The sequence below is a fragment of the Phyllostomus discolor genome, chromosome 5 (genome assembly GCF_004126475.2).
Source record: "Phyllostomus discolor isolate MPI-MPIP mPhyDis1 chromosome 5, mPhyDis1.pri.v3, whole genome shotgun sequence".
Lineage (NCBI taxonomy): Eukaryota > Metazoa > Chordata > Mammalia > Chiroptera > Phyllostomidae > Phyllostomus > Phyllostomus discolor.
In genome coordinates, this window is record NC_040907.2 from 63,500,240 (window position 1) to 63,635,303 (window position 135,064).

The 135,064-nt window shown below is 40.5% G+C and overlaps 3 protein-coding genes and 1 long non-coding RNA gene across 7 annotated transcripts; 2 read left to right on the plus strand and 2 right to left on the minus strand.

Annotated features, from left to right (window-relative positions):
- Positions 1-14,147: 14,147 nt before the first annotated feature.
- Positions 14,148-17,535, minus strand: LOC118500669. The gene is made up of 2 exons (XR_004903245.1): positions 16,890-17,535; positions 14,148-15,616 (listed from the first exon to the last, which is right to left on the minus strand). It is a non-coding gene; the product is annotated as an uncharacterized LOC118500669 (long non-coding RNA).
- Positions 17,536-17,590: 55 nt separating this feature from the next.
- Positions 17,591-70,116, plus strand: SAMD13 (sterile alpha motif domain containing 13). Of its 2 annotated transcripts, none has more exons than XM_028511134.2 (4): positions 17,591-17,683; positions 22,831-22,915; positions 53,162-53,273; positions 68,950-70,116. In XM_028511134.2, exons 1-4 carry the CDS (start codon positions 17,674-17,676, stop codon positions 69,091-69,093), a joined length of 351 nt encoding a protein of 116 aa, XP_028366935.1. In that variant the 5' UTR covers positions 17,591-17,673; the 3' UTR covers positions 69,094-70,116. The 2 variants fall into 2 exon arrangements, with proteins under 2 accessions (XP_028366935.1, XP_028366934.1); XM_028511133.2 differs by lacking the exon at positions 17,591-17,683 and adding an exon at positions 21,281-21,476.
- Positions 70,117-92,985: 22,869 nt separating this feature from the next.
- LOC114497513 (uricase) lies at positions 92,986-119,088 on the minus strand. The gene is made up of 8 exons (XM_028513305.2): positions 118,972-119,088; positions 109,261-109,479; positions 106,705-106,821; positions 106,529-106,607; positions 99,506-99,692; positions 97,847-97,970; positions 95,833-95,916; positions 92,986-93,927 (listed from the first exon to the last, which is right to left on the minus strand). Exons 1-8 carry the CDS (start codon positions 118,996-118,998, stop codon positions 93,853-93,855), a joined length of 912 nt encoding a protein of 303 aa, XP_028369106.1. The 5' UTR covers positions 118,999-119,088; the 3' UTR covers positions 92,986-93,852.
- Positions 112,274-131,915, plus strand: DNASE2B (deoxyribonuclease 2 beta). 3 transcript variants are annotated; one of them, XM_028513783.2, is made up of 7 exons: positions 112,280-112,682; positions 119,774-120,134; positions 123,021-123,198; positions 126,562-126,640; positions 128,704-128,865; positions 130,342-130,539; positions 130,891-131,915. In XM_028513783.2, exons 2-7 carry the CDS (start codon positions 120,025-120,027, stop codon positions 131,229-131,231), a joined length of 1,068 nt encoding a protein of 355 aa, XP_028369584.1. In that variant the 5' UTR covers positions 112,280-112,682; positions 119,774-120,024; the 3' UTR covers positions 131,232-131,915. The 3 variants fall into 3 exon arrangements, with proteins under 3 accessions (XP_035882238.1, XP_028369584.1, XP_035882239.1); XM_036026345.1 differs by lacking the exon at positions 130,342-130,539 and having other exon boundaries at positions 112,274-112,682; XM_036026346.1 differs by lacking the exons at positions 112,280-112,682; positions 119,774-120,134 and adding an exon at positions 120,148-120,303.
- The last annotated feature ends 3,149 nt before the right edge of the window (positions 131,916-135,064 follow it).

Sequence of the window (135,064 nt, forward strand, 5' to 3'; positions counted from 1 at the left end):
GTAAATGGGAGGGAGATGATAAGAGTGAAACTACAGTCAGAGCGAGGTGCTGGGGCTGCTGGAGCTGGTTCCATTTGGACCTCATCAGCCTGAGTACTCCCACCACTTGTGGGGAGGTGGTGCTTCCTCTCCCCAGAGAGGGCCAGAGGGGCCCCTGAAAAGGAGAGAGAATGCAAACACATCCGATTCCACCCTGAAATACATGTATGGAATTTTATTTCCCCGAAAACTGCTCAAGCAATGCCTATTTCAGTAATGTCATAAAATGATTTTTCCAGCAGGCAAAGTTTATAATGCTAGAATTAGAAAGACAATCACAGAAAACGTGGACAAGTTGTGCACACAGAAAATTGTGACTAAAGTCTTACTCAGCCGACGTTTCTAGCATCCTAATGTCCAGCAGGTGCTGACCATCCAGAGTCTAAAAAGTCTCTGTGTGGCAAAAGAGTTTCAAACTAAAGGCTGGATTTGCCAACAGTCTGACTGACTTCTGGCCCTGAATTGATTTCCTGTGACTGACTTGGTAGTGATAGAATGTGCAGTAATACTGTGCTAACATGTCATATAAATCTTCATGTGCTCAGCATTTGATTTTATTATCGTGGGCCTCCCAGAGTGTGGATTTGTTTCCTGTTAGGCAGTTTTTACATAGTTTTTGCTTTCCTTAGCCCATTTGTGTGTGGTTAGCCCATTTGATGTTAGTACAAACAAGTATATTGACAGTCACCAAAGCACAAATTGTTAACCCAGACTGGAGAAGTTTCATAATTTTCTTTCTTTCATTGAATATATATTGAATATATTTTTCCATTTTCATTCAATGGAAAAATGAAAGTTAGAAGTAAACATAATTCTGCTTTAAAATTAGTTGAGAAAGAAAACTCAGTTGATGTGTTTTAATTAAATTAATTTTAATAAGTGCTAATGTTTGAAACCCCAAATCAGAACCAGAAATTCTGTTAAGGCCAATGAGTTATATACAACAGGGAGAGTTAGGCCCCAAAAGCTGAGTAATAATGTAACCCAAACTTAAGACTCCCCCACATACTGCACTGCTTCATTTACCTAAAAAATAATGATGAAATCAATTTCCTACTAACATTGGATGGTTCCTAAATAAATCAAGATACAAAGGTATGACGTATGTTTGTGTGTCCTTGAAAGCAAGGAGATGAGTACTGATTGGACAGCTACTCTGTGCTCACCAGGTTCTGGGGGTAGCGCAGTGGCGAGGCAGGGGAGTGGGGAGGAGTTCAGGTCAGGGGCATGGGACGAACAGCTCTCTGATGCCCCAAGTTGTCTGGTGCACCTGCATGGCCAAACCCACTGCGCTCATCTCTAGCTTCCCTACTTTCAATAAGCTCTGTTGCTTGGAAACTCACATAAAATGTAAAGTGGGAGTGTTGCAAACCAACCTATCATAAACCCCCATGCCCTGTTCATATTGCCTTTGTGGCGTTTCAAGGGGAAAGCCTATATTTAGCCTGCCTTTTGCTGAGAAGCCATGAAGTTTCGTTGGCCTGTCAGGGAGACCCACGCTCTCACACTCTGATCGCAGGAAGCTTGAGGTCTAGATATCTCTTTTCTAGGACAGGTTGGGGCTACAAAAAATAGTACTTTTTCTCCCACTGTCTCAGCTTGTCTAGCTGGGCTAAGAAGTAAATTAAAAGAGGCAAATTAATAGGAGAAAATCAAATTTTAAATATATGTGCACAGGGAATTCAAAAGCATGAAAATCTCAAAAACAGTGAGGCAACATTGGGTACAGATGACATTTGGGACCACAAAAAGCAGGGAAATGGGTTAATAGATTTCAGGAGTGAGAATAGGTGATTTACAGGTAGAGGAGGAGGAACACACATATGCAGGCAAACTCTTGCTAGGAGACTCAGAAACGATGGACACAGGGGATCCAGCTACCAGGTCCCTGCCTAAAGCCCTCCTATTGGACATAACTCAAATTAGGCTAAAATGAACATCTTAAGAGTTCCTTCCTGAAACAGCTTGGGTTTTTTTAAAGTCTTTTGGATGGAAAGGGGGAGAGGGGGCTCAAAGGTTGTTTCTGAGTCTTTTGTTTTTTTAATAAACAGCTTAAAGTCAATACCCTAAGAAGGTAGCTTCAGGGTGGCAAAACGTTGGTTCATTTGAGCAGTGAATAGCCCGGGTGCCACTGACAAATGTGGCTACAACCGCCGTTCCCTAACCTCCTCTTAAATTCCACTGCATAACCTTCAACAGAGGAACATTTTTAGGAAGTGCGTTTTACATAAAGAAGTGGCTGATTGCTATTTCCAGACCAATTTATTTGCCATTATGGGAACCCTCTTTAAGCAAAAGACATGATCTGTGTGACATCCTTCATCCACCCACTTCCCTTTCTCCTTTCTAATGAAAACTGCACAGGGGAGAACCGCCCTCTGCATCAGTCTGAAGCTTGAAAGGCCATCTGGCTGATCCAGGATGCTATATTTTCCTGTGACAAGAAAATGAGCAATTTGTTTTTTCTTTTAAATGAATGAAAGCAATTCCTCACATTTTTTTCTTCAGAAATAGCAAAAAATTGAAAGAGTCTCAGGAAGAAGTTAGCAAACATTGCCAGTATGCCAAAATCTCTACTGATCTGACAGAAAGAGGATTTTTGACTCTTTCTCCACTGCATGTGTGGCTTCCCAACTTTGTTCCTGCTTTATTTGTTTGCTGTCTGCAACGTCAGCCGGGCTGCAGATCGTTCCTCCACCTCATCCCGACTCTGCTGGAAAGTGTCCCTAATTCTATGAAGCACAGTGTACATGGCTTTTCCATTACGGCACAGGGTCTGCTGTCCAAAGATCTGGGTTTGAGACCTGTGCCGATCATGTGCTCACTGTATAGCCTTGAGTGACGTCATTTCCCCCAGCTCCCCTAGCTCAGTCTATTTCCCCATCTGTATAATGGAGTAATAGTACTACCTATTTCAGTTTCCTCATCTATAAAAAGGAAATAATAACATTACATATCTCAAAGAGGAAATAAAATAAATGCATGTAAGGTGCAGAGCACAGTGTGGTATACAGCAAGCACCCCCAAAGTAGTAACTACAAGTATGGTGATAATATTGGGGTGGCATCCAGAGAATGATTTTCAATGTAGGCTGGGGTTTAAACCAATATAGAAGGAAGAGAGCTGTCCTGTGACCAGAGCGCAGTCTCCCTGAAGAAATGCTTAATAGGTCTACCTGTACAGCTTATTCCACTCACCTACTAGTTGCACAGTAAGACCTGAAAAAGCCACTTATCCTCAGTTTACCTGTATAATTAAGTCATTGATTAAAACTCATTCAGTATTTATTCAATAAATATTTCCTGAGCACTTACTATGTTCCAAACATAGTTCCAGATGCTGGAAGCACAGCTTTAAATGAAAATTCCCTGCCTTCTTGTGTTCTAGAGGGGAAGTTAAATAACAAAAAAACAAAATAAATACAAAAAAAATATATATAGTATGTTTCATGGTGACAAACATTATGGGGAAAAATGAATTAGAAAAAGGGTTCAGTGAAACAGGAGTGGAAGTGGATGAAGAATTCAATTTTCACTAGGGTTGCCAGAATAAGCTTTGTGGAGAAGATGAAGTTGGAATAAAGTCCTGAGAAAATTAAAGAAGAAATAATCTGCCCTGGCTGGTGTTCCTCAGTGGATTGAGTGCAGGCCTGAGAATCAAAGGGTCGTGGGTTCAATCCCCAGTCAGGGCATATGCTTGGGTTGCAGACCAGACCCCCAGTAGGGGCAACCACACATTGATGTTTCTCTCCCTCTTTTTCTCCTTCCCTTCTCCTCCCTCTAAAAATAAATAAAGAAAATATTTTTTAAAAAGTACAAATAATCCAGGTAACTGGAGGGAAAGTTTTCGAGGAATGGAAATAGCAGGTGCAAAAGTCCTGAGGCAGGGGAATGCCTGGTATACTCCTGTGTTAAAAAAGACAGCAAGAAAGCCCATGTGGCTGGACTGGAGTAAATGAGAACAGGAGTGAGCAGAGGATAAGATCAAGAAAGGTTTTAGGGAGGGACTGGATACTGTAGACCCGTACTGTCCAACAGAAATATAATGCAAGCAGAAACATGAGCACATATATAATTTAAATGTTTCTATTAGCCATATTAAAAAGTACATAGAAACTCATGAAATTAACTTTTAATGTTTTATTTTTCCAATATAGGTAAAACATTATAATTTGAATATATAACCAATAGAAAAATTGTTAAGCATTTTTTCAGTTTTATTGACATAAAATTGACATACAGCATTGTATTCGTTTAAGATACACCACATAATGATTTGATAGATGTACAAAAATAATTAACACAATAAGTTCAGTTAACATCCATCACCTCACATAGTTACATTTTTTTCTTGTGATGAAAAGTTTTAAGATCTACTCTCCTAGCAACTTTCAAATACACACTACAGTATTGTTACTATAGTTGCCCTGCTGTATACTACAGTCCAGAACTTATTTATCTTATAATTAGATGTTTGTACCTTTTGGCCACCTTCACTCATTTCCCCCACTGCCCAGCCCCCACCTTTGGCAACCACCATTCTCTACGTTCTTTTTTTCCAAACGAATTCTTCAAAATTCAGTGGGTATTTTACATCTCAGTTTAGGCCAACCAGGCCTTCAGTGCTTTGTCACCCCCTGCAGCCAGTGGCTACCTCCTTGGACAGCATAGCTGTAGACCTGTATAGGCCTTTGTGATGACACTGGCTTTTACTCTGGAAGAGGAGGGAGCCATGAGAGGTTTCTGAGCAGAGGAGTGACATGATCTGACTTATATTGTGAGGCACTGCATTGGTTGCTGTGTTGACACAGCCCATGGTGGGCTGGGGGGAGAAGCGGGGAAACCAGACAGGAGGCAATGGTGGTAATCTAAGGTGGTGGTAGCTCTCCCCACCCCCCAAGGGTAATGGTGGAGCTGGAAGAACTGATTGAACTCAGAACATATTTTGCAGATGAAGCCAACAGTGATGGGGTATGAGAGAAAGAGAGGAGGCAAGAAAGAGACGGAGGGAAAAACATTATGTTTTCATCAGTTTAAATCACTTGGCCAAAGTACCCACATGTCTTTCTCTGTAACACAAATACACACACATAAAAACAGCATTCAGGAAAAAGGAACCCCAATCAGAGACCCTAAGGTGAGAGCGTGCCAGGTGGGCTCAGAGAGGACCAGTGAGAATGAAGAGGAGCCGCAAGGAGGAAAATAGTAGGAGATGCAGTCAGAAAAGCAATGGGAGGTGGATTGAGAGGGAAATGTGTTGCTTTCTACAATTTCAGGGGAGATGGGGAATAACAAGAAAACTGACCAACAAACAGTCTATACCTTCATGTTATGGTTAAAAATTCGGTTTCATACTCCTCTAGGCCAAAACCCTCTCTTTCCACGATGTTTTTCTCTCCATGTGCACCAGTTCAGTTCACCTGACGCGTGTGGAAGGGAGGTGCAGACGACCTGAGCAAGGGAGCTCTTTCGGTCTGCGGTCTGCGCCAGGACAGGAACGCTGCCCAGAGGCAGCCCTGCCGAGACGGTGGTGAAATTCAAACTTTAGAGCCTTCACTTGCATGGCCCCTTCCAAGGTCCTCTGCTTAATTTTGAACTTGTCCTTTGATTTTCTTTTCCTTAAAGAGGGCCTCTCCAAATTGTAGGACCAACAAACCTGCATAGGAAGAACACCCCATTTTAGACCTCTCTTAGGAATAAAAACACCTGCCTTGGTTAAAAGTCGGGAGGGCCTTGGCCTGTCTGTTAAGCACACCTACGATGGATCATTTACGCCCCTGGAAGGGAGCCTACACCTGCCCACCTGCGCCCTTTGGGAAGGGTGTGAGCCGGACGGGGGGGGGGAACGTCTGCTCACATGACAGAGGGGCAGTTTAGAGAGGCTGAGCACTGAGGCTGGTTGGTGTGGGGTAATGCAAGCCTGAAAGTGTCAGCAGGGGTGACTGCATGGAATAAGCAAGTTTGCTTTGCTCTGGAAGAGAATGAGGCCAAAACAGAGCATCGGTGCTGAGAAATGGAAGGAGGAGCTATCCTGAAGACACCACTGAGCCCCTGAGCGTATTCCTTCCTGAGGCCAGCCTGCCTTCCTTTCCCCCACTCCTGTAAACCAGTACATTCTCTTTGTGGACTTGGGATGGTTTGAGTTGGGTTTCTGTAACTTGAAACCAGTATGTTCATAGTAACAAACACTATTCTGTAAGTATTGCAAATTATGGCGGACAAAAAAATACATTGGCATAGAAAAGAATCACAGTAATTATTAAATGAAAAAAGTTAAATTGCAGAAAAGTATCTTTGGTAGTATTCTATTTGTGTATATAAAGTGCATTATGTGTGTGTGTGTGATTTTACTTTGTTCTTATTTACTTTATTTTATTTTATTTTTGGTAAATGCCTGGAGAATCACTGGAAGAACACTTACCACCCTATTAGCGGGAAATGAGATTGGGAAATTTGTACAGTTCTGCACTGTTTTCTGATAATGAACATGTATTACTTTCATAATAAAAATACTTAATGTAAAAAAGGAAATGGAAGAAAGTCACTGAATGTATCCCATCTCTCTGATTTTCCTGTCAGAGTTAGAGGCACAAAATGGAAATGGTTCTGTTGTTAAGGCAATAACATTAGGTTGACTGAGAGAAATAAACTTACACAAAACTAAGTCTAAGATAAGTTTGCATCATAGGGCAACTAAATGTCCAGAGCCTAAACAGTTAATTAAAATACAAAAAGAGCTGAAAAGTGATCATTGCTGTTTGTCTCACACTTTGGGGGTGGAGAAGGTGGGGGCAGGGGAAGTAGAGTCATACTTGGGGTGTCTTTGCAGAGGTGAGGAGTGGAGACTGGGGACCCACGGGCTAGAACACAGAGGGGGCCTTCACAGGCACTCAGAACCTGGGGCATTACCACTTCCAATTACATGGATGCGGCAAAGACCTTACTGAACAGTCACTGAAAGGGCAGATATTAAAGGAGAGGGTGGAGAGGAGCTCTTGGAGAGGAAGTTCAGAGGGACCAGAAAGCCATGGAACCTCAACTTCCCCCTGCCCCGCCCCTCCAACTGAGGTGGGATAAACTCCAGGGGGGTGGCCTTAACAGACTCTATTACCTTGTTCAAAGGGCTCAGTTTAAGGAGGTGCCATGACCTTGAATATTGTTAGGGAGGCAACACAGAAAAAGGCATATATTTCTTCTGATTCACATGACACCAACTTCCAGAAATTAATAAAAGAAAGCTTAAATCTCTCAGTCATAACTCACCAATTAAACAAATTTTACAAATCTGACATGTAGCAAAGAATCAGAGATGGGTTGATACATTTAGGACAAATGTACCAAAAAGAACCTGAGATGAAAGGGGCTGAGTCAGAGGCAGTATCAGCTTCTATTTTCAGCAAACAGCAGCACTGGTCACAAAACTAAAGGCAGGTGGTGTGCAGGCACTTGCACTGAGACCGAGCCTACATCAGTCTCTGGTCACAGCTGCACACAGAGATAGCGAGTCACTATCTCCCCATCTGAGGAACTAAGATAAAAATTGCGTGACAACACAGTTCTTCCCCAAAGAAAACATGCACTAATGGGCATCCTGCCTCTGGGTTAAACTTAGTGTTCCCTGCTGATCTGCAGCCTCTAGGGCCAAGTTCTTCCCCTACCCAGTAGCCCGTTTGCAATAGTAATCACCTCTGGACATGACATGCTCGGCACTGGGGAACTCTCCTGTCTTGGCAGCTAGGTAGAGGCAGAGGCAGAACCTAAGTGTCAAGTCTTTGCACTGTGACTTCAAATTTGGTTTTGTTTTTTTATCTTCTAACCCTGGATCTCTGGCAATCCTGGCCAGCCAGCCATCCACATCCATCCAACAAGGACAGCGTCTGCACTAAAGCCAGGTGCTGGGAGACATTATGGAACCAGATGTGAGCATGAAGCTGCCATTCATTATAATGGTACGAGCACAGACTTGCTAACTCACTCTCTAAACCTCAGTTTCCTCGACCTTAAAAGGTAGCTGAAGATGGATACCTTTGAAATTATACTGGGACTTAGAAATAGTGTATGTAAATTTAGTAGGGCTGCTCCATAAGTAACATTTATTACTATCACCACAGACTACTTGAGGAGAGACATCCAAGTATAACTGAAGTTTACAATGCAGTGCCATTAGCTCTGTGATATAATAAAAGCATGGGGTGTTACTGAAGAGCATAGGGTAGGCTTCTAAACCAGTACTGGAAGTAGGTATGAAGTGAAGTGTCAGAAGTTAGAAGGATGCATAGGGGTTAGCCAGGAGAAGGTAGGCAGAGCATCTCTGGGCAGAGAAAGCAGAGTGTGCTAAGGCTTGGCAGTGTGAAACACTATTATGCATGGTTTGGAAAAGAGTCCATGTGACAGAGTAAAGAAGGGTTTAGGGAATAGATGGCTGTCTCTCTGTGCTGCATTCTGTGTAAGGTCCTCCAACCTATGCTCACTGCTCCCTAACTCTCTCTTCCGCTGCAGTCTTTTCTGCTGCTAATTTTTCTACTGGGTTTTTTACTTCAATCTTTTCATTTTTAGAAGTTCTATGAAGGGGGGCCCCAAAAGGTCCAGAATTTATTTATTAAAAAATATGTATTTATTCTTACATATTTAAACTTCAGTCACCTTCAAAGTTCTCTCCATCTGAAGCAACACTCCTATTGAGACTTTTTTTCCACTGCTCAAGCTGTTTTTGAACTTGTTGATTTTGATGACTTTTAGTGCTTCTGTCTGCCATTTTTTGTTTTACCTCTTCCACATTGGCAAAATGTTTCCCTTTGAGGACTTTTTTCAGTCGGGGAAACCAACACACACACACAAAGTTGCTTGGGGTGATAGCAGGTGAATAGGGAGGGTGGGGCACTGGGGTCATGTTGTTTTGGGTCAAAAACTGCTGAACACTCAGCATGGCGTGGGCTTGTAAATCACCCATGATGAAATGGGCAAATGTGTTGAGTCTTCAAAAAAATTCACTGAAGCTGAGTACCACTTCTCAAAACAATGCCAGCTGGCACACTGATACAGATAGGCTACGAGAACACTCACCCAGCAGAGGAAGCCTGAACTACAAGGGGTGCACCCTCCAGAAGATAGTTCTGGGTTTGGGGGGGGGGTCTCTCCTTGTATTTTGTTATTTTTCAAATATACTGGATATTTTACAGTTTCTCCTTCTTCACATCTTAAATTTCTTTATAATGTATTATAACATATTAGAAACATTCAATTTACTTTTAAATTGATTCAAAAGAATTTAAAGCTTTATATATATATTTTTATCACTCATGTTAAGTACTTCACAGTAAGAGAAGTCTTCTATATATTTTTACTTAACATTTTTATTATTTCAAAGTGCTTATGCCTTAGGAAATAAGAACTTACCACTGGATCTTTCTCTTCCCTGGATGTCTAGCTCTGGGTCCTGCTATCAGTACGGGCCCCACTCTCACTATACACCATCACTACTGTAAGTAAGCCCTTGTCATCTGCCTGTATCTGCCACTTAATGCATTTTTCTCCTGTCACTGAGTCTGTCTCCAATTGGCCATATGGCTACTGCAAACTTCATAAATTTAATTCAGGGTTTATGATTATTTCTAATTCTCAGAGACTTGCCCCTGTTTTCCTGTATCTCTACACTGCTGTTGTGTTTGGAGAGTGTCCAAAAGTTTGACCTTTAGATAAGGGGATGAAACTGTACAAACTTTTGCTTCTTAATACCATCTGCTTGGCAATAAAAATCTCTGGACAGGAAGGAATTAAGACGGGAAGGAAAATCTGTATATACATCCTTCCCACTATAGAGAACATGAGGACAGGTATCCTATATTCCAATGATGAGTTTTCAATATTAGGGACAGTTTCAACAGACAATTCGATCTTCTATCTACTCTTGTTATAAATCCTAGCTTATAAACTATACTAACATTATCCTGCATTTTCTAACTCATTTGTGGCTTGTGATCATGTCAATTCAATGACTGCAGTAAAAGACAGATATCACCTGCTTTGTAAACTTTCTAGATGAAATCATTTCAGCAATGTTCATTTGTTTCCTATGATAAAACAGAGCCCACACTCTTACATACAAAAGTATAATGCCTGGATTTGTTTTCAAGTACATACTTGGCCCCTCATACATGTGGGCATGATGGACTGCATTCCAGGTGTGAATCTTAAGGATGGCAATGTTCACAAGAAACATTTACCTTGATAATATTTATAGTTTTTTCATTAAACTATATGGATACATCCTCAGCACATAAAACCTCATTGGTCCCTTATCAAACTTTTTACTGTATAGCACATATCAAATCTTGGTTGAGAGGATAACATATAAAACGTTGTTGAACAAAATGCAGTCTACCTGTTAGTTTCCAAAGGCAGCCACAATCAAGTACAAGAGACTGTGTGCCTCAAAACAACAGAAATTTATTCTCTCACAGCCTGGAGGCCAGAAGTCTGAAATCAAGGTAGTGGCAGAGCCAGCCTCCCTCTGGCATGTACAGGGGAGGATCCTTCACTGGCTCTTCCAGCTTCTTGTGGCCCCAGATGTGCTTTGGCTTGAGGCAGCCTCATTCCGCTCTTAACCTCTGTCTTCCCGTTGTGTGCCTGTGTGTCTTCACACAGCATCTTCCTCCCTGTGTTTCACTCTTCTCACAAGAACACCAGTCCATGAGTTAGGGACCACCCCCATTCCATTATGATCTCATTTTAACTAATTATATCTGCAATGACTTTATTTCCAAATAAAGTTACATTCTAATGTACTGGGGTTTAGGACTTCAACATACCTTTCGGGTGGACACAATTCCACTCAATAACACTATTCATTCCTTCTAGAGAAGACTGTTGCTTCCAAACAGGCGTACATCATACTGTCTTAGAATCACAGGAATTTGCTTTCTCTGGACTATGTTTGGATGCCAGGTTCACACCTTTCATTAACCAATGCCATAAGAAAAAGCATAATGAATATCATTATTGTATTTACTGAATTCATTAAGAACCCAGACCCATATTTTCTTTAGAACTAAGTCTTATAAAAATTCTCCCCACACCTTCTCTCTCTCTCTGCCCCTTCCCCAAGTTCCAGGGACCCTCTTTTTTGGCTGCAATTTGTTTCCTGAGTCCATTTCTTCTATGGTTCACTTTTTCTGCCTCTGTGACTTTCTAAGTAAACTTTCTCTTATAATTTGAGTCTTGGCTGCGAATTCTTCTCTTAGCCAGAACTCAAGAACTGAGGTTGCTGAACTGAGGCTAACACCTGGTGCCATTTTTCTGCCACTAATAAAGCTATTGAAAAAAATCACATAGAATTTACTAGAAATTGGTGTAGAATGAAGGTGATCAGAGAGCAGATGAAAGACATGGCCAACAGACAATGGAGAAGTGACATGAGAGTGACTGCTGTCTTTGAAGATGAAAATGAATATATGGAGCTGAAAAAATTTACATAATAGAATTTTCTGAAATAAAGCAGATCTTAAAATTACATTTTGAAAGGGCTCACCACGTCCCAAGAAAATTTAATAAGAACTATTTTTTTAGAATTTCAAGGATTAAAAAAAATCCTATAGTCACCTAGGTAGGGGGAAAAAGGCCATCTTTGAAGACAAAGAAATTGGACATATTCCAAGCAGTGTTAGATGCTAGAAGAAAATGCAATAGTGGTTAATGAATATTGAAGCAGGGAAATTCTATACCTGGTCTAATCACCCTTCATGTACAATGGTAAGAGAAAGAAATTCTCAAATATGCAAGAACTGAAAAAAAAAACATAATGTAGGCACTTCTGAAAATTTTATCAGGAAAAAATTCAAGACACTGAGCAGATAAATAATAATAATAACAAATTCATGAATGAAAAACTCATGAGGTACAAAAAGTCTGGCAATGAGCTTTGAATCTATTTATACCTAAAACTGTATTTAAATAACTGGTGTTCTGAGTCACAAAAATGAAATATAATTGTCATCATGCTTAAAAAATTACATGATGTAAAGAATAATATTCTGATGATAATAGACTGGAACAAAAATCATATTTGTTCTCCAAATTAATAAAAAGGTAGGGAAAGAAGAAGATAGCCTAAACAGATCAATTAATCATCTTTCATCATTTTATTTCTAAGGTGACTTAACAAATATAAATGTAAACATATTATTAAAATGTATAATGTCAAACTGCTTGAGTATGGTAGGTGGCATTCTAAAGTGGCTCCCTATGGTTTCTACCTCCTGCTATTCATGACCTTATGTGTTGGTTGGACATAATGGCTTGACTCTAACAAAGGGTATGTGGCAAAATGATGGATTTCACTCCTGAAATTAAGCTATAAATGACTATTACTTCTGGTTTGCTTACACTGCTTCTCTGACTCTTCTACAGACTTTGATAATGTTGTGAGTGGCCCTATAGAAAGGCCTACATGGCAGGAACCTGAGGCTCCCGAGGGATCCTGAGGAACTAAATCCTGCCAATAACCAGATGGATGAGCTTGAAAGCAGATCCTCCCTCAAGTCTGGCCTTCAGCAGAGAAAAGATCTTAGTCCAGTCTTGACTATAGCTTTTGAACACCCTGAAGCAGAGGGCTCAGCTAAGCCATGCCCGGATTCCTGACCCACAGTAAGTACAAGGTAAAAAATGTGTGTTGTTTTAAGCTGCTAAGTTGTGAGGTGGTTCTTTACACAGCAATAGATAACATATACCGAGGAAGATAAAAATAATAAAATAAAACAAAAACAAACAAAATAGATCATAAAGCAAGAGAGAAAACAAAGAAACGATGAGGATTCAAAATACAAACAGACACAACAGATAAAGTTAAACATATCTAATTAAAATAATTTTAAAGGGGGTTAAAATAAACTTTTTTAAATGATTAAATTGACAGACAGTTTATAATCTCTATAATGGCAAAACATACTAATCACAGTAAAGTGATTATAGTATGAATCTTATGTATCAAATAATGTAGTATTAAAATACAAAATTCAAAACTTCAAGAAATAAAAGGAAAAAGTTTTAAAGAAGTGAGGAGATTTCAGCAATTTTTTTTTGTCATTCTTGAAAAATCAAAAAGAGAAAGAATATGATACATTTAGAGGATGTGAATAACATGACTTAAAAAGATTGATGATAATATCTGGTATATAATAGATTCTCAATAAATACTGATTAAAATCCTATAGCCTGCAAAAAAAATACTAATATTTTAGCTCCTCATGTAACATTTACAAAAAAATCTAATTCACAGGAAAAAAATTTAGACCATATGTACCAAACACTCAACAGGGATAATTCTAGGAATTATCACTTATTGGAATTATTGGAAATTCTCACTTTTTGTTACTAATTTCTGGTTGTTTTAATATTTTAACAGATACTTAGTTTTTCATAATAAATAGGATTTTACAATGTTGCATCTTCTTATCTCTAGAATTTTCTGGAATCATTCTATTATATTTCATTTCCGACAGGAAATACTGTTCCACCTTCCTTCCAAGAATAAACAGTTCATAGTTCTATCTTCTCTTGAATGTTATTCCATCAATTATCCCACCTGCTCTGAATTCTCATGTTTCAGCTTCTACTGGCTTCCTTACTTCACCTTACAAACATAGTTTGTTGTCTCCTGTTCCAAATTCTAGAGCACCCCTCACTTTAATGGCCCAGCTTCACTGACCCTTGCCAAAATTCTATACCGCATCCTCCATTGCTACAATTACAATCCACCTCTTGTAGATATACATTTTATTGGATCAATATTGTTTATATGCTTTTGTACTTACAGTAATTACCAGCTTGTTCCAAAATCCCAAGCTCCATCAAAAGGGTTAACTCCATCAAAAAGATCAGGGTCAAGGGTGGAGAATACTACATGCTCTGCAAAAGTCAGGTCCTCTCCTTGCAGAAGTCATGAGTGAGCACTGCCCAGACTGAGTCCTCCCTTCCCCAAGCCATCGACATTCCACCAACACAGATCAGAAGTCCATTTGAGTACCAGGCCTCTTCGCCTCCAATGCCAGAACCGGGGAACCCAAACATTCATCTCTATTCTCCACACTCACAGCCTCCCCCACCATTGTAATATTTCTTCACTCTGAAACTGACTTCAATATCCCCTGTATCCCTGTGTTTATGTCAGTCACCTCAAGAAGTCCCAGACACCCAGATCTCTCCCAAACTCTTGGCCTCTAATAATCTCTCTCCATCTTGCCGCCCTCCCCAACCCCTGGAATTCTTCCGCTGTGCCCTCTGGTATTCATGATTCCTCTCTCACTCTACTTTTCATGGCTGCCACTCTGGATCAGGCCATCGTATTTTTCGCCTGGATTATTGCAATAGCTTCTTGCCTATTCGCTTTTACCATTTGCTCTCTATGACCCATCGTGGATAGAGCAGCCAGAATAATCCTTTGAAAATTATTCCTGATCGTGTCACTTCTCTGCCTAAAACTCTCCAGCAGCTGCTCATTTCATGCAGCACGAAAGCCAAAGCTCTCGCAATGCCCTACAAGTCCCTTATCGCCTGTCCCAACCCAGTCTTAGTCCTGAATCCTTCCACTCCCTACTCTCTCCAGCCCAGCCACACATTAGCATCCTTGGTGTTTCTTGAAAACTTCAGGCACACACTCACCTTGAGGCCTATACCTAACTGTTCTCTCTTTCTGGAGTGTTCTTCTCTCAGAAATCCACCAGAAAATTCTCTTACCACTCCAGATCTTTCCTTGTATGTCACCTTCTCAATAAAGCTTACCCTGATCACAATATTTAACATTTCAACCCACACTCTCTCCTGCATCCCCAATATCCTTTATCTTGCTTTACTTTATATAATAAATCACTTTTGAATATACCAAAGAATTTACTTAATTTGTTTATTATTTAATGTCTGCCGCCCCATACTCACATTAGAGTGTAAGTTCCATAAAGGCAGTAAACTTCTTCTGTTTTATTTGTTGACATACCATACTAGAATGGTACCTAGCACATAACACCTAAATGATATTTATTGACTTACTGAATAAATGGTTCTCAGCCCTGTCAAAGCTAATGCCCTTTTAATAACAAAGTTGGGGCAATATTCTGTTTAACATTATGAAGGTACCTACACACATAATTTTTAAAAATTCAAAGCTATAGCCTTAACTATAACAGAGGACAAAGTAAATGCGTGATTCAACATGGAAATGCTCAGGCAAGTCAAGACTAAGAGACACAATAAAACAGTCAGATGCTTGCCTCCATCTTTAGAATTGCCATTAAATAGCCACAAAATGGACAGTATTAGTCATTAAAATTCCAAGAATATAATACCACATTCCAGGAAAATTTAGTATGTCTTCAACTGTGTGGAAAACACTTTGTTTATATGTAAAATAGATTCTAGGCTCAGGTAAATATGAACAGGTTTTCCATCTACATCAAGGAGCAGTGGGAGAGTCAAGTCATGCAGGATGCAGGACAACTCTTTCCCACACAAAACGGTCCTGAGCATTGCAAGATGTTTAGTGCCTTTGGCTGACCAACTGCATTCTAGTCGTTTCCCCTCTACAATCACTGGGACAAGCAAAATCACTCTGGTAAATTTCAAAACAACTCCTGGAGGCACTTCCATGTCAACAGACTCTTGATTTGTAAATCCAGTAGTCTCTATTCTGTTGTCATTGGCTACCTCCCTGTAGTGTGTGACCCATCCAGGAACTCCTCCTCACTCCACCTTGCCCCCTGGGTTGCCTGTCACTGCATTCTTGCAGCTTTCCCTCTCTGCTGCCCCGCCCCCAATTCCTGCCTGGTGTCACTGTGTAACTCCTTACCTCCCCCTGCCTATCTCTGCTGCCTTTCCTTTTTCCTCTCCATGTAATCTTCCACTACCTCTCCTAAGTAATTGACTCTCAAAGTTCCACGCTATACATGATATCCAAATCCATACTTCCAAATGCCACTTTGCCATTCATATACACAAAGCAGCGAGTTATACATGTCCAACACCAAACTAGTCATTTTCCTCCAAGCCATGTTATTCTGTCAGTTGTACCTATTTATGTGAATGACAACATCACCTACTTAATTTAAAAATGACAACCATCTTTGATTCTCTAGTCCTCTTTCCCCACACCCAGTTGATTGCAGTGCTCTGTCCATGTTTCCCTCTGAAGTGTCTCTTAACTGCTTCCTTTCTACCTCTGTACTTCAAGCTATCATTACCAAGAACTTAGAAAATTGTCATAGCTTCCTAACTGGTACTTTTACTTCAATATATCTTTTGATGCTTCCACAAAAGGAGTTTCTGCAGATAATAATAGTATAAATAAGTGATACTATTTATACTTAATATAGTGCCTGGCATATAATAAGTATAAATAATATTTACACACTATAATAATATTAATATATTTTAAATTTTAAATGAACAATATTTGAATTTTAAATATTAATAATATTAATATATTTTAATTTAAATAATTAATTGTATTATTTAATTAATAATTGTTAATAATAATTACACTATATAAAGTGCTTTCCATATCCTTTATTTCACACAGCCACATCATAAAGTGGGAACTATTATTTAAATCTTAAAGGTGAGGTTTGGGAGTTTAAATAACTTACCTAAGATCACAGAGGTAGCTCTGAAGTGACAACACCAGGATTCCAGGTCCATCTGGCTTCTAAAACTTGTTTCTTTTGGCTTTAAAAATACACACACAACTTCTCCTATGGCCTCTAGACTAATTACAATGTTCTATTCAGCCTCTGTCCCTATCCCACCTGCCTTTTCCTTCCCACTCTATTCCTCCAGTCCACAGGTTCTTCTTTTGGTTTTACTTACATCCTTATTTCACAAGGACCTATTCCTCAGCTATTTCAAGGAAGTCCTTCAGAGCAGGCTCCTCTTCTTTCACTTCCCCACCATATCTGTCTGCAGCTCCTCCCTCCCTCCCCCCAAGAGAGGGTTCTGGAAGGAAATGGACAGTGTGAGTGGCTCCAACCTTGGCAGGTGCTAACATAAAAAAAAAAAAGCCCTGCATATTGAGTTTTTCTCTGCCTCCTTGTTGCTTTATGGTTCTCATATAATAAATCAGACACCGTAGAGTGTTCTATAAATGTAAGGTGCAATGATTTGCCCTCCTTTTGCATACCCAGGGCTTCAACTCAGTTCTCTGTGAGCAACAGAATCGGTGTTTCTAGCAGGAATGCCACGTGTGTACTGGGGGTGAAAGAATAAGTAAGGCCCTGAATAACAAACTTGGCCTGGGAAACCGCTTTCTCATTACTGCCAAAACCCACTGAAAAAAAAGCGTGGTTTTCGTCTGAAACTCCCCAGTGTAAAAGTCTTTCTAGGAGTGTTCCCCTCCCCCCAGTCCGTGGAGGATTTAAGTTTTTAATACTGTCCTCCCTTCCATTCACAAGGCCCCTTCTCCAGGCCATTCCCATCACTTCACTCCCTGGCCTTCCAGGTTCCTGCCGCCCGGCTATCGACCCCCAACCCCGCCCCGCCAGCCCGGGGAGGACTACAAGTCCCGGCGTGCCGCGCGCGCCCCGCCGGCAGTACTGGGGCTGGGTGCCCAGTGTCCGTTGAGCTCTGCGCTGGGTAGACCCTCCCGGCACCGGCCATGCGGAGAGGTGAGTGATACACTAGTGCTGCGAGTGCTGTGGGAACGCTCCCACCCTCTCCCTTCTCCGGGGTGAAAGTAAACGAAGAAAATCCCAATAAAAACCCTCCCTCGTCTCTGCTGTGTGTCTGGTGCCTCTTCAGCTTGTTGCACCTACGAGCGTGTCGCCCAGGAGTGGAACTGGGGGCAGAAGCGTGCCCGGCCAGCGGAGGCTGCCGAGTAGAGTTCGAGGGATGGAGCCGGGTGGTGGCGTGGCTCGGCTGGGACCACACTCCCTTTCCAAAGACAGGCTGCCCCGGGGTCCCCCAAACTCAAAACAAACCGTTTCTTCTTGAAAGTCTTGGCCAGAAACTTTTCCCTCTGTCGCCGGTGCCACAAGCGACTCATTTGGCTTTCGGACGGCGCCGCAAGTCCAGGAGGCTTTCTCCTGTCCTCTCCTGTCCTGCACCCAGCGCCCCTTCTCCAGGCCACTCCTCACTTTCCCTTGAATCGCGTTTGGGGACCGTTGAACTCTCCCATGCCCTGGGGAGACTTATCGAGATTTGTTCAGCAGCCAAATGGACCCAGGTCTGCACTGTAGTGTGGGCTGGACACTCTTGGGGGCCCATCCGGCGGGAAGCAGGGGCGATGGCACCTGTGGAATGGCACTGGCTTTCTGGGCAAGGCTGCTCACTCTGGGGGATAGCTCCTGATCAGTAAAAGAAGCGTAAGGGAGGCTCCCCGTTTCAGTCCCTTTCTGATCCATCCCCCTGCCCCGTCTGAACCCATTCCCAAATGTGTTCAGAAGTTCTGCTCCAGAATCCCAACACGAGGACCAACGAATGGTATTTTAGCACTGTCTGTAATAGCCCGGATCAGAGGGTCTTGTTTGTTTGCATCTCTCACACCCTATACTAACATACACACACCATGGACACTACACATTCTGCAAACACATATATACATTACACACACCACAAACAGGTGCAACAGTCACACACAGTGCACATAGCATAAAATTGCACTCATCACACACATTGCACACACATCCGAGAGGGGACCCAAGAACCAGAATTTATGAAAAAATTGTGAATTTATTCTTACATGTTTAAACTTCAGTCACCTTCAAAGTACTCTCCATTTGATGCAGTACACCTATGGAGACTTTTTCCCAGTGCCCAAAATAGTTTTTGAGTTCTTCAATTTTGATGCCTCTTAGTGCTTTTGCCATTTTTTATTTCACCTCTTCCACATCAGCAAAGTGTTTAGCTTTGAGGACTTTTTTTCTTCTGGGGAAATAAAAAAAGGCACTCTGACCCTGTGAATAGGTAGGGTGGGGCATGGGAGTCATGCTGTTTTTGGTCAAAAACTACTAAACATAGCACAGTGTGGACAGGTATGCTCATAAATCACCCATCATGAACTGGGCAACATCTTGAAAGAGTCTTCAAAAAAGAATTGCTGAAGCCACACGCAGCCTCTCACAACAACACCAGCTGGTACACTGATATAGATGGGTTCCTAGAATATGAACCTAGCTGGGGAAGCCTGTACTACAAGGGGACTGCCCTCCAGAGGATAATTCCATGTTTTTTGTTTTTTGTTTGGTCCCCACCTTGTGCATTACACCATTTATGCTATATACCATGAACACCATACACACTACATACTTATCATATTTATTAGCAGAAAAGAAGGTTAATATTAGTTCATTGAAGGGAGTGGAGAGGAAGTGGGTGAGCACTAGTATATATACTTATACCCACAAATGTCATTTTATTCTAAAGTTAGAAACTAGCTCATGCATGAAACCTCCTAGTGTCAGAATTTAGAATGCTTTTGTGGCTCATTATTTGTGAAATGGGATTATTTCCTACACCTGCATAAACCCTTACTCTCATCTCAGGCAAACTTTGATCACAGCAGGCAAGAGAGGAAGGGATGTTCTTTTCTATATGTAGGAAGAAATTCTTGGAGAATCTTCACAGAATCCTTCTTCCCGTGATTGTGTCTAAGGAAGACTTGGGTGTGACCACATTTTCATTGCCCCTCCCTTCAAGAGTAGAGTTGAATCTGATTTTGCTCTGAAGGGTGGCAGGATGGTACTGTTAAGCCACCTTCCTCGCCCTCAGGACTCACAGCCCTCCCCTGTTCCATTTGAGTTTAGCTGAAGAACAGTTCATTTCAGATCAGTTCCAAAACCATTATAAAATCTGTTGGTGAAAGAGCTCTCTGTCTCCAGAGGAGTTTATCATTTTGATCATCAATGGTAAAAAAACCCACCTATTTGACCCTTGCTCAGTAAATTGTGCTTAAAAACATATGAGCACTTAGAAGTGTTCCATACGTTATTGCTTGCTTTTTCAAGGGGGCAATGGCAAAGATGGCCAGAGAGAAATCTTTCTCAGCAATGATTTTTTCAAGAAGTTCAAAATTTCTAACATCATTCCTGGAATAAGTAAGAGTAAAAAATAAATTCAGTTTGTAAATTTAGATCATAGTCCTGATCTTGTGACGTTAAAAAATTCTAAGGAAAAAGGTGACTCACAGATTTCTCCTCAATTCTGCCTGAAATCTAAACAGCATTCCAGCAGCAGATGACTTTTTCTAGGATCCTCCTTGGAAACCTGTATTCTCTGTCCTATCTTGAGTGGTTTTGCTCCCGTCTTGGCCTACAAGTGTCCAACTGTTGGCAACTATGTGATTCATGTGTTTGCAGCATGTTTGTGGTTTGGGAATGTTTGTCTCCAGCCTTGTTCCCAGCCAAGCAAGAACTGTGAGACTGATCAGGGTAACTTTACCGAAAGACCATACCCAATCTCCACTCCACCTCCCAATTTCTTGAAAATTTGGATTTAAGATGGTGAAGATACAATGAATTTGAGGGTTGGTATAACATCTTCTTTTTCATATGTAACTAATAGAATACCAGGTGCTCATAGATAATAAGTGTGAATTGAATGTATATAATTATGCTTTTTCAGTGAAACTGGAATAAACAGTTAAAATTAAACCTCCCAGAACTAATTGTTTTGGAGAGTAAGGTTTGCTTCATTTTTAATTTTTGCTAACTTCATCTGGTAGGATGAATACCAAAATAAAAGAATGTGGGTGTTCTCTAGAGATCTGGTCATCTGCTTTGCATCCTTTGAAATATGTTATTTCCTACGTAATGAAGTAAAAGGATTTTCTGTTGGGCATTGCATTCCTTTTCCTCACAAAGAGATCACTTAAAAGCCAGCCCTGGGAACTTTGTATACAAGTCTCTATTAGGAAAAAAGAGAAACGCGGGAATGCAGCTTCTGCGTGTTCACTGGATATAGTGCATAAACACTAGGTTCTTTCTCTTCTTTTCTCTTCTATTTTTTCTCCCACTGGGGAGAAAAAGAGTTTGAAACATGACATTCATGTTCAGAACAATAGCAAACACTTGTCATGCAGCAACAATGAAGGGGGGGGGCAAAAATAAGCTATAGATATACAGCTTGTTTTTCTAGGTACAGAGGAGGTGTAGGGAGAATTGTGCAGTTCTTGTACTCGGGATTCATTCACTTCCACTAATTGGGCTGAAGGTAGTTTGCAAAAGTGAACGGGCACACTGTAGCTTTAAAAAGTCAGCCATGAACCAGAAGGCAGTTGGTGCAGCTTGTGTGTGATTCCTAACGTCATGTTGGCTCAGAGCCAGCCTGGTTTTATTTCACTGTGTCAAATTGTACCTCCTTATTGAATTCCTTTGCCAGCCTACTTTGTGAAAGAAAACATTGGGGTTTCTTTGGCTGTTCTTGATAAGCCTATAAAAAATGACATGTTTTAGTTGCTTCTAGGTAGGTTTTCTTTTTACTCTTCCACAAAAAAAAAAAGAGAAAATAATAATAATAAGACAATGTAGTGTGGTGTTAGAGAGTATCATTGTGAGTGTTTTGTTTTGTTTTGTTTTCTGAGATGCTTAGAAAATGGTGAATATGTGAACAGTTTCCAACTGAAGTGAAATCATTCTTTTGGCATGGAGCAGCAGCACTATCTTCTGTCTCCTCTGTGACGGTGTGTGAATGTATGTTAATGCCTATATGTATATGCAATGTTGGGTTTCTCTCTGAATGCTCTAAGTGCTTTGGCAACTGAAGTTTGTGTGTGTGTGTGTGTGTGTGTGTGGAGTGAAGATTATCCCACACTTACAGTATTATTTGTTAATCATCTACTTCTCTAACAGTGATAAAATCTTGTGAATATACTAAATGGTGCACTTGTCATGTCAGAGTAATCCCTAGAGAAGGGGTGCCGAAGTATAAAGTGATTTGAGAGGAAATGTATTTAATTTATGGCTTCAGCTGTAGAAGAGTAAGCACGTTTCAGAACTAGTTTTTTTTAAAGCAGTTTTGTTCATAGCTTTTTCATCTTGCTAATTGCATATTAGTTGCGGAGGGTTTTTATTTTTTCACAGTGCTCATCCTACTAAACAAAAAGACAAAGTGATGGATGCTATTATATCTCCTTGAATGTTCTGGTGATTTTTACATAAATCTAATTAGCTGCCTACCCTCTCTTACACACATCCTAGCACCACCTTTTCGTGCTAAAGGCTATCTGACATTTTTGTGAGCTTCCAGCGTTATCAAAGCGTGGCCATCTCACGGGTTTGTGAGGCTTTCACTGAGAGTGTGTGAGGTAGGGGGATACTTGCTAACAAAAGCTTGAAGTGCTCTTTGGCATTGTTGCGAAAAAAATATAGAAAGAGAGGGAGTGAACAAAAAAACCCCAACCAAATGCAATAAGAAAAAAGAAATCACAGCCCATGGTGGAAAGGGGCAGGAAAAGGGGGATTGTTTTTCTCCACTTTGCCTCAATTTGTGAGTTGCAATGTCTTAAGTGAGAGCTTGCACCCAGAGGAAGCTGTGCCAGTTCACACAGAACTTGTTTTGAACAAGGATTCAATTTCATTTGCAAATGCTTATTGTCAAGGCAGGGAGTGCCAGTACAGAGGAAAGCACCCCTATCCGTCTCCTCCAGTTCTTTAGGTTTAATCACATCTCTCCAATCGCTGAGGGAACTGGAGATTTAAACAAACATACGTGAACTGGTGTGAAGCTGTAAAAGGAACCATTATGTTTCCGATCAGAATATATATTCGTCTCTCACTTTCTAAGAATTAAACACAAGCTTTTCTCCCTTATTAATTAGTTGCTGAAGTAAAGGAACCCTGCAGCCTTCCCATGCTATCTGTTGACATGGAAAACAAGGAAAATGGCTCTGTCGGTGTAAAAAAGTAAGTGAAACTGGCTTGTGAGTTCTGCTTCTGCAAACAGAAAGACTTGGTTTCTATTTTTATACTTCTTGCTTATCTACTACAAGGCACTGTTTGGGCTCGTCTTGTCCTGGTTGGTCTGCACTGGCCGCCAGCCTCCTTTCTCACCCTTAACCTCAGTTGCCTTTTTCCATATTCTGTTTCTAAGACTGATGACTCAGACATCAAACTATGCAAAAAGGGTTAGTGGATCAAGCTTTGGAACAGAGATGGTTCAGGATTTCAGCCCTGCATTCTCTGTATGAAAACAAACAAACAAACAAACATGGAGCAGACATACTCTGCCTTCCAAGTCCATAGGCTACAAGGGGGGCAGAAAAGAGAGTTCAAGTCTTTTTAAATAAAATCACCTCTCTCAAAACTGAGAACTACAATGAAGGAAGGAAAAAAAAAGCTTCACTGAGGATACTAAGTTTTAACAACTTTCCTGTGCTAATTTTATGAACTTTTCTTTGAATGTGGAAGATTTCAGTATATACCATAGCATTCTATTTGAATGTCTGTTCTCACATTTGAAATTTCTAGTTGTATTTATTGTGAGTTATATGCTTGTTGTTTTTTAAATAGGAAAATTCAGTCACATTATGTAGCACATTCTGAAGCAGAACAAAAAGTTAACTCACTAAGATATCTGTGAGTATCTGAAAAAATTGTATATTCTCATTTAGGAGTTACATTGAAGCTAATAACCACTTTGATTACAAGGATAAAGTTCCAAAGGGATATTATCTGCTTCATTTATTTCCATGTCATTTCTTTTAAAATTGTCTTCAACTTGAGCTTTGGAGGGAGCTCATTACATGCAGTCCATGGAAGCTGTGATGTCTGAGTGAGGAAACACTGTGCTATCTGTGTTTATAAATAGAAGCTATATTGTCCATTACAGTTACGTTAAACTTAATAAAGTCTGCTTTTTAGAATTCTCAGGTAATTTATGTGAGTGCCATGATGCCATCCTTATTCCCAGTCTTGAAATTCGGAGTAGGTGGATGTAGGAGAAATGAAAGAAACAGCTCGTTTGTGCATGTGTTGCGGCGGTGCTGTGCAATGGAACTTGAGCACTGATGGCAAAGTCCTGTTCTGTGCTGTCCAGAACGGTAGCCGCTAGCCACGTGTAGCTGTTAAAAACTTGAAATGTGACTAGGGTAACTGATGAACTGAACTTTTAATTTTATTCAATTTTAATCAATTTAAGAGTTAACAGCTTTATTGAAATATAATTGCATATAATAAACTACATGTGTTTAAAGTATGAAATTTGAAAGGTTTTGACATCTGTATATACCCATGAAACCACTACAATTAAGATAATGAATATACCCATCATCCCCAAAGTTTCCTCATAATCCTTCCTATTCTCCACCACCCACCCCTTCACCCTTCCCTGCCTATGTATTCTCAGGTAACCACTTATATGTTACTATAGATTAGTTTGCTTCTTCTACAATTTTACACAAATGGAATTATTCAGAAAGTACTTTTTTTTTCCAATGGGTAGGGGGTCTAGTTTCATTCACCCAGAATGATTAATGTGGGATTCATTCATGTCGTAGTAAGTACTGATAGTTCATTACTTTTTATTGCTGAGTAATATTTCATTGTATGGATATATAATAATTTGTTCACTGTTTGTCCATCCACTTGTTGGTAGACATTTGGGTTGTTTACATTTTTTAGGTATTAGAAATAAAGCTGCTTTGACCATTTGTGTACAGGTCTATGTGTGGACATATGCTTTTATTTCTCTTGGATAAATATTTAGGAATGGGATGACTGGGCTGTATGGTAGGTGTATGTTTAATGTTTTAAGACACTGCCAAACTATTTTCCAAACTGGTTGTCCTATTTTACATTTCCACCAGCAGTGTGTGAGCATTCCAGTTCTATATAGTCATGAACATGATTTGAAAATAGTTTCTTGTACTATGTGATTTGTGTTTTCATTTTCTCTTTGTGTCTTTTAAAGTGTAGATTTTCATTTTGATGAAGTCCAGTTTATCAATTTTTAAATTATATTGATAGTGTTTTTAGTGTCATATCTAAGAAATATTTGCCTAACCCAATGTCACAATTTTCTCTTATGATTTCTTAGATTCAGGCCTATGACTTTTTTAGTTAATTTTTGTGTATAGTGTGAGATGAAGATAACAGCATTTATGTTTATGGTGGTGGTTGTTCTTTTGCCTGTGGATATCCAGTTTTTCTAGCATTTGTTGTTTGTTGAAAAATTGATTGATTATATCTGTGTGAATCTATTCCTGGAGTCACTATTGTATTCCATTGATAATTTTGTATATATTCATGTCAATACAACACTATTTTGATACCTATAGCTTTATAATAGATCTTACCATCAGTTTGTGCTATCCATCCAACTTTGTTCTTTCTCAAACTTGTTTTGCCTCTCCTAGGCCCTTGGCATTTTCATATGAACTTTAGAATCAGGTTGTCAGTTTCCACAGAAAAAATGCCTACTGGTGATTTGATTGTCATTGCATTGAAGTATATAGATCAGTTGAGGGAGAACTAACATTTTTAACAACATGGTATTTTCCAATTCATTAACACAGCATTTTTCTCCATTTCCTTAGGTCTTCTTTAATTCCTCTGAGCACTGTTTTGTTGTTTTCAGTGTGTAGGTTTTGTGCGCCTCTACATACTTCATATTTTTATTCTGTGATAAATGGTGTTGCTTTTTAAATTTTAATTTTTAATTGCTTGTTGCTACTCTCTAGAAACACAGTGGATTCTTTTACATCTACCTGGTATCCTACAACCTTGCTAAACTCACTTAAAACTTATAGTAGATTTTTGGTATTTAACATAGACAATTATGTTCTATGAGTAAAGACAGTTTTACTGCTTCCTTACCAATGTGGATGCCTTTTATATCTTTTTCCTACCTTATGACACAGAATAAGACCTCCAATGAAAAGCTGAATAGAAGTGGTGAGATTAGACATCCTAGTTTTATTCCTGATCTAAAGAGAAAACATTTCATCTTTTTCTTATCTTTCTTCTTCTGTATATAATGTCTATTTTTTCCTGTCTGCTTTTACTTTTCCTCTATCATTGATTTTTAAGCAGCTTGATTATGAGATTTGGTGTAGTTTTCTTCATCTTTCTGGTGTTTGAAATAGATTTTGGTTTTCTTTTTTTGTTTTTGGATCTGTGGCTTAGTTTTCATGAAATTTGAAATTTTTTCAACCATTATTTTTCCATTTTTTTTTGGTTTCCCCTCACTTCTCCTTTGGGGACTTCCATTATAGGGATACTTGACCACTCAGTATTGTCCTACAATTTACTAATGCCTATTAATTTTTTTGTCTTGTATCTCTGTACTTCACTTTGAATAGTTTCTTTTGCTTTCCTTCAAGTTCACTATTTTTTTTTCTGAAATGTATAATCTCTTGTTAACCCAATATATTTTTCACTTCAGACAATGTAGTTTCCCTCTCTAGAGTGAAACTTGGATTATTTTTTTAATATTTTCCATGTCTCTACTTAACATATTCGGTCTTCTCTCTAGCTTCTGAACAGATGAAATACAGTCATAATAAAATTTTCAATGTGCTTGTCTACTAATTCTGTCATTTCTCAATCAGTTTCAGCTGACTGATTATTCTTTTCATTATGTGTTTTATCTTTCTGCTTTGCACACCTGGTAATTTTTGTTATTCAGACTACATTAAATTACACTTGACATCAATAGTACATTAGTTTCAGGTGCACAACATAGTGATTCAGCATTTGTTTACCTTACAATGTGATCACCACACTAAGTCTAGTAATCATCTGTCACCATACTAACTTATTATAATATTATTGACTGTATTCCCAGTGCTGTGTGCTACATCTCCATGGCTTATTTATTTTATAACTGGAAGTTTATACTTCTTATTCCCCTTCACCTTTTTCACCCATCCCTTTGCACTTCTCCCTGCTGGCAACCATCAGTTTGTAATGTTTCTGTGACTCTGGTTTTGTTTTGTTTGTTTTATTCTTTTAGATTCCACATGTAAATGAAATTGTATGGTATTTATTTTTCTCTGACTTATTTCACTTAGCATAATACCTTTAGGTCCATCTATGTTGTTTCAAATAGCAAGGTTTCATTATTTTTTATTGCTGAGTAATATTCCATCATATATAAATATATATCATATCTTTATCCATTCGGCTGTCTGTAGATACCTAGGTAGCTTCTAAATTTTGGTTATTGTAAGTAATTCTGCAACGAACATATGGATTCATATACAGGTTCCAGCAGAAGTAACGCCATTGAGTGTGGTTGACAGGGTATGTGAATGTCTCACATGAGGTGGACAACAATTTGAACATTTCCCCTAAAATGGCGTATGGTATGCTGGAGTGTGATATTGTTATGTTCCAGAATTACATGCTTATGATTTTGTATTAAAAGATTTTTATGTAATAAAAAGGGGCACTCTTTGTGCTGGACCCTGTATATTATCGAATTAGTGCTTCATTATTTTCTTTAGCTAAATACCTAGAAGTAGAATTGCTGGGACACGTGCTAGTAATTTTTAATTTTTTGAGGAATCTCCATACTTTTTCCATAGTGGAGTGCCTGGTAATTTTTTTGAATATTAGTATTGTGAATTTTACCTCATTAGGTGCTGGATGTTTTTGTATTCCTATAAATATTTTTGATCTTTGTCCTGGGATGTGCTTACATTACTTGGGAACAAGTAATTTGATTTTGTTAAGTCTTGCTTTTAAGAATAGTTTAGGCTAAGGGTATTTCCCCCCTTTTATTGAGGTAAGCCTTGTCTTTCCACTCTAACCAATGCTCCTGGATTATGAGGTTTTCCTCTCTGCACAGGAAAACAGGCACTATTCCCATTCCTGCATTATCTCCAAGGATTGTTCTACTTCCTTTGAATAGTTTTTCTCCAGCCTCAATTACTTTGCTTGTGTGTGATAATCAGTACTGTGTTAAGTACTTGAGATCTTCAGATCACCACAGTTCTCTCTGTGTAGCTTTTTTTCCCTCTAGGACTCTGCGCTGTGCACGGCCTAAAATCTTTCTCCAGGTGGTAGCTGGGTAGCGTTTCCCTTGCTTGTTTCCCATCTCTGAGGGATCGTTTTTTTTATTGCCTATGTCCAACGACTTGAGTTCTATTCTTTCATATATTTTGTCTATTTTTTAGTTGTTTTAGGCAGAAGAATAAATCTGGCCCATGTTACTCCATGTTAGCCAGAAATAGAAGTTCCTGTTAATTTATATAGTCACAAGTGATTAGTGGTTAACCTATTGGACAGGGCAGAGTTAGGATTATAATGCAAAATCACCAAAGACTTAAAACAGAGTTTTAAGGTTATTTCTGAGAACCACCAAAATTGGGCTTACATTTTGCTTTCCATTTTGCTTTCTAGGTATGGAAAATACAGTTACTCTATTGAGAAGCGTGCTGTTACAAAGGGTCATTTCCCAAGAAGTCTTAAGATAATAGCCCTATTCACTGGCTCCATGCTTCTGATCAGAGCTTTCGTTTTACAAGGCTGCTATTTATGGAGTTCCTTCTGTGTGTCTAGCACTTTGTGTAAACCTTGTTAATTCTATTTTGAGGTGTGTTATTATTCCCATTTCATAGCTGAGAAAACCAAAGCTCCAGATGATTTCACAGCTACTAAGTGGTCAGGTGGGGTTTCAGATGTAAGGCTGCTGTGAAGCCCAGCTCCTTCCTTCTACGCTGCAGTGCCTGGGTCGTCAGAGTGGCTTTCTGTCGCCTCTACTGCAACAAGCATGGCTCCTGCTGCTATGAGGCTGTGGAAGCCCGTCTTTCATTTGTCTTAAAGATTTGTGGGTGGATGCAAACTTCTAATAATGTGACCACAATTTAACAAAGATAGGACTTTTCTTTCAAAAATAGTATATGAGTATTTCTTATAAGCAAAGAATATTTTAATGTCTGTTCTAAGTATACTAGGCCAGTTCTTTTTCAAAGTTGAGTTTGTATCACTTGGAGGCCATGTTAAAATACAGATTGCTGGCCACACCTCCAGAGTTTCTAATTCATTTGGTCTCTGATGGGACCTGGGAATTTGCATTTCTCACATGTTCTCTGGTGATATTGATGCTGATGTCCTGAGAACCACTGCACTAGGTCAAGATTTTCCTGCTTATGCACTGTTGACACTTTTGGCCAGATAATTCTTTGTTGCAGTTTGGGGGGTTGTCCTGTGCATTGTAGGATGTTTAGCAGTGTCCTGGTCTCTACCACTAGACACTACTACTACACCCCCTCTGATCATGACAATCAAAATTGTTTTCAGCACTGGCCAGGTGGCTCAGTTGACTGGAGCATTATCCCATACACCAAAAGGTTGTAGGTTGGATTCAGGGCATATACATAGGTTGCAGGTTTGATCCCTGGTCAGGGTGAATATGGGAGGCAATCAATTGATGTTTCTCTCTCTCTCTCTCTCTCCCCCCACCCCCAGCCCTCCTTCCCTCCCTCCCTCTCCCCTTTCCTTTTCTCTAGAATCAGTAAAAACATCCTTGGGTGAGGGTTTTTAAAAAGTGTCTCCAAACATTGCCAAATGTCCCAATTGAGAACCACTGCTCTAAGTGAAGTTCTGCATGAGGAATATGTAACAGGGTGGCTTGTAGGTGTAAGGACTAGTTCATAAATTTGTATTTGTCATTGTTGCTTATGACTCTAAAAAGACCATGAATTCAATCTGGAACTTCCTCTGCCTTCTTTCTTCTGCCTCTTGCTTTATGTAGAAGAGGAGGGGCAGTAAAGAAAAGAAGAATAAAGTAAATGGTAAAATGTAAACATTTGAAGGAATCTGAGTGATGGGTATATGGGATTTTTGTACTACTTTTGCAACTTTTCAGCATGAGTCTGAAATTATGTTTTTAAAATCTAGCCAGTTCATTAGATGAAAGGGAACTCCTAGCCCATATTTGGACATCAGGGGGAAATTGAGTATGGCATTGGAAAGCAATGGACAGACCTTTCAACTTAGTCAAGTCAGGTTCTGAACATAGGTTTGACCTGGCTTTTGTTGCTTAACTAACAGAAGAATAATTAACAGGTAAATCATTTGATTTCTCTCTGACTTGGTCCTATTGACTGTAAAAATACAGTGGTAGTGGAGGGTTATGAGGGTGAAAAGAAGGTACTTTTAGACAATAGAGTGATATAGCAGCGATAGTCTTTGTATTCCATTCACAGAGCACCAGAGTGCCTATGTAAGGCACACATTGTGCTAATTGTCTTCACAAACACATTTCCTTTAATCCTTGCAACATTTGATATGGTAAATATTATTGCAGTCATTTTTCCAAGAAAACAAATTGGGTCTCAGAGATAACTACTACCTTGACAATATTAAACAAACATCCCATTGGACTTTCCTCCCTCTCTTCATTTATTTATTCTTCCCTCCTGGTCTTGACACACACAAAACTGTTAGATCTCTAATCATGATCCTTGTTTAGATCTCTGTTATTCTGAATATTATAAATCAATGTGATTTAGCATGATAATCACCAAGACCTAGATCTTCTTGAACACATTCTGAAATACAAAAGTAAGTAAATTGTACACTTAATTCTGTTTAGGGTCTTCAACAGTAATGACCAACAAATCAATAAGAAAAGCATAAACAGAAAAATGCCACAGAAAAATGGCAAAAATGAGCAAACATTCACAGAAGAGGAAATAATATATATGACAAATTAACATACAAAGAGGTGTTCGGTATCATTAATGACCAAGAAAATGCCTATCAATATCACAGTAATATGCACATTGATCTGGCTAAAATTTTAACATCTGACTATACCAATCATGAGGATATGGATTTATAGAATACAGTACTGATGAAAGTTTAAATTTGTACAGCAACTTTGGAAAACAATTTGGCATATCTTCAAGTATATAACAGTTAAGTATTTTATAATTCAGCAATTCTATTTCTGAATACATACCAGTGCTGCCCAATAGAAATAACACTTGAGCCACATAATTATTTTTAAATTTTCTAGTGGTCATATTTAACAGATGAAATTAATGTTAATATACTTTATATTTTACTCAAAATATCCAAAATGTTACAGTAATATGTTATCTATATAACATACTATTAATGAAATAATTTACATTTTTAAACTAAATTTTCTTTTTTCTTCTTTTTTATTTATATTTTATTGATTGTGCTATTACAGTTGTCCCAATTTTTCCCCTTTTTATCCCCTAGACCCAGCACCCCACCCCACTAACTAAGGCAATTCCCATATTATTGCTCATGTACATGGGTCATACATATAAGTTCTTTACGCTACTCCATTTCCTATATAGTACTTTACACCCCCATGGCTATTCTAGTTATTTCTACTTCTTAATTTCCACACCTCTTCACCCATTCTTCCATGCCCCATTCCCATCTGGAAACTGTCAAAAACCTCTCCGTATCCATGATTTTGTCTCTGTTCTTTTTTGCTTAGTATGTTTTTTAGATTCAATTGTTGACAGGTATGTATTTATTGCTATTTTATTGTTCATAGTTTTGATCTCCTTTTTCTTAAATAAATCCCTTTAACATTTCATATAATAATGGTTTGGCGATGATGAACTCCTTTAGTTATTTCTTGTCTAGGAAGCTCTTCTGCCCTTCATCAGCTGGCACTCTTATGGGAACTCCCCTTTAGGTAACTAACTGCTTTTCTCTTGCTGCTTTTAAGATTCTCTTTTTATCTCTAACCTTTGACATTTTACTTACGATGAGTTCAGGAGTTGGCCTCTTTGCATCCATCTTGCTTGGGATTCTCTGTGCTTTCTGGAATTGCATGTCTATTTCCTTCACCAAATTAAGAAAGTTTTCTTTCATTATTTTTTCAAATAGATTTCCAATTTTTTGCTCTTTCTCTTCTCTTTCTGGCACCCCTAGGATGTGAACATTGGAACATTTGAAATTGTCCCAGACACTGCTCACACTATCCTTATTTTTCTTTTGGATTCTTTTTTCTTCTTCTTGTTCTGATTGGTTGTTTTTTGCTTCCTCATGTTCCAAGTCATTGATTTGATTCTTGGCTTCATCCACTCTATCTTGTTGTTTCCCTATAAATTGTTCTTTCAGTTAGTGAATCCTTCATTTCTGACTGGATCTTTTTTATGCTGTTGAGGTCCTCATTAAGTTCCTTAGGCATGATTATAACCACTGTTTTGAACTCTGCATCTGATAGAATGCTTATCTCCATTTTGTTTAGTTCTTTTTCTGGACTTTTGATCTATTCTTTCATTTGAACCATGTTTCTTTGTCTCCTCATATTGGCAGTCTCCCTGTGTTTCTTTTTATGTATCAGGTAAAGCTGCTGTGACTCCATGTCTTGATAGTGTGGTCTACTGTAGCAGGTATCCTGTAGGGTCTTATGACACAGCCTCCCCTATCACCTAAGTTGGGTCCTCAAGGTATGTCCTTCATGTGGGCTGAGTACACCCTCCTCTTGTAGTTGAGACTTAATTACTATTGGCAGGTCAATGGGAGGGATTTACCCAGGTCAGTCAGCTGCAAGGACTGGCTGTGACCTTTAACCACCAACTTTGCCCTCTATGGAGGATCAGTGGTGCAGGGACAAGGTGGTGGTGCTCTGACATATTCTATAGCTGTTCACTGGGTGCACAAGCTCTGTGGTTTCCCAGGTTGTGCAAGCCAGAGTCAGCACCCACCTGTGTTCTGCCGGGGCCACCCTGCCTGAGCTACAAAGCAGTCTGAGATGGCTGCTACTTGTGCTGGGCTTGGAGATTCCCGGGGAATGCAAGCTGTGAATCTAGGCAGGCTACTGCTAATGCTGGACCTGGGGCCACTTAGCAAGAGGTACAGGGACTGGGGGCTCACTGAGGCCAGCTGTTGCTTGTTTGATAGGATTTAGGAAGTTGTGAAACATGAGTCAAGACCAGCCATTCATATGGCAGTGACAGTTAACAGCTTGGGTGGACCCATAAGTTAGGTGGACAGAGTGTCAGAGTATCTCCAGTGTGGGGGCAAAGTGTTAGCCATGTTGATGGAGTCTCAGATATGGAACCTGCTTGCCAGCTCTTTGGTTCCATGGGGGGAAGGTTCAGAAAAGGGACTATGGCCTCTGCCTACCTTTCTGTTTGGGAGAAAGCTGTCTCTCAGCTCCTGCCTTGATGCCAGACACTTCAATTCCTCCCTGTATGCCACTGGTGCCTTTCCAGCTGCTATCCCGGTGCTTGAGCTCAGAGGGAGTGAGTGTGGTTAAGTCTGTGTGTGGGTTCTTTAAGAGGAACTGCTTGGGACTCCAGAAGTTTCTTCCACCTACTTAATCCCTGCTGGTTTTTGCAGCCAGAAGTTATGGGAATTTACATTCCTGGCACTGGAACCCTTAGCTGGGGTCCTGGTGTCGGGCTGGGACTCCTTGCTTCCAAGATATCCCTCCCAAATTTTTCTCCACCTCACGTGGATGTGGGAGCAGCTTGTTTCACATCTCCACCCTTCCTACCAGTCTGGGTGGATGTGGTTTCTTTAATTCTGTAGTTGTCAGACTTCCATTTAACTTGATGTCTGACAGTTCGGAGTGATGGTTGTTGTATAGTTTAGTTGGAATTTTGATGTCTGTACTAAATTTTCTAAATCCATTGTATATTTTATACTTCGAGCATTGTTCATTTGGATGCAAAATTTTCACTAGAAGTATTTGATCTGAATTAGATTTCATAAAATTTACAACTGAAAAAATAGAATTTACAACTGAAAAAATACTGCAGTCATTCCAAACTTACTTAAAAGTTCCAATATGAATCAAGTACCAAAAAATTATTTTCTTTTAATATATGCATACACATTAACACAACTGTTTCTTCTTTTATAGAAGATTTTATTTGACTTTGAAGGAAAAGCATTATCAGTTTTAAAACTACTCCTGCCCAAGTTAAACAAATATACTAATACATATGTCAATATTGTTATTGAATTCAAAGGGGTATTGCATAAATTTATAAGCAACTATAAATTCGTTGATGTCAATAAATCATTCTTTAATTAAAAATGATTTATGTTAGAAAAATGTGTAAAATTATTTTTGTTGAATTGTGTTCTGAAAAGTTTGTTTCCACACAAAATTCTGTACCTGTTTAAGTCACAGTAGCTTGTCCTTTTTTTATTTTTGGAGCTTCAAATTAGGTCACTTACATGTAGTCTGATATCAGTCTGATATGAATATGATATAGTAGAATGAAGCAATAAGGGAAACATAAGTCTCTTGTTTTAAATTACATTAAGTCTAGATTTTTTCTTTTATAACTAATGTGTGTGAAGTGTAAGCCATCAGTATAAAATTTAATTTTTACAAATCTAGCTGAAGTTCTTCGACAGATTTTAAATATTTTAAAATATTTAAACTATGAGTTCAATTTTTGAGGCCATAAATTGACATTATTTCTTCATAAATATGGGAGTTTTTTGAGACAAAGCATATTCCAAATATTAATTGAGCAGTGTCTTTTATGCTGTACTATTCATCTAAAACAGAAGAAAAGTAATTGTGTTTTTCAAATTTTCAATCAACTGATATTAGATAATGTTAAACAAATCCTGTATTCCTCACACAGTTTTTGGTGGCTTGGTTGAAGAATCTTCCATTTTTTGTGAAGAACCTTTTTTAGTGTATTCTCATAACATTCTAACAAATCTGAATATAACCACATATATATCAAAAAATTATTTCCTTTTTTGTTCAAGAAACTGAGCTGTTTATAGCTTGACAATTTTATAAGCTCAAATTCTTTTCAAATAACTTCAGGATGTTTCATAGGACATTTAATTTTGATTTCAAGAGACTAATTTCATCAATCTCTTTTTGATTGAGAAGAAAGTTACCAAATTCACTACATTTACTGGAAATCTCTTAATATTATCAATTTTACTCTATCATTTTTTACACAACAAACAGCTTTTCCTTTTGTTCTGCTCCAACAAATTGCAATTGCTATTCATCATGCAATATCCAATATACTTTTAGCTAGTCTCTTTCTATCTGTACTGTTCAGTTCTAATGCTAGTTTCTGCATCTCCTCTCAATCCTGCGTCAGTAGTATAGCTTGTTTTTAAAATTTTAAAATTTGTTCAAATGTATTTTTTAAAGGTTTTATTTATTTATTTTTAGAGAGGGAAGGGAGGGAGAAAGAGAGAGAGAGAGAGAAACATCAATGTGTGGTTGCTGGGGGCCATGGCCTGCAACCCAGGCATGTACCCTGACTGGGAATCGAACCTGCGACACTTTGGCTCACAGCCCGAGCTCAATCCACTGAGCTACACAAGCCAGGTCAAATGTATTTTTAACTAAAAGACATTTAATTACACTTAAAATAACAATGCCAACTTAATTTCCAATTACAACATACAAAGATCCTCATAATTTGTGCTATCTGCATCAAACACATTATAACATTGTATGGGTGCAAAAGAAAAATCATTTGAACTGAACTGATCTGTTGACACCATCTAGATTGGCCATGTATAGGAGAACTTCAATTTAATAATAGTATGCTGAGGGATGCAACAGTTCAAGTGAAATGTCACACCAAAACAAAGAAGTTGTTTTAACGAAAACATATATTATACCAGTTCAAGTTTCTAAATTTAAACTAATTAAAATTAGATGAAATTAAAAATTCAGTTCTTCAGTCAAATTTTAAATGTTCAGTAGACACATGTGATTAGTGGCTACCATATTGCACAGGTATATAGCCAAGAGAAGCTTGGGAGGATGGTGAAGACTGGATTGGAAAGAGGTGAGTTAGATGTAGTTACTGTAAAGATTCTAGTTTACATTTTGCCTGGTAGGTTCATGAGTGTTTGTTAAATTTAAAAATAACTAAGTAATTAAAAGTGAGCCATCTTAATAGTTTGTAATATATCCTTCTAGACAGTTTCTATACAAGTACCCTTGTATTTATCATCTATCTGTCTATCTGCCTATCTATCCAGGCATAGAACAATGTATACATGTATTCACATGTATTTAAGAATATTCAAGAATTTACATGCATGTATGAGTACATACAAAAGAATATGCACATATTCAAAGGACACATAAATAAGCTTTTATAGTATTCTCTTTTGATGGATTTCAAATGTACAGATTTTGAATTAATCATAAACCTTGACATTCTTATCATTAACCTATGTTTTGCTATGTTGATCCATGTTAGAATTTTTACTAAATTCTAAAAACAGTTCTAGGTATTTTACATGTGTATTTACATATGTATAAATTACAAGTGTTCCATATCATTATTTTGTCATTTACTTAGTCTTACTGTCTTCTTTATCAGTTGGTCTTTTTTTCCTTCTTACCTTTCCAACAGGAAGTAGTTTATCTCCCCACTACCATGCCCCTTACTCCTCAGTGGAGAAGCTCTGCTGCAGTAGAAAGTTCACAGCAACAGAGTTTAGGAAGAACTTTCAAAAGAAGCTAATTCTTATTCATGCCATGCCTGTTTGTTGCATGTGTATTTCACTATCTTTCTCTGTCTTTGTATTCAGTGTGGTGTTTCATTATTAAAAAAAATATATTTTAGAACTAACATTTCTTTTATAATTAGTAAAGTGATACTTTTCTTAGTAATGAATGTTGTGAAGTTCTAAACTGGCTTTAATATTATGCTACTACCTTTTATTATCATTTTTAATTGTTGTTCAATTACAGTTGTCCCCATTTCCCCCCATTACCCTCCCCTGCCCTACCCACCCCACACCTCCCACCCCACACCTCCCACATTCAATTCCCCCCACATTGTCTTTGTTCATGGGTCCTTTATACATGATACTTGACTTGACCCTTCCCCTTCTTTCCCCCACTATCTCCCACGCTCCTCCCCTCTGGTTACTGTTAGTTTGTTATTTATTTCCATGTCTCTGGTTCTGTTTTGCCTGCTTGTTTGTTTTGTTGATTAGGTTCCACTTATGGGTGAGATCATATGGCATTTGTTCCTCACCGCCTGGTATATTTCACTTAGCATAATGCTGTCCAGTTCCATCCATGCTGTCACAAGGGATAGGAGTTCCTTCTTTCTTTCTGCTGTGTAGTATTCCATTGTGTAAATATACCACAGTGTTTTGATCCACTCATTTACTGATGGGCATTTAGGCTGTTTCCAGTGCTTGGCTATTGTAAATAATGCTGCTAAGAACACTGGGGTGCATAGATTCTTTTGGATTGGTGTTTCAGTGTTCTTAGGATATAATCCCAACAGTGGAATTGCCAGGTCAAAAGGCAGTTCCATTTTTAGTTTTCTGTGGAAGTTCCATACTGTTTTCCACAGTGGCCATACTAGTCTGCATTCCCACCAACATTATACTAGGGTTCCCTTTTCTCCACATTCTAGCCAGCATTCATTGTTTGTTTATTTATGATGGCCATTCTGATCTGTGTGAAATGATATTTCATTGTGGTTTAAATTTGCATCCCTCTGATGGCTAGTGATGCAAGTATAGTTTTTTACCTCCTTTGTTAGGTTTATTCCTAGGTACTTTATTTTTCTTGTTGCTATAGCCAATGGGAAATTTTTTTCCTGATTCCTGTTTCTGGTATTTCATTGTTGGTGTAAAAAATGCCTTTGATTTCTGAATATTGACTTTGTCTCCTGCTGTTTTGCCAAAATCACTTATTAGTTCAAGCAGTTTTTTGGTGGATTTTATAGGGCTTTCTGTGTACACGATCATGCCATCTGCAAAAAGTGACAATTTTACTTCCTCCTTTCCAATTTAGATTGCCTTTTCTTTTTCTTGTCTGATTGTTGTGGCTAGGACTTCTAATACTATGTTGAACAGAAGTGGTAAAAGCAGACATCCTTGTCTTGTTCCTGATCTTAGTGGAAAAGCTTTTAGTTTTTGCCTGTTGTGTATGATGTTGGCTGTAGGTTTCTCATATATGGCCTTAATTATGTTGAGGTATGCTCCCTCTACTCCCACTTTGCTGAGTGATTTTATTATAAATGGGTGCTGTACCTTATCAAATGCTTTTTCCACATCTATTATTTTTGTCTTTCATTTTGCTTATGTGATGTATTACATTTAATGATTTGTGAATATTGTATCATCCTTGCATCCCTGGGATGAATCCCACTTGGTCATGGTGTATGATCTTTGTAATGTATTGATGAATGTGGTTTTCCAGTATTTTGCTGAGGATTTTATCATCAGCAATATTGTCTTGTAGTTTTCTTTCTTTATTGTGTCTTTATCTGGTTTTGGGATTAGGATGATGCTGGCATCATAAAAAGAGTTTGGGAGCCTTCCTTCTTCTTGGATTTATTAGAATACTCTGAGAAGGATAGGGGCTCCTGAAATGTTTTGTAAAATTCTCCAGTGAAACCATCTGGTCCAGGGCTTTTGTGTGCCATAAGTTTTTTGATTTCTGCTTCAATTTCACTGTTATTGGTCTGTTCAGGTTTTCTGCTTCCAGTTGATTCAGTTTTAGAATATTATATGTTTCCAGAAATGTGTCCATTCACTCAGGTTTTCAAATTTCTTGGAATATAGTTGTTCATAGCAATTTCTTACAATCCTTTGTATTTCTGTGGTCAGTTGTAATCTCTCCTCTTTCGTTTCTGATTTTATTTATTTGGGTCCTCTCTCTTTTTTTCTTGATGAATCTGCTTAAAGGCTTGCCAATTTTGTTTATTTTTTCAAAGAACCAGCTCCTGGATTTATTGATCCTTTGAATTACTCTTTTAGTCTCTATGTCATTTAATTCTGCTCTGATCTTGGTTATTTCCTTTCTTCTACTTGTTCTGGGCTTTGTTTGTTATTGTCCCTCCAGTTCTTGTAGATGTAGTGTTAGGTTGTTTATTTGAAATGTTTCCATCTTTTTTAGGTGGACCTGTATCGCTATGACCCCTCCTCTCAGGACTGCCTTTGCTATGTCCCATAAGTTTTAGACTATTGTGTGTTTATTTTCATTTTTTTCCAGAAACTTTTTGATTTCTTCCTTGATCTCATTGTTAATTCATTCATTGTTTAACAGCATGCTATTCATTCTCCATAAATTTGAATGTTTTTGAGTTTTTTCACTAGTTTCAAGTCCTTGTAGTCCAAGAAAATGCTTGATATGGTTTCAATTTTCTTGAATTTGTTGAGGCTTGTTTTGTGTCCTGTCATGTGGCCTATCTCTGAAAATGTTCTATGTGCATTTGAGAAGAATCTTCTTTGGGATGAAACGTTCTATTTATATCAGTTAAGTCCATTTGATCTGGTATGTCATTCAATGCCTCAATATCCTTGTTGATATTTTGTTTGGAAGATCTATCCATTGTTGACAGTGGGGTGTTAAAATCCCCCACTAGAAGTGTGTTGCTGTCTATATCTTTCTTGAAGTCCCCCAAGATTTCCATTACTTATTTGGGTGCCTCTACCTTGGGTGCATATATGTTTACAATGTTTATGTCTTCTTGATGGATTCCCCCTTGAGTATTATGAAATGTTCTTCTGTGTCTCTTTTTATGGCCTTTATTTTGAAGTCTAGGTCCATTTTCTTGAAATATTTTTTTCTAACCCTTCACTTTCAGTCTGTGTAGGTCTTTTGTTCTGAGCTGCATCTTTGGCAGGCAGCATATGTGCGGGTCATATTTTCTTATCCATTCAGCTACCCTATTTCTTTTGATTGGAGTGTTTAATCCCTTTACATTTAAGGTTGTTATTGATAGGTATTTATTCATTGCCATTTTCCCCCTTTGTACCTGTGTTCCTCTCTTATTTTTTTTCTTCATCTTCTTAAAGCATTCCCTTTAGCATATCTTGCAGTGCTGGTTTAGTGAAGGTGTATTCTTTTAGCCTTCTTTTGTCTGGGAAACTCCTTATTTGACCTTCCATTTTAAATGAGAGCCTTGCTGGGTGGAGTAGTCTTGGTTGCAGACCTTTGCTTTTCATTACTTGGCATATTTCTTAAAATACCCTTCTAGTTTGTAGTGTTCCTGTGGAGAAGTCAGCTGCTAGCCTTATTGGGACTCCCTTGTATGTTATTTCCTGTTTTTCACTTGCTGCCTTTAAGATTCTCTCTTTGTCTTGGAATTTTGCCATTTTAATTATGTGTGTCTTGGAGTGGACCCCTTTGGATTCCTCTTGATTGGGACTCTCTGTGCTTCCAGGACTTTGTGATTTTTTCTCTCATCAAATTAGGGAAATTTTCCATCATTACTTTTTCAAACAGGTTTTCTATCCCTTGCTCTTCTCCTTCTCCTCCTGGCATCCCTATTATATGGATGTTATTACATTTCATGTTGTCCTGTAGTTTCCTTAACCCCTCTTCATTCTTTTTGAGTATTTTTTCTTTTTCTTGCTGTTTCTGGGATTTTTTTTCTACCTTGTCCTCCAGCTCACTGATTCAGTCCTCTGCTTCATCTAGCTTGCTTTTGACTCCTTCTACTGTGTTCCTAAATTCAGAAATTGTATTCTTCATTTCTCCCTGGCTCTTATTGATAGGTTTTATATCCTTTTTCATATAATTTGCAGTAAGTCCTTGTTGCTTCCCCATAGTTTTTTATTGTTTTGAACTATCTGGTAGTTTACTGGCCTCTGTTTCATTAAGAACTCTTTCTGGGGATTCCTCCTTTCCTTTCCATTGAAGATTGTTTTTTTGTCTCCCCATTTTAGGGGAGACTCTTCTTGTTTGCTTTTGCTTCTTACATTGATCTACTTTGACTCCCTGAGCTTGTGGTGTGAACTTCTATGGTAGGAGATTTCTGAGATTCAGTGGTGCAGAACTTGATGCTCTTGGGATGCCCTTTATGCTGTTTATGTTGGCTCTCTGGATGTATTAGGTTTTGATTGTTGTTGGGTCATTATTTGCTGGGTCCCTCCCTCCAACTGGTTGACTGGGGGCCATGTGCCCACCACCTCTTATATGCTGTTGTGCAGGTGCTACCATAATAAAACCACAAAGCCCAGGAAACAAACCCACACCCACAAAAATAACTGCCTCCACAATCCCACTCTCAACAGCAAATGAATCAGTATTAATAAGGGTGTAAAGAGATTATTATAAGAAAGGAAAGTGAATATGATATGACCTACTGAAAGAAAAATGATTTTAAGAGGGTAGAGGCAGGAGCACTAATAAGAGTAGGGAATTGGAGCAATGCAAAGAATATAAAATTTACATCATAAAAAAGGGAATGAAGAAGTGGAATGGAATAAGAGAAGGGAAACATATAGTATTAGGTTTAAACAGAAATTTATAAAAATAAAATAAAATGAGAGAAAGAAAAAAAAGGAAACAAATAAATAGGAACCAAACTGGAGAAAAAGATGCACCACAGTTCTATCAACAACAAATGGGCTAAAATTAATATAGGTGGTATGGGAATAAGAGGGAAAAAAGAAAGAAAGAAAAGCTTAAGGGATGTCTAGAGAAACAGGAAGTGATTTTGAAATGATAGAGGGAGAGGGAATACTAAGAATGAGGAATGAAAGCCAGGATAAGACAGGGAAAAATTAAAACTTGAGATGAAAAGAAAAGGAAAAAAAGAAAAATTTTAAAAGAGGGCAGGATGAAAGAGAAAAAACAGGCTAAGACAAGGAAAAATTAAAATTTGAGATGAATAAAAAGTGTGGAAGAAGAGAATGGTAAAGTTTGCGATTTGAAATACAAAAATAGTGAAGATCCAGAGATAACATTGAAAAATGCAACGACTACCCTATGCACAACCAAATGAGCAAAGATTGATAAAGGTGGAGAGAGAACTCAGGTATTTTAATAGTGGGAAAAAGAATGTGGGATGATCATTGACAAGAAAATTGGTTTTGAGTGGCTGGATGGGAGAGAAATAATAGTAAGCATGTGGAATCAAACAAATTGTATCAAAAGAGAAAAAAAATTAAAATGAAAATAATAGGAGGAAAGAAGAAGGTAAAATGGGGTCAGAGAATGGAGGAGCAAAATATGTGAATTGAAATAAACTATAATATAAAATCTAGTGACAATATGCACAAACTTGAAGGACAAGAAATGAATGTTTAAAAGCTATGCAGGAAAGAAAATATCACAAATTATGGAGAAGAACACAGTGGATTTCATCTTGGTAGCATCTGGTATTTACCATTGTTTTTTCTTTCTGGATCTCCTTCTGTTGATGTCAAATGGTGACCCTGTCTGGCCTAAGGCAGCTTGTTCAAGACTACCAGAGATCTACTGTCTGTGGCTGTCTGCTTCAGTTGTTAATCTAGTCACTCTGCATTCAGCAGTCAGACTTAAGTACCATGGGTGTGGCAGAGTCCCTCCTTGGGTTGGGGCTATTTCCCCTCAGGCTGCTACTGATCTGAGGGGAGTGGTCTGCCTGAGCAAGATGACTGCTGCAGTATGGCGGATGACTACTCAGCACCAGGGTCCCAGCAGCTATTGTCTCAGTTCTCTCCCCAAAGCCTTCATCTCCAGTCTCTACTCAAGCGTCTCTAGTCTACTCTACATCCTTCCTTTGCCAGAGCCCAGGGTAAGTGGCTGCAATTGAAAATGTATTCATTGCCCCTTTAAATGGCTCTTCACATCTCCAGCTATCTATCTCTGGCAGAGAGAAATCCTGCCACTTTTTACAGCTGGATATTATCTGTGTACTTTTGGGCTCTGGTGCTATAGTCTGGGGATCCCAGCTTAGGGTTTAGATCCCACACTTCTCAGGGGGATCCAACCGGCTGCTTAAGTATCCCTCCAGCACTTCAGCTGCCTCCTGTGGGCATTCAGCCAGTCCTATTGCATCTCTACCACACTCCCTATCTGTCAGGTTATGCTAAAGCTTCTTCTTCTGTCTTTCCATGGTTATAAGGCTTCTCACTTGATATTGTTCAATTCTTGTTCCAGATGACTTCTCCACAATTTAGTTGTAATTCCAGATTGGTCCTGAGAGGAAGTTAGTGTAACTTCCACTCACTCCTCTGCTATCTTGGATCTCCTGCTATTAGCTTTTAAAAAATTTGAGATATAACTGACACACAACATTATTTAAGCTTTGGGTGTACAACATAATGATTCATTATTTGTATAAATTGTAAAATGTTCACGATGATAAGTCTAGTTAACATCTATCACTGTACAGAATTATAATTTTTTTCTTATGATTAGAATTTTTAAGATCTACTGTCTTAGCCACTTTCAAATATACAATGCTGTATTATTAACTATATCACTATGCTGTACATTACATTTCCATGGCATTTATTTTATAACTGGAAGTTTGTACCTATTGGCTACCTTCAGCCATTTCTCTCAGCCCCCTTCCTCCCAGCTCTGGGAAACTCCTATCTGTTCTCTCTATCTGTGAGTTTGGATATTTTAATTTTCTTTAAATTTTTTACTTTTATAATTCATATGTGAGTAAGATCATACCAACTTTGTCTTTCTCTGTCTGACTTATTTCATTTAGCATGATGCCCTCAAGGTCCATTCATGTTGTAGCAAATGGCAAGATTTCCTGTTTTATGACAGAATAGCATTCCAGTATATAGATGCCACGTTTTCTTTATTGCCTCATCCATTAGTGGACATGTCTTGGCTATTTTAGTGGACAGTTGCTTCCATATCTTAGCTATTTTAAATACTGCTACAATGAACATAGGGGTACACACATCTTTTCAAGTTAGTGTTTTTGTTTCCTTCAGATATGTAACTACCCAGAAGTGGAATTGCTGGATCACATGGTAGTTCTTTTCTTAATTTTTTGAGGACCCTCCATACTGTTTATCATAGTGGTTGTACCAATGCACACTCCTACCAATAGCGGACAAGGGTTCTCTTTTCTCCACATCCTCACCAACATTATTGTTACTTGTCTTTTCATGGTAGTCGTTTTAACAGGTGTGAGGTGCTATCTCTCTGTGGTTTAGTTTTGTATTTTCCTGACGATTAGATGTTGAGCACCTTTTCATACATATGTTGGCTATCTGTGTATCTTCTTTAGCAATTGCCTGTTCAGATCCTCTGTCCATTTCTAAATTGGATTGTTTGATTTTTCGTTTGCTATTGAGTTACAAATTCTTTATATAGTTTGAATATTAACCCCCTATCAAATATGTGATTTGAAAATAGTTTTTTCATGTGGTAGGTTGCCTTTTCATTATGTTGATGAAATGTTTCCTTTGCAGAAGCTTTTTAGTTTGATGTAGGATGTAGTTACACTTGTTTATTTTTGGGTTTCGTGGGGTTTTTTGCCTTAGCTTTTGGAGTCAGATCCAAAACAACCATCACCAAGATCAATATCAAGAAGCTTATCACTTATGTTTTCTTCTAGGAGTTTTATGGTTTCAGGTCTTATGTCAAATTTTTAATCCATTTTGAGTTAATTTTTATATATGGTATAAGGCAGTTGTCCGATTCCATTATTTTCCATGTGGTTGTCCAGGTTTTCTCACCATTTATTGAGCGCTGTTTCCCATTGTATATTTTTGGCTCCTTTGTCATGAATTCATTGACCATATATAGATTAATAATGACTTAAGATGACCCTCTCTGAAGGCTGTTAACTGTATTGACTCTTAAGCTAAGTATTAGGTTAAATAAGTTATCATTTTTGACCACATGAATTAGAGTATTAAGAGATGAATGTTAGAAGTAAAATATTTGGATCAAGTTAGAAATTATTATTGATATTGCTAAAATTTCAAAATTTTGACTTCATTGTAGAATTATTAAAGAGATTTTTCATATAACAATAATAACAATAATAGCAGTGGCTATTACTTACCTCATTAAAACTGATATAATAACGTTTACATGTATACAAATCTACACAGTAGTCAGGTCTCCATTTGTAAAGGAAGCAATCACATCTAGGGTTGGATGAATAACCTCACAGGATATTTGGTTATTTGCCTGGAAGCCTTGCCTGGCTCCTTAAGGATAAAGGAGAGGAAACTGATAGAAATAATTGTGTGTCTGATCACTGGCTTTAGCTTTCATTCATTTACTCCTATATCTGTCCTTTTGTGGTATCACATAAATAATCAGCAGTCCTTAGATATATGGTGTTTGAAAGCAATGAGGGGATTGTATCCAGTTTGCTTGGTTAGTTCCTGGGTATTCTCTCCCCATCACACCCCCCTCATCTGTCCTGTCTACCTTTCCAAGACCCCACAAGTACACTGCCCACCCCACTTTACCTGAATGCAGTGAGCGATGGTTCCTGGGATGCTATTCTTTCCAGGGAACAGCAATGTGGAACAGGGAGTGATCATGATGGTAAGATGCCTTGACAATAAAGGCATGGAAAAATAAAATAAAACTCCTAAGACATTTACAGTGGCTAATACCAAATACTTCTTAACAGATAGCTAGGGAGGGAGGGAGGGAGGAAGTCAGGAAGGAAGGAAGGAAGGAAGGAAGGAAGGAAGGAAGGAAGGAAGGAAGGAAAAGGGAGGGGAGGTAAACAGAGCCACTAATTTAAATCTAAAAAATGACCTTTCCAACCAAGGATCTGATGTAATGCTTCTGCAGATATGTTTGGTGGGATAAGTTAGAATGCTATATTTCTTGAATATAGATACTATATGAGATTAATAGCGATATGTAACTGGTACAGTTTTATTTCTCTTAGCGAAGCTAAAATTCATTTCTTACTATTTTATGTCTGTCTGTTCATTCTGGTATACTATGCATTAGTCAGCCTGGGCTGCCATAACAAAATCCCATAGACTGGGTGGCTTAAACAACAGAAATTTATTTCTCACAGTTCTGGAGGCTGAGATGTTTCAGATCAAGATTTTGGCTGATTCAGCCCCTGGAGAAGGTTCTTTCTGGCTTGCACACGGCCGCCTTCTCACTTCTCTATGCCCTCACAAGGACTTTCCTCAGTGCTTGTAGATGGCTCTTACAAGGCCACCAGGCCTATTGCATCAGGCCCCCACCCATATGCCCTCATAAAAGCTCTGTTTCCAAATACAATCACACTGAGGGTTAGGGGTTCAACATAGGAATTGGGGTGAGGGACACAGTTCAGTCTTATGATAAATGTTTCATTATACCCTTAAATTAAATGATAAATTGGGTTAACAATGGATTGTCTTTACTGTTTTGATTTATACCATTATGCCCATTGCAAACAACTGCCTAAAAGAAGTGTACATTTCATCCCTGGCTGTTGTGGCTCAGTGGATTGAGTGCTGGCCTGTGAACCAAAGGGTCACTGGTTTAATTCCCAGTCAGTGCACATGCCTGGGTCCTGGGCCAAGCCCCCAGTCTGGGGCACGTGAGAGGCAACTTGATGTTTTTCTCTCCTCCTTTTTCCTCCTTTCCCTCTCTCTAAAAATAAATAAATAAAACCTTTAAAAAAAGAAGTGTACATTTCAAAAGAGTTCAATGAGTAAAACTACAGTCAGCTAAGCATACTATCACATTTTAAGCTTGAAAACAACAGGAGTTTCAATCCAAGCCAGCAGAATTCACAAACATGCATCATATATTTTTTATACAATAGCAGAGGAATTTATACAATAAATTGCATTGTATAAATTTGTATACAGTAAATTGTAAATTATATAAATTTTATACAACAGCAAGGTTATCTTGTACAATAACCTTGAAGGGTTGCTGTTTTCCAGTGTGCTTTGATATTCCTATGGAGGAGGAGCAGAGGTTGTCTAAGCAATGAAACCACACCTAAGTCCCCTGGATGGTACCACTGTGCTGTGCCTCAGAGAGGGAGGCGAAGGTTTTCAGGCCATTTTTATATAATTGTCTTTAGTATTCATGATTGGGATATGAAAGGTTCGTATGTTTGTGTTTAGCAAAAATCTTGGCATGAATTGTATCTATACTGAATAAAACCAGAAATTCATTTAGTCCTCTTGAGAGGAAAGTCCTTATTTACACAAGTTCAGAGATCTTTGTATGAAAAAGTTAAGAACAGATGTGAAAAGAGGCAATTTTAAGATTCTTTCTTTTCAGAAAGATTAGGTGGGATGTTGGGGAGACATTCCCAGCAGACATATCTAAGGACGGAGTGCCATGCCATTTCAGAGGAAAGCCATCATCAGCCTGGGGGGAGATTCCTATTATAGTGGAAAGAAGTGATGCAGGAAGATGCCCCCCTGTTCCTGGGACCTGCTCCTGGTGTTGCTGCCGATTCAGGCCTCCAGAGCCTCTCACCCACATACCTAGCATGACCTGACTCACGGTGCCAGCACGACTTTCACGTCTGTGCCCTCCTTCCTCCACCTGTCTCTTCCTCCTGTTCCTTAACTGCTCTTTGGAATAAGGCAGGGAACATGCATGATCCTCTTTATCATGCAGCTAACTTGAGATTTTCTTTTTTGCTAGACTCTGAGTTTCTAAGGCTCTTCAAGTGCCTGACTCATAATAGGAAGCTTAAAAATAATTAGTGATTGGAATAAAATACTGACTGAGGATTTTCAGAAGGGGACACTGAACCAGTACCTTTTAAAACCAGGTAGGGTGCTAATCCTGGAAGTCAAACAGACAGGACTTTGAGTGGCATGACCAAAGCTGCGGTCATGGGTAGCCCAGGACTGTGCTCGCTGGGTTTCCGTACATACTTGGAATGGGTACAAAGCCCAGGAAGTTATGTTTGAGTCAAATCCCTGAATGCCAAGCTAAAGGATTTACAGAAGTCTTAAAGAATTATTTGCTTTTTCAGTGCTTTCATTGCTTGAGTATGCTGCAGCTAAATGCAGTCAATGTTTATTTATCTGAATATTAAAAAATGAAAAATGGCCTGTTAAGAACCTCTGAATCATTTTCTTTTTGGGCCTCCCTACCTTGTAGCCAGATTCTTACTTGTTAGGATACAGGGAGAAGGAGAAAAAATGAAGATAAAACTGAAGCTCGCTTAGTTGCTTTATTCTTAGCTATGTCATAAGCAAAGAGATCAATATTAATTTATTACAATCGGGATGATACTGCTTTTAGCCAAAGACTGTTTTAAGACAGGGGCAAAAAGTAAATTAATTTAATTTTGAATGTAAGTTATAAAGATTAAGGCAGTACAAAGTTAGAGTGCATTTCTGAGTGGGAACTTATATAGCATTGAGAATTATCTTTATAAAAAGAGTAATGTGATAAATATATCACCATAATATATTAACCAGTGTCTAAAGTAACTTTTGCTCTGAACTTTGAAGCAGAAATGCAATTAATGTGTATAATGGGATTTTGAATCACATATGGATTGCATTTATCCAGAGTTTCCCCTTGGTCTAATCATCCCTCAGAATCTCTAATACCGTAAGTACTGTAAAGTACACTCATACTAGATTCAGAGAAAGAGTTTCAGCTATTTTCCACATGCCTTCACTGACATACAGAGGGAAGTGGAGACTATTTGCTGCCAGCACTTAAAATGATAATGTGCCAATGTGAAAACACTCATTGTAAGGTCCCGGTCTACATATATCTGCCAAATGTGTTATGTATTGCATTTCTGTTCCCATGATAATGTCTCTCAAGCTCTCTTTAAAAGTGAGGCGATTGTTTAATTAGGGATAATCATTTCCCTGTGTGAATTATTCACGCATGATATAATTTTTATCAATGCATGATGCACCTAACCATATGTACAGGGACTAAAGGGTGACTGGGTTGAATGGAAGCACTAATTTAATTAAGTGGTGGGATAGCAGACAAGTTCTGCCCTAGTTTCTTGCTAATTTTTAATAATAAGATAAAATGCATATATGTTTTTTAAAAATTCCAAGCCTGGAAATTTATTCATGAACTGATCACCTTAGACAGTATGTTCTAAGAAGCATTTTGCTATGATAACAGTAAATAATAAATATTAAATGATAGTGGAACTTTTATATCTGTCATCTCATTTCATCAGTGTAAAATTAACAGCCACAATGGGAATCATCAGCTGGGCAGTGTTTTAAGCAGCACCATTTCAATTCCTTCTGGAATTTGACATGCACATGTTATAAGAAAAGATTTGGAGAAAATGGTCCATTAAAAAGGGAATGAAGTGTCTCCATTTGGTCACAAACAGCAGTCCTTGAGGGGAACTATGGCTTTCCTAGTGGGGAAAAGTGACACTTAAATCCATCCTCTGAAATGTTCTCATAATCTTGCCTGGCCCTGGTGCGCTGGCCTCCCCAACCCCAGCAGTCAGGTTGCCTTGGATTGTCTCCAGCTCTCTCCTCAAGACTGTGCTGAAACCACCAGAAAGGCCCAGTGACACCATCCATCATGCTTTAGCCTAAACAACCTGGGAGTGACAGTGTGTGCCTGCATGTACCTGCCTCTGCAAGCCATCCTCTCTCAGGGCCTAATTTAGGGTGTGTTTGGAGCAATAGATGTCTTTCAAAATTGCCGTGGAAAATCTTTAAGCGTTGTGTAGTCAGGCAGAACTACACGGGCCCTCCAGCGCATGCGTCCTCACTAGCACTTGTTCCCCCTCAGTTCCAGTGTGACAGCTCACTGTTCACCTGTCTGCTCCCCTTACCAGAGTGCCAGCTTCTTGAGGGCAGCAGGGCTGGCCCACGCTTTCCCAGCTCTGTAACCCTGTATCTACTGCAGTCCTGAGAAGACAGTAGCCTCTCAGTCAATGTTTGTTGTATCAGTAATAAAAAGCATACATTTGGAGGCAAACATGTATGGAATCCATTCTTCCTTATCTACATTACTATATGATTTTGGGTATCTTAACCTTTCTGAGCCTTAGTTTCCTAAAAACAGGTACAGTAGTCAGTTCACAAGTACATAGCTGGGAGGCTGTGAATAAGTCACGTGTGAAAAACATATTGTAGACTCTAAGGACTCTCTGGTTGTTAGTACATTAACATAACAGATTTTCTCTGTATTGATTACACATCATCAGAGCTGTGCTAGGTGCTGGAGAGATGAGGACAGACAGGTAGGTTTCTCCTCGCAGGATGAGAGTAATCTAACATTGTGACTTGTCTTCTAATTATTTTTTGCAGGGGGAGGGAACTATGAGGCTTAACCTTGGGTGGATCACTTACTAAATGCATTGACTGGTGTCTTCTGTGTAAACCCCTCACTTAAGAATGAGAGAGCACCTAGTTCCCCATCGCTCCTGTTCCTCACAGTACAGTGTCTGCAGTTTTCCCAAGTTCTTATTCTCCGCTCTTTTGCTAGTACTCAAGAATATTTCCAAATTATGGATGGGACGATGTCATATCCCAGCATAATAAGAATCAGGAAATCCTCCCACCCTAAAATTAGAATGTAGCATCCTTTGCTATTACAATTCGATAACTATTCTTTATGAGGAAAGGCAGCTACTTGAAGCCATCCATGGGGAGAGTGAATTCAGATGTTTTCTGGGGCACTTAAAAGTGCATCTGAAGGCACTCCTAGAAGTGAGTGCCCACTGCTAGAAGTGAGCTGATTAGAAAACTCGAAACGTTCATTAGAACAATGAACTCCTTTCCAAACATTCACCAAGCCCACCTTAAACAAGAGACAGAAGGAAAATGGTACCTTGAAGAGAGTCCCCAGTGTTGGCTTGTGTCACTTATGTTAATGGGATGATAGAAAATCCCAGCTTGTGGGTAATTTTTTAAAAACCCATGCAACTTTGATATTAAAATATATCATTAATGTTTGACAGTATTTTTCCCATGTATATTGCCTGTTGAGTGGTAGGAAGATATGTGTGCATGTGTGTGCATGTGTGTGTGAACATGTGAACACACATGTCCATGGGTGTGCATGTAGATGGGCATGCATTGCTTATAGATTCACAACCTCTAAACCCTAAGTAGAAAACACGTCTAACTAGTAAGCATTCACTCTAAATGTTTTTAAAAGAAGTGCTGTGTTGATAAACCATTGATCACACCTGCATCATTCATGACTCCCTTTTCTTTAGTTAGGACAGAAGTTTGTATTTTTCCACCAAATATTTTAAGTTCCTACTATGAGCAAAAGATTGCGCTGGGAGGGCAGCAGAAATACAGCTGGACCCTGGACTTTTGGATGTTTGAAGACTTCCAGGAATCCCCAGAGTCTAGGCAATATCATTCCCATTAAAAGTAACATGAATCTTTTCAACTTTCACTAAATGTTGAACCTCCCCAAGCTCAGTTCTAGGCCCAGCTCCCTTCTCATCCTCTCCAAGGTTTCAATTACCATCTAAATGCTTCTGTCACCCAATTGCATACCTCTAGCTCACTCATCTGCTTTGAGCTCCAGAATCATATCCCACATTAAGTCTCTACTTGACTATTGGTGGTACCCCAAATTCATCGTGTCCAACTAGCCGGGGGTGTCATCTAAGTGAATTAATCATTTATGTAGTTCCATGTTCCTCATGCTAAATTTCTGGTGCACCACTTCAGTAATCTGATTTTATTGGTTAAATCTCTCTTAAATCCACACACTTCTCTCCTTTTCATAGTCACTGCTGTAGTCTTGGTCACCATGATTTCCTGCCTGGATGATTCAACTAGACCTCTCACTGGCATTTCTTCTTCCCTTCTGGCTCCTCTCCAATGCTCTTTTCAATGTGAATCTGATCAGGTCTTCCCCTTTGTGTAAGGCCATTCATCAAGGCCCCATAGTTTGTACACAGAAACCCGGAGTCCTCAGTGTGGCCTCCAAGAGCAGCATGGCTCCCTTCCCTTAGTAGTGTATCTTCCTGCCAAAGGGCCTGGAATAATCTTCTGACTTTTTCATCTGGTTAACTTTTGGCTGCTTTCTAGACCTCACCTCAAAGGAAACTTCCGCAGAAAAGTCCACTCTAGCCCCTTAAACCGTCCATTGCACTTACCACAACGTGCAGTTGTATGTACACTTAGTGGTGTGTTTCCTGATCAGTGTCTCCCCACAGGACTGAAGGTCCACAGCACAAGTGCCATGTGTTCCTCGCTGGAGAGCTAGCAGGAGCTTTGTACTGAAGGAGCTTTTAAGCCAACTTAAGCTGTTTGGAATTTACCTTAAAAGCAGTGGGAAGTCTTTGGAGGATTTTTAAGCATGAGAACAGTGTGATTGGATTTTCACTTTGGAAGAATCATCTTGGATGAGGTGCAGAGAAATCCAGACAAATACTCCCAAAACAGAAATGAGAGAGTCACAGTGGCTGCAGGTCCCTGCCAGTCTTCTCTAGTCCACTTCTGTCCCTCCCTTCTAAATCCAGTCCAGCAGGTTACTCACCAGCCTTCTCAGACAAGTGCTGGATCATATCTAGTCACTTGAACGTTGATTGAGTTCCTAACTATGTGCTTGACACTAGGAATAATAAAGTGAGAAATGGTCCAGGTCCACATGTGTATCACCAGCCCACGTCACTCGCTCTGGTGGGAGAAACTGTTCAATGATCAGAGAGTGGAATCCTGCATGGAAGTGCCACAGTGGGAGTTTGAGTGGAGTTCTCAGGTGTATAGGAGGTTATAACTAAAACAATTCCCTGGTAGAGCAAGAAAATGCCTCACAGAGGAGGAAGCACTTGAACTAGGATAAACTAGGTAGGAATGGTGGATTTTTTAAGATTTTATTTATTTATTTTTAGAGAGGGAATGGAGGGGGAGAGAGAGACAGACAGACAGACAGACAGACATCAATGTGTGGTTGCTGGGGGTTATGGCTTGCAACCCAGGCATGTACCCTGGCTGGGAATCGAACCTGCGACACTTTGGTTTGCAGCCTGTGCTCAATCCACTGAGCTATGCCAGCCAGGGCTGGAATGGTGGATTTTGTCAGGTAGAAGCAAATGGGAAGGGCCTTATAAGTGGCTGGAACAGCATGTGTAAAGTCCCAGAGCTGTAAAAGGGCATGGCAGACTGGGGAGTGGCATTAGCCCTGCGGTCTCACAGCTGCAGAGAGGATGTATGGGAATGGGGATGAGGAGGGTAGTAGGAGATGGAAAAAGACAGGTACGTTGGGGCCATTTTGTAGAGGGCCTAGTGTTCTTGACTCAGAAGAATCATACTATGGGCTGCCAGAAATCACTGGACCACTCTTAGTATCTCTGGATTAAAAAATAGCACATGAAGAAATAGTTTGCATTGAAGGCCTAATGGTTTATTAGGGAAACAGTGACTGAGCCAGTGAGACTAATGATCTTCTGAATCCCAGAAACTGAAGAATGACTAAGGTCCTGAGGGAAGCATTGCGACCTGGGCCTCTAGGGAAGAGAAGACCACAGTTCCCGCGGGCGGGCCTGGGCCTGCATTGGGAGCCTGTGTCCTGGGCCTGGCTGCAGGCTGGCATGCTCTGCCGTGACAACAGTCTGGGTTTGTGTTTTGCAGTTCGGTGGAGAATGGGAGACCACCCGATCCTGCAGACTGGGCTGTAATGGACGTCGTCAATTATTTCCGAACAGCGGGATTTGAGGAGCAAGCTAGTGCTTTTCAGGAACAGGTAACAGTCTAGAGAAACACGTGATGAACACAGTCACTTACCTCCCTTCCCCACAGAGGCAGGAGGGAGTGAGGAGGAAGAGGGCCAGGGAGCAATGAGGGATCAGTGGGGCTCTCTGCTTTTCCTGCATTCCAAGTCTTAATCATATCAAGCCCCAAGACACTGAGGAGGGTGGGGAATGGAAGAAGAAAAGTGACAAGCTAATGATTCCTTCCTGCAAGAGGAAAACCCAAGCCCTGAGACACAGTCACAGCTGCAGAGAGGAGGGCTAAAGCGCATTTGCAGCTGCATATTCTGACAGACCAAACAGCCCTACCTTCAACATAAACACACTAGAAAGCAGAAAACAGAAAAGAATGAAAAAGGAGGGGCTAATCTGACTTAAGAGACAAGTAGCCCTGTCTACTACTGGCCTTTGCCCCAGCTGAGCTGAATAGCCTCCTCCAATTTGCTTTCCGAGTGCTCAGCAAAGTAGAGTGGTAAGAGCACAGGATTTATTTAAATCCTGGTCCTTCTAACACTGTATAACTCAGCCAAGTTACTACATCCCTCTGAGTCTTGGTTTGACATCTATAACATGAAGCTATCAATGCCTCACTTGATTGGGTGGTATTGTAAGAATTCAAAGGTAATATATGCACAGTGCCTGGGATAGGTCCTGGCACAATGTTGATGCTCTTCAAAAGTTAATTCCCTTCCCATAGGTCCAGGGTTAGTATTGGAACAAGGGAGGGAAAAACAGGGGGTATCTCCCAACTGTCTGGGTGATTCCTGGCCCCATTTTTCAGGCTAGGTCAAATCAATAGGGATGGTGCTTTAGGTGCTTTGACCATGAAGAAGCAAATTGGGGAAGCATGTTGTGGTCCACACCAGACCAACTCTGTAGGAAAACACAGAGTTCCTACTCCCCATCCATAAAGGCTGCCATCTTCCTAGCATTAAATCTAATATTATAATCGAGGACATTGTGAACTGAAGAATCTGTTGGGCTGCTTCTTCCACATCCTGTTAGCTCGTTCTTATTCTCTCCAGCTGGGTTTGGATAGTTGAACTTTTCTAATATCGTATATGCCAACCTCTAGATTTCCTTCAACCAATGTTTCTTTTAAAGCTGATCCCTATTTATTTTTTGTTAATTTGGAACATTTGGCAAAATAACAGCTTAAATCACTTCACATCCACCAGAATAACTAAACTTAGAAAGATTGATAAACTCAAATATTGGTGAGGATGTGGAGCAACCACACTCTGTTACGTTGTTGGTGGGAGTGTAACATAAACATTGATACATCTACCCCATGCTCCAGCAATTTCATTCCTGAGTACTCACCAAAGGGAAGTGAAAACATACGTCCACAGAAGATTTGTACAAAATTGTTCTTAGTGGCTTTATTCATAATAGTCTGAAACCAGAAACCAAAGTGTCCATTAAGAAGACAATGAATATACAAACTGTGGTACAGTCATACAATGGAATACTACCCAGTAATGAAAAGGAGTGAACCTCTGATGAATGTAACCATCTGGGTGAGTCTCAAACATCACAGAATGAGAGAAGCCTTACACAAAAGAGTTCACACTAATGGTTCCTGGTTCCTGTCTCAGTCCTTTTGTGCTGCTATATCAAAAATACCATAAATGGGGTGGCTTATAAACAAATATTTCTCACAGTTCTGGAGGCTAGGAAGTCCAGAATAAAGGCAGCTGCAAATTTCATGTCCGACAAATGCTTGCTTCTGAGACAGCCATCTTTTTGCTACATTCTCAAATGGAGGAAGGGGTGAGAGAGCTCTCTGGGGCCTCTTTTATAAGGACACTAACCCCATTGAGAAGGACTCTGCTCTCATGACCTAATTAGCTCTCAAAGGCCTCACCTATTCATAGCATTACTAATACCCCTACTATGGCTTGGGGCTAGGTTTTAACATATGAATTTGGAGGGGCACAAACATTCTGACGTTAGCAGTTCCATTCATATAAAGGTTGAGAACAGGAAAGTGTGTCAGTGGTAGGAAAAATCGGAACAGTGGTTGCCTCTGGATGGATGGGAGAGGAAAATGACTGGGACGGAGCATGAGGGGACTTTCTGATGATGATAGTGTTCTGTGTCTTGATAAGACTTTGGGTTATAAGTGTGTGCGTTGCCCACTGCCTGTGCACAAGTATATGCCAGTGACTCAGATTTGTGTATTGCATAACCGATACATTTTCCCTCAAAGGAAAAGGATTATGAAAATAATTACATAATTAATGACTTACAAACTGAAGTATTTAGTTTAAAATTTATTGATGTATAAAACTGAAATGCATCAAAGTATGGACTCACAATCACATAGAGGGATGAGTAGATGGACATGATAAAGTGCATAAAGAAAATGTTAATAGTAGAACCTAAGTGTTGAGAATATCAGTGTTCATTATAATATTCATGCAACTTTTCTTTATGTTTGAAAATTTTCATAATAAAATTGTAGGGAAAATAGCTCAGGTTGGCAAGTAGAAGGGTGATCAACTGGGTTTGTAATGGTAGAAGGATTCATTTGTATCATTGTAGTTGAGTAATTGCACCTCTCAATTTGAACAATATTGTGAAAAGTTAACAAAAAAAAAAAGGACTTTGCTAAAAGGACTCTTGGCTGGATTCCCAGCTGCCCAAAGTGTTTTTCAGAGTGAGCTTCTGCTCAGACTCCTGAGACATAGGTCCTAAGTTGGGGTTGGACCTGTTCTTTGGGCTTTATGGGTTCTGTGCAGAATTCAAAAGGACCTCAGAAATGGAACTGGGCAGTTCTGAGCTTGGCCCAGGAGCAGGCCCTTTTCCCAATGGATGACATCACTCTGGCACTAGATACACTTTGAGGCCTTTGAGAGATACAAAAGGAACAAATTCTCCCAAAGCATTTCATTGAGAAGTCCTTCAAGGGGTGCGGGGAAGGAACATGATCTTGCTACTGCATTGAACCCGCCAACTCAGGGGCCCAGGGAAGAATTCCCAGGAGACTGGAGTTTCTCAAGCATGGTCCAGAAACTGGAGTTCCTTCGTTCTCATGGAAGGGCGGTTGGGCAGGGGAAATAGTCTGCCTTGAATTATTCTCTAGAAGTGATGCAAATCTTCCTCCTGCTGTGAAATTATCATTGTCTTTCCTCTGCCCATTAAAGAAGGATGAGAAGAGAGTTACTGGACAGGCTCCAGCTGATAAGACAAGTAGCTGCTGTGATTTTTAGGGGGACTGAAGATTAGGATATCTACTATGTTAACCTCCCCCTTCCACCATCATGGTTCAGAGGCCTTTAGTGTTTCACCTCCAAGGATCTTCCTGGCAATGAACTACAAACAGTCAGCAGTCCCTAGCGCAAAACACATGACCTTTCCAGGCATATCTTCTAGGTCACAGCAGGTGCATCCTTCAGTCTCCTCAGGTAAGGCTTCATCCTGCCTTTAAATGTAAGCAGGCAGGGATGGAGACCATCCCCTAAACCACCTTAGAAATGGGCAAGTCCAGAAAGGGTAGCACAGTTGCCAATGATGTGGGGAGCTCAGTTTCATGCTACCTCTTATGGACTGTTTGTGTCCCCCCAAAAGGTATATGTTGACACCCTGAATCCCAAGGTGATAGTAGTAAGAAGTGGGGCTTTTGACAGAGAACTAGATTTGGATGAGGTCATGAGTGTGGAACCAGAGAGCTCTTTCTCTCTGCCATGTAAGCATGCAGCCAGATGGCAGCTGTGTGCAAGAAAGAGGGTCCTCACCAAGAATCAAACCATGTTGCCACTGTGATTTTGAACTTTCAATCTCCAGAACTGTGAGAAATACCTTTCTCCTGTTTAAGTCATGCAGTCTATGGTAGCTTGTCACAGCAGCCTGAGCCAAGTAGGATGCGGACACTGATGCCAGACATGTCTGCCCACAGAGGGGCTACTTTCAGAAGAGTGTCTGTGGTCTCCCAGTACATAACTGGATACTACATTGTGGTAGCAACCAGACCGGGATATGGCTTTCCAGCAGCACGCTCCCTTGGAAGCTGTCAGGCCACTGAGCGACATTCATCCAAAGGACGAGAATGGTGTCCCATGTTCCTGTGGAATGGAGTGGCACCCAGGTTATGCTAGTGATCTTGGTGTAACCTCCTTTTCTCTGTGCAGGTGAACTGCCACATGACAGTTACCTCTATTAAATTTCCTTCTGGGTCAGTTATCTCCATTAAGTTTTCTTCTGGCAAACCTTTTTTGAGCTTTTTGTGTGAGCCACAGCTACAGGCTGAAAAAACAGTCAAAGGGAAGGCCCTTGCACAGCCCCTGCCTAAACCCCACCAATGATTTAATGTTAATAGTGTGTGTGTGTGTGTGTGTGTGTGTTGGGTTACTGTTCTGGTCAGTCTCCTTTTATGGTCAGTGATCTCAGTCTCCCTCAGGTTGGCTTGTGGTTTGTATCACCAAGGGAGTTGGGCCCCCTGGCTGCATTCACACTGCGCCCCAGAGCATTCACTGGCCCAAAAGAGCAGGAGCCAGGGGGAGGCCTTCCTACAGAAGGCACTGTTGGTGCTACCTCTCTTTCCCAGAGACATCATGGTGCAGTGGCAATTTTCCCGAATATTTTCTAGCCGACGGACTTCTTAGGTTGTGGTAAAGGGTGTGAGTGAGTCAGGACTCCTGGTTTCTTTTCTCTTAAATTGATGCATAGTCACTGGATGGTCCTGAACAGTTTGTCTTTCAGGGACTCAGATAGTTGTAGTGAATGTGGACTTAAACAACCATAATATTATTCAAGCTCCTGCTTTAATAGTCAGGTATTATTTTAGAACTTGCCCTCATGAAGTATGCTTTCAATGCACAGCATAGGGCACAAAAACACTTCAGGTGTTGTATATACACAGCTGAACTTTCATGACTAGCTGATAAAAAATTGGAACTTGCCCATGGATATAGGTTGCCTGGTTTTCAAGAGTCAAAGATGCTTTAGAAATTTTACTTTTCTAAGAGCTTTAGTTTTTAAGAGGGAACCTTTTGACTAAGTTCATTCAAAAACATTGCCATCTTCCTCACACTGAACATTAAGGATCGGGTCATTTTTGTCAAACTCAGAAGGCTAAATGAGCACCATTCTTCAGTGTGAAGCCATCCCTGTTGACCGTGGCCAGTGAAGGCATTCTGGCAATGCAGTACAGCAATGTCACCACTTGAACTGGACCCTAACTGTGAGTCACGAAGACAGTTCTGCTCATTTGTAGTGAAGTCACTTCATTTCTGTCTGTATCTGTCTGACTCACATACTTATAATATATATACTGAATACATACTCTGAAGATAGAAGATAGAGATATGCCATTAAATCAATGTCATATAATTTACATTGTTCAGATTCCTCAAACTTACAAGTGAATGACATCAGTATTCTGTTTTTAGAACATATGTATCACTGAGATAATTTTTTAATTAGGGTGTCATGACATCATATGCAACTCAAGGTGTCAAATTAATTTTACTCTTTTATCTCCTTATTTTCCCCAAACCCCATGAATAAGAACAGTATTTTGCTCTGAAATGCCCAACTGGTTGTTTAAGCCATTCATTTGAAATGCAGAAATTGGCATTCCTTCTCAGATGGTTTCTTGCTAAATTTTGATATGTTTCTGAGGCCACTGACTTAATAAATATAAGTAAAATTTCTTACTGCCACAGAGTGCAGAGTGATACTAACCAGCCTTGTCGCTTGGAGTGGTCGAGCGGGGAGGCCTGTCAGAGCCACCCCAAGCGTGTGTTCCAAATCGTGGCCAGACGGGTTTCAACTGTGCTGATTTTAAATGGATAATTCCTAATAATACCCAGGAGAAATCTAGGCTGTAGGGGGTCTAAAGCTCATATAATTCTTTTTTTTTTAAATGTTTATTTATTTTTATTTTTAGAGAGGGAAGGGAAGGAGAAAGAGAGAGAGAGAAACATCAATGTGCGGTTGCTGGGGTCATGGCCTGCAACCCAGGCATGTACCCTGACTGGGAATTGAACCTGCGACACTTTGGTTTGCAGCCCACGCTCAATCCACTGAACTACGCCAGCCAGGGCTAAGCTTATATAATTCTAATGGACTGCCTTGAGGAAAAAAATTACAAAATTATGAATACAAAATTGCAGAGGCAAAACTTAAGCTTCATTAGCTTCGTGGTAAATCCAGCTCTGAACTAGACTGGCTGAAATCCCACAAATTGGAAATAACTTTTATTACTTTATCAGCATTTCATAGTACTAAGTACTGAAAATATTCAAGGTGCTTTGATACTTGATATTTCGTAATAATCAAAGGCTTCTGAATGCTTAAAATATAGCATATAGTGAACAGGGGAAATAGCAACTTAAACTCTGCTGATATGTCCTTTCAGCCCATAACAATTTAGAAAAGAGTTAAAAAGCAAACGGGTAATGCTAGCAATATGAAAATGGCCAAGAGAATTGAAAGCAAAACTGATAAGGAAAGAATCTTTTGACTTTTTTATTGAAATAGATTCCCATAAACCAAAAATCCTAAAAAGCTGTTTAAATCATTCATTTGAAATTAGAACATTTTTAAGACATTATAAGATATATAGGTGTGTGGTGCTTCTTTGGCTTGTCCACATTGTCTCCATGGTTGTTATAGCTTTTACTAGCATTCATTAAAATATAAGACTGTCCTAGTAAATAATGCTCATTGTTACAAGTACTCTTTTAGTTTAATAAAGTCACCAGAACCTATTATAGGTACGAGAACTATTTGAAGAGGATTTCAGGCAGTAGGAGGATCAAATACCAAGGGATGGGACATGAAATGACATGGTTTTTCCTGTGGACTCCAAGTACCTCGGAGTAAGACAAGTGGTCCAGGGAACACCAAGGGATTGGACTGAAAGGTAAATAGGAATTTAGGTGACAGTCTGGTTTGCTTGGCAGAAGAAGACTTTACCTGACAAGCACTAAGAAATGACTGAAGGGTAGTTAAGTAGGGAGTGCCATGATGAGATTTCTGTTCTTGAAAGGTCAGTCCAGTGGCAGTGTGGAGAGTGGCTTGCAGGACAGGAGACCAAAGGTGAGAAAGCTGCTATAATGATTCCATTGGCGATGAGAAAGTAAGAGATAGGTTAGAGAGTCTAGGAAGAGAGTCAAAACAATTTACTGGATCGTTAACAATGAAGATTGTAGATTTGTCCCATTCTGGCTCTCTGATGTGTAGCCCCAGGACTGAGCTCAGTGCTCTCAGGTGGGAGTTGGTGAAAGCTTGGGTGACTGCCAGGTTTCCAGGTTTGCTGGTTGTAAACTACTGCCATTAACCAGGATGTTTGTGGGAGGTAGTTTTAAAAGGGCTGTAATGAGCACAGTTTGGGGCACATTAACTTGGAGGGCCTGTGGGTCATGGAAGTGGGTATATCTAGTACACAGCTCAGGGGACAAATGAGCCCTAGAAACAGAGGATGTAAGAGTCATCAGCACTCATAGGAGGAGTAAGAATGAGAGAGACATTTAGAAGGAGATCTTAGAAAAAGGCCAGGGACAGCACCTTGGGGAACACCAAAGTTTTAATTTTTAGGAGAAAAAAAAGGCAATTAGCAAAAGCAACTGAGAAAGAATACTCAGGGAAGTGGGGGAGAGAACCACTAATGAGAGGTTGTATAGAAACTCATAAAGGGAAGAGTTTCAGGGAAAATGCAATGATTAACAAGATCAAATACCTCAGAAAGGTGGCGCCCAGTGGCATCTGTGCGTACCAGCGGAGTTTCAGTTGAGTTGGGAGGAGGGAAGTGGATGACCCTCTCCTCCAGGGTGAGGAGTGAATGGGAGACAGGCAAGTGGAGGAGAATCAGTACCTACAGGGGCATGTAAACATGAGGGCTCTTTTCTCATGAGAGAGAAGACACTTAAACCTATTTACATGTGGGAAAGTAACCAAAAGAATTAGATAAGTTAAAATCGAATGAAATTGAGGATAGTTAAACAAAGCAAACTCCCTCATGATAAGGAAAGGGATGAGATCAAAAGAGTATGGAGGGGTAAGGATATGGAGAACTCGAAACCCTTGTGCGCTGCTGGTGGGAATACAAATGGTGCAACTGCTGTAGAGAACAGTGTGGCAGTTCTTCAAAAAGTTAAGCATAGAATTACCATATGACCCAGGAATTCTGCACAAAAGAACTGAAAAGAGGTACTCAGACACATGTACACAATCTTCATTGCAGCATTAATAACAATAACCAAGTGATGGAAACAACCCGAGTCCATGAACAGATGAGTGGATGAAGAAAATATGCTGTATACAGATAGTGGACTACTACTCACTTATAAAAAGGGATGAACTTCTGGCACACACTGCAACATGATTGAACCTTGAAAGCATGCTGAGTGAAATAAGTCAGTCAAATAATGTATGATCCCATTTCTATGAAATACCTACAATAGGCAAATTCATGGAGGCACAAAATAGATTAAAGGTTATCAAAGGCTAGGAGGACAGGGAGTTATTGCTTAATGGAGTTTCTGTTAGACGTGATAGAACAGCTTAAAAAATTGGCAGTGGTGATGATTATATAACATTGTGAATGCAACTAATGCTACTGAATTGTACAAATAAAAATAGTTTAAGTCGCTTATTTTGTGTTATATGTATTTTCCCACAATAAAATGTAATGTCAGCCATAATATACATGGTGATTCAATTTGATCAATCAATAAAAATTTCAACTATTTTATATTTTTTAACAAAAAGAATATGAAAAGATTAATTCTGAGCAAAACAGGGCCATCTTCCTCTGTCCTTCTAATGCTCTGGGTGAGGGTGTACATAGACGCAGGGAAGGTTGCCCCTGTCTTCGGGACGTTAACAAAGTTCCTGACAGTCTCTGTTTCCTTCGCCAACCAAGAGAGAAACTCCACTGCTTAGAGTGGGCAGGGTGGGTATGACTTTAATAAGGAACTCAGAGAGAGCAAGTGAAAGTTAAGAATGGCCATGAAGGGAAATGGAAGTAGGAGCTGACCAAGGGTAAACCAGAGAACTGTTCAGGTGTTCTGCTGACCCAGCTGACGTCAGTACCCTGCGCAAGTGTGGTGTTTCATCTTCACGGCTTCTTGACTTTTTTCCCAGCTGCACCATGTATAGGAGTCAGAAAAGCTGGATTGCTCCTGCATGCGGTATTTGTGATGTGGGCACATACAGGGCTCATGGCCTGAGAGGGCCAAACAGGGGGCACCGACTTGGCACAAAAGAGGAGCCTAAGGGCACTCATGACCCTAGAGGAAGTGGAGTTGAAATGCAAAGTGGGCGTAAGGGGAGTGAGGTGTGAGAGAGAGAATAGATACTGAACTTCTAGTGTTGCAGAGGTGAGCCTCTTCTGGTTGATGACAGAAGAATTAGGCTCTGAAAGTGAAGGTGACATTGTAGATAGAGATGACTGGTGTATTAGAGTAGACTAACTGCCATCACAAGTAGATGGAAACATGTATAATGACTTAATTACAGTAGAGGTTTCTTTTCTGATTATATGAATAATCCAAGTTTGGTCAATGGGGTATCTGTTTCACAGTAATTCAAGGACCCAGGATGGAGGCTCTGTCATCTTCAACCAGAAGCTTTCAGGGTCATCTGGGTATTGACATCCAGTTTTGTGTAAGGGTAGGGAGCAAGGAGGAGTCCACGTAGGTGGTTTTATTGGCCAGACCCGAAAGAGGTACACCTCAATCCCTTCATATGTCATTGGCCAGAACGCAGTCACATGGCCATGCCCAATTGCAAGGAAGTCGGTGAAGTGTGTAGCTGTGTGGCCTAGAAAAAAGAGCAACCAGCAGCCCTTGCTATAACTGAGCTTTAAAGCCATTTTAAAAGCATTTGCTGTTGTGATAGTTGCTACTTAGTTTTGTTAAGTCCAGAGAGAAATTTCAAAAGGCTAACTTTAAAAAAATCAACTGAAGTGGAGAAGCCTTATCTGACCATACATGGGAAGAATTCATTCCTAATTCTATTCTTTAAACCTACTCCTTTTTTAAATCTAGGCAAACATCTCTGTAACCCAGTTTCCTCATTTGGTGAACTGAGTTTCATACTTTTTCCTTCATCAGAAATGCATACAAGATTTTTGTGTGTATGATGGAGCCCCTTTATCACTCATTTTGTGTTAGCAGCAAATATTAAACACAGGCAAAATACCCATTAAGTCACTGGCCCTTACGAATGAGCCAAAATGAGTTTTGTGCCTGATTTAAGTGCAAGACCCTTTTTGCTTTGTACTGTTACTTTAATAAATAAGATTTCTTTTTGAGCTACATAAATATTTCATCTCTGTTAACAAGCTGCTCAGTGTTGAATGTTTAAACTAGGTGAAATCTTCCCTAGTTTATGTATATTATCCACCCAAATTCTCTGCCCGTAAGAATGCAAGGCAAGCACAGCATCAGCTGAGGGTCATTGTCTGATAATGTTGAGTCACAATTACCCCACCCGCAGTGTGCTGTGGAGGGCAGGGGTGGGTAGGGGCACTGCTCAGGACACCTGCACCAACGAGGAACTCCTCCCCCAGAAGAGACTTTGTCCCAGGAACCATGGCATAAGATTCAGAGGGTCTTTATTTAGACTTGAATAATTCACCACCTTCCTTTTCAAGACTATATGGAAATTCTTCAGAAAATAAACTCTGTGTCTCGGTGAGGAAAGATCCTTTAAAGAAACATGGTGAATTATTACAAAGTTCTAGGGGTGCCTCCAAATGCTTCCTCTTGTGATATTAAGAAGGCTTATCATCAGTTAGCTCTTCAGGTGCACCCAGACAAGAACCGTGAAAGCAAGGAGGCAGCTGAGGAGAAATTCAAACAAGTAGCTGAAGCCTATGCTGTCTTGTCTGATCCCAAGAAACGCAACGACTATGACAAGTCCAGAGGGAACCACATCAAAAGTGAACATGGAGGAGACGGCGGAGACAAAAACTATTTGAAGAAGGAAGTGTGGTTTGAGAGGCCACACTGTGGTTTTCAAAATGTCTTTGAAGATGAGGACCTCTTCTTGGGAGATTTTTTCCCCACTGGCTACATGGGTAGAACCAGGTCCTGCTCCTCCTTCTTTGATGTGATCCCCATTTTGGACACAGGATTTTCTACTTTTGTATCCCTGGGCTCCAGACCAAGTTCTTCTTCCTCTGGGACATTTGTCCCCTATGTAAGCAGTGGGATGGGAAGCTTCAGACTGGTCACCACTTGTAGCCAGATAGTGAATGGCAAGAGAGTTGTTACAAAGAAGGTTGTAGAAAATGTGAAATAGAAGGCTGAAGTGGAAGGAGAAAGCCTATTTCATCAGATTCCTCTACGTCACTGGTAAGGAGTTGTTGCTGTACTCTGTCACAGGCAGACTTTCCTGTGAGGCCGGTGAGTCTGATGCTCACCAAAGACAGAATGGGAATCTGAGAGTGTATTGAACTGGAATGGACAAAGGCCAGCTTAGTCCAAACATCTTTTTTACAGAGAAAGAGAATAGTGCTCCATATGTTCTACAAGGAACTAGAAAGCAGCAGAGTTTGGCCCTTAGGACCAGGTCTTCCGATTCTAAATCGACCCTTCATGTCCCTGCACTACATCGGGACACTGAGACCACTGCCACAGACACGGCCTCCTGAGTCAGGGCGCTGCGGCCAGGAACCCTGCTGACTTCCCCTCGCTTACTCTGCCCCACACTGCTACTGTGCAGTTAGCTCTCTCTTGGTGGTCGCTCTTTCTCTTTCTAGCCTTCCTCTTAGTTCCTGTTCTTTCCCCCTCATCTTCTTTCTTCCTATACATTTCCAATGAACTATATCACAACTAGATCAATTGAAAGAGTTATCTAGGTATAGATTGTTAGCAGAGAGAAAGAGTGAAAGGTAAATGGGTTAAGACCGTTTTTATGCACTTTTTTAAATAGCTAGAATTTATTGAGCACTCAGCTGATGTCAGGAATTCTACTTCACATATGTTATCTCAATAATACTTCCATAGTGAAATATAGTAGCTACTTTCCCCCATCATATAGATAACGAAATGAGATTTCGATTGAGTATCTTGCTCTAGGCCCTACCTAATAAGCAATAAAATAGCGTCTTACATCTAGAGATCCCTCTCACTTATTTTTAGATTTAGGGTCTTGACCTCATTGGAAATTTACACCTGTCATCTCTGAACCTTACTTCCACGCATGAGTACTTGCTGGGACTTATTAAGTATGCAAACATTTTGAATGTTATTGCCCAACAGGTCCTTGGTTACTTTTACACAAAGACAGAAGATAAAAGTAATGTAAAAAGTTTTGCTGAAACTAGAAAATGATTATCCCTTAACAGAGATATATAAATTGGATGCCAAGATGTGAATTACCTTTTTGGTTTGGCTTTAATCATGATATTCATGCAGTTGTGAGATTTTTTGTTTAGCTGGATGTGGTCATACTCCAACCCGTTCATTTGAATGGGGCTCATAGGAGGGTTTCCTTGTGGAAAGTTACTGATGGAATCTGCATTAGCACTTTTGTATTCCAGTTTCCAGTCTTAGGCTCATTCTAGTACATACACCATGCTGACTGGCAAAATTTGGGTTTCATTTGCACCACAGACTTTTATACAAATTATGTAACAAATGAGTAGCTTTCTTAGTTCAAGGAAAACACCTGTGTCTGTAATTTTTATGTAGTTTTTCAATTTTTTAACATTTTAATAAATTTTCTGAACTTGAACAGGAATATTCCTGCATCACTCTGGCAGAGGGTAGCGTTCAGGCACAGAGCACTGTTCTAGAATGGAAACAGAAGGTGGATTTGAAATTAGAACATAACTCATTTCTTTCAAAGCCCATACATGTCCACTTAGTAGCCATGGAGGACCTCCTATACATCAGGCACTGTGCTGGTTGCCTTACATAAGAGTGTCACATTTAATCTCCAGAATCCTTCATGGGGTTACCTCCATTTTACAAGTGATGAAACTGGGGCTCGAGGAAGTTAAATCTCTTACCCAGGGTCACACAACAAGTTGGAGAGACAAAGGTCAGCCTATGGTTTGCTTGACCTGGAAGCTCACGTTTCCAATATGCTCCCATTCACCTGAACTGCCAGTCATGATTTAATAGGAAAGTTTTCTTGTATGTATGAGCACTATTCACTTCAAATTTTTTAAAATAAGGATTTCCAGCCCTGGATGGATGGCTCAGTTAGTTGGAGCATCATCCCTTCTTTCCAAAGTTTGTGGGTTCCGTTCCTAGTTGGGATGTGTGTGGGAAGCAACCGAGTGATGCCTCTGTCTCTCTGTCTGTCTCTGCCATCAATAAATACGTCCTCAGATGAGGGTTTTTTAATGAGGATTTCCAAATAGAGCTTCCTTTCACAAACCCTAGTCTGAGGTGAACTGCAGGGTGGCCACTGAAGAAAGGGAAAATCTAATTGGAGCCTGGAACATGATTTCCATTTTGTCTTAAATAAAATATAAATTTCAGCATTTTTTGCAGACATACTTGGCTTCTGACAGAAATGCTGAGTTATAGAGGACTTTTCACTAGCAAAGACATTTAAAAATTCACTTTCAGTTAATCAAGGAAGTTTTCTTGTATAGAAATGCAGGCAGTGACATCTCTTCCTGATGCCTGTTTAAAATATGTAATAAGTGAAGTAGGAGTAAATACTAGCAAAGGAAAGATGGAGAGAAGAAAAGGCTTTGCCACTTTTTTAAGTGTTTCAAGTGAGTCAATGTTCGTCTCAGTGTGTAAGCTGGAGCATGAGCTTTGAAGTAACTTGTGATTCAGGTTCCTGTCACCTCACAATGCCTTCCAAACAGCCACTGTGACTTCCAGGTGTCAAAAGCCCCTCTGCCAACTCTCAGACTTGCAGGTTGTCCTGATGAGCCCTCTTTGAGATTACTAGCTGCTGAACTAGAAAAAAAATACTTTAGGGTTGGAAATGCAGTTCATATACCCTTAATTTTCCCCTCTTACCTTATTCAACCAATTTTTTATGCACTGTGGTTTTGAATAGTTGTCTCCTACATATTAATGAGAGATATTTTGTTTTTTAGTAGATGGCAAAGTAAAGGTTTCCAACACTCAAAAATACCACAGACCAGTTACAAGTAATTCCTTGTCCTTCTGCTCTGGTTTGTGTTAGGTGTTTGACAAGTGAATTGAGGACTGTGATCCTGTCAAGGAATAATGACAAGTGATTGTATAACTTACTGCTCAGGGACAGGGAGCATTTGCAAGGGTGTTACCTCATGGAATCCTGTCAGAATCCCCTTACTCCCTATTACCCATGGAAGAGAAAGAGGAGGAAGGAAACTTGCCTCAGGTCCTGAAGTGGGTGTTTCTTCAGTCCCTCAGCCCAGCTATTTCTCCCCCACACAGAGACGTTCCATGCACATGTTCTTCACAGCCTGGCATAGTACATGAGAGAGTTTGGAGGAAGGGCCCCCTTGGTCATGGCACAGGAGGGAGTCACAGTTTTATGTAGCTACAGTTGCACATTGGGTCCCCTTTCTGTCCCTCAGTGGGGGAGGTGGGTATGGATGTATATGTGCAGATTGAGGAAACAGATATGTTGAGGCTTACCAAGCATACACAACTGGCCCATCTCTTGAACCCAGGTTCCCTAAGACCTAACTCAGCTTCTCTCCACAGTAAGCGATAACAAAAGTAAGATGGCAGTCAGCATTCTCAGTGTTTACTTTCCGAAAGTTTCAAACCACTTTCTATACTTGGGGTCCTCATATCTTTCATGGGAAATCTGTTTTATTTCTTCCCAAAGCTTTGTAGTCTTCAGGTTAGTTGGAGTGAAGGATACCTGGTTGGGTACCTGAAGGGTGTGGGAAGTGGACTCATGAGGAGAACAGGGGAGAGAATTTGCGGTAGGCAGAGCCCTGCCCCTCACTACCTTATTTGGGATTTCAAAGCTCCATTAAGAGGAAATGTGGTAGGGCTTTCAACATGAGAGGTTGATTTTCAGGTTGAGGCAGGATGATTCTCCTTTTAAAGGGCAGGAAGAAAGTTCAGAGTGAGTGAATCATTTTCCCAATGTTCATTGATGTGATTGACAAGATTCCAGAAAACTAAGACTCTAGTCCCCATTAGTCCATCTAAACAACACACATGTACTTCTAAATGTCAGGAGAGACAGAGGGACTTAGGAAGAGAACATTGGCTTTGGCTGTGGGCAGATGAGAGTTCGAACCCTGTGCCATCCTTTCCTAACTTCCTGATCTTCATTCTTGATGGTTCACTTCTTGCCTGGTTCCCAGTTTGCCTGTAAAATTAAGATGATAACCCCTGCCTGTCCTAATTTATAGAGTTATTTTAGGAACTAAGCACACAAAATTCTGCATAAACTATTCATACTTTATAAATGGGAAGTGTCATTTTTTTTGGAAGCAGTATCTTTGGGTATGTAAACCTAAGGGTACATACTCCAAACTTGCTGTCAGTTTTTTAAGACATTTACGATGTGATCTTGAAAACAAGAGCAGCTATAAAATGTATTTAATCTGAGACTAAAAGTAGAATATGCAAGATAAAAATAGAAGATTTCATTTTGTTTCCATTTTGGCAGAAGTGAAAAAATAATGATTGTAGCTTGAAAATCAATGTGACTTTTTTCCTTTGAACTTCCTTTTTTATTATTCTCGAGATTTTTGTATTTACATGTTGGCTTTGCCCTCTGCTTCCTTTACAGGAGATTGATGGAAAATCCCTGCTATTGATGACAAGAAATGATGTGTTGACAGGACTTCAGTTAAAACTGGGGCCTGCTCTGAAAATCTACGAGTACCACGTAAAACCTCTTCAGTCAAAACATTTAAAGAACAACTCTTCGTAGTACGGTCCAGTTGGGGTCTCAGACCTCAAAAAATGCACAGAGACATAATTCAGTTTCATGTGATGAAACTTTGTAAACAGAATACATACATGTGTATATGTAAAGAATTTCAACCAAATGAAACGTTATCCTATTGGATAGACTAGGCAATCCATCAGCTGACCTGAATTCAGTTAGGAGGAGCAAGGAGAACACGAGAACACGTGGACGGGATAGTTTTCCTTGTGGGTTTGTCAAAGAGCGTGAAAGAAATCAAACTTTGACATGATTAGATACCCTTCCCCAGAAAAGCTTTGAAATCATAAGGATTTTCTTCATTTCTTCATAGATGGCTTTCCCAAAATTCATTTAAAAATTTAATGGAATGAGCATCTTTTGGTTACAGACTTGGGAAGGAGGAAAAAGAGAAAAAGATTGCTGTCTCCCTTGGTTTCCTCTGCTCCTTAGAGCTTGTGTTACTGGGATGGAATTGCTGACACCCTTTTTTATAGAGGGTCCTCCACTTGACCTTATTAAGGTTTCACTGGGACATGCTGCGGTGTGTGAAGTAAACATGCATCTCGGCCCCTTCAGGAGAGAACCGTAGCTCTAAAAGAAAAACTCTGTTGTGTATTGGGGATATCCATCCACATTCAGCTAGCTTTCACAGGGACTAATGGTATTTTCTGTATAGAATGGCTTTTAAATGGGTTCTTTGTTTCTGAAGAAAGCATTTTTTCGCTTTATGGTTGTATTTATGATAATTTGTTTCTGAAGAAATTTGCCAAGAGTTACAGATCAAAAAGCCTTGTTGCTAGCACAGAATATTTTTATATATATTCCTTCATGATGGTGTAATATTTTTTTAATTGCTCTGATGCTTTGTTTGATTCCTGGTTTGAGCACTTGTTTTTAAAAACTTGAAGAAGTGGGCTTGCTACATCTCTGTTCAAAGAGACATTTGTTCAATCTCCGTGTGTCGATGCCTTGTTGGGTTGGTGCTTTGTGGTTGCAATAAAGCATTGCTTCATTTGATTCCTGGTGTGTGTTCGACCTTCTCTGTTGGTTGCTTTTGCAGTTGGGAGTAAGGATTAAGATCTCTCCTTAAAACCATGGAAAGAAAGCTGCACCTTTAAAAAATGTAGGTATGGAGCCCTGGCTGGGTGGTTCAGTTGGTTGGAGTGTCTGCTTGTATACGGGAAAGATGTAGATACAGGAAACATACGGATGTATATGTGGATTTATCTTCTTTATGAATGGAATTGGCTAAGCTTGCTTGGTTCCTTCTCTTACCCCACCCAACAACACACTTTAGGTGTCCTTTTAACTAAAGATTTGTATTGTTTTGTTTTGTTGTGTTTTGCTGTAGGCCAGTAGGGGTCATGAGTTTTTTGGAAATTCTGATGAAAGCTGTGGACCTTCCTCCAGACAAAAAACTCATATTCCCACATACAAAACTTTGCAGAGGTGATGGACTCCTCAAAGTTCCCTCTTCCTTCCTCTCAAGCTAAGAATCACTACTTTAGAAAGTGTTACAATTCACTCCCCCGCGGAGATCATTTGGAGAACACTCCATCTGAGGATGAGAGTGACAAAACACAGGCAATGGGTGGGTGGGGTTCAAAGATACACTCTAAATTCATTGTTAACAGAGTATCTGAAACTTGTTTATTTATTTATTCTTCTTTTCATGTATTTTTCTATTGAATTTGTTGGAGTGACACTGGTTAACAAAATTCTACAGGTTTCAGGTGCACAATTCTACAACATGTCATCTGTACACTGACTGTGTTCACCACCCCAAGTCAAGTCTCTGTCCATCACCATTTATGCCCCCCACTCCCTGTACCGTCCTCCACCACCTCCTATCCCCCTCCCTCTGGCAACCACCACGCTGTTGACTGTTTCCTGGCATGAGTCCTTCCTCTGCTTTCTTTTTCACTGAATCCTTCCCTGCCCCCTCCCCACCACCCCTCCCTCAGGGCTATCAGCCTGTCCTCTATTTATGAGTCTGTCTCTATTTGGCTTATTAGCTCATTTTTGTTCATTAGATTCCACAGATGGATGAAATCAAAAGGTACTTGTCTTTCTCCGACTAGAAATTTAAGTAATGCTTTGTTTTACTTTAAGCGGGAGAGGGTCACAAAAGAGACTTTTTCTGTCCCCAAGTTCTCACACCCTACCCGAGACAGCAAACAGAAACACATGAGTAAAAGGCAGAATGTAGGTAAGTACTGTGAGGTGAGAGTAATAACAGGTGAGAACTGCACCTGCTGGAGACCTCGGCGGGAAAGAAGGGGCAGGAGCTCCAATAGAAGGAAGATAGAATGAAGAACCTGACTAACCTTTCTGAAGGTGTTTCCCACAAGTGACACGGTGATTCTGTTTGAACCCTGTACCTCAAAGGGACAGCATGAGGAATGTCCAGGCCCTGCTTTTGTGCATCCACCTGGTACTTCCTGTCATAGTTTGGAGTAGGGTTTGGCTGTGAGTGATAAAACCTGCCTTCCCTGCTCTTAACTCACATCGACAGGTCATATAGACAAGACAGAAGCTTGCTTCTTTTTATGAAATTGTCTAGATAGGTATGGTCCTCCATGATGTTAGGGGCAATATAGACTCCACCACTCTTTTTACTCTGTTATGCATGGTACTCCGTCCTAGAATTTCGCAGCCCAAGGTGGCTGCTTTAGCTCTTGCCATTGAATTCCAACCAGTGGGAAGACAAAAGGGGAAAGGTACATACCTCCTTTTCTTAAGGACATTTCTGAGAAATCGTTCCTCTTTATATCCTCTGATACCTTGCTGGCCAGAATTCAGTCACACTGCCATAACTAAGCTGCAAAAGAGGCCTGAAATATTTCTTTTTCTTAGAGACCATGGGTCCAGTTAAAATTCAGAAGTCCCCTAATTCTAGAGATAAAAGATAAAGAATACTGGGGGATGACTTGCTGTCACCAGTCAGCTGGCCATTGAACACTTGGGACAAATGACACTGAAAGTTCATCTTTAGTTGTATTTTTCTCTAGATTTGAACTTGGGCTCAGACTCCTTTTAGTCTGAATGTTTTTATCACAATCACCTTTCACAACTATTGAAAACTTTGTTCATTAATCCCAACCTAACTCAACCAAGCTTCAAACCTAGACTGCTCTATTTTTTTAAAAAAGGGAAGGAAAACATTTTTAATTGAAAGGCGAACTATCGGCCACATTCCTCTCGAGGTGCAGAGGCCCATGGCTTCAGCCATAAACCCTGTGTGTTGGGGGCAGGACACGGGCCCGGGCCCAGGACTGTGTTTGCTACACTGTCTGCTGTTACTCACTAACTGACAAACTGGACTTGCTCACCTCGTCCTTCGGTCTCTCGGCTTCTCTGGTGTTTGGGGGCCACTTTACATTCACATCCCTCTCTCAAAACGAGCACTATCACCATTAGTGCTGAAGACAGCTCAATAAATTCCATATTTTTAAGAATTAAATGATAGAGAAAATTGTGAGCCTTGATGTCAGCTAGAAAATGAGGATTCTGGAGTCAGGAGATGATGGGGGCATTTGCAGAGAAGTGCTCGCATGGAAGAATTGGTCCACCTAAAAGGGCATGAAAAACACTCCCAGTGGGGCCTCCAAGGAATGCCTTAAACTCTGTCTCCGAAATGGTGGGATATAGAATTCTCATGCTGTGACCCTGGCAAACTGGGGAGCGCAGTGGAGTCTGCACACAGGCGTCAGAACAAGCTGAGTGGGATGTAGCCTTCGGTCTTTGGTCTCATTATTTGTCACATGAAACAAGTGATGGAAGTTCATCCGTCCCCATGCATTACCGTTCAAGTTTTGTAATAGCTCCTTGGCTCTCTTGTTTTCTCTTATCACAACCAGAACATTCACCGTACCCACAATAAATTAGCATTTAACCAATTAGAAAAAGGAAAGCGAACTGAAAAGAATCAAATCATTCTTCAGCCTCTGTTGACAGCTTTCAGGCAAAATTAGCAAATTAAAGATAGTCTGCCCGTTCTTACGCCCAGAATGAAGGCCTGTCACAGGCAAGCCTGAGTACCTCGGAAATCAGGGCGGCTGCTTTCATGCCTCTCCCTCCTACCCTCAACCCAGGGAAAAGCAGTGTGATCAAAATAAGCCACTGAGAGTAGCTGCAAGTACTTGAAATTCAGCAGGTAGGCAGTCTTTGTCCCCAGACAACAGCAAAACCAGAGCCGCCTGATTCCTTTTCAGATCACACTGGATTTCATTAATGTGATCTGGGTCTGCAGCTAGGAGCAGATACACACGCCGCGTGGGGAAGCACTTCACGAGTGCAAGTGGGAACAAGCATGCCTTGATGCCAATAGATTTTATGTGAGAACTGTTTAATGTTGAATTTGATTATTTTTAACCAAAGGGGCTGGCAGGGTATCAGAACCACAAGGGACTTCAAAAAGTAATTGCCACTCCACCCCACTCCCCACCCCACATCTGAACCTCTATGGTTCGGACTCTAGAAAAGACATGTAATGAACTGGTTTAAAGGCAAGCTCACAGACTGGTTGCTTTTCAGTAAAACCTGAGCTGACATGTTTTCCTTTGGCCAGTGCAGCATGTATATGTTTTCACAACTACATTTGCTTTCTTCTAGGTCAGGCGGAAAGCTCCAATTTATTACAGTCTTTTAATTCCCTAATATTTTGCAGCCAGGAAAGGCATAGTTCTACACTGACTGTCTAGATCCTGGGGTATGATGAAATGTAGACCCCCTGATCTAAAGCAAAGAGACACAGACAGCCACCTTAGCGTAAGCTAGTTCAGGAACTGGAGATTACCAGTGCAGCAGATTTCACGGAAAACAAGCTGGCATGTTGCACTGGAGTGTGCAGCAGATATGAGCATCAGTTCTGATGCTCACTGGACATGATGAATACGGTGAAAAAGAGACCAGTTGCTGGCAGTCTCCTCATCTGTCCTCAATAAATACCCCACGTGAGCACAGATTCTGCCCTCCGAGCTCAGAATACCGATCAGGGGCACACAGTGTTCCTCCATTGCATTAGCGAGATGTATCTTTGGAGCAATTTAATTTGGAAATGTCTAATGACCCACCGTTATCCAGCCGCTCCCATATTTGGAAGCCGAGTGCAGAAAGGACTTACTGGTGGCGATCCATCTGCCTCTGACGGTCACTGCAAATGGGATCTGCAGGGGTCACATCTGGGCACAGAGCCGTTAGCTGTTTTCTGTAATGATTGGAGGATGAAGCTAGATGTTCAAAGAGCTGACTGCTGTAGGACAGATACACTTCTTAGGGGAAAAACTTGTTAATTCTGCTTCTAAACCAGGAACAGGAGCCACAGGAAGGAGGGAAAGAGCCATGGGTGCATTAATGAGCAGCTCGTTAGCTTCATGCTGTAGCTCCAGAAGCAATTAAATAGTTTGGGTACCATTTCTGGCCAGGAGTGGCAGTTCTACAGAGAGAAAAGGAGATTACAACAATCACATCCAAGTTCATCTGGTGACTGTGGCTGTCTTCTGTCTTTGTGAACCTCAACAAGAGAGTTGTGTCTTGCCCACACTGGGGCAGAATCACAGAGGAACCTGTGAATAAAGCAAGAGAAGTCTTTGGCTGCCTGCAAATCGGTAGCTGTATTAATTAATGTCTATTTACCTCAGGCAGGCTGCTCCTGTCTACAGTTATCTCTAGAGAGAAATCAGGAAAGCTGGGGTATCAGGCAATTTCCAAGTAGAATATATGCCCCTCTTCCATAGAATAAGTACATGGACAGACTTACCACCTTTATCATGGCACAGGTCGGGGGGAAGTTAATGAGCAAAAGAGTAAACAATACTGAACCTACTTACTATCCATGTAAGGCAGACATGGCCTGGGCAGCCAGATCTCCAAACAGCAAGATAAGGGAACATGTGCCACAAGGTAGCACATGCTGTCACCTAGGTGTCACCCACAGGGCATCTTAGGTCATAGAGCTCAGAGACCTTAAGCTCCCAGAAAAGTCAGGTAAAGCACCCAAGGAAAGATCTGCCGTAAGGGTCTCCAGCTCCGTCATCCGTGGGGCATGCCTGTAGCAAAGCTTTCAAGTTAAATACCTTCTTGCTGAATTAAAGATAGCAGAATTGTTCTGTAAATGATGTTTCATCCTCTTTTTTTGTGGATTATACTCTTTTTATATGCTGGGAAATATACAATTTGAAAATAAGACTAGGAAACTCATCAGATTATGGACACAAATTTGAGGGAAACTCAGTAAAACTCCTCAGCCAACCAGCATGCCCTGCCATCAAAAATCAGTGTCTGGGACAGTGTCCTCTCTCCTGCACCAGAACTCAGTGACGCCGGTTGGTGCACTGTGGTGCGGTAGGTGGAAACACTGGGACTGTTCCCGATAAACCTGAACTTGAGTCCATCCCACCATTTACTTGACGTGGGAACTCGGGTAAGCTGTGTGGCTCCTCTGGCCTCAGGCACCTCCTCGGTTCTCTAGTGCAGACACAGAGACAGAGCACGCAGCACTAGCCTGGCTCCGTCCCATGAAAATATAATGTGAGCCACACGTGTAGTTTTTAATTTTCTGGTAGTCACATTTTAAAAAGGAAAAAGAAACAATTAAATAATAAATTTAACCCAATATGTCCCAAATTTACCATTTCCATGTGTAATCACTATAATAGTAATTAATGATATACTTTATAATCTTTTTTTCATGTCTTCAAAACCCACTGTGTATTTTATACTTACAGGACATCTCAGTTAGGACAGAACAGCTCAAGTGTATCAGTTCAGATAAGATTCCGTCGAAAACCCAAATAATGGTGACTTAAACAAGACAGAAGTTTTTGGTCATGTGTATGAGGTCTGAAGATAACCAGGCCAGAGTTGGCGTGACCACTCTATAATCACTGGGTCCCAGACTTCTCCTAGAGTGCTGATCCACCATCCGTAACACACAGCTTCCTCTGTGGTCCAAGGTGGCTGCTTAAACTTCATTTATCACAACTTATTTCAGCCAGGAAAAAAAAGAAAAAAGTTGCATATAGCAACTTGTACTTACATCCTTTTTTAAAAATATTTTATTTATTTATTTTTAGAGAGGGAAGAGAGGGAGAAAGAGAGAGAGAGAGAAACATCAATGTGCAGTTCCTGGGGGCCATGGCCTGCAACCCAGGCATGTGCCCTGATTGGGAATCGAACCTGCGATGCTTTGGTTCGCAGCCCACGCTCAATCCACTGAGCTACACCAGCCAGGGATATCCTTTTAATAAGAACTTAGTCATGGGGCCATAGTTACTTGCAAGGGAAGTTGGGAAGTAGCCAGCCAAATAGCCAGCTAAATTAAGGACAGGAGTATGAATGCTGTGGGGAAGCAGGCAACCCTTCCATAGTACCAGTCTCGTAAGGTCGATGGAGAGCTGAATGAGACTACAGTGTACAGTCAATAGTATGACAGGGACAGTGAATTAAAGTGTGGCTTTATTTTATGATCTCTGAACACACTGAACCCAAATACTGCTCATTTGCTGCATCCTAATATTACTAAAAGATAAAACAACTTCCTTCTTAGGTCTTTGGATATCAGGTAATTCTAAAGCTCTATCTTTATAAGGTCATATAAAAGAAAAAACCTGCATTTTTTAAGCTTCATAAAAATTTGTAATGCTGAGTTAAGGGAAATGTGCTAAGCAAAATGCATATTTTTATTGGTCCCCAAAGACATAGAGAAGTTAGTTTGAAGCTTTTGTGAATTCTAAATACTTCCTGCCCCTAATTAAAAATAAATATACAATGACATTCAAAATAGTTTTGTGAGGCTAATGAAAGGGAGAACTCTCATAACCTTTGGCTCAACAATAAACAGCAAAAAAATAAAATAAAAATAATAACATTTAAAAATCTGAGAAGATCTGCATTCATTAATTTGAGCCAATTAGGTTGACATCAGTCTGTTTAATTGTCTATTTGGGCAGCTTTCATAATGAATTTTTAACGCTAAGGTGACTTCTCCCAGCCACCAGAATGCAGGTCATTCATCAGTCTTCTGTGTGGTGTGCATACAGAATGCAGAGTAAGGTGGCATTGCCTAATCGATACGTAGTTGAAAAGGGAAACTTCGGAACTGTGAATCCACCGTGGAGGAGCAAGGGAACAGCACTGACTTATCTGTCAGACCTCGCGCAACTCTATTAACCTCTGTTGGTTCAGTTGCCTCCCATGTAAAATAAGTGAGTCCAACTAGAACTTTATTTCTGCAGTTCATTTCTGTGAGTTTCTAAGGATCCAATTATCTGAGTACATGTGTCACTGCTGCCCTCCACCATTCAATGAAAACTCACAGCATTGTCATGTTTTACAGTGTCATTTCCCCTTTATAAACGTTCTAAGATTTTAGTCTGATTGATTCTCGCTTGGCTGTGCAGTGGGCTGGGAATGATGGGCTTGAACATTGTCAAGTTAGCTGATTGAACAAGCCTACAGATTTAAGTTTAAATCACTCTCATTAGATCCTCTGGTGGAAGTATCCCCCTTTTAGGAGTAGGACTTCTCCACAGTCAGAGCCTCGAGTTGAGGGGATGGAAAACCGTAAATTTCCCAGTGGGTCACTGGGAACAATGGTAAGTGGGGCCGCTGCCATTCTTACCCTTTGTCTAGCAGACCCATGTGCTCTACCGTTTGGAGACAGAGTCAAGTATCTGGGGAATATACTGCATCCTGGAGGCTGATACTCCATCATCACATGGTATCATCGCCAAGCTGGCACCTCATTGTGCCTTTAAAAGACCTCCCATTGCATCATTCTATGAGGCCAGCAGCTTCTGGGTGGTGCAGGATGTGGTTGGATGAGAGGACTGTATGGCCACATACAGACTGACATTTTATTTTAAAGTAGATCCCTTGGTCTGAGCAATATTTTGCAGGACTGTCTAATCCCTTGGATAGCGTTGCCAGCTGAGTCCCTGCAGGCAAGAAAGGCAAACCCATATCCAAAGAATGCACTAGTTCTGGCTGAGTCACTGCCCCCATCAGAATGAAGGGGTCCAATGCACTCAGCTTGCTGCTGAGAAGCTGGTTAGTGTTCTCAAGGATTGGTGGCCTATTAAGTTCTCACTTGATATTGGTCTCTATTGCTGGCAAGTTGGATATTTGTCAGCAAGTTATGGGCAGTAATGAAAAGCTGAATGCCATGTGTTGGGGCCCCTGTATGGCTCCTATCTCTGCTACTATGACAACTGTACTTGTGAACTCACTGTGCCAGCACTAAGATCGCCAGTGACCAAGGATGACTGACGTCAACTAGCCCAGTCATCTGCCCACTTGATTGGTCAGCACCTCTTCCATAATTGATGCCCTCTGATAGGTATTACTCAATACAAAGATTCTTTTTTTTTTTTTTTCAAATGCACATGAAATATTTTCTTTTTCTTTTCTTTTTTTTTTATTTCAATCATTGTTCAAGTACAGTTTTCTCCCCCCTACTCCCGTTCCAGCCCCTCCACCCAACCCTCCCCCCTTCCCCCCATTACCCCCCACCCTTAGTTTTTGTCCATGTGTCCTCCAAATTTGTTCCTGTAATCCCTACCCATTCCCCCCTGAAATTCCCTCTTCTCTCCCCTCTGGCCACTGTCAGACTATCCCCTATTTCAGTGTCTTTGGTTATATTTTGCTAGTTTTTTGTTTTGTTTTGTTTTGTTGTTTAGATTCCTGTTAAAGGTGATATCATGTGGTATTTGTCTTTCACTGCCTGGCTTGTTTCACTTAGCATAATGCTTTCCAGCTCCATCCATGCTGTTGCAAAGGGTATGAGCTCCTTCTTTCTTTCTGCTGTATAGAATTCCATTGTGTAAATGTACCATAGTTTTTTGATCCATTCATTTACTGATGGGCATCTAGGTTGCTTCCAGCACCTAGCTATTGTAAATTGTGCTGCTATGAACATCGGGGTGCAAAGGTTCTTTTGTATTGGTGTTTTAGTGTTCTTAGGATAGAGTCCCAGCAATGGAATTGCTGGGTCAAAAGGCAGATCCATTTTTAGTTTTCTGAGGAAGTTCCAAACTGCTTTCCATAATGGTTGTACCAGTCTGCAGTCCCACCAACAGTGCACTAGGGACCCCGTTTCTCCACAACCTCTCCAACACTTGTTGTTTGTTGCTTTGTTTATGATGGCCATTCTGACTGGTGTGAAGTGGTATCTCATTGTGGTTTTAATCTGCATCTCTCTGATGGCTAGCGATATTGAACATCGCTTCATGTGTCTTTGGATTTTCTGTATGTCCTCCTTGGAGAATTGTCTGTTCAAGTCCTTTGACCATTTTTTAATTGGGTTACTTGTCTTCTTAGAGTGGAGTCGCGTAAGTTCTTTATATATTTTGGAGATTAAACCCTTGTCTGAGGTATCATTAGCAAATATGTTTTCCCATACAGTTGGTTCTCTTTTTATTTTGATACTGTTTTCCTTAGCTGTGCAAAAGCTTTTAATTTTGATGAGGTCCCATTTGTTTATTCTTTCCTTTATGTCCCTTGCTCTAGGAGACAAGTCAGTAAAAAAGTTTCTGCGTGAAATATCTGAGATTTTCCTACCTACGTTCTCTTCTAGGACTTTAATGGTGTCACACTTTATATTTAAGTCTTTTATCCACCTTGAATCTATTTTTGTATAAGGTGTAAGTTGGTGCTCGAGTTTCATTTTTTTGCACGTAGCTGTCCAGTTCTCCCAACACCATTTGTTGAAGAGGCTATTTTTACTCCATTTTATGTTGCTGCTTCCTTTGTCGAATATTAATTGACCGTAGAGGCTTGGGTTTATTTCTGGGCTCTCTGTTCTGTTCCATTGGTCCATGTGCCTGTTTTTATGCCAGTACCAGGCTGTTTTGATTACAGTGGCCTTGTAGTATAGTTTAATGTCAGGTATTGTGATTCCTCCTACTTTACTCTTCTTTCTCAAAATTGCAGCAGCTATTCGGGGTCGTTTATGGTTCCATATAAATTGTTGAAGTGTTTGTTCTATGTCTATGAAATATGCCATTGGTACTTTAATCGGTATTGCATTGAATGTGTAGATTGCTTTTGGTAGTATGGACATTTTAATGATATTAATTCTTCCAATCCATGAACACGGTATATGTTTCCATTTGTTTGTGTCCTCCTTCATTTCTCTCCTCAGTGTTATGTAGTTTTCTGAATACAGGTCTTTTACCTCTTTGGTTAGGTTTATTCCTAGGTATTTTATTTTCCTTTTTGCTATTTCAAATGGGATTTTTTTCTTGATTTCTGCTTCTGCTGTTTCATTGTTGGTGTACAGAAATGCCTTTGATTTCTGGATATTGACTTTGTATCCCGCTGTTTTACCAAATTCATTTATTAGGTCAAGCAGTTTTTTGGTGGAGTCTATAGGATTTTCTATGTACACTATCATGTCATCTGCAAACAGTGACAGTTTTGTTTCCTCCTTTCCGATTTGGATTCCTTTTATTTCTTTTTCTTGTCTGATTGCTGTGGCTAGAACCTCCAGTACTATATTGAATAGAAGTGGTGAAAGTGGACATCCTTGTCTTGTTCCTGTTCTTAGTGGAAAAGATTTTAATTTTTGCCCATTGAGTATAATGTTGGCTGTAGGTTTCTCATATATGGCCTTTATTATGTTGAGGAATGCTCCCTCTATTCCCACTTTACTGAGTGTTTTTATCATAAATGGGTGCTGTACCTTATCAAATGCTTTTTCTGCATCAATTGATATGATCATGTGGTTTTTGTCTTTGCTTTTGTTTATGTGATGTATTACATTTACTGATTTGCGTATATTGTACCATCCTTGCATACCTGGGATGAATCCAACTTGGTCATGGTGTATGATCTTCTTAATGTACTGTTGGATGCGGTTTGCCAGTATCTTGTTGAGGATTTTAGCGTCAATGTTCATCAGCGATATTGGCCTGTAGTTTTCTTTCTTTGTTGTGTCTTTATCTGGTTTTGGGATTAAGATGATGTTGGCCTCATAAAAAGAGTTTGGTAGTCTTCCATCTTTTTGGATTTTTTGAAATAGTCTGTGAAGGATAGGTGTTAGTTCTTCCTTAAATGCTTTGTAGAATTCTCCTGTGAAACCATCTGGTCCAGGGCTTTTGTGTGTTGGGAGTTTTTGGATTACTGCTTCGATTTCTTTTGCTGTTATTGGTTTGTTGAGGCTTTCTGCTTCCATTTTATTGAGTTTTGGAAGGTTATATTTTTCTAGAAATTTGTCCATTTCATCTAGGTTTTCAAATTTCTTGGCATACAGCTCTTTGTAGTAATTTGTTACAATCCTTTGTATTTCTGTGGTATCTGTTGTAATCTCTCCTCTTTCATTTCTGATTGTGTTTATTTGGGTCTTCTCTCTTTTTTTCTTGATGAGTCTGCTTAAAGGCTTGTCGATTTTGTTTATCTTTTCAAAGAACCAACTCTTGGATTCATTGATCTTTAGAATTGTGCTTTTAGTCTCTATGTCATTTAATTCTGCTCTGATCTTGGTTATTTCCTTCCTTCTGCTTGCTCTGGGCTGTCTTTGTTGTTGTTCCTCGAGTTCTTGTAGACGTAGGGTTAGGTTGTTTGTTTGAAATGTTTCTAACTTTTTTAGGTGGGCCTGTATCGCTATGATCTTCCCTCTCAGGACTGCCTTGGCTGTGTCCCATAAGTTTTGGGTTGTTGTGAGTTTGTTTTCATTTGTTTCCAAAAACCGTTTGATTTCTTCCCTAATATCATTCTTGACCCATTCATTGTTTAATAGCATGCTGTTTAATCTCCATGAATTTGAGTGTTTTGGGTTTTTTTCCTTGTGGTTGGTTTCTAGTTTCAGTCCCTTGTGATCCGAGAAATTGCTTGGTATGATTTCAATTTTTTTGATATTGTTGAGGCTTGTTTTGTGTCCTATCATGTGGTCAATCTTTGAAAATGTTCCATGTACATTTGAAAAAAATGTGTATTTAGCTTCTTTGGGATGGAGGGTTCTGTAAATATCAGTAAAGCCCAGCTCGTCTAGGGTATTGTTCAATGCCACAATATCTTTGTTGATGTTTTGTTTGGAAGATCTGTCCATTTTTGATAGAGGGGTGTTAAAATCCCCCACAATAATTGTGTTGCTGTCCATATCTTTCTTGAAGTCCTCTAAGATTTTCTTTATGTATTTAGGTGCTCCTATGTTGGGTGCATATATATTTACTATGTTTATGTCTTCTTGGTGAATTCTTCCCTTGAGTATTATGAAATGACCTTCTGGGTCTCTCTTTATGGATCTTCTTTGGAAGTCTATTTTGTCAGATATGAGTATTGCTACCCCGGCTTTTTTCTCCTGTCCATTTGCTTGGAAAATTTGTTTCCAGCCCTTCACTTTCAACCTGTGCAGATCTTTTATCCTGAGGTGGGTCTCTTGTAGACAGCATATGTGTGGGTCATGTTTTCTTATCCAATCAGCTATTCTATGTCTTTTGATTGGAGCGTTTAGTCCATTTACGTTTAAGGTTATTATTGATAGGTACTTATTCATTGCCTTTTATGTACGTGTGATCCTCTCTCACTCTCTCTTTTCCTTTCTTTCCTTAAAGCAGTCCCTTCAGCATCTCTTGCAGAGTTGGTTTAGTGGAGGTGTATTCTTTTAGACTTCTTTTGTCTGAGAAGCTTCTTATTTGGCCTTCTATCTTAATTGAGAGCCTTGCTGGGTAAAGTAGTCGTGGTTGCAGGCCTCTGGTTCTCATTACTTGGATTATTTCTTGCCATTCTCTTCTGGCTTGGAGTGTTTCCATTGAGAAGTCAGCTGTTAGCCTTATTGGGGCCCCCTTGTATGTTACTTCCTTCTTCTCCCTTGCTGCCTTTAAGATTCTCTCTTTGTCTTGAAATTTTGCCATTTTAATTATGATGTGTCTTGAGGTGGGCCTCCTTGGGTTCCTCTTGATTGGGACTCTCTGTGTTTCCTGGATTTGTGTGACTTTTTGTCTCATCAAATTAGGGAAGTTTTCCATCATCACTTGTTCAACTAGGTTTTCTATCCCTTGTTCTTCTTCTTCTCCTTCTGGTATCCCTATTATACGGATATTATTACGTTTCATATTGTCTTGCATTTCTCTTAATCCCTCTTCATTCTTTCTGAGCCTCTTTTCCCTTTCTTGCTCTTTCTGGGTGTTTTCTTCTATTTTGTCCTCTAGCTCGCTGATCCGATCTTCTGCTTCATCGATCCTGCTTTTCATTCCTTCTACTGTGTTCTTCATTTCAGAGATTGTATTCTTCATTTCCTCTTGGCCCTTGTTGAGAGTTTCTATTTCCTTTTTTATGCTGATGTAGTTTTCATTGAGTTCATTGTAGCTTCCCTGTAGTTTCTCGTAGCTCATTGTGAGCTCATTGAGCTTCCTGACAATCACTGCTTTGAATTCAATATCTGATAGTTGAATTGCCTCTGTTTCATTTAGCATTCTTTTTGAGGCTTCCTCCTTTCCTTTCATTTAGGGAGTATTTCTTTGTCTTCCCATTGTTTGTGAGACTCTTCTTGTTCACCTCAGCTTCTTATATTGATCTGTTCTGGCTCCCTCGGTTTATGATGTGAACTTCTTTAGTAGAGTAGCAGTGAGTTTCAGTGGTACTGTTTCCTTGACCCCCCAAGCTCGCTGGTCTTGGGCTGTTGTTTAAGTTGGCTTTGTGTTTGCCTTTGGGTTCTGATTGTTGTTGAGTCTTTCTTTGGTGGTTCCTTCCCGCCAGCTGGTTAAATGTGGGTCACTCTGTCCACCACCTTCTATATTTTGTTGTGCTGGTGAGGGCAGGTTGTGTTGAGGGTGGTTCTTCTGTGTGTACAAGGTTTAAAGAAATCTTGTTCAGTTGTTTGTATTGGGTACTGTCTCTTCTGTTTAGTTGTATTTCCAGATAAGCCCTGGATTGAGGTTTGTGTGGTTACTACTCCCTCCTTCACCTTCTTCTGCTGTTATCTGTTAGTGGTTCCTTAGTTGTTGGGTTTCCTCTTCCAGTGGGTATCCTGGTGTTCACCTCCTCCACCTATTCTTTTTTGTCATCAGATGGAGGGAAGGGCAAAATGGTTTAAGACAGCAACCGAGAATTCTATGCTATTTACCGTAGTAGCATGTAGGGAAGATATAGGAGTTCCTTTCACTATGTATAGTGTTAACCGTGGTCTTCCACCCAGCTAGCTGATTTTTAGAAAGGATGGAAAGAAGATAAGACTCTTGTTGGGGGAGGAAGGATTGTGAGTTGGATCTATAAAGCAGAGAGGTTGTGGGCGGTCAGATTCTGGGGTAAGGTGAGAGTAAAGGGTAGTAAATAGGTGTAGTGTGTGAGAGAATAGAGTTAACCACTACAGTAATAGAGTTCAGGAAACTTTGAAATGGGCTACGATCTGGCGGGGGGGGTGTTGTGAAGTAATTACACTTGCATGGAACAGCAGTTATTTACAATAATATTATGGCAACATTCATATGGCAGAGTCTATGAAATCTAGGTAATAAGGATATGGAGTACCGAACATTGAGTAGTATGCTTATAGGACACAGGTGAGTTAATGGACAGTAGATTAGTAATACGGTATAGAAAGAGATATCAGGGGAAAGCTGTCAGATCATACAATAAAACCAGCCTAGCAAAGCAGGCTATACAAAAATAAGAGGGATATAAAAATATTGTTAAAAAAAAAAAAAAGATGTAGGAACACTGGAAAAATAATAATAATACAAATTTGCAATAACTTGCAGGTTCTCTGTAATAGCAGAGTGACATTTATCTCACTGTCCCAGCTGTTGTGATGCCCCTTCTTTGGGTTCAACTTTGGTCTTTTCACCGTTCCAGGATTTTGTCTCACTTGTAGGTATTTAGGAAAAAATTTAAAAAAGAAAAAAAATAGAAAAGGCAGACGAAGGCAGGAAGAAGAGATAAAATTGGAGGACAGGATGGAGGAAGGAATAAAACAAGAAATCAGGTAAGAGAGGAAAAAGAAATCAAAAGAGAATAAAAACAATAAAACTTAAAAAATTAAAAATTGTTAAAAAAATAGAATCAAATTAAAAAGTCTCTTGATTTCAAAGTGGCCAAACCGGTTTTTCTGCTCTTGCTGGCTGAGGCAGTCTGAAGGATGACTTGTTTGGCTTTTCTTCCTAGGCCCGTGGGGTCCGCAGCCTGCGCGCTCACAGCTTGATGCAGCGATTTGTTCTTTGTTCTTTCGGTTCTGCCACAATCCTTGGTCCTCCGTTCTCAAAAATGCTGAAATATGTTGGTTGCTTGCCTTTCCACTCCAAAGATTGGTCAGGACTCTCTCCCCTGAGCAGAGGAAAGCCAAATCTGCTCCTTCCTACTCCGACGCCATCTTAAATCCAATACAAAGATTCTTACATTTAATGTCCACTCCCACTGTGACTTGTGTCCAGGTCTTTGTTTACAAAGATGACTGAGTAACAACATGGAGAAGTCAATGGCATTTAAAGAAGAATTTATTACTCATATTTCCTGAGAAAAGGGATCAGAATGAAAGCATCAGGTTTTAGTCAGGAGGCAGGATCAAGGGCGAGGGAAAGGCCTAGGCCAGAGCCTTAGTTGGAGTGTCCACGGGGAAGGCAAAGAAGCAGGGCAGAGCAAACAGTTCAGGATTCGCTGGTTTGAATAATTCCCACAGGTCTTGGGGCACAGGGGCTGCCTCTAGCTGTCTGGTTCCTGCCCTGGGTTGACGCAGGGCAGGGGAAACATTGGTGTGGTGTGTAAGTCAGGTAAAGGAGGTGGCTGGGTTACCTCTGACAGACATGCTCCCAAGTAAGTTTTCATCTTTAGGAGCTAGCTACACCTGGGACAGGTGCTCTCTCCCTGGGTCTGTAAGCCCCTCCAGTATCTCAAAACATCCTAAGATACAGAAAATAAAAAACATGATTAAGACATACAGATCCATTCACCAGCCTCTTTGTTGTCCCCAATCTCTCCATCTTTCCCTTTCCAGGAAAATGACCAACCAACCAAGATATGCTCCCTTGAGTTTTTATATATTCTTAACCTTAGGCCGCTTTTCTTTCTACACGAAGTAGATGAGCTTTTGGTGCATTGCCTAAATCTTTACTCACGGGGAGGATTTCCCTTGTCCAGGGTCTTAAAAGCTTCCCTCCTCTACGACCACTGCTGGATGCCGTGGAGGATGAAGCCCACACCCCTTTCCTGTGCCCTCTAGCCCTACTGCGCCTGCTCCCAGAGCCATAACTCCCGTCCTACAGCGGATTAGTGGATTCCTGCTGGGCTCACCAGACCCTGATGTTGGCAGGTTTGCTAGAAACCTGTCCATGATGAGCTGCTCCGGCTGCAAAGTCTCATAATGTCCCATGACAGACATTTGTCTTTATTAAGACCCAATAATGCACCATGAGCTATTTTTCAAATAGAGCAGAGAGCATGCTCTAAACCCTAAGAGTCTATGTTGTCATTTTTCCTATTGGGGCTTGCTGTAAGTCCCCACAGCATCTTCCCCAATCAAGACTCTTCTAATAGAATATGGTCTGCTAAATTACGTGGCCCAAGCACTAGGAATGTTTGTACGCTGCCTGGACCTGCTGCATAGCCTTTTGCTACTCTGGGCCCCGTACAAAGCTGGAAGCCTTCCTTACTGGGTTGACCAGTATTTCCAGTGGGATATCCCATTGGAATATGATGGCTTCGAAACCTGAAGAGATTTCCAGGCATTGTGTGTGCTTCTTAGTGATAGAAACATTGAGATGCAGTAATGTGTTCTTTATTTTGAAAGAAATGTCCTGGAATGCACTGGACCTGGGACAATCAAACTTTTTTCTACATAGGGCTAGATAGTAAATATTTCAGGCCTCATGGCTCAGGTAGTCTCTGTTACAACTACTCAACTCTGCCACTGTAGCACAAAAGCAACCATAGACAATACGTAAGCAAGTGAGCCTGGCTGTGTTCCAATAACATTTTATTTACAAGATACACATGGTGGGGCAGATTTTTCCAACTCCTACCCTAAGCCACTCCTACAAACTTCACTAATATGGTGTGCCTGTGGTGGGTTTCTCTGTCATTCGCTGGAGCACAAGCATCACTTCTTGCTCCTCCAGTCCAGTTCACATGATGATCCCGTGGACGTGATGGACTGATGTGACGTTCTGTGGAATATCCAGACGGTCAGGTTTCCATATACAAACAGTAGGAGACTTGTAGTCCTGAGCAAGACCATAAATGAATGGTCTGTCCCATGTGAAGGGAAATTGCTCCTGTTCCTCCTTTTTTATTATTTATTGTTATTGTATTACCTATTACAGTTGTCCCAATTTTTCCTGCTTTTCCCTGCTCTGCCCATCCCACCTGTCCCCCTGCTCCCACAGTCAATTCCCACAGTGTTGTCCATGTCCATGGGTCATTCAACTGTCAGTCTGTTCCATGTTTTCATGCCCGTGGTTCTCTTTTGTTTGTTAGTTTATTTTGCTCATTACAGTGTTCCTCCCTCTTGATTTGAAAGCCTGACGGGTTTTATCCAGGACCCTCAGGATTCAATCTCACGCATAATCTTTAAGCTCCTGTGAGTCTTTGCCATTCTTCTGGGCTGTAGTCCCTTTCCTCCCTGAGTAGACCCAGCATGTCTCTGTCTGGTTTGTGATGGGACTTGACTTTAATGAATAGGTCTGGTGGCCCAGGAGAGGGGGTGGGGATAGATCCTGGGGGATGCCGTTTCATTGCTAGGCAGAAGCCTCTGTTTTGTCTTCAAGCAAGGGGGCAGGGGTCAGTGCTAGCTTTTAACAGGGAGAAGGGCGGGGTAGGCCAGAGAATTCAGGGAAATCTGAGGACCTTAGGTTCTAGGTGCATCAATTAGGACCCTGATTTTCATGTGGCAGACCTGTTAGGATTGAGAACTCAGTCCTCTTTGGAACTCTATTTTTGTAAGTTCTGGGCTTGATCCTAAATTTTTTCTGATATCTGGCCACAGTCTGTTTAAACAGCGTGGAGCAAAAGCGAGTTTACAGTTGTGAGTACACAAAACAGAGTTTATTCTTGTATTATTATTTATCATTGTATGATTTTTCATACAAATAACTGTAAACCTACTTTGCCCAACCCTGTATGCTGCTGAAGACGCCCTCTTGTTTTGCCTTATACTGGTTATTAATCATCCTCAGCTATTAATTCTTTCTAAGTGCTTTCATGGTCCCCAGCAACATCCATCCAAATTTTGTAGTCCTTGTAATAATTATTTCTCCTAAACTTCTCAAGCATCTAAGATACTGCCCCTGCCAAGATAGGCCCTTCCCTAGGGCCCCGTCCCCATTCACCTCTGGTGAAAGCTTTAACAACTGCATGACTACAGCATTTCATGGTTCATTGCCTGCTGATCAGCCAGTGGTCCAGCTCCAGGCACCCCATCTTAGAGTCTTCTTCCTGGAACTACTCTTGGTATCCCAGGGTACCTTGCCCAAGAAACACACAGTGAGACCCTGAGATTATCAGCTGGGAGGTTTATCGAGGAGTGGTCTCCAGAACAACGCCTGTGGACAGTGAGGGAAGCTGGACTGCACAGGTGGAGAAGCTCAGCTGTGATGCAGTTGCAAAAGAGACCTTAGCTAATTGGGAGCTTTGGAGCTGGAATGTGCATGCAGAGTTGTTCCAGTTGAGGCAAGGAGGTCAGGATTTTGCACCTCTCACAATGACTAGCAGAAGAGTAGGTGTAAATTTGGGGGAAACAGCTTCCTTTAGCCAAGGGCAGTTCCTGTGCAGGGATCTAACTGTGCCATCAGAGGCCCGCACTGCTGGCAGCTGAGTGCCTTGGTCCCAGGAGAGGTCTGGGTGATGCACCACAACATCTTCAGTGGGAGCTTTACCACTCCCTCTGTGGGGAAACACTGCCACACACTGAGGATGGCAGAACAAGGAATGGAATGAGCCTGAGGACTTGTGCTATCACCAAATGGACAAATCAGTCCTGGGATAGTCTGTCTCAGCTTTGTAAGTAAATAAGATGTCCTTTCAGTTTAAGACACTCTTACCTAAGAGTGGCCAGTTACTTGAAACCAACAGCATTCTTGGTCACACATGTATTATCTCACTTACTCTTCAGTTACTCTGAGATAAGGATTATTATTATTTCCATTTCAAAATTAGAGAACTAAAGATTAGTGTAAGTGGTCCAAGGTCATGTAGCTAGAAATTGGTGGAGCCCCATCTAAAACTTAATCATTATCTACATTCAAAGTCCATGCTGTTCTACCTTTTATAAACATCTGTGGGATAGCTGATCAAACTGGAAGGGGAATGTTGCCATCCCCAAGATATGAAGAGAATGGTAGCCTGTGTGTACCTAAAGAACTAGTGGGTACCAGAAGAGCTGCCCTCAGGATGCCCACTGTCCCCTGACTTGTTATAATAGGTTCAGTGGTCACCCCAAAATCCTATGTCCACGTTCTGATTGTCAGAACCTATAAATGGGACCTTATGTGGGAAAAAAAAAAGAGACTTTGTAGATGTCGGTAAGTTAAGGATCTTGAGATGAAGCAATCACTGTAGGTTATCTGGGAAGGCCCTAAATCCATACAGGGAAGACAGACAGACAGGAGAAAGAGGGAGTGTCACCATGGAGACAGAGGTTAGAGTAGTGAAGCCACAAGCCAAGGAGCCCCTGAAGGTTCCAGAGGATGAAGGAGGAAAGAGCAAGGCCGAAATCTTTTCTAAAGCTTTTGAAGAGAGCACAGTTCCGCCAGCACTGTGATTGTAGATGTCTGGCCCAGAACAATGAGGGAATAAATTTCTGTTGCTATATACTACCAAGTTTGTGTCACTTTGTTGCAGCAGCCTCAGGAAACTAATACACCTGGCCCCTTCTCTTTTATTCTAAGCTTGTGGTAGGCAGTCAGACAGACAGCAGCAGAGCAAGGACGATGGGCCAGGTGCAGAAGGTCACCAGGGCAGAGAGCCTCAGGTGCCTAGCAATGAGACAAAACTGGGAAAACAAGAACTTTACCTCCAGAGTGACCTTTCCTCCTCCAACAAATCGCTGGGAGTGTGGTTTTGAACCCTTGACCTTTCCTATCATTGGTCATACAGTTTAGATCCCCTTTCATATCCCTGTTCATGCAATTCAGACCCTCCCCTGACCTTTTCTCCCCTGTCATGTTGCTAGTCACATGGGTTAGACCCTTCAGAGGGGGAATGAACAAGGGCCCTGGAGAATAGCTTTTAAGCATTAAGCCCCCATGACAACGAGGTTCTGACCCACATCAAACACATTCAGGCCTCAGTTGTGTCTTAGCTCCAGGCTCAGAAAAGCAGCAAAAACAGACAAGTGACACTGTGGCTGACATCAGGACCAGCTGCACTGACTAATGACCCTCTGCCCTGGCGCTGACCTATCAGTAGAGACCATGACCCCAAAAGGACTCACGTAGAAAGCTGATGAATATTCTGCTGGGATCATCCCCTGAGACCTCCGGAGAAACACCCGCAAGACAGAGGGCCCAGCACAGTTCTCCCCGTGGAACACACAGCACCTTTCCCCCTCCCCGTCACCCTGGGTGCCCTTTCCTTGCCGCTCTCTCCTACGCTCCAAGGGCCCTTCTTTTGTCTCCGCAATTTGTTTCCTGAACCTATTTCTTCTACAGCTCACTTCTTCTGCCACTGTGATTTTATAAATAAACTTCCTCTTACAGTTTGAGTCTTGGCTCTGAATTATTTCTTAGCCAGAATTCAAGTACCAAGGTTGCTGAACCAAGGTCCAGTCTGACTCCACGTAGTTGACTATATTCTTTATGTGGTGAATTTCTTTCGGAATCCTTTGTACATTAAGGATAGAATGTAAACTACTTCCTCAGTAGTGAGCGAGCATTTTCCTGAACGGTAGGTCCATAGCCATTATATTCTCAATAGGGCCTCAGTAAAAAGACTCTAAGAATTTCTGAGAAAGAATTTGGGCAAGTGGAAGAATGAGAAGCAGCTGAGTTCTTTGAGAAATAAGAACAAAGAATATAAAAAATACAAAGAGATTGTTTCCAATATTTGGAAGCAGAAGGAACCCAGCGTGTCTGGTTAGAGGCTTGAAATTCACATCTTTAGAAAGGTTTGGTTTCTTATAAATGCAGGTGAGGAAGCAGAAATTACAAAGGTTTTACAAAGGAGACTACAAAGGCAAGCTCTGTTTAGCCCAGAGTCTAAACGAAAGGAAACGCTCTTTCTGCACAGAGGGTTAGGAGGTTAGAGAGAAGTGAAGATACTGTAGTTAAACCTTGTAGGTGATTGAAAAAGACAAATTTTCTTTCAATGATGAATAAGTAAAATGCTTCCTCAAAAGTGTTATTTCTATTGGGGAGCAAAAAGGGAGAAAAAGCAGGTTCTTAAAAGTAAAGAATGGTATGACCTTAAGTCTGACTCTAAAAAGGCAAGGGAACAGGATACATTTCCTGAGCCTGTGTCAGTGAAAAAGTTATGAGATGGATTTAGAGAGTTTGGAGCAAGTCTCAGCCAGCATCTTGGCTGCCAAAACCACACGGCCCAACAATGGCTGCTCCTTCCAGTGCTATGCCAATTGCCTCCCGTGGGGCAAATGCACCTGCATCATTCCCCCGTGGTAGTCCTTGAGGTGGGGTGGGGGTAAGGACAGGGAGAGGAGAGGGAAGAGTGTTGTGAGAGCAGCTCTGCTTTCCAGGTAGAACACAGTCCCCTAGCCTTCCATAACAAAATTACAAAGCATTTGATACAAGTACCTCGCAGGTGTTTACAGTTCCGGTGGGTCTGCTCCATCCGCCAGCCCTGAAAGGAGCGAGTGAAACCCAAGGCCTGGTTTGCAGTACAAAGCCTACAGTCCTAACCACAAGGCAGCATCCTTCACAAAACTGGAAACTGGTTGAAGATTCACAGACCGAAGGCTTTCCTGCCACACATCTGGGATGTGATAGCTCGTCTGCCCTCATTACAATACATGTTTTAAAGAGCTCAGGGAAAGCAAGAGCAGATATGTATAAAATGGGCCACTACTTCTGAGTATTCTGCTCTGGCATGGATTTCTTCTCTGAGCCACTACAGTGCTTCTATAACTTACATGACAAAGACATGACAAAGAGAATATCAAGTAAGAAGGAAGGGCCTAATTAAGTTTTTCACATTGTTTGCTTATTCGGGAAAAATTATGTTAGGCTCTAACTTCCTCTTTGAACAAAATGATCAAATCAGCAGAGGAATAAAGTGTACTGGCCACTGGGCCATGCAAGTTCCATGATGCGGAAGCACATTTTATAACATGAGTATTCTATATGACACAAAAGTTTCCTTATCAAATGAGTTCCTCCCTCTTACCTCCTGTTCTTTCCAGCACTAGCTGGGGAGTGGCCTCCAGCGTCTTCTAGGGTTAGTTGCTCCCAGACCTTCCACCTCTCACCCCACCCACAAAGTCCACTGATGATTTTCTACTTGGGTCTAACCACAGATTAAAAGAAGGCAGCATATGTCTTTTAACAAATGCATACAGAAATTTCTATGTGCTCAACATAAATATTATCAAAACACTTTACAAACCTTAACCCATTTATCCTCAAAAAACCTACGAGGTAGGTTCTATTTGCACCTCCATTTTATACAGAAGGAAACTTGACAGCTAGTATGAGGCAGAACCAGGACTTAAATGAGTGTGAAATTAAACACTATACATGCTACCTTAAGGAGTAGTGTTTTGAAAGTGAATGAAGCAGAATTATCAAATTATGCTAAGTGCTCTCATGTAAGCATTATTAAAATGGAGATTATTTTAATATTTTAATAAATAGAGTTTTTAATGGAGGAAGGTTATTTAGAATGGTCATGTGGACAGGTTTTCATAATGGGTTTCTAAAATTATAGTTTATGAAATTTTATCACACACACACACACACACACACATACAATAGTAGAGTTTGCCAATTGATATAAACATCACTCCAATTTGTATGTATCTTTGAATCATCAATTATATTTATTTCTCTGATTATGTAGATGATAAATGTTCATATTTGAAAGATTCAGAAAAGCACATGGCCAGAAATAAGAATCACCCAGATCCCACTGTGCAGAAATCATCACTGCCAATATTGCCATATACAGAGTTTCTAGTCTTCTTTCTGTGTGTCTGTTCACCCATTGGCATATTGACTTAGCTTTTATTAAACATGCTCTTTGTGACAAAGTGATGCATTATTTAAAGAAAAAAACTTATACTTTTTTTCAGGGCCCCAATGCATACTAAATTCTCTCTAAGGATTGTAGAAGTCATAAAACCAATATAGCAAGAATAAAAATGTACTTTCAGAGTAGGAATAAACTAAGCATTCTTACAAATTCAAATATGCCATCTAACTGAAGCCACAACAGTGATATATTTCAAAATGTGATTTTGTTCGTCATGTTTTCTGCACCATCCAGAAGCAAAGTTCTAGCATCAGTAGGATGAATACAAGCTTGTTTCTTAAACTTGTACACAAATTAACTGATATGACACTTCTATTAATTCATGATTATTTTCTTGGTGAATTGATTCCAAAGCATCTCTAAGATAGGCTAAAAAGAAATATTAATAGACGATTATTCTAATACTGCTCTGCATTTGTTAAATAAACTGTATCCACAAAGCCTGTTATGGTTACTAATCATAAAACACCCTGCTGAGCTTGGTGTAGAAGAGTTCTTTCATACAAGAGGAAAGTGCACACTATAAATCAACAGACTAGGTTGAAAATCATAGCATGGTTACATGCTATGGTGTCCAGCATCACAAGTGACTTGTGAATTCTTCAGCTGAGAGTGGACTCCAACTCGGCTCCAAAGTCACAGCTTGGAAGCCAGCTTCCTCCTCACTGTACCAGTAATTTTGCCATAGGGGTTGTCCGATGGGAGCAAGACCTGTAGAAAAACCACATTGTAACTTCACAGACACTAAAATAGAGCTCTCCTTTATTCTATGAATCAACATTAAATCAACAGCAAAAACAACAGCTTGCTAAACAGAAAAATGTGTATGTCCTGCAATTGAGTCTCTTCAAGCATGGTAATGCCTTATTTTTCTAGAAACAGTTGACAGATGAGTCAACTTTCCAAAAAATTAGAGTTTTAGGAAAATGTTAATCATTGGAATATAAATGTTTCTCAAATGCATTACATATCCCTGCCTTTTAAATAGCGTAGTGAACATAGCTTGGCCTTTGCTTGATGACTCACTTTGAACATCAATCACTGTCCAGAGCCCTAACACAGCCATGCCCCCGGCCACATCTGAGGTCCACAGGGCTGCTATCTCTGTTCTAAACGGCTCCCAGACAACTGTGCATTTAGAGTTCTTCTTCCCACCCTGTCATTTGCCACTTCTCTGTTGTTGTTGGTGTGTCCTGACTCTCTGCTTCTCATGTGTTGCCTTCCCTTTATACACACCTGCTGGGCCAGGGTCTGGAAGTGGCTCCAGCCACCCCCAAAGTGCACACACAGACACAGCTGATGACACCCTCCCCTCTCTGCCAGAGGGGGTGGGGTGAGTGGGTCTGAACTGAGCATGGCTTTAGTCCTGACGCACAAGCCTTTTTCTGTTTGGGGCACGTTTGTTTCCTCGAGGGTGAACAGGACCATGATTACTTTTCGGTCCCTTCCCTTTAGAAAGTAATCATTTTAGAAAGTCTTTACATCCGAATTCATGGCATTCTGGTCATCAATGTCCTTTCCTTCCTCTGAGATAGACACTGCTCCCCCTCCTTTCAGCATGTGGGGTCACCGCGGCTCTCCGCAGCAGCTCAGGGCTCTGAATCAGCTACAGTGGGCACCTAAGCCTGGCTTTGTCTCCCGGCTCTGCTCCTCCGCCTCTGCTACAGCTGGGGTGGTGCGCAGCCCAGTGAAGCTGTCAACATAATTTGCAGAACAGAGAAACATGTGCCTGGCGAGAAGCATTGTGACTAATAAGGCTGCTGAGTCGGGGGCCCCAGAACTAGGACCTTCTGGACGCCCCTTCACTGGTCTTTGTTCTCCAAAGGATGTGATTCTATGGTGACAGAGCCGTGTTAATAGATGGCCCCTCCCTATCTTGTTCCCTCCACACACTAAAAGAAGCTGCCAAAATGTGTGTGTGTGTGTGTGTGTGTTCATATTCTAGAAGCCTGTGGAAGGATGAATCAAATAAAGAAATCCTGCTGTTCAGAAAGTGATCTAAGGGGGAGGGACGGTTCTGCTTTCCCAGGACTGGCTCAGACAGGCTCCCCGTCAGGCCCTGGGGTTGTCCGCAGGCACACTGACTTGGTTTCACCCGCTGCGGTGGCTTAAAGCAAGCCAGGGTAAGCACTTTTTCCAAGGCAAGGTTTCCTTTCAAACCCTGAATTTCCCCATCTTGCCTTCTGTAATTGCAAGTAGAAACACAAATACGCTTTCATCTTTTTTGTGTATATTGTATGCTACTGAATTGACTGCTTAATCAAGAGTTAGAGATGATGGATGAAATGAAAATAGAATCGTTCTTAAGCTGTGACCTTGTGTGGCCCTTTTCAGAGAAGGAGATGTCAGAGCTGCTCCTCGGGCACATGCTGTTCTTTCTCTGTCCTTCGCTCTCTGAGGCGCCCAACCCTTCTCTGTAATCACTCATCCACTTTCAGGGTACTCTGGCCTCTGAAGCCGAGAGGCCCAGAGTCTGAGGGCTGTAGTCAGTGGTAACTATAAATATTCCAAAGGCAACAGCTCTTACGGGTTTTGGTGGGTGATATTATCATCCAAAGTTTATAAAGAGAGGTGGAGGGAGGGTAGATGTGCTACAAAGATTTTAAAAGTTCTTACCTCGTCCTTGTTGATCAGTCCCATTTTAGACATGTCTATGTTAAAGTAATGGATATTCGGCAGGCTGATTTCCATGTCTTCTATCTGGAATCCACAGTAACATACATCACATTGGGCAACTGTGAGTCTATCTGCCACTCAGCCCCTTCCCCCACCAACCCAACCTCTGTTGTTCCTCTGCTGCCTGACACTGTTATCACCTCCTAGTCCTATTGTCAGATGGTGCACCCACTCTTTTCCTCTCCACGTACAAAACCTGCTTCTCAGAAAAGCAAGAGCGTCTTGGATCAGAAACTCGGGAGACCACTCCTAACTGGCCTCCTGGGGCTGGCCAGTCAACCTCCTAAATTTCGCCTCATTTTGCTCCCACTTCACCAGGCCTTCCCTTAACATTTGTGGGCCCTGGGGTAAGAATGTAATTGGAGGCCCACATACCAGATGTCTAAAGATTTAGAAGTTATAAATCAAGCTAAAAAACTTATGTGAAATATGTTCTATCCTTCTAACTTGGCAAATACACCTTCAAAACAACCTGGAAGGCTGGGATCTAATTTGAACTTCTCTGACTCCTCTGAGTGCTGTGCCAGGACACGGCAGTGTGGGAAGAGTCAGCTCCTAGCCCTGGCCCACCCCATCTTCTTTCTTGTAGTCAGGTGGGTGGACACCCCAGCTTGTGTATCAAGCCCCATTCACACCTCCTGCAAACATCTGACTTATTCACTCTCGGGCCAAAGGGTGCACACTCAGATGGCATGGTCTGCCCTCCAGAGGATGGTTCCAGGGACGAGAATTACTTAGGTTCTAGAATTAGTCTCAGGTTATTTTGGCAGGAAATTCTGGATTATGGGTATCCAGAGAGTTCTCTAAAAGGAATGCATGGGCTTCTGAAAGTTTTTTTTGTCTTGGTCTCACTGACTTTTCATGGGTGGAGAGCAGCACAGCCACAGGAAGGCCTGAAGCGGGTCTCTGCAGTGCTGGCCACGGCAGGAGTCCCCGCAGCCCAGGCCTAGAGAGAATACTCTTTCTGTGCATCCCATCACAACCTTAGTCAGGCCCGTTTCCCAGGTTTCTGCAACAGCCTCTCAACAGTTCTTCTTGTCTGAAGTCTATTGGCCTTTCAGAGTGGTCTTTCTGGCAAATCTGGCAGCACCATACCCTGCTTAAACCCCCGGGTGGCTCCTGAGAGCTTTCAGGGTAAAGTGCAGGCCGGGAAGGAGACCACAGAGACCCTGCAGATCTCCTCTGGACTCACCTGTAGGCACGTGGCAGGGTGTTTCCTCCTGGAGCTTCACATAAGGCAGGCCCTCAACAGGAAATGGCTATTCCATGCTGCCTCCTGTCTCCGTACTTCCCCTGCTCCTTCACTTCTGAGTGTGAGCCCAGATAAACCCCACTGGTCCCTTCAGACTCAACTCAAACACCTCTCCCTCTAGAATGCCTGGCTGGCACTGTCTTAGTTAGGTGCCTTCCTCTGTATTTCCGTAATACTCTATTCTTTATTGTATTGTTAGTTTACTTATTATTTTCTTTGAATAAGGAGATCTTTGGAGATAGCAACTGTGTCTAAATTATCTTTATATTCCTCATGTTTTGATAGAGGCATAATAATCATCAGTGATATCAAAGGCTGGCTGGATGGGTGGACATGTGGATGAAGTCTCTCTGAGTCTGTCCTTCATTCTCTGTATCTCCTGAAACATAGACTGCTGGTCTAATTCTCTCTCACATTCGGGGCATGTGAATGTCCTGAATATGAGGCTTAAATTGTGGCAGGCTGAAGAGACCCAGAGAGTTTTCAACAAAACTAAAGAGCTATAGCAGTGGTCTGTGTTTTCAGGTCGGACAGATTTTTCCATTTTTTGCTCTCTTCTCACTTGCTATAACAAGCTTTTGAACAACAGATGTCGTTTTTCATGTGTCTTCCACTTTCTTATTTTAACTCTCAACCCTCTCTCAGAGCTGACAGGAGACACAAGTCCTCTCAGTCCATGCAATGGCAAGTGAGGACACATACCTCAGGAAGCCGGCTCAGGGAGAGCACCTGGATGTCGTAGAGGGTCTTCTGGACAGAAGGCGAGTACTCGCCTTTGTCACAGGGTCCAGCAAATTTCTCTAGGACAAGGTCTCGAACAGTGTCCCTAAAACACAGAAAAGAGAACTAAGGACTCATAGGGTGGTCTTTAGGAATGTATATAAAGCTAAAAACAGTGACTTTCCTGTCCCTTGGAAAACAATTTGATTGTTGATTTTAGAAGGGATTACTACCTTGTAATATAAAAAATCTCACTTCCCATTCCCTTACACATGCACACCATTCAAGAAACATATTGAACGTCACTGGGCTGTCTTCCCCATCCGGCGCCAGGGCCCAGTGGGAATTCCAGGATAGATCTTCTTCCATGTTTGAAGAACTTATGAAGAGAGCTCCCAGGCACCTCATCTCAGTTTGGCGGGGTCCTTGAATTGTTACATTTTAGGGGCTTTTTCTCTGTTCTGAATATCATTTGTGATTACTTCATTGAATTCTCTCAATATACCTGAGGCAGATACTACTATTATCCCCAATTAAGAGATGAGGAATCTGAGCTTAAAAATTAAATGTACACTCTACATCCTTCTCTTCAGTGGGAGGCCCGAAGAGTGCCCTGGCTCTGGCACACTCCATCTTGTGCCCTTTTCGACATAAATACACCAGGCCACTGCCCATGGGAAACATGTGAAATAAAAAAGGAAAAATGATACTGAGGGGAGGTTCTCTTTAACCATTTCCCCGCCTATCACATAATCAAAGGAGCAGAGCAAAGCTGAACCAGTAGGAGCAAGCTGCCAGGGGCAGGCTCCAGCCCCTCACATGGAGAAGTCTCTGACAACTACAGCTGCAGCAAAGAAACAAGATGCCTGGTCAAAAGGTAAACTCCAGGAGCTCAGAGACTTAATTGCTGCTTGTAAGTATATCATAATAATAACCATATCGTTATATTGTTAAGGCATTTATCATTTATGAAGTGCTTTGGTGAATGTTATCTCATTTTTAGTTTATCCCAGAGTGACCAAGTGTCACAGTTTGCTTGGGACCGAGGGGTTTCCTGAGGATGTGGGACTTTCAGTGTCAAAATCAGGAATGCCCTTGACAAACTGGAACAACTTGGTCACACTAGTTGAGCCCTTTCTGCATCTACGATGACAAATGTAATTATCCTCACTTGATACAGAGGTTCTTACCATGTGATTCCTGATCCAGTAGTATCAGCATCATCTGGGAGCTTGTTAGAAATGCAAGTTCTCAGGCCTTGCCCCAGACCTACAGAGTCAGGGCTTTTAGGGGTGGGCCCAGTGACATGCATTCTAACAAGCCTTCCATGTGATTCTGATAACATAATAATGTTTGAGAACTACTGGTTTAATCAATTAAACGCAGAGGATCACAGAAATTAGGGGGTCCATTCAATGTCATTCTTGCTAATAGCATCTGAGAGTCAAGGGTAGATCTATTAACTGAGAGTAAGACCATTGGCTTTCTGTTATACAATAAAAGGGATTTTGAACAGTGGAGAAGTTGAATTGAATGGCCTCTAAGTTTTCCTTGCAAATTTAAGAGTTCATGAACTTTAGGCCTCTGGGACAAGGGCAGACGCTACCTGTCCCAACGCCAGGCCCTAGCACATGCTCATACCAGGTAGCCTCAAAGTCCACATCTCTGCATCGGTGGTAGCGCCACTTGCAGTACACTTGGGTGGCAAAGCACCGGTCCTTCACCTCAGGGAGTGTGGTGAACTGGTCCTTAATGAATCCTTCAAATCCAGACTGGGTCGTTTTTAAGACCTTAAGGTCTTTGATTCCAGAATGAATGACTGGAGGTCCTGTGTTAAGTACAAAGGCAAGAAGGGGTGGGGTCATAAAACAGTGCCTTCTCACTGATACTTGGCCCTGAGCATCCTGGTCATTAAAACGTGGCACACTATGCTTATCCAGAGACTGCATCACTGCCCATGTTTTCTGACTCCCTGACTCCTCTGAAGTCCAAATGATGAGGATGGTGTGCCTTTCTCTCTGTCTTTACTCCTGGCCCCCTCCTGGCCTTGGAGAACTGAAGGTCAGAGACTACTCCTCCACGTTGTGTTGAAGCCCACAGAAATGAATACCATCCTCTCAGCTACATGTAGGTTAAATGCCTTCCACTTTTTGAGCTGCATCTCATTCAACAATCATGCTGAAATGACTTAATAAGCTCCCACAGAGCAGTTCTGTCTGCTGCTGTGACTCCTTTGTGGAGTAGTCCTGGTGCTGACTGCCTATACTGACTTATGCCTCCCATCACCACCAGACCCTCAGTTCCCTTGTGATTATGAGCTCAGCAAAATCAAACAACTTCATGAATGAACAGCAGCGTAAGCCCAGCTGAGCCTAAATAGAGACTGGGAAGGTGAGGCTGATGACACACAAGGCATAGATCTGCCTATGAAGGCTTTTGCTTTTTCTTGGCTGTGGGAGAGGGGACAAAGTTGGTTTGTGGGGGTCTGGGGGAGAGAGCAGGGCTGAAAACAATGCAGGGGGTGACATGGCTTTCCTGCACCCCTGATGTCTTTCCGTGAGGCAAGTCGGGGAGGTGGAAGGGTGCCAGTCATAATCTGAATAAGCTGTTGACCTGTGTGCAAGGCAGTTTTAGCTCAGGACCCAGGGGACAGGTGCAGCACAGAGTTAGTGAGAGGACAATTATCTTTTTCTTTGTGGAACACACTGTAGCTCCAACAGTTTGGTGAAGCCTGAAGAGAACATGGCACCAGGTGACACTGAGAAGTCCACCCCGCGCCCCCTGTCATGCCCCACCACACCAGGATGCAGTCAGTGTTCTGTGGAGAACATCATTCCTCCTAAGGAGCAGTGAGAGCTGGCACAGCTAACACGGCTGAGCAGGGCCAGCGAGGTAGGAGTTGTAGCCAATGGTGCCTACTTCTCCTCGAGCATATGAGAGACCCTCAGGCTGTCAGAACATGGGGAAGTTTGCCTGGAGTGGACCAGAAGTTGTGTAATGAGAGAGATACAAGGCCAGGAAAATTCAGGAATCAACATCACTATGGTCTGGATGTTCAGGGTGGGGGGCACTTTGGTACACACCCCTGCTAGCACAGTGCCATGGCAGGATGACTAAGCTCACCTCTTTTCAGTCCTGAAGTTAGTCCTGATTCATATCTAACCTTCCTGGCCTGCTTAGCATACAAAGCAAGGGCCAGAAGTGTCAGGCATCCCTATGTTTGACATGGTCTTAGTTGAAGAATAAGAATAGAACTCATGATCCACAGTTATAATGCAGGGCAGCTCTTAATAATTTAATGATTTACCTCACCTGTGTGGTTTCAATGGCTGTAGTTAATTCAGGAACTGTGCTGTTTCAGAAGTAGATAAATGGTGACTGTATTTTGATATTTTCCTGGCCGTGTGTGTGCATCTACCAGAGGGGGCAATGGCCAGTGGTTGTGGCAGATCTGCTGATTAAATATGTACTGATTAAATAAGGCGTTCTGGCCAGAGTGTTCCAGCATAATGTGGTAAAGCTAAAACTGGTATTTGTTTAACACTCCAAAGTTATCATTGGAAATTATAAATGCAGGAGAATCAAGAGAAAGATATCAGCAATGTCTTGATACTTTTAAGATGGCCGGGTTTATCAGATTCTAGATGTATGAAGACGTGGTTCTGAAAAATCAGCATTTCTAAGTGCTGGTCCAAGTGAGTCTAAGTCTCAAATCCAAAAGAACTGTAGAAGTAATCAATAAGTACCTGTGGAATCAACGAATGAATGAGTGCAACAAGATTGATTCACATCAAGAAATAAGTACCTCATAACTTAGTGTCTTTTTCTTCCAGACTGTTCTCCTCCATCGGTCTCTTCCATTTCTCTTCCTGACCACCCCACCCGCAACTCATACACAGTGTGGCGGGGGGCCGGGGGGGAGGACATCGCATCAGCTAAGAATGCCTTTACTACCAACATGATTTTAGCTGCTCTCTTTCTCAGTCCTTATCTTACCTGATTCTCACAACTCTGTTACACAGGTACGGTATTTTTATCCAAGGGACTTTGAATCATTTGCCCACGGTCACATGACAGGGAACTGGCAGAAGCAGGGTTTGAAATCAGCCCCATTGTGACAGTCAGCACTTCTTTTCCTCCTGTTTGGACCACTTCCATCCACACAAAGTTTACTCTTCCCTTTAACTGTCCCCATTTCTTTACAAAAAGAGGCCTTTCTAGGACATAGGAAGGTTGCCACTTCTCATTTCATAGTCTGCTTTGGGGGCTCACGTAGAGCTCCCAGACTGAAAAATACCATTCCCACTGGTCTGAAATGGAAACATCACTTTTAGAAGTGGCCCTTATGTATCTTGAAAACTTTTAATTCCTTAAAAATCTCTTATTGAAATACAAAGACCCCCTTAAAGAACTGATTCCTAAAACCTTTATAAACTAATATAATCTATTTCCAACAGTAATCCCTTTTTTAAAAAATCCTGCAGAAATGAAGCTGGGTTTGCAATCTGGAGTGGGGTTAAAACAGTAGTGGGAAGACTGGAAGAGAGATTAAGGGAGGTAAAGAAAAACCAAAGAGAAAAGTTACCTACTGCGTCTTTTCTTAGACAGTTGGCCTCGATTGCCCGCCCCCACGTAAGCCAAAAAAGACTCTGGCTCCTGCAAGGGCCTTAATCATAAGAGGGTTCTTGGATACACTGTTGCATGGCCGTTGAGCCCACAGCCTTGGACCTCAGATTCCCTAACTTCAGATCTCAGCATTCTCCATGCCCCTTCTCCCCGTGTATGAGCACTAGTCCCCTGGAAAATTACTCAACCTCTTTCTACCTTGATTTTCTCATCTGTCAAATGGAGATGATGACCTAGAGTTGATAAATGTCCAAGGTAATGCATGTAAAGGACTTAGTAGAATAGCTGCCACATAGAAAATGCTCTATAAAGGTCTTTTTTCCCATAACTGACTTTTTTTAGAACCTCAACCACCTGTAAATGTTTCCCAGGTTTCACAAAGGCTCATTGTGTTCTGAAAACTACTTCTGATGTGCAGCCACAGCCATCTCCGGCCCCCGGACGAGATTTATTGATCTTCCGGGAGAGTCACTCCTGCTAAGCAACTTTGAAATGATCTATTTTCTTGCTAGAATTGGAAAGTGGAGAAAGCAGTTGCATTTTCTAATGTGTTTTTGACCTCAGTTTCACACAGAATAAAATGTTTCATGTTGCTAAAGATAGTTAATTACTTGCCACAGTTTTGGCAGAACGCAAACCACCTTCTCATGTATACTATTCTATGAACAAAGACAATAATGACAAATACCTGTTCTCTTTGAATGTGAGTTTTTCCCCTTGGCACAAGTTAGATTCTCTGGATAAAATCAGAGAGCTTGTTTTATTTCCTCTCTTGGCGGAGCCCCAGCTTTCAGAACACTGGTAAGAACCTGAGCCTTTCAAATTTATGGACCCATCAACTAAAAATAGGGTGCTTCACACACTCTAAAATAGATTCCAGTTTAGACTAACAAGAAATAATTCAACCAAAAAAAACTGTCCTTTTCTAGATTACTTCCCATTAAACCACTTAATCAGCCTTTTTTCTTGCCTTTCTGCCATGGTTATGAAATAATGCAAAAGGAAGATTTTCACATTTATATTCTGCTAGAATATAGTCTTTTCTAGCTTTTAGTGTCCTCCTACACACTTTGCAGATTGTGGTCTGTCTCCCAGAGCAGCATACATCCTACCCTTCAGTTCTCTGAGGGAAAGGAGCTCACTGCGAGTTAACAGAAAATAAGCCCAATCCTTACCTACGCATCAGGTGTCACAGAGCACAAAGCTTTACTGAGCCAAGAAGAAAAAATCCTGTCATTAAGAGGATAATTGCTTCCACATTTAACACCTTCAAAAAAGGACACAAATAGCTAAAAGCAGAATATCTTAAAACTATATTAAATCATTCTAGTAGAAAACCTCAAACTTGTACAGTTCTAGAAGAAGTGAAGATCAACTAAATATCGTTTGCCGTTGAGAGTCCATTTAGCTCATTTAGCAGGGAGAGCGGAAGTTCCCTGTGTGCAGTTCTGGATCCAGAAAGATGACATCATCCAAAAAGAAGGAAGCCACCTGGGCTTTTGGACAACTAGGTGATAATCACGATGGTTTCAAAAGACCTTGGGTTTGCTAAGAACTCTTCTTTGGGAGGAACTGAAGGGCGCTTTAGCCTTGATATCTAAAGGGTGTAAACTGCCGTCTTAGCAGTGGCCATCTCTGTCCTGGGTCTCCCTCTTGCCCCATCTCATTTCCATGGTCTGCCCAGCTTGACAACTCTTAAATCCGTCCTCCCCCAGGGCTTCAATGTCAACTCTTCCTTGACATCATCCTCCTACTTCCACTAGTTTCCATGCTAATACATCTCTCTTAGTTGAGATCTTATCTCCATCTTCCATTCCTAGCTATGAATTTTTATAATTAGTGTCAGATTGGGAGAAATTTGATGAGTTATAATTCAAACAGTGCAGAAGTTTGGGGCCCAATTGAATTCAAATTAGTAACTCAACCAGCCCAGTGACTTCAAGGCTTGGCTAAGCTTGTAGTTCACAGAGACTGAAAGAAAGTTTGGGAGATCCAGCTTCCACATAACACCTAAACCAACAGCCTGCATCACACATGCAGAGCCTAGTTCTCCTCCCAGAGCTTCGGAAGTCACAAACATAACAGTCCTTCTCCCTTTAGGTGAACAAATTTCTTTCTCTCTTCCAGATTCTCCCATAGAATTAGCAGACTTTGAGACAGCCAAAAGTACCCTAAATAATGCAATGGGAGTTACAGCAATTCTCAGGGCCTAAAATGATGTTTGAGATTCAGAAGGCTTCCTATATGAATGTTTGCTCAATTGATAAGAATAAATCCAGTTCACTAGAAGAAACTCGGTTACATATTCTGCTGGGAAAAGTCCTGTTTGGGAGTTGCATGGCTGGATATGTGATGAAGTGCATGTGTTTGAGGGGGAAGAATTCTCACCAACATAGCCAGCCCCCACCCCAAAACCCCTACTTAAAGGTTTGTAATAACAGACTTCACTTTGTGGACTGGTGTGTGTGTGTGTGTAAAATAATGATTATTTTCTTCAGTTAAGCCTATGCAAGGGCATTGATTCAACTCACAGTTTCAGCTCTTCGATAATAAGCAAATGAATTCAACTTTGCTGCCCAAAGAGCATGGATCCCCACTCTCCAAAGAGGTGCACAGTACAAATGTCATCTTCATACACACAACACTGGAAGATATATACACCCATATACATGTGCACACACACACACTGCCCACCCTTAAGGCAGCAGATGTTTCTGGTCCTACCCTGATCCCTGCCAGCCCCACGGGAAATGAGAGGGATGCTGGATTCTAGGTGAGTCAAGCTGGAGCTTCTGGGAACACTGCCACAATGATTGCAATAACCCGAAGCTTTGCAGCTTTTTGCAGAAAGAAAAAAGCTTTGTTCTGATTATGGTGACTAGTTTTTCCACCCTTCAGCAGCCAGCTGAGCAGTTCAGGCTGATGATAACTCCCGGAAATTCCTGGAAAGAACAAGAGTATAAATAGCAGCCAGTTTTCTTGTTATGACCAGGAGAGCCCTATCCTGGGCCACTCCACTTCCAGCTCCAGGGCTCTGCTAAAATATTCTTGTGGAAGTTATCAATGGCCTATTTGTCAAACTTCATAGTTTCTCTTCAATCTTCTTTTAACTAAAACTTTTTTTAAAAGATTTTATTTATTTATTTATTTTTAGAGAGGGGGAAGGGAGGGAGAAAGAGGGAGAGAAACATCAATGTGCGGTTGCCTCTCACATGCCCCCTACTGGGGACCTGGCCTGAAAACCAGGCATGTGCCCTGACTGGGAATCGAACTGGTGACCCTTTGATTTGCAGGCTGGCACTCAATCCACTGAGCCACACCAGCCAGGGCTTAACTGAAACTTCTTAACCTTTCTTGGAAGAGACTGCTAGCTGTTCACTAAATTTATTTCCTCTTCTTCCTGGGTACCTGGCTAGCCTATATTTCCCAACATTCCTTGTAGTTAGGTGAGGCTGTGTGATTGGGTTCTCTCCATGAGAAGCACTATGTGCTACTTTCAGGACTGGAGTTGTTGTAAGTATGGTCCACAGTTAATTCTTAAATATTTTGGTGAATAGAAATGTATGCATATAAGTGTCGTTGCTGCTTGAAGTGAGGTTCATTTTTATAGTAATAATATCAGTAATTTTATTGCTATGCAAATAAAATGTCAGAAAAACTTGATTGCTATTCACTAGATATTTCCTAAGAAGGTTATTGTAATTAAAGTATGGTATGGTACTAAAAGTACTGGTCAGAAAATTCAGAGATTTGTGTTTTTTGTCAGCTTGGGCCTTTTTTTCTTGCTTATCTCAAAACTGGTAATTAAAATTACTACTCTACTTAACTCCCAGATTTCTTTCAAAAAGTATTATTTCATTTTTTATATTTTTAAGATAAAAAGTAGATTTTTAAAACATGTAATCCATAGTCACAATGCTCATTCCCACCTCAGATTTAAAAGCCTTCGATATTCTCTATGGTTTTCCTGTACAGGGTAGTTTAAAAAAAAACTGCAATTGCTACAGTAGAATCATAGCAAGAAAAATATTTCCTCACCACTCCTCATCTGCTCAACCTCACAGAAGTGCGTTCCCGTGGGCGTATGAACAAACGCGTGGACGTGCTTGGCTCCGTTCTGAAAATTAGAAAAAAACATTGTTTCCGTACAACTTCAGCATATGTCAGGAAGCCAATTTCTTTAATTAAACTAAGGCACAAATAAATGAAGCAACCTTTTCAAAACGCTTCCAAGGGACTTCTTCCACGTAGACTTGAGCTCTGATGACGTGGTTAAAAGAAGAAAGGAAATGTTCACAGATATTCATAGCAAAAGTCTCTATGCTTTTGATCTGTAGAAAGAAACAAAAGGGCAGTGATCAGAAATACTTGCCCCACTTGAAAATAATTGTTATTATCCTCAGCCCTCTCTTTTCTGATCAAGTGCTTTCTAGAGTCAGAGGAACACAGAATTAAAAAATTCTTGAGATGAATTGGTTGTTGTTTCAGTTTTTCACAAGGATTCCTAAATGTAATTAATAAATCACCATCACCCAATGTGACTATCCTGTTTTTAAAAGAAACCTGTTTTGTAGATGTGTATGAGCAATAAGTAACTTAACATTCAGATGCCCCTCACCGCAAGCAGAGGCATGGCTTACGCCAACTACAGTGCTACAGTATACTCCAAAACACTCTGGCCTCTTTATGACGTTGGCAAACAGGCCTCCCAGTTTTCCAAGGAAAAATGGTAATGAAGGGCCACTTCAGCTTTCTTGCCTTGTGAACAGGCCTTCTATTGACCATCCTCAGCTCTCCACCCCCATGAAGCTGCTCTCTAATTCCAAACAAATTCCTCATATTAATCTCTAGGCAATATTTTATGGTACTCTCATAGTCTACAGATTATTTGTGGCATTGCCTGTAATTAACATGGGCTATTTGTACAGGTTTCTCCAGGATAGTTCTGACACTTGTGAGACAATTTGTACATGTTGTCCCAGAACATGTATTAATAGCATCCTATTTCACTCTCAAAAGTGTCCTGGTTTGGGAAATGAAAGCACTAACTTGAAAAGATACATGCACACCCATGTTTATTGCAACATTATAATAATAGCAAAGATATGGAAATAACCTAAGTGTCCATCAATGGATGAATAAATAGTGAAATGTTATTCAACCATGACAAGAATGAAACCTTGCCATTTGTGACAACATGGATGGAGCTTGAGGGCCTTAGGCTAAGTGAAATAAGTCAAATGGAGAAAGACAAATGCCGTATGATCTCGCTTATATGTGGAATCTAAAACAAACACTAACACAAAACAAACAAATAAAACCAAGCTCATAGATATGGAGAACAGATTGGTAGTTGCCAGAGGTGAGGGGTAGGGGGTGATCTAACTGTGTCAGATGAATAAAGGGACTGCAAAGGCACAAATTTCCAGTTATAAAACGAATTAAGTCCTGAGGATGTTATGTGCAGCATGGAGACTATGGTGAATAAGACTATACTGCATATCTGAAAGTAGCTAAGAGAGGAAATCTTAAACATTATCATCACGAGAATAAAAAGTCTGTTCCTATGTATGGTGACTGATGTTAACTAGGCTTACTGTGGTGATCACTTTGTGATATATACAAATATCAAATATAAAGTTGTATATCAATTATACCTCAATTAAAAAATAAGAACAAAATTTCCTGGTTTGGAGAAAGCATTATATTGTCATTCTACCTAAAAATAGAATGACTATTAATTCATTTCATCTAAAAATGAATGAATTTCAGTAACTTTTAACATCCAGATTCATTCCTTCACTTTTCTGTACCTCTCCCACAGTACAGAAAATGTAAGAAAACTTTTTACCCAGCTTTCTTTTTTAATGCAGTACAAACACCTATTTTCACTTTATGTTCTCAAGAGAGCCATGCCTTTTCCACAGCCTTGCCTGTGCTTGCTGGGCCATTCTGATGAGAACAAGAGAAAGGTTGAGGGTGGAAATATCCCTTGCAGAATTTATATTTCAATTATTTTGTTCATTTCATGAGTGCAGATTGCATGCAAAAGCATGAAAAAAGAAGCTTTCCAGTATATGCTTTTTGTCTTCTTAGGCTTCCTAGAAAATAAAAAAAAATTATCTTAAATTGCTCAGAAATCTGTTGCTTCTCTAACACTTAAAGAAACTCAGGGTGAGAGTGCTGAGATACCAGATCCAATCAGTTCCAAGGTCCTTCAAGGAGTATAATTGCCGTCATATATGGATACCACGTGGTCACGGAGTTAGGAAAATACGGAAGGCATTCAAAGTTGGACAAATAAATTTCAAAATGTATCCTATGCTTAAGATTCTCTTCTATAATAACACCAAGAAGAAAAATGGTATTTTCTTCTATAAATGGACACCAGTTAAAAAATAAGATAAACAATAAGACTCAAAGAAATGCATGACAAAAATGTGTAAATTTCTATTCTGAAACACTATCAAGACCTTGATTTGCCAATGATGCTAATCAAGATAGAACTGTCAAGTTCTTAAGTAGGATTCTCTGCCTAAAAGGTGTGCAAAGAGTTAAGATCCAAGAAAAGAGAACAAAGAGGTGAGTTTAAAAAACAAACAAATAGCCAACCTTCTCTGTAAGGCTAGGAATTTTAGAATAGAAAAGAAAAAATGTAAAAATAGAGTTATAAAGCAAAAGGAACTTGAAATAAGCAAGTAATATCATAATGTTATAAAACAGTGAATTCTGCACAAAGATTGGCAGCATCTAAGACGGATAGCACATACTCCTTTGAACTTTGCCAAGACATGAACTGTGTTCTTGATGGTGTCTGTAGGGATGATGTCTGAATTATCTCCATGTAGATAATCTTTTTTGGAGCTCAGCGTGAGTTGCACCGAAGTTGCCACCTCTTTAATGCTGTGATATATTCCATCTCGCTGAATATGGAGAACTTTTACCATATCCTTCCCATAGCCAGTTTGAACAAACTCCACCTCATTGTCCTGCAATGAAAACATAATCATCTTATTGAAAAAAGCTAAATGAAAGCAAAAAGTCAACTGCAATTTCTTTAAGCCTTAATTTAAGCATATGTAAGTCCTCAAATAACATCGCATTGTTATGGTGCCAATCAGATGCTGTACTAACATAACCCCTGTTTATATCCATGAGCCTATAGTAAAATTGATTTCATAATAATGTCATTTCACGGTAGTTCCAAGAGCCTATCAACGTTAAGTGAGGACTTTCTATAATTATAAAAGGTGAGAATCAGAGTATTCATGAAAGCAAGATCATGTCTTACTATTGAAGAAGAACGAGAACTTTCATGGAGAAAAGGGAACCACAAGTAACAGATGAACCTATCTCACCTTGACCTAAAGACACACAGGTAGATAGTTTTCCTGATAATAAATAATAATAATAATTGTACCTCATGGGTCAAACTACTCTTTATCTAATCCCTGCTAACTTAATCCTCATAACAGCTCTGAGAACTAATATTATTCCCATTTTACAGAGGGAGAAGACAAAGTTCAAAGTTTAGGCAACTTGCCCAACTACATGTAACTAGGAAAGATTGGAGCTGAGGAGTCACACTCAGGCCTGTTGACTTTAAAATGTGTACTCCTAATCATTACGTAAACTGTCTTTCTCGTGTAAAATTTTTGTCTATGTTAACTAAAAATTATTTCATTGCTTTTTTTTACAGAGAGTAATACTCTGGAGAAAATGTTCTGTGATCAATAAAAACAATCTGAAAATTGCTTCTTCTACTTGCTGCCAGAAAGAAGAGTAATTAGTGACAGGGTGCAGATTACGTTCAGGAGGGCAGAACCGGGGCCATCTGGCTGCAGTGGAAGCTGTGCTTTAGCAAAGAAACACTGAGTAAGAGCTTGGCAACTGATTCATTAGTACCCTTGTCTGAAGCTGGAGCCCTCACTAGCAAAATATGTCCATCTGCACTGGTCGATCCACAAGACTTACCACTTTACTGGTGTTTAAAGGAAGAGGCAGGAGGGACAGAAAAAAACTATTTTATTTAACATTGAGATTGAACATTAAAATGGTAATGAAAGAAGGGGGCAAAAATAAAAATAAATCAAAAACAACCTTCAGTGAGACTCTGGGGAAGCGCACAGAGAAGGAAACTCACCCGCTGATCGCACATGGGTGATATGCTTGGAAGTGTCAAAGGCTACCTCAAAATGTTTGTGTAAAAAATCACCAGATCCCCTGGGGGAAATTTTTAAATTCTAGCCAGCATCAGAAATTATTGTAATATTCTTAATCAAGGTGAGGGATGGGAGACTTTCTTAGATGTTGGAGATAGAGCTTAGTAGGGCATGCTGCATACTCTGAAGATTTGTGGTGTCTGAATTGGTCCTTCCTCTGTGGGAGGGATATATTTAGAGACAATTCTTAAAGAGGCCCCTCAAAAGTCTCTGAACCGACCTTTGGGGGACTCATCTACAAGAAGGGCATCAATAAGAAAACAGAAAGTGCAGGCTTAAGGGATCCTAGTAAGAACTGTAATAGTGACAAGGAAAGCACTGTTGTGTAGTTATAATGGCTTTGGAATCAGAGTAGGCCCAGATGCTGCCTTGCTACCTACAACTTTGTGGCTGCTGATAAGTAATTTAATGTCTCTGAGCCTCAGTTTTCTCATTTGTATCAGTGGAGAAAACTACCCCATTTTGTAGGGTTGCTGGTGAGTGTGAAAGGCCTGGTTCACTTTCTAGTGCCTAGTGGTGCAGTGTGGCCAACCCTAATGACGGTGGTTGTGTCAGGCCTGGCTGTGGACACAGCAGAGGAGGCCTTGAGTAAGCGCACGAGTTGTGGGCGTGGAGAGTGCCACTGGTAGGAGAAGGAGAAAGGCTCTTGAAACATGCTTTGAGCAATAAGAGATTTTACCTGGGGGAGAGAAACAGTTGGATGGTTTGGGGTCCCTGGATGGTATGGCTAGGATTCAGAAGCCAAGGTCTCTGAAATTATCCATCATCCCCAGTACACAGCAGGACAATAAATGTTATTCCTCAGTTCCATCCCCTACTGCAAAATACTCAATTTACAGTAAGTTGTCTGTGAAAACTGTGTGATATATACAAAAATGAAATGATAGCCACACTTTATATCCCCAGCCCTGCTCACCTCTCCAACTTCATATCTTGCCACAGCCTATCTCAAACTACTTCCTCCGTCCTGGGCTAACCATGGTTGTCTAGGCTCTGCATGCCTTTGTGCCTATAGGCCTTTGAATTTGCCGTTCCTTCTTTCTTGAACATTCTTTCTCTTTCTCACTACCCAACTACCAGCCTCTTCACCTGCCTAACTTCTAGTGAGCCTTCAAGTTTCAGATGGGACTTCTCCCCAGTAATCTGTCCCAGCCCTTCAGGCCTGGTGTAGGTACCCCTTCCATGTGCTCTCAGAATAGCTCTTTCCCATTAGAGTCTTTATCAAATTGTATTGCAGTTGCCTCATTTTGTGTCTGATTTGTTCAGGAATGGTAAATTATGGAAGCAGGAACAATTTTTATCTTAGTTGTCACGGCAACCCCAGCACTCAGCACAGTGCCTAGAACATGAATAGGTGCTTAATAAATGTGTCATGAATAAATGAATGGTACACCAGCACCTCTACTCCTTGTGTAGTGGCACAGAATAGTTCATGAAAATACCCGGAAGACTTCAGTACAGGAAAGGCTGCTTTAGCTCAGACCCTAATCAGGAAGTTCCTCTTCCTAGGAAAGTGGGGAAGCCCCCTCTTTCCTCTGATCACCATAGCCTGGAGATCACAGTCAGGGCTGGCCAGAGAAGAAAGGTCCAGGAAAGGTGGGGTTGAGTGTAGACAGAGTCAGTGAGCTGCACAAAGTGCACACATAGCTAATAAGCCTATGAGTGTTCTAGCAGAGTGCAGCCATCCTGGAGTCCATGTATGCCACACATGAGAGAAGTCAGTGCTCCTTAGCAAGCTGCTGACTCGACCTTGGCACCCAAGCAAAGCTTGCGTAACTGAGTTCATTGAGCAATGAGTTGGAATAAAAAGGGCACAAGCATCTGAGGCTGGAACAGAATGGAACAAGAATGGAGCGGGACCCTGAAGGGTCTCTCCACAGTACATAACAAAACAGATAATGGCCTGGACTGCAGCTGAAGTTTCTTCAATATGTCTTCCTCATTTCCATAGTCAGAGTAATCAGACATAAGTGCCAGAACCTCATCAAGCACGATGCACAGTGTGGTGCAAAGATCCATGTCCAAGACCACTACACAGTGAAAAACAAAGGTTGCTCTCATCTGGCACCCGGGCTCTTGGAGCCACCTAGGCCAGGTGTGAATTTTTGTTATGCAACCTATTAGCTCTGTGAATGGAGGCACATTTCTTCATCTATAAATGGGAATAATACTAGTGCCCAGCCCTGGCTGGTGTGGCTCAGTTACCTGGGCATCATTTCACAAAGTGAAGAGTCGCCAGTTTGATTTCCTGGAGGGGCACATGCCTGGGTTATGGGTTTGGTGCTGGCTGGGGCGTGTACAAGAGGCAGCCAATCAATGTTTCTCTCTTACACTGATGTTTCCCTCCCTCTCTCCTTCCTTTCCCCCCTCTCTAAATAGATAAATAGAATCTTTTAAAAAATAATAGTGCCTATCAGGATTGCTATGAACATTACATAAGAAAAAGAAAAGTACTTAGAAAAGTGTCCGGCAAATAGCAAGTGTTCAATAAATGTTAGCTGTAATTATCATTGATAAATAATAATTCTGTCAGATTTTGCCTCAAAGAGCTCTCCTGGTTACTGTTCATGATAAACATCTAGACTACCCACCAATCCAGGGCCACAGTGGCAAAAATCAAAGACTGCGGCTGAGACGAAGCCCACCTCAGCCTTTGTGCTTTTGTTGTCCTTCCCCAGGCTCGTGTGGCTTGAGGACACGGTTGCAAAAGGACTCTCAATTACCTAGAGGAAAACTCCAAAGAAAAATCCCCTTTTCTTAAATGTGTTTTGAAAAATAAAGGCATGGATTATTACTATTTGCCTGCAAGTAATGTTGGAGAAAACTCAGAGATTTTAAATAAGTCTCATAAAGTTTCATTTCTGTGACGAGATAGTGAGTGTCCTGTTTCCATATTGAAAGTGATGTAGGTTGTCACTGCAGGTCTAAGGCCTCTTAGCTTGGAGTCTGTTAACCTCCACAAGGCTACACGGATGGATCTGTGGCAGAAAAATATTAGGAAAGATAGAACTTTGACAAATTTAAATTGAAAAATAACTAGACTTTTAGCTCATGTCTTAAAAGAACATCTCTGCCCTCCATAACAGAGAGGAATACAGAAGTGCTAGCTATTCAGGACCCAACACTCAAGGACAAATCTCAGTTCAGCTGCAGGGTGCAGTGACAGGCGAAGAACTGTGCGTGGACACGGCTTCTCTCTTCTCTGGAATGTGCTGGGCAAGTTCTCCCAGTTGTCTGCCCAGGTTTTTCCCTTGACTGGCTAGTTAATTGCACATTTGTGAACAAAAGGACTTCAGAGAAAAATGCTGAACTAATACAAGAAAAAGGAGCACTCAAATGAACAATATTAATATCACTTAGATGAATTTTAACAATATGGAACAATAAGAACAATAATGATGAATAACAGCCTTAGAGGCAGCTGGTATTTTTTCGGTTGCCTAGGATCTACTAAACGTCAGATGGAAAAATATTGATATCTAGTAGGAAATGTCATGTTGCTTTCGGCTGTGGAGCAGTTTATTTTTGCTATCAAGGTGGGGTAGTGTGCCCTAAGTTATGTTCAAAGGGTGACTCTAAAAGGACTTGTCAAGTAGATGTTTCGAGAACAGTTACTTAATAAAGACTCCATTTACAGGTGTTTAGTTGTTTTCAGACTTCTGCCAGTTACAGAAAGAGAGTCATCACTAAATGCTGGGGGAGATGCTAATTTTCTTGCCAGCATCTCCCAGCACCAATAGCAACAGGCCAGGGAACTAGAACAAGGCCCTAAGGGGCCTCTAAAAGGGTGGGGGTGGGATGGGTGCAATGAGGGCAGGGAGCTCCACAGCAAAGAGTTGATGAAGACCTCCAAAAAGGCACCTGGAGGAAAAGTTTACTGAAATGCATCCACACTGTCTCTTTCCTAATGTATAAATCTTGCAAATAAAAAAATAATCGTAGCAATTGTTTAGTGAGGGTTTGACATGTGTCAGTAAATCTGCATATATTATTCCCTTGTGTCTTCACAAAAACTCAGTGAAGTAGGTATGTCATCTAAGTCTGATGAAGGAAGACACTAGAGTCCCTTAGTAACTGCCATGGTCACACAGTTACCAGGTGACAGAGGCAGGCGGAGAACCCGGGCCATTTGGCTCCAGGTGACATATTTTTCCCCACTACATCAGAGTCCCTACACCCCCTGATGACAAGCCCTTCCACTCATTAGTGATGGAAAAAAGGGCATTCTGATCCCAACAGAAGGAGATTTTCTGCCATTCTATTGCAGAAACCTATATTCCTATACCATTTAAAATTTTCCACCCAATGAGACCTATGTTATCCTTCACAAAAACCTTGTGATTTGGTACAAAGACTATTTCACAAATAAACTAGCTCAGAGATGTTAAGCGAGCTGTCCCAAGTCACACAACTGATAGGCAGACTGGTATAGTGGGAAAAGCACCGCCGAGACTGGAAAGTCTTATTCCACTTCCACTATACTAAGAAGCATAACTTACCCCACACTAAGAGATTCCCCCAGCCCAAACTATCACTTTTTCTAGCACTTCAGTCATTATTTTCAACTAAAGGGAAAGTCTAGGCTCAGACAGACTCTGTGTCTATTGCAAGGATGTTTAAGCTGTGAAGTAAGGAGAGAATCAAAGGATGGCTGCCCTTTGGGGCAGGATGAAAACTTAGCATCATGCCTTTAACAACAGAGCAAAGCACTATGTTTGAATTGAACATTGGCTTTTATCTGGTTAAGGATCATTACAACATGAATGATGCAGGCTAATCTGTAGTCATTAGAACCATATTACCAGTGGACTGTTGGTGGTCCATCTGTAAGGACAGAGAAGGAGGTGCATCATGGAAGAAAAAGGAAAGAAGGTGGAGGGAACCAGCATTTAATGAACACCAGTTACATGCCAGAGGCTATGCACACAGCATGTCATTGACTCCTGGTAGCACTCTGTGAGGGTGCAGATCATGAACCCCACCTTTAGAACAAGGAGATGTTCACAATGTTAAATAGTTTGGTCAAAACTATATGCCTAGTGAGAGTCGGGGCAGGCATGGAACCCAGGTCTGCCTGATTACTTTCACATTATCCAGCTATCTTCCTGACACAGCATTATAATGTCCTTTATAGTGGGATTTTACCTACCTAACTACTTTAATTTATTTCTCTGATTAGTTCTAATTCATTCTAAATTCACATAACCCTAAAATAGAAGTCTCTCAAAACTTTTTTCATTCAATTCCTACATTCACCTATATTTATTTAGTTCCTTCCATGTGGCAAGCACCGTTATAAGTTCCAGAGACACAACAGCAAACAAGGTAGACACTGTTCTGCCCTGATAGAGATTATACACTAAAACACACTTTTGCAGTGAAGAATCAGAGAGTTGGTATTGTATTTGGGCTTTGCAGGTTGTATAATCTCTGTTGTAACTACTCATCTCTGTCATGATAGCATACAGTAACTGTGCATAACACATAAATGCATGGACATGGCTGTGTTTCAATAAAACTATTTACAGAAAAAATGGTGAGCCAGATTTGGCTCACAGGAGTTTGCTGACCTCTGATCCCTTCAGTAACAACCAGAAAAGTAATCAAGCACTTAGAACACATTCTGACAATCACTCTAATTAAAAAATACAGATACAGTGAGCTCTGGGTCTCTCCTGCAAGGACACCTAAGCCAGATTGAGAGAGATGAAAGATTGCTTCCAGGAAGAACTGGCATTCACAAAGCCACCTGAATAATGAATAGGAAATAACCAAATAAAATTTTTCTGGCCCTCTTCCATTTATGTTTTCCTTTACCCACATTTCTAATGAACAATTCTTTATTTTACAAATATCTGAGTCACTCTGCTTGCCTCACTCCTTTTCACCAAAATAATTCAAGTTCCCTCCCCTTCCTCCCTCAACAAGTATGTCATCTTTTTTCTTCAGTTTGTCACATGCTGAATTTTACTCCATACGTTAACAGTCTTGTAAAAGTTGAAACAAAAAATAAAGTTGAACTCAGAAAAACTTTATGGTATGTAAACCATACCTAAAAAGATGACTGAAAATACATGAAGCCAGCAGCCTGACTTTAAGAGTCCTCACAGGATGATTAACTTTTGATGAAGCCAGCAGAGACCAAGGCTTGGAAAAATTTAACTTTATCTCAATCTCAAAAAAATTCTCATAGATTAAGCTTTAAGGAACATGAACTCACTGCCCCAAATCACAAGTGCAGAAGGTAGCAAGGTTTCATGAGAGAGAGTTGTAGAAACAACAGATAGCAAAGTGTAATCTGCAAAGACTTCAGATATTGAAATGATCAGGCATAAAATATAAACATCTTATGGTAAATATTTTTACAGAAATAAGAGAGAAGACTAAACTTATCTTCTTCTTGAAATAGAGTGAATATGGCTTCTCTTCAGCAAGAAACAAGGGGCCATAAAAAAGGCCAAGTAAATTTGAAAAAGAACCCAGTAGAACTTCTAGAACTACATTGACAAGTGGATTAAGAAACAGATGCAACTGAGGAAAGAATTAGTTATTTGAAAGAGATGTGTTAAGTAATAGATTAATGTTGCCAAAGAGAGACTGAGAGAGCTGGAAGATAGATCCAAATAAAGAATCAAGAATCATGCAGATACACATGAAATAAAATATATGAAAGAGACATAAAATGTACTAAAAAGATACAATAGAGCAAAGGTGGAAGAGACAAAATTGAGATCAATACTAAGATTTTCTAGAATTATTGGATGAGTGAATATAAACTTTAAACCATAAAATAAGCTCATTATCAAGTGAAAAACTTTCCTTGTTCAATACACTTGGCCAAGTTACAATGAAGGGATTTGCTACTATTTCTGGAGGTGATCATGTTGTGAGACAGAAATGGTATTTTGATAATGTTATGTTGCTTGGGCTCCAAAAGTTGGTAATATTGTGAAAAACATTCTGCCAAGTTTGCATCTTCTCTCTCCACTAAATTATTTGTGTTTCTGTCCATAATATTACTTTTCTGGTTTTAGGAAAATCTGGGGCACATTGAAATCTAGCTTCAGGGTGATGTTGAAATCCCTGAAGCCCTTGAGTGTCCAGGACGGTGTCTGACACAGTGATTGCACAAGGGAGGTTGTCGATTGACAATCGGCATGATCAAGTCAGCAGCAATGGGAGATAAAGAAGTTTTCTGAAAGCAGCATCTAAAGGAAAGTAACCTACCAGCATTTTTTTTCAAGCCTTGAAATAAAATTGGATTTAGCAAAAACCATCTTCATGCAGATGTACCACAGCCCAATTACAACAAGGGATCAGATTGTAAAAAAAAATAATCATCTCTAATATATACAGATTATTCACTATTTGTCAGACACTATGCTAAGCATGTAATGATGAGAAAGCAGAAATTATTTTATATCTTTTTAACAAATGTTTAGTGTACCTAACTGAAACCAAAATGCTTATAGTTAGCCTCTATAGTCTCTAAACACATCACTGAATCCTAAGCCTGACATACTCAGCTATCAACACCATAATACCAAAAGGTACCACAAGATAAATAGAATTAACTTTATTTTATTTTAACTTAGAAAAATAAACCTGATGCTATGAAAAATTTTTTAAATTGATAAAAAAAGGTTGGGGCTTCTGAGATCCTTTTTATCTGAATGCAGCAAAAATTTATATAAAACAAAACAATACCCATAAAGGAAGGTTCATAAAAATGTTTCTTGGTTTATCAATTGAGTAGGTTGTGAATATATCAGATACAGCATAGCTTGGGCCTCAGGACAGCGAGTCTCAAAGTTTAGGGTACACCACCATCCCCAAAGACCTTGTGAAAATCATAGCTCCTGGACCGAGCCTGCAGGGTTCTGATTTAGTGGGTTGGAGTTCAGGCCAAGAATTCCACCCTTTTCATAGGCACTACAGGAAAATGTGAGTGGGTGGTCCAGACGCCCCCCACAAAACTCATTTTTAGGAGAAACAGAACCACAAGCCCTCCCTTTCCTATGAACCTCGAGAATCCTCAACAGCTCCCACTGAAGCACAGCACCAGTCCTATTGCAAGGGTCCAGTTCTGATCTGGATTCTTGAGTCCAGGGATGAATCAGAGCCATAACAATTTACAAACATGAGGTAAACTGCTATATCAGCATCTGTAATAATTGATTCAAAAGCATCATGCACTTAAGAAATTCTTTTCACATGTCTATCTACCCTATCCCTCCTCTAAGAAGAGAATAGTCTCACCTTATCGACGTTATGGTAATGGGCCATTTTCTCTTGGCCTTCAACTTCAGATTCAGTTTCAAAAACGAGAAAGAGTAGTCAGGGCAAAACAAATGTTTGTAACATTTTTTATCTGACCTGAAGGGTGAGTGGTCAATATGTTTACCTGATTGCATTACAGCCAATTGGACACCAAGGCCTCATTAAAGTACAACATCATGTTGAGTGGCTAAAACCAGGAGGTGGAGAGCATACGTAAACATGTTTGTTAAAATACAACTGCATCTACTCTTACTTTGAATCAACCCCTGAAATACCCTTTAGGAACTGTTTGCTTAAGACAGATCTGGCTGATGTGGGTCAGTGGATTGAGCACCGGCCTGTGAACCAAAGGGCTGCCAGTTCAATTCACAGTCTAGGGCACGTGCCTGGGTTGTTGGCCAGGTTTCCCAGTAGGGGTGCTTAAAAAGCAAACACACATTGATGCTTTTCTCCCTCTTTCTCCTTCTCTTCCCCTCTCTAAAAATAAGTAAATAAAATATTTTTTAAAAGAGTACATCTTTGTGAAATTTAAAAAATGATAATATTATAAATGATAGATTCTAGTTATAACTAAGCCATAAGATCTTGTCATTTCTGTTTAATGTGTGAACGATAAGCATTTGCTGTCATTTACAGAGAGGCAATTGTGAGGGGAAAAAAACATAAAATATATTTAATTCAACATCTACTTACCAACATGGAATTTCCCTGTCTACTGAATTTTATATTACACAACATTCACTCCAAAGGGTTAAATATATTATCACTTTTTTCTCTCCAGAATTTTTTGATGACTTTGCAAACTAGTCAACAATTCAGCACAAAGGCATCCGGAGTCACGCTGGCATGTTGTGACTGAATCATAAGGCTACGTGGGATTTGTCCCATTCTGAAAATGCCCGAACCATGAACACAGAGGCAAGTGAAGTCAAATGTCAAAGCCAGCACTGACTGAGAGAGACTTGTAACGCAGACTCCACAATCCGTGGGGAAGTTTTCTGCTGTGCATGGAATACAGGCGACAACCAGAAAATGACAGCAAGTCTTCTAAGAACAGCTCTTGCTTTACTCTCACTTGGCCTCTGTGGGGTCCTGGAGGCGACAATATCATGCAGAAACGAAGAAGGGGATGCTGTGGACTGGTAGGTAAAAGAAATAAATGTTTTGGTGCATGCAAATAGAAAGCCAGAGTGTCAGATGCAAACTGGTTCACTGTAAAGTTCCAAAGGAGACGTTACCCCATGCCTCCTCTTAAGAAGAAAGGAAATTAAAGAAGAGAGGAAATTAAATGGGCCAAATATTCAGATAAAGGTAGGCTTCCAAGTGAGGGTGCTGCCTCCTGAGAAACCTGAGCAGCCCCTGAGGGCCTGCCCCACTGCTTTCAATGGAGCAAGGCTGGTGGCCACAGATGTGGGGTGGAGCTGAAACTTCTCAGTTGGCAGTTTCATTTAATTGCGTTGTGGCTTTGCTAAAAGAACCCTTCCAACATCCTTTTAGAGACTGTCAAAGGAGAGAAGGCAGATTATTTTCTTTTTGCACTGGAGCTTATGCTTCTTATTATGGCAATAAGAGGGCACGATCATACATAGTACTGTGTGGTTAATCTTTATTAGGCAGCACAAGCAGCTATTGGAGTGGGGAATAGGTCAGAGGCCTCCTGGACAGTGTCAAAGCGATTAAACAGCTGTGTATCATAGTCATGGGTCCCCTAAAGCTTTGATCATTTTTTCACTCTTTAATTAGGGTATTTTGGTGTGCCATTACAGTTGGCATCAAGCTTTGTGTAAACTTCAGGCTAGAAAACACAGGCACACTGAACTCAGTCTCTCAACAAACAGTTGCTCAGCTCAAACCAGGCTCTGTGCTGAGTTTTGAAAATATAAATATGGACAAAACATAGTTCTTGTCTTCAAGGAGCTCATAGTTATGTGGTAAGGGCACAGATGGGGCCCTGGGGAGCATAGAGCCCAAAAGGCTTCTCTGAGAACATAGTTTTAAACTCAGTTTTAAGAACAAATGTAAGTTAGAAAAACAAGGGAGATGCAAGGGCATCTCAGGCCAATGAAAGGGCAATGACAAGGTCTGGAGGCAAGAAACAAGGAGGAGAGTTTGAAAGAAGTTCAATACTGCTGGCACTTCAGAAGAAGGTGAGGAGATGGTAGGAGGTGAGCTTAGGGAAATAGGTAAAAGCCAGGTTATGAAGGGCTTAATGCACTGAGCCCCAGAGTCTGAACTTGACATTGAAAGGGAACTAATGAAGGACTGCAGGCAGGGATGTGATGTGGTCAGACTTGCATTTTGCAGAAAGCCCACTAGCAGTACTATGAAGGCTGGCGAGCCGGAGACCAGTCTAGAGTCGTTAAGGACCTTTGCAGCATTGCAGGTGAGAAGTGGTGTGGACCCAACTTAGAGAAGTGGTAGTGGAAATAGAAAGCGGGGAGCACTCTGAGAAGACTTCGTAATGAATTGGCCAAAGGTTGTAAGAGACCGGGAAAAGAAAGACTTTCAGGTTACTGGCTTCTGTGACTGCCTGGATGTATTCCCTAATAGCAGGGGATGAGGACATTTGGAGCAAAATATCACAAACTTGGTTTCAAAAATAGGAAGACGGACTTTTCTGGAACATCCTGGCACTTAGGTTTATCTGACCTCAGCATAGAGTTCTGGGCCAAAAATCAAATTGGGAATCTTCAGCATGCAATTGGAGACAGTCGCTTGGGAAAAGCAGTGAAAAGCACTGATTCCCAACTGCTATGCCATGGCACACTGACAGTGTATACACACTTCACTGGTGGGCCACCAAATTGTTATCAATAATTAAAATTTATTCTTGCCGTAACTAAATGGACAATCACTTAGCAATATTGGTTGGGGGAATGCTGAGCTGAGTAGACTGTCAAGCTGCTGCAGCCTACCGAGAGAGCTAAAGGGCAGAGTCATATTTAGCCAGCACCAAAGAATAACTTCTTGCTTCCTGCCACATGAAAGGACCTTGCCCTGAGAGTAAGAAAGCATGGTCAGGGCAGGAGAAAGTTTACTTAAATAGAAGTAAGACTAAAGAAAACCAAATAAGCACTGAGAAGCTTTTATGTTCAGGTGAGACACTGTTGTGTTGTAATAGTGAAAATTCTTTATAATGTTTTCCTATTGAGAGCGTTTGAGGAATAAAGTTGGGGTTTGTGCCATTAGGGAATATTTGGATAGACTGGGGTGATTCTGCCCTCGGGAGACTTTTAATATGTCTGTAGGCAGTTTTGATAGGCACAACTGGGAGTAATACTGGCATCTAATAGGTGGGGGCTACAGCGCTCTGGACAATCCCCCACAACAAAGAATGCTCTGACTCAGAAGGTGAATAGAGCACATTGAGAAACCCTGAGCTGGGTGATCCAAACAAGCGCGAATGCTGTGTTGGCCCAAACACCTCTCCTCCCCAAAAGAGACATATATGAACAGGAGACAGTAGCAAAGGAAAGCAAAGCGCTACTTAATTAACTGGCCTTGGCCCTGAATTCTCTCTCAATGAAGAACATTCTGATAACCTGAGTTGAACAATGTGGTTGAAGCCAGAAGCTCCATCTACTCAAAAACCGACGCCTAAATCTCAGACCAGGCCAGCCAGTTGCAAAGATGAACATGTCAAGAACTTAGAGCAGAAGAGAAAATCTCATCAAAGACCTTCCAGCCCAGGCCTGGGCCTTGGTCTCCTGCTTGTATGTAGCCATATTGACTGTAGAGACAACAGAGAGAGGCACTCTCGAAATACATGTACTTTTTACTACAGGAATCCCAACCATCGAGGCCCAGGAATGTGGCTTAGAATATGCCCAATGAGACCCATGTTTCCTTGTGTGGGAACAAGCAAGAATAAGGGTGGGGAAAAAGGCTGAGCTCAAGCACATCCCTGTCCTTAGACTTAGAGGCCTTGTGTGAAATGTAAATGAAATGATATATTTAAGTGCTTTACATGGTAGCTGCCACCAGGGAAGCAGTCAGTAAAAGTAATTCACAATTATTTCTTTTGTTAGGTTTACCTTTTACAAGTTACCTAAAAGGCAAGACCAGGAAAGTAGAAAGACTGGGTTAGAGTATCTATACCTAGACTCTACAACCAGAAGCTGGAGGAGGAGTAAACAGCTGATGAATACCACCAAGAGTGCTTTGGGGAGGACATTAGAACAGCTATACAAAGCATATGCCTCTAAGGTATGTCATAGTTCATTATTAATTTGAATCATATAAAATGCATAAAACAGAATCTAAAGCTCCCAAAAGATTTTAACTGTTCCCTTACCCAACCCCCAATCTTAGCAATGTGATTCACAATCTGCATCACTCTGAGCACCAGCTTGGGGATCATGTCATTAGACTCCACAGTAATGCCAAATTGTTGGTCCATTCAGCACCATGTCCAATGGTATCACTGCGCAAGATGCGAACTAATTACGCATTGAAGCCTTCTGGCTGCCAAATTCTGCCAATTTTCTTAGTGCTTGCTATCTTATCCCTCTAATGGAAATAGGGAGCAGAGACCTCTCCTGTTATGATGCAGCATAGATCTTTGATGAATCTGTCATGAGTTACAGGGATGTTTATGCCATGCTGGTGATGCATGGTAGTTACCCACACAGAGGGTCACTCAGTCTTCCTCTTAATTGATCTTTTTCAAAATGGTAGGCTGAGGGCTCGGACTCTAGTTTAAGAGCCTAGAACTAATTTTCCTGAATGGAGCTTAAACCTGCTACCTGGACTTCATCAGGCAGTGAGGTAACCAGCAAAAGAGACATGGGTAAGGAGGCCTGCTGGCCAGTGTGGACAGTCTCCCGGAGTTCCAGGCCTCATGTGCTATTCAGTGACAAGACACTGCTTTCCAACCAGATGTGACGAGTAGAATCAAACAATAATCAATGTCCGATTACACCTGGTTGTACATTTACTAACCAATGACTTACACAGAAGTAAGTGTATAAAATGACTCAGAACTTACAATGTGCTAAACCTGTACTGATGGTAACTAATTTAATCCCTACAACAATGCTGTGTTAGACTCTAGTACTGTAGAACATGTGTGTCTGAGTATTTGCTCAAAAGGTGCAGAGAGCTGTCACTGTGTATGCTTACACTCACTTTTTCACCTGTCATTAAAACCAGCCTTTGGAGCCAAGTTACAAAGTCAAAACTTACCTGTCAGCTGGTTGAGTCCCTGTGATGTGCCAAGCATTGTTGTTCTAGGCACTTTAAAAAAATATTTTATCTCAGCAACAGCTTTGCTTTGCATTAATTAGATTAATTGTGTAAAATCAAAACCGCCTGCAGCTGCTTACATTTTCCAAGGTTGGGGCAGAGGATCCGGAACACAACTCAGCAGTGAGAAAATACACTTACATGATGCCCTTCTCCATCTCAGACACTGAGGGCTGGTGTTGGGGTGGGGAGTGGGGCGGGGGGCTGGGGGGGGGGGGAACAACATTGTTAAGCCTCTGTAATTTACCTTAGTTGGGGCAGATGGTTCTTAGTTTGGCAGAATATAATAATGATCTTTGGAGGCTCAGGAAGGCAAGAGAGCTAAACTGCAATATAAATGAGGGGTAGATGGGAGCTAGAAATTAAAAAGTATAAGAAGCATGGAGGAAGACTGGCGGCAGGTCAGCTTGATAATGTCCAATCATTCAATGTTCACACCTTCAGTAAAACCTGCTCATACACAATGTCTTCACTGATGAATTCTAGGAGAGGGGAAATGACAGTAAAAGGTTGATTTCCATGACTGATTGGCATGGAGTGAAAAGAAGAACAACACTGGGTAATATCCATGTGAGATTGGGTGCTCTTTGGACCCTGGAACTCTGTGCCAGAGTGACCATGAGAACTTAACTCTCTACCTCCTGGCCTGGAATTGAACTTCTGAGAGTATTCCAGATCAGACCAACTACTTTTATATCTCAAATGTCAAGGTGACCTCAGCCAATATCTGGATTACATTTAAAATTGTTTCTCTTCTTTTGCCTTTGTAGATAAGAGCCTTCCATACACCTTCATAATAATACTTATCAAACTATTATGTGGCAGTTGCCTGTACTTGCCTTTCTATATTCCTTTCAAGGCTGAGAACAGAGCCGGTACCTGTCTTGTTCAATATCCAGTAATCAAAATACTCCCCAACACATGTGTTAAAGGAATAAAGCTGTCCAGAGGCACGTGCTTACATCTGTCTATTCTAAAGTCCCTGATCTTTCCCCTGTATCAGAGAGCCTCTCTCCCCACTAGGGCTACAACTCTTACACCTTAGCTAGCTGTTCAAACCTGGTTAGAATAATACATGTCATCTACTATAAGAATAAATTTCCTCATTGAATCTTCCCAGAGCTCCACCACATTGCACCCCAAAGGCACACAATGGCCTCACCACCACTTTGCTGCAGGCTCACAGAGTGACTGTCAGGTGCTCCAGAGGAGATATAAACGCCAGTGGTAGCTGTGGTCAATGATGGAAAATGAGCACGAGAAAACAGCTTCCTTTCCTGATATCCCTAAATACAGTGGCCAAGAATGCTACAACACACAGATTGTGTGGCACACTTTTTTACAAATGTGTTTAGACTACAAATAATTAAGCAACTATAAGAGATTCAGTTATTGACTATTTTTCTGAGACAAAAGCAAGGACCTTTTTTAAAAAAATAGGTTGCTCTTTCCTGCTTTAATTATGTTGCTCAGATTATTTTTTAAAAATCTACATTATAGACTTCAATAAAAGTCACTGCTTCATGGCATGAATGAAATGAAACTGCACAGAACAAATATAAGCAAGTTTCTAAAACACGACACTGAGATACTCTCAAAATAATAGCTTCACTTTAAATCAGAGATGTGGCCAACAGTTTGGAGAATTCATTAATATTTTCCCTTACCAGAGGAAACCAATACCACACATTCAGTTTCACCACTTTTTCTAATCAGGGTATATCGAGTTAAAAAGGTGAAGAAATACAGAAAGGGACTGGAGAAAAACCCTCCCTCGTCAGAGAGGTAGAGGGAGCAGAATGAGAAATCCTGATTAAACACAAAGCTACGATCAAGCAGCAAGGCACAGAATAGGCGGAGAGAATCAGATCCTGACAACCAGTTTTGTGTTATACCAATAACATCAATGGGGGTGGGGGGTGGGGTTGTGGACAGGTATGATCCTTGGCTGGTTGTTCCTACTTCATTTCCTGAACAAATATTGAAGTACTTTTTTTTTTTATCATACTCTGGTTGCCAAATTAGAAACATTGGCCCAAAGCAGCCCAAAATAAGAGGAATATCACCCTCACACACACACATATCACAATGCACAGGGCTCCTGTCTCACAAGACAAAGCCATACAGGTTAACAATGGACTTTCTGTCACTTTTCTTGTAGGTCTCAGAATTTTTATTGATGGGGAAGCTGCCTATTAGGGCAATGGATTGCTTCTCACGTATATTAATGAAAGCTCTGCATCACAGGCTAGGCAGCTGGTAGAAATGTTATGAGCATTTGAAGTGGAAGATTTACACCATTATAACCCTAATATGTTCCTGCAGAACAACACTGCCTATCTAATGTACAATGATGGAGTCCCTAAATCTGTGAATTACAGCAGAAAGTACGGACACACCAAAGGTATGATAAAGACTCAGTTTCTCTTTCCTACTGGAAATTAACATTTTCTTGAACATTCCATCTTGAATATTTTTATATTCCACATTAAAAAGATAGCTTTTGTTTTTAATGCTTTATTTTGAGTTATCAAAATGTGTGATTTCTATATCACAAGTTATAATTACATAATTTGACTGGGCAATTTCCTTCTCACAAAGGCCCTTGGAGTTGAGCCTTGATTACTCAGGTGAACGGAAGGGATTTAGCCAGCTGGTCAGCTATAAGGACTGGCTCTGACCACCGCCCACCACCCTCTGCCCTATTCGAAAGATCAGCTATGCAGCGGCAGGGTGGTGGTGCTCTGACGTGGGCTGTAGCTTCCATTGTGAGGTCAGGCCCTGGGATTTTCCAGGTGGTGCAGGTCAAAATCAACCCCGACCTGTGCTCTGCCTGCGGCTACCCTGCCTGAGCTATAAATCAATTTGAAATGGCTGCTACTTGTGCTGGGCTTGGAGATTCCCAAGGCAAGCCAAACTGTGGATCTAGGCTGGCTGCTGTTAGTGCCGGGCCTGGGGCCACTTAGCAAGGGGTACAAGGACTGGGGGCTCACTGAGGCCAGCTGTTGCTTGTTTGATAGCATTTAGGAAGTTGTGAAACATGAGCCAAGACCAGCCATTCATATGGAAAAGTCAGTTAACAGCTTGGATGGGCCCATAAGTTGGGTGGTGGGGGGAGTCTCAGGGGATCTCCAGAGTGGGGCAGACAGTATTAGCCATGTTGATAGAGTCTCAGATATGGCACCTGCCTGCTGGCTCTGTGGCTCTGTTGGGGGAGGGCTTAGAAAAGGGACCATGGCCTCTGCCCACCTTTCTGTCTGGGAGAAAGCTGTCCCGCAGCTCCTGACTTGATGCCAGACACTTCAGTTACTCCCTGTGTGCCACTGGCGCCTCTCAAGCTGCTACCCCAGTGCTGGAGCTCAGAGGGAGGGAGTCTGAATAAGTCCCTGTGTGGGTTCTTTAAGGGGAACTGCTTGGGACTCCAGAAGTTTCTTCCACCAACTTAATCCCTCTACTGCAGGTATTGATTCTATATACGCTGGGAGAGCAATAGCGTGCTTTCTTTAAAGGAGTTTTTGAAAGAGAAATAACTGGTAGACATTTGGTTTCTACTTAACAATAAGGCAAACTTGAATAGGCTTTATGTTTGCATGGTCATATGAAAACTAGAAAGTCTTGTCAGCATACCAAAACCACCCTGATTTATTTACAAACACAAAATAGTCATAGATGCCTGTTGGACAGGGTTGATTTTTTCATGTCACAAGATGATGAAAATCTTTGTTTTCTTCCTTCTGGCTTCCATGTTATTTTGCTCTAGAGAGTTTTATTAAAACACAATGACCTGGAATGCTCTGGCATGGCTTCCTTTTTTTCTCTTTGCTTCTTTGTGTGTGTGTGTCGGGAGGTGCTTTCGGAACTGGGTAATTCTTCTGCAAATAAATGAGCATCCATTCCTTACAACAAATAACTGCAAGTATGTTTCTTCATTTGATATTTTCTCTTTCAACTTTGTTTTTTAGCTGGCTTTTGAAAATAACTTAGTTGCTTAGCAGTGAAGACCTATCTAAAGCTTGGCAGGTGGCTGTATAGTTTTAACAAGGTCAAATTCAAATTTAGCAAATTTGCATTCTGTCAGAACAAATTTTCTTTGTGGTTTCAACATGAAATTCCTCTAGATTCCTAACGGGGATGGTTGCCCTCGATCCCATTTTCTGGTAGCTTATTATCAGGAATGGGGTGATATAATATGTGCCTGAACTGGTTTCGAAATCTTGGAAAAAATTGGTGCGATCCTTGTGATTATCAGCCTAATAAAATATTAGTCTTGAAGGCAGGGCAAGGGAGAGCAATGGGGGTAAATTGGGATGACTGTTATAGAACAACAATAAAAATATATAATTATATATATTTATATCTACATATATTAGCCTGAAGTATAAATGGGCTTAAATTTTGTATCTCTGAAGTCTTTTAAAAAGGAGCTTCATTTTTCTAATTTATCTGTGTTAACTGTATCTTTGGTAGGTTTATTGCTGTGGAACAAAGTCCAGGGGTTCTGGCTGATTCATTCTATCCCCCAGTTTCCTCCAATTCCTGAAGAAGGCTATGGTTATCCGCCCTCAGGGAGACGCAATGGACAAATTGGCATCTGCATAACTTTCAAGTACAACCAGTATGAAGCTATAGGTAACATTAGAGTGTGTACAAAAATATAATAATGTTGGAGAAGGGGTATATTAATATATTGGGGCTATAGTAATAAATTTGTCACTTCATTTGTTTTTCCATTCATAGACATTCTGATCCCTATATTCTAATGTTGGCTTTTCTATGGTGAGACCTGGGGCAGACTCACTTACTGGGCCTTGGTTTCCTGGTCCTTCAATGAGTTCTATGAATTTATTCGGGGGTAGTAGTTTCAAATACCTACAGGGGCCAGGCAGGTAACATAAATAAGGGAAACAGGTGAATGTTACATGGGCAGTGTCCATAGTAACAAGCTGAGGTGTTAACTCTCCACAGCTTCCCTCAAAAGCTTCAGCTCCATTGCATTGTAGCTCTGCAGGAATGCAGAACTAATGGTTGCAGATGTCCATATTTTATGAGTAAATAAAATCTAGGAGTGTGTATGTGTGTCTATGTGTGTGTGTGTGTGTGTGTGAGAAAGAGAGAAAGAGAGAAGGAAAAAGATCCTGCTTTTTAAATATAGTCTCAGCCCTAGCTGGTATGGCTCAGTGAATTGAGTGCCAGCTTGCAAACCAAAGAGTCACCGGTTTGAATCCCGGTCCGAGTGCATGCCTGAGTTGCGAGCCATGTCCCTGGTTGGGGGCACATGAGAGGCAACCACACATTGATGTTTCTCTCCCTCCCTCCCTCTCTCTCTAAAAATAAATAAAATCTTTTAATAAATAAAGAAATATAGCCTCAGTCTTATATATTTTTTAAAAAATTGTGTAGATCTCATATTGCCTGTAAGCTGCCAACCTGGCCCTTCTGAACCCCCAGGTCTCAAGCCCAAATGGCCCAATTACTTGGGTTTGGAAAACTATGATAGGTGAGGTAAATAGTTAAAGAGTGACTTGCCTTTAGATAAAAGAGGTTTAGAAGTGTTTTTCATCCAATTTTCATCACATGACAAGGATTTCTGAGTCTAATCAAATCCCAGTCTAACTAGTGGAGTTCATGTAATGATTAAACAGGTGAATTACATGAGCTCAGGTGTGTGCATCATGGATTGATCATTCCTGAAGCTGGATGACTGGTACGTGGGAGCTCTCTATGTTTTTGTATATGTACATAGAGAAGAAAAACATATGCCTGGGTTTGAATATCAACTCCTTCCGTTACAGGCTTTATAACCATGAGCATGTGACATGACTTCTCCATTAATTCTTCTATAAAATAAGGATAATGACAAACTCAATAATAAGAATGCCATTAGGATTAATTAGTAAACCCATGTAAAACTCATAGAACAATGCCTGCAAAGTAGGAAGTGCTCAATAGGTGTCAATTGTTTTAACCCAAAAGTTATTTGAAAACAATTGGCTTTAAGAAGGGAACACTTTTGTTCTGCTTTTTAGTTCACAAAAAAGCTGTAATATCAATAAGATTTCCATTTGTATCTTAATTCTCAATTTTTCTTTATTATGTTTTTTTCAGATTCTCAACTCTTGGTCTGCAACCCAAACATTTATAGCTGTTCCATCCCTGCTACATTTCACCAAGAGCTTGCTCACATACCCCAGCTGTGTGCCAGGTCCAGCCCCTCGGAGATGCCTGGCCGGCACCTCGCCTCACTTCAGTCGGCCCAGGGACAGAACTTCCTCCATTTTGCAAAGTCTGATTCTTTTCTTGATGGTATGAAAGACCATCATTTAACAATATGCTATAAACTCTGCTGTTGAACTCATTTTGGCTTGTGTATAAGAAATATTCTGATTATTCAGGAGAAGAGAAGCCAAAAATGGGGAAAGAACATTTTTAGACACCAATATCATCTTCGTAATAATAATAATAATAATTTTTATTTGCATATTACTTTAGCATTTACAAAATGTTCTCCCATCCACTAGCTTAATTTGTTGTTGTTAGTGTATTTGTGACATTCACATATCAGGTATGAATGATGATTTTCATTCCCAAAGATATTTTAGAGACTTATCTAAATATAAATACTAATCTCACTATCTATCTCTTTATAAACTCTAGACATCTTTGTAGCCTGGATGGCTCAACATTTGAAGACACATTTATTAACTGAAACCTGGCAGCGAAAGAGACAACAGCTTCCTTCAAACTGCTCCCTTCCTTACCACGTCTACAATATCAAAGCAATTAAGATATCTGGACACTCTTATTTCAGTTCTCATCAGGATCATGCCAAATGGTGTGTTTCCCAAAAAAGGACCAAAAATCGCTGGACATGTATTGGAGACCTAAATCGGAGCCCATATCAAGCACTCAGAAGTGGGGGATTCATCTGTACCCAGAATCAGCATATTTACCAAGCATTTCAAGGATTAGTTTTGTATTATGAGAACTGTAACTAAACCTGGTGAATGGACATATATACTATCATTTTCAATATTGACAATGGATCTTCTTCCATTAGATTCATTCTTTATATCTTAAAAGCCTATGAGTGTATGTATAATCCAAAGATTATCAAGCAAAACACTTTTCTCCCATATTTACCATTTGTCTTCTAATTAGTGGCAATTTTATTTACTTTGTACTTATTCCCTAAGCATAAGCTACCATATATAACTAAAATGTGAATGAAAGAAAAAATATTTGCTCCATATTAGTCCACTCAATTGTTCACAGACTGACTGGTAATCTTGTGAATTAAATTTCATCTCTATCACAAAAAATGTCCCTGACTCTCCTACCCACCTTATTTTTTTAAAGGAAAAAACATCTCTTTCTCTGTGTACTCCATGCTGTTTACACTTATTCCTTTTAAATTTCTTTCTCATTGGTTTATGGTTAAGCCATGTCATTCTTGCAGCTGCTACTTACTAATTGCATGATCTTGGATCATTCACTTGAACTCTCCGAGCCTTAGTTTTCTTACCTATGAAATGGAGAAAATAAGTCTGACACCGAGGTGGCAATGCTAGTAGAATTTTAATCTGAAGTCCCACACCCAGCTAGAAAAGACAAAAGTTTAGAAATGAGTAATGTGCTTCCAAAAAAAATTCTAAGTCAGATTAGGAAAAAGAAAAAAAAAACAGTATGTAAGTCTAGCCCATCAACTTAGAGGAAATAAAAAAGTGTAACATAAAGAACCCAGAATCGAATTAATAATTTTAATTCCAGGATGTTTTATTTTCTTTAATTCTTATCAATAAACATAACTACTATATAAATTAATGATAATAAATTTGTATTAAGTACCAGTTACTTAATAAAGTTTGAGGTATGGTTTCTAATTTCAAGAAGCTTACCATCTAGCAAAAGTAATCACAACATCAGGAAGGATTGCAGAATAACATGTTTCTTTTTATTTGCATTTTATTTTTATTTTCAAATTTATCATTATTATTTTTTTTAGTAGTGTCCTTGCCTGTGCCTTAGCAATATCAGCTGGTGGCCTTGAACAGCAGAAAAACAGTGCTGGACCTTTGGGCCAAGCTTCTTAGGCTTCTTACCATTCCCATTGCCGAGAATACTGTTCTAATCAGATGTGTCTATCCCATCCCTCTCTGATTCAGTGGCTTCTAACAAAACTGACATCCTGGCATTCTGAAAGAATTGCCCTAACAACCTCCAAAGTGTCTCTTTCATCCTCATGGAGTCAGTCACTTTTTCTGTAACATGTGGCTATTGACCTTGATGTTGAAGATTTAACTCATCCCCACCCAAGAAGAGGAAGGTTATTACCTCCCTCCCCAGTAGTGGGAAAAATGAGCCTCATTAATATTTCCAGTGTCCCTTGAGAGGTACAGAAGTTCAGTGTTATAAGTGGCATTTGTTATTTTTTTTAAATTTCGTATCTGCCACTAAGACACTACAAATTGTTAATGCCCATATGACACATCATTTAATGATGATAAAGCAAGTATAAACTGAAAGACGGCAAAGATAGATGCAATCATTTATACAGAGAGAATAAACTAAAACTTGCAGCTAAATTATATATAATCGGGTTTTTGAAGTATCAGATATTCAGCAATACTTTTAACACCTTTCTTTATTTTTTTAAAGATTTTATTTATTTATTTTTAGAGAGAGGGGAAGGGAAGGAGAAAGAGAGAAATATCAATGTGTGGTTGCTTCCTGCATGCCCCGCACTGGGGACCTGGCCGGCAACCCTGGCATGTGCCCTGACTGGGAATCAAACCTGTGACCCTCTGGTTTGCAGGCCATCACTCAGTCCACTGAGCCACACCAGCCAAGGCTTAGCACCTTTTTTTTATATGCCTTGATTTAGTCACATGAATTTAACACATTCTCTCATTTTATCATGATTTTTAATGTGTATCCTGACCGTAAACTGTGTATTATGATGCAGTGTGTCAGCTACAGTCATAGCATGTTTTGCTCCAATAACAGAGACAAAAGATTTAATCAAATATGGTTCAGCTGCTACAGTTGCATGATTAAAAAACATTTTAATCACACCAAATGTCCATGGCCCAAATAGTCAAGGCCTGCCATTTGTCTTCCATTTCAGGTTTGAGTAAATGGGCACTTTTAATCATATGGGTCATTTGGGAGCCTTGTTCTTTTATACTTTGCTTTGCTAATGAAGGAACTTGTAGAAACAAGCAAAAAAAGTAATCATAACAATAACTAGAACTAGTACTTACCAAATATTTACTATATAGTAAAATTCAACCCACATTTTAATCTTTAAAAATGTTTCAATTATACTAAACATAAATATTATTTTATATTTGTTTCAGGTGCACAGCATAGTGGTTAAACACATATAATTTACCAAGGATCCCCAATAAGTTTAGTACCCACCTGGCACCATACATAGTTATTACAATATTACTGACTGCATTCTCTATGCCGTACTTTATGTCTTCATGACTATTTTGTAACTACCAACTTCTATTTCTTAATATCTTCACCTTTTTAACCTAACCCCCCAATCTTCTCCCATTTGTCAGCCATCAGTTTGTTCTCTGTACCTATGAGTCTGTTTCTGTTTTGTTTGTTCATTTATTTTGTTCTTTAGATTCTACATACAAGTGAAATCATATGGTATTTGTCTTTCTCTGACTTATTATACTTATTGTAATACCTTCTAGGTCCACCCATTTGTCACAAATGGTAAGATTTTTTCTTTTTTATGGCCTTGCCTATACGGTCAATTAATAAATGACAAAGGAGGCAAGCATATACAATGGGGTAAAGACTGTCTCTTCAGCAAATAGTGTTGGCTGACAGTGACCAGAGGGGAGAGGGGAGGGAATTTCAGGGGAAAGGGGGAAAGGTTTGCAGGAACAAGTATAAAGGATACATGGACAATAACAAGGGGGGGCGGGTAGAAACAGGAGGGAGGTGGGGAGGGCTGGGGATGGACTGGAATGGGGATAAAAGGCAAAAAACTGTACTTGAACAACAAAATAAAATAAAATTTTAAAAATAAATACATAGTATTGGGAAAATTGAATAGCTGCATGTAAAAAAAATGAAACCAGACCAGTTTCTCATACCATATGCAGGAATGAATTCAAATGGAGTAAAGACTTAAATGTAATATATAAAACCATAAAACTAGAAGAAAACATAGGCAGTAAAATCTCTGACATTTCTCTTAGCAATATTTTTCCATTATAACTCCTTGAGCAATGGAAGTAAAAGAAAATATAAACAAACAGCACTACATCAAACTAAAATGTTTTGCACAGCTAAAGAAACCATTAAAAAAATAAAAAGGCAACCTACTGAATGGAAGAAGATATTTGCCAATGATACATCTGACAAAGGGTTAATATCCAAAAGTTATAAAGAACACATACAACTTAACACCAAAAGAACAAAACAACAACAACAACAACAACAAAAACCCAAACAATTCAATAAAAAAAAGGCAGAGGGCCTGAATACACGTTTCTCCAAAGAGGACATACAAATGGTGAACAGACACATGAAAAGATGTTTAATGTCACTAATCATCAGAGAAATGCAAATTAAAACCACAATGAGCTACCATCTCACACCTGTCAGAATGGCCATCATTAATAAATCAACAAACAAGGTTGGCGAAGATGTGCAGAAAAGGGACCCTTTGTGCACTGTTGGTAGGAATGCCGATTGGTGCAGCCACTATGGAAAACAGTATGGAGGTTCCTCCAAAAATTAAAAATAGAACTGCCTTATGACCCAGCAATTCCACTTCCGGATATTTTGCTGAAGAAATCCT

Bases quoted from the DNA above. Each gene is read 5' to 3' on its own strand.
- LOC114497513 (XM_028513305.2), bottom strand. From the start codon at position 118,998: ATGGCCCATTACCATAACGTCGATAAG. The intron at 109,480-118,971 runs GTGAGACTATTC...TTTTCATTGCAG, and splicing joins ATTACCATAACGTCGATAAG to GACAATGAGGTGGAGTTTGT. The intron at 97,971-99,505 runs GTATGAGCATGT...TCTGTGTTTTAG, and splicing joins GTGGACTTTGAGGCTACCTG to GGACACTGTTCGAGACCTTG.
- DNASE2B (XM_028513783.2), top strand. From the start codon at position 120,025: ATGACAGCAAGTCTTCTAAGAACAGCTCTTGCTTTACTCTCACTTGGC. The intron at 126,641-128,703 runs GTATGATAAAGA...TATCTTTGGTAG, and splicing joins AAAGTACGGACACACCAAAG to GTTTATTGCTGTGGAACAAA. The intron at 130,540-130,890 runs GTATGAAAGACC...TATAAACTCTAG, and splicing joins GTCTGATTCTTTTCTTGATG to ACATCTTTGTAGCCTGGATG.
- SAMD13 (XM_028511134.2), top strand. The intron at 22,916-53,161 runs GTAAGTGAAACT...TGTGTTTTGCAG, and splicing joins GGCTCTGTCGGTGTAAAAAA to TTCGGTGGAGAATGGGAGAC. The intron at 53,274-68,949 runs GTAACAGTCTAG...CTTCCTTTACAG, and splicing joins CTAGTGCTTTTCAGGAACAG to GAGATTGATGGAAAATCCCT.